Here is a 129,924-nt window from a genome sequence, read left to right on the forward strand (position 1 = left end):
TTAATCTATGTCCAGGAATCATATAACTTGTTCACACTTTTCAAATGCAGTGGTTCCATGTAAAATACAACTTCTGCAGTTACACAGTGTTAAATATTTTCAAACATTTCCATTAGGCTAACTAACAAATATGAATAAACAAATGTGCATTAAGCTATACAGCAGCAATAGGGCAATGGTTCTTATTTGGGCTGTAGCATCTTGTGTCAACCCAGCTTGACCCCTATGTATATGAGCTGGAGCTCTTACCTTCAGTAATATGTGATTACTGCCTGATTCCATTCCATCTGTTTTTGTGATTATCCAGGATTAACACAGAAAGGGGGTTCCCATACATGTGGATTTGGGAATTGCGTGATCCTGTGATGTCAATGCTGAGAATTCTTCTTTCATTATTATTGAAGCAACAGGGTTTTCTTAGCCTCGGTAGAAACGCAGTACCATAGACACAGATGGAATAATCAGGTGCACTGTGAGTTTGGTCAGACTGCAAAAACCTCTACAGACAGGCATATACTTGTCAGCCACCAGCTCATCCCTCAGCACAGAGACTGCGTTGACCAATGACACCATTTGCAGAAAAACGTCATGGGGAAGCATGACTAATGAAGCTTGTAGACATGTGCAGCAAACTGTGACAAGCAACAGATGTGCTACAGTGACCCAAATCATAGAAACAGGCTTCCACTTGAAGACCATGACAGGATCTCTGCGGGGCTACCCTACAGTCAGTTTAGCAGTTTGAATGTAGTATAGAGTAAAGCTGTAGTAAAATGACATCAATTAACAAACTCCAAAAATTGAGGGCCAGTCTATCAGTTGTAATTCAATTAGTTTGGGTCTTCAAACCTCTGTACTATGAATTAAACTTAAGTATTGCATTAACTGTCTCTAAACAGCCTAGTTTTCATGTTAGCCTTGTATGATTCTGATATTTCAGTTTAAACAGAAAATGAAACCTATGGAATGAGAGGTTACCCCTTCATCAGGGCAAGCAGAAAGAAGGTCACTCAGTATTGATGGAAATTGATTCTAGCATACAGGCCACTAACTCAACTCAGGATAACATGAATTCAACTGCAAATGTAAATGACTCATTACAGCATCACATTTAATCCCAGATTGAATCTCCTGGTTCAGGTGTCTGAAGTATTTCCCGAGTCAATGCACTTGGCTTACCAACCATCTAGATTTGTCTGGACAGTCCTGTAATGTAACACTTTCTCCCTGGCGGCTGGTCTAGTTTTTCATATAACATTGCCACATTACAAATCCACATCCAAACCCCTATTCAAATAGGTTTTGTCATATATCTTCTTAATTTTGTAATGATGGCCTATTTATTTTTTGCATAATATTTGTGATGCATTTTGATACTGGCCTTGTGGGCCTCCTGATTACTGATATCATTGTTATCCCCACAATCAGTCAATTCTGACTTGATTATTTTTCATTGGCTTCATCTTTCATTATTATTAGCAGTTTATTTGGCTGACGTCTTTATCCATATCTGTTAACCAAACTTTTGTTGGTAAATTGTCCTCTGCTATCCATAGTTTTTTGCATTGCAACCCAGAGCATAAACCAATGAACTTCCAATAACTTGGGGTGTACTTTGTTAATACACAGAGTAGAAAGTAAAGGGTCTGAGATATTGTAGGGCTCTTATATAGTTTTGTGTTACCAGGATGCACAATTCCTTTCTAGTGACGTCTTGTGACTATTTTCAATGTTTTCAGAACAACTACAAGCATAGGTGTCCTGAGGCAGACTGAGAGATACAGGAAACCATGTGCTGTAGCAGTGCTCATGAAACGCAGGGTTTTCAACAGGACAGATAGACACATCAATGTGGCCTGTGTTTAATCCTGCTTAAGCCCCAAAATGAGAATGTCAGGGATAAGATATGGAAACATGAGCTCTGCCAAGTTACGTCCGTAGTCATTGCTCCAGAGGGAGTGAAATAACATTCCATAAATGCTATTCCAAAGATGGAGTTAAAGTTTGCCCTTCGGTTAACTTTTTAAAAAATGTATTTATTTAAGATTTGTATTACATTTGATTCTACATAGTTCATAAACTAGTTAAATATCTGTGTGATAAACACTGGGTATAACAGCTATATCTCGTGCATCACTTTTCTGCTGTGTGTATTTTCTGATGCATAGCACAAGACCTCAAAATAAACCACACTCCTTACATCATCAAATAAACAAATACATAAATAAACGCATGTCATGTTTAATCCATGCTCTGATTCACACTGTGTTAGCTAATTCAACACTGAAATATTCTTAAAACTGTATTGGTTTTAAGTTTGTGCCGGCGATAAGGCAAACCAAGAACGCAATGCTTTATCTACAATCTCTTCGCATTGCTCTCACAGCCCGGAGCACTGACGTCAGGCTGGGATTACAGTATTCAGCCACGTGGACATGCAGTTATTAACGCACAGTTATTAACGCACATGCGTGCCTCTGGTTGTGCAGAGCAAGACACCGCCCTGCATTAGGAAGGAGGTTGGACAGCCTGTGATTGTGATTGGCTAGATGGAATCTCCGATTGAACTGGAAAATATAAAACTTTCTGCACTGTGATTATGATTGAAGAGTTGCACCAAATGACACTGAGAAAGGGCGGTAGAAAAAAGAATGGGCAGGTCTACAAACTAAAGCGAGGCAGATCAAATTCTTTGTGCACAGGCTGTTGTTTTATGCGAAGGGTCTGCTGAACACGACAATAATACGACTGGCTATGAACCTTGGAGGCTTGAAGACAAACTGGAACCTGAGGTCGTGAAGAACGCAATTTCATGGTCGTATTTAATCTTGTAGTAAATGTTGATGCTACGCATTTTTACTTTGAAATAGGGTAAGACAAATAATTGCAGTTGTTGTGTATTTTAATATACAGTATCATGTAGTCCGTTTGTATGTGTTGTGTTTGTACAATGTAGGAATAGTAAAATAGTCTAAATACAGAATTTGTTGTTTTCGATTGCACTGTGTGCCTAAATGTGTACCGATAGTTTAACCCACACAAAGATCATTCAAAAGCTCTCTCTCTCTCTCTCTCTCTCTCTCTCTCTCTCTCTCTCTCTCTCTCTCTCTCTCTCTCTCTCTCTCTCTATCTATATATATATATATATATATATATATATATATATATATTATGTTAATAAAAACAGTTATTAAAAATGTATTGAATACATGAGTAGGTGGATTGATTGTGCGAACCAACTGTTCATTATATCTCTCTATGGACTGCGGCTACAACTGGTACTCACGTTACACTGATACAAGACAATTGATACAAGGTGCAGTACACTCTTTGAATAAAACAGCAGGTCTGGCATTTCATGCAAAGCACCAGTTTATGTTTTCATGTTGTCATTCTTAGTTTTGGAAGATCGCCCATGGCTTGCATCTAATTTGTGACGCGCTGGCATGAGTCTGTTTCTCTGCCGGAGTGATGGGCAACATAAGAGTAAGCTTCACCTCATGCTACTTCGATTACACCGTGACCCTTTCTTACAGGGTCCTTCAAGGGCAATGCAGTCGTTCACAGGGCCACTGAACTACATAGCTGTCCAAAATTGTAACGTTTTAAACCAAAATTGATATGACTTCATGACCAACCTTTGCTGGTTTTGAACTACTGACTTAAACTCAATAGTGACCGTCTTCTTTAAGGTGACTTCAATAAACAGGACACCGACAACAAACAGAATGTCACCCATTTACATAGAACACGTCACCTGCTTCAACAAAGATGCCAAACCCGTGCATAGAACTGACAATGTCAATTCTAATCATTTATCATGCGGGTGGAAACAATTTCAGGGATATTTATATTGACACAGGCAGACACTATTAAAGGTAGTTTCATTGAAGTATACATGTCAAGATGGTGGAGAGTCGTGTGTTTCAGTTAGCTGACTGTGTTGATGTTGTGTTTGAGAAAAACTGGCTAGTTTCAATCGCAGTGCTTTCTGCTCTAGAATCACACAAAGTACCGAGTGACTAGAAAGAAAATACGCACCAGATCGTTGATGTGGTAAACTTACTTTCTAATCACCCTGTACACTGACTCCTTTGTCTGAATTAGTAGCTCTCGGTATTTTTAAATTACGGATTTGTGAAAATGAAGAATTTTGGCTGAACACAAGTCATCTCTAGTTTTACCTTAAAATGGAATGCTTACTTTGTGCCACCTGGTGGTCAGTTATTCTAAAAACACTTTTTTTAACAGGAAGGCTACTGTAAATCTAATGCTTTTTAGAATGTTGTGGTTCCCCATCTCTAAGAGTAATACCTTCTCATCCCCCCTCCCTCGGTTCTGTGCAGGAGTCCCTGGAAAGGGCATGAACACTTGGCTGCAGGTTGTACAGTCCACAATGGAAGCTCCTGCTCCTGCCCAGCCCACAGTAGGTGGCTCTTCTGAATTCTGGAGGCGGTCTGGGGAGTGTCGGAGGAGGAAAGCTGCCTCCCCAAGCATCTTCCAGGGGGTAAACCTGCTACAGTTGCAGCGCCTCTTCCAGAGGTCAGGGGACCAGCGGGCGGAGCAGAGAGCAGAACTGGTGTGGGAGCACAGTGATGAGAACAAGCTGACTCAGGCGCTGATGGGACTGAGACGAGGGAGGAGTCGCAGGCACAGGACTGGCCGGGGTGCCCTGAAACCGGTCTGGCTCCAAGCTTTCGGGAAGATGAGGTACAGTGTGTTGATTCCAAGATGGGGCTGGATTGTCGGAGGAAGCTATAATAGTGGGAACGGCTATGTTGTTTTTTTATCATGAGTTTACTGACTGCTCTATAGTTGTAAAATAATCAAATCTAAATAAATAAAAGAGAGCGAGACACCCTCACCTGTTCTATTGTTGAAGTACAATGGTAGCAGTGTATTACAGTAAGTGCATTTTACCCTTTTAGCACAGTACTACATCTTTACAATGCATATTTCTTCTCTTTCTCAAAACCTGGTGTACTTTAAATGTGCACTTTCAATAGTTCAAGCTGCTGAATTCATGATTAATGCCCTGCCTCTAGATGTATGGAATGTTCTTCTTTTGTTTCAAACAGAAGACATTTTCCACCAAGTACAGCACCTAAAACAATAGCCGAACGTGGAAAGCAGTCCTAGGACATGACAAGGATACTCAACTTTTACCTTAATAAACTCGCTTCTCCCCACATCGTTTAACCAGCTGTTAGGCCTGACTGTTCGTCACTCGGCAGCAGTCAAATTCAGATCAGAGTTAAATGCTGAGCGATTCACAAAAACTTGCATTATCTCTTTGCTTATTATTTATTTCAAATACCTTTCCATGTTTGGCTGCTGGGTCCTAATTCTACATTGAGATCTTTTGACTTCTTTAATGCCTGGCCTTGACTACAGCATTTTGTATCTGACGTTTGTAGCAGCTCATTGTCACAGAAGACACAATCTCTCCCAGTGTCTTGGTGTTAATTTAAACCAGTGCATATCTGGGTATCAGTGGACCTGTGTTGGTAGTACATGGATTAAAACAATATTTGCCTTTTATTTCCAGAATCAATGAGTGCGACATAGAAGTGAATGAGGATGATGATAATGATCATGATTCAGAGGTTGATTCCAGCAGCGCTGACACTACTATAAACGCCCAGTGTGATGCACTGACTGACAGAGAGGCTTACAGCGAGCAGGACTCAAGCCAGCAAGCAAGCTCACCCCGGAGCAGTGGGAAGCAGAAAACGGAGCGGTACCCTGAGCAATACCTCCATCGCATCCTGCATTAACGACTACGGCAGGAGCACACAAACACACTACAGAGCCACACCTGTCCAGAGAATCAGGTTTCCAACCTGAGAGACCAAGCTGGACTGCAGAGGTTTAACGGTGTGTCCTGACTGATTAATCATTTTATGACTTGGTCGGCACTGACCATTACAGTGAATTTAACAGCAACAGTTTTCTTTTTTTGAACAAAGGAAAGCCTTCGCTTTTATTATAACACTATTTATTTATTATCCCTCTTTCATCACACCATTCCAGATTTCTAAAACAGCAACAAAAAGGTTCTGTTAACAACTGCGATTTTTTTTTTTATAGTTACTGATTATATCAATCTAGCTGCCAAGTTTGTCAAACATCTGTCACTCTTTTAGCAAGATACTCGTGCCCTTGCTACTACTTGCAGCAATATGCAGGTTGTCAATTACAGGGTGAATTTTCATGCTGGAGAGGAAACACTACAATACCAGACAGAGCCACTTGTATTTGTAAAGGCATACTTAAAGGCCCCAGTTCTTCATAAGAATGTGTACCTCTACTCCAACGTAACTAAATTGCTGACCTGGACTTTCACAGTGAGTCGTTGTATTTCAGAGTGGAGGAGCATTGCAGTGAAAGGCCTGTGTCACGCTGTTTGGTCTGAAACACTGAGCACTTCACAAAAGTTTATTTTACTTTAAAATGACTTGAAACATAAAAACTGTACCTGTCTTATGTATACCAAGCAAAATAAAGAATTGTCTTATTTATTTCATTTGTAATGAATAACTGTGTTGGTAAAAAGCTGCATTGTGATTAAACTAAGTTTGGGTGTTTGTATTTTGCATTTTTTTTTTAAATTCACTTTAATTAAATACTTCAGTTATAGGTCCTTGGCCATGTCACATTAGACCCTCCTTCCTAAAGTCATCTGATTGAGCTTGGAAGCTCGTTAAGTGCTTCACTGCTCCCTATTGAGGATAAGAAAGGAACGAAGTAGGACTTCTCAATTATAGTTTTGGAAAAGTGAAATAAACACTTGATTCAACTTGTTGCATTTTCAAGTTTGGAATATGTTTGGTAAGCAAAAAATGCAGTTAGGCATGTCACAAAATTTAATAAATATGAATCATTTTTACTGTCTCCACTAGTGGATATGCAACAGGTTTTTTTAGTTCCTTATTTATATTTAGGGGTAGCAAATCGCAATTGCAATTCATCTATACTTACTAGGACCTGTGACAAAAGGTTCCTGCTGTTCTAATCTGTAACATTTTCTTTCACCTTTTGCTTCAAGTTTTCCAACAATAAAGACAGAGGCCGATTTTCTAAATGAAGACCCACCTTACCTGGGTCTGCTTTTACTGATTGGGCCACCCTATCTAGGGGAGGGTGTCTGCCATTTAAATCACGTGGCATGAAGGGTGGCCAGCACACTGCCTGTTGGTATTATTTCATTCAGTCACCTTCATGACAGTTATCAGGCTACCTGCTGGCCTTCATTATTCTCTTCATGCAACACATGCATTCAATGTCAAATTCTGATTCGCCACACAGACCTTGTGACCATTGAGAGTTAAGAATGAAAGACAATTGATAAAAGTATTTCTTTCATTAAATATATTACATACAAATTATACAGTGCACTGTCAGAACAATATGCCTCAGGTCAGTTTAGTAGCTAAAGCAGTACAGTTTGGTAAACAAGATTTTAATCACAATATCTTATTTTCACCTGCAACAAAGTCTGCAGCAAGGGGACTAACAGGAACCCAAAGCTTTCATCCATGTGGTCCTGTCCAGAATCCAGAACCCAACTCCCCCTCACACTATAACAGACCATTTCAAACCAACCCCCCCTCACTCCCCCAATGGCCTATGGAACATTCCAGTCCTTGTTTACTGGTTTACTTGTAAGAATAGCAGTGGCTAGTAGAACTGATACAGAGTGCAGATAAAGGCAGATCTGTTTGTTATTCTTAGGTAATCCATTGTGCATTTGCAAAGCACAAACATCTTTGCAAAGATTCCTGAAAGCATGGAGGACAGATGAACCACTGTGAACTCAGCAGCCCCATAACCAAGGCAGGACCTATTGTGTACTGAATCTTCTGTTCCCCTTGCTGCCGAAAGGCGTGTCAGATGCATGCGCACCAGCTTGTACGCCTCACTTGTGTAATAAGAGAGTGCACACATACCGCCCTGGAAATAGAAGCGATGATTATGCCACAGCCTGAGCCTGGAGGCAGACACTTTGCAGTCTACGCTCTGGAGATGGGCTCTGTACTGTGTAGTGTGTTGGCTTTTATTTAAGTGCTTAATACAGCAGTTGCTAGTTCTCAGAATCTGGAGTTTCCGATAAGGTATGGAAGCAGCTACAGGTCCAATTGGAAAGCCAATCCTATCCCTCCAGTTTGTTCATTAAGAAGTAGTATTCTTCCTGCCCTTCGGTGAAGCTTTTCCCACTACACTGCATTGTATATCTGGACCAAACGTTTGACAAAAGATTTAGAAGCGAGTAGTTTTTCGAGATTTACGATTATACTGTAACAGTATAATCGTAAATCTTGAAAAACTACTCACTTTAAATCTTTTGTAGTCATTTTTGTATTACTTTAGTATAAATACATGTTAATTTGACTTCATATGTTGTTTTTTTCTGATTTTATGTGAACGAAAAGACACACATTTGCCCGTTTTCCCATTGGAAATAGTGATATTTTGAAATATCACTGTCCTGGTTTGTGGGGAATAATAGCCATTTTCTACACTTTTGAGGCATAAGCAATTAGGAAATAACACTTACTACCCAGGAACAAAAATTGTGTTACATAGTGTAAGCAGACAGGCACAGACAGAGCTGGAGGATTTAATTAGAGGCTGATCCGAACAGGGAGGTAGGACTTGAGTCCAGATTCTGGAAAAACAACTTTTGGGAGAAACTGGAACCCCCTCATCAAATATTTTGTTATCCCAAACCATCCAAGCTATAATCCCCTACCCTGTCCCCAGGCAGCCTGCAGTGCTCACACTCCTCTGTGACAGTACCAGAAGGAGGCCGAGTATCCCTGGTACCTGCCCTCTATCCCAAACCACCATCATTTCATCTCCTGCCTCCCAGCGGCATGCCAAGCAAGGGGGTCAGCGCGTGGGTTCCAATAGCAAAGTACTTGGAATGTGAATGGGTTCTGCTCAACCACAGGGCTATGAGTGACAGCTCTGCAGAGTGTGATGACAGCAAGCGGGAAAAGCGTTCCATTGTACCATAGCTGTAATTTTCTCTTCTTCTGAGATAGAGAGAAAGGAAGGGGTCCCAGATAGTCAGAATACATGTTCCCCCGGTGTCCCTCAATAAGGGAAAGAATATGCTCAGACGAGAGGCATGACAAGGCCTGCAGACCCCCTCTCTCCCCGCCTCTCTCTCTCTCAATACAGTCCCCAATGGAAGGGACTGTATCTTCACCACCATGTGAAGAAGGGCCGTCTGCTCTGGAAGCTCTGGGTGTACCACTCGCTGTTAGTGCGCTGCTGTGCCCGTGCAGTCTCCACTATCACTGATGGCATCTGGACCAGCTGCAGGGGGGTCTTCTCATCCTTCAGCGCCTGGCTGAGGTTGAGGATCTGAAACACAGAACATCAAGGCCTCAATCTTACCAGCCTACTTCTCCCAGACTGCAGTTATTGTACTGGATATGGCAGGTTAACAAATGAATAGACTTGAAAAGGGGTGCTAAAAACCATGTTACCTTTCTGTAGACTTTATTTTCACTTTTACAAGATTGAAGCCCATTTATCCTGCCCTAAAGGTATCATATCTACAGCAAATCAATAATGGTCTAAAAGTTGCTAATCAAAAACCATAGCCTTCACCCCTAGCCACAAGGTCACATAAGTGGATTCATTAAGTACAGACCCACAGCCAGTCACTGTAGTTAGACATGCAGCTGTTTCTGTGTTTAAAGAGATTACAATTAGTTCCTCGAAAATAAGCAATCACACAAGCAGGATTGGGAGCCCTGGACCTAAGTATGTGTACTGTAAACTCAGTCACCTTTCCAGCCCTCTGCACAGTCAATGGGTCTCATTGTTGAGTGAATGTGAAGTGTTAAACTGAACGCACCTGCCCCCTCATAACTGCAATTTGTTTATGGAACTGTCCCCTGTCGAAGCCTGGATCTTTCTGAAAAACAAATGGGTAGCAGTGTGAAAAAGCTGTATAAGACAGCTATTTCTTGATCAGGCTTTTAACAAACATTTAGAAAATGGACACCTCCCCTCCTCTTTTCACCTTGAACAGCTCGTAGAGGTCCTCCTCCAGGTCCTTGATAAAGTTCGGGTCAGAGATTTTCGGCAGGACCAGGTCTTTAATCTCCTGGGAGAAGGGGACCTTGGCCTGAGCCAGCCAGGCCCAATAAAAGGGGTCTGCAATAGGAAGAGGAAAAGCATAATCCTTTGTGCCAGAGAAGTAGCAGACACCTTGTATTAAAACAGGTACAGAAAATGCTCCTGTACTTACAGGCTCTCCAGGAGTCAGGGTGTTTGAGTGGGAAGGCTAAACCATTGTCTATTGCGGCTAGTTTGATAACTGGCTCCTTAACCAATACCCAGTCTGTGTCCTAGAGGAAAAAAATGTAATACATCCACTTAAACAGGAATGTATTAAAAAAAAAAAAAACACATGGATAAGAGAGCATCCAATGTCCCTAGACAAACCTGACTGCACTGCAGATTTCAGAGCAGAAATTTAATTTAAACCAAATTTATACATAAAGAACAAAAAATAGCAACACTTAGAATAAACACAGTTTCTATACAGCACTCTATGACATTGGTTATGGAATCCTCCTCTGTAGGCAGCTGTTTTGGGATAAATTGTACTATATAAAGGTCTATGCCACAGTGGTCAAAAGGCTGATGGTGCCACCCTCAGCCCAAACAAAACCATTAAAGAATGTGTAGTTTGAAAGCATCTCTGGATGACTTCATCGCTTTACAAGACAGAGATAAAGAGCCTGCAGGGAGGCGAGTCAGGGGGATATTCACATGTGCCACACACAGCACAGCATGTGACATGATGAGTGACTCACAGATAGATGATAGATAATCATCCCTCTCTTACCCTGGAGCCACCGCTGTCCGTTGGGCAGTCATACTTTAGGAGCCAGTTATCATTCCCTCGATCTGCAAAGGGAAAGGACAAGAGAAGCCACAATTCATGACTTAAGAACCAGACTATTTGGTTTAACAATGCCCAATGTCATTTTTTGTTTTGTTTTAAATTGATTTTATTCTTAATCAAGAGTTCCACTTTAGCAACATGATATAATAACATAATAATCTGTGCTATATTCTTGATCTGCAGCCACAGAATACAATGTGAAGGGAGGTTTGTTACTATGTCTAAGTAGACATGCAAAAGCTTAACATTTCCGCACTGCATGCTAAGCTGTCCTTGCACAATTACAAGAGCAATTTTAGTGACAGATCAATAATATCCTTTTCAACAATTCTATTCTTTCTGTATTATTGATGAGAAAATGTGCCACCTGTTAATACTTATTTAAATCACTTAAATTTGGAGATATAAACATAAAATATAAAAAATATAAATCTGATATCAAATAATGTATTGAATTTGGATGCCGTTGTGTCCATCATTTTGCAATTTGTGAGCATTTGCATGCGATTCCCCTGAAGTACACAATCTGAATTTACAACCCCAGCTCCCCTGATTCTCACCCGTATTCCTGATGATGAAATCCAGCACCACTAATCTTTCAAACTGCAGCTGCAGCTGCCGATTGGTGTTCTCTGGTAGCGGTTCAGCCTCAAAGCGGCGAAGCCAATAGTCTGCGTCTTTGTAACCTTCAACAAACAACTGGAATGAACCGACCTGCAAAAAAGAGGAAAACAGAAGTAATGTACATGATCACTCCATCCCAACCGAACAGAGCAGAGAATTGGTTATCAGCATGTCATATATTTTCATTGAAAAACATTCAAAATGAGAGAACGGCTTATGAGATGCATGCCTCAGACAATTGGAGGACTAGACCCCTCCACAGATATATTAGATCTTCCAATGACTAAAGCATGGCTTAATATGTCAAGAGTGGCGTAGCAATGCATGTTTTTATTTTAAATAAACAAATAAACAAGAAAATAACAAGAACTAAATGCTTTTTATACTGAAATATATGTTTCCTCTACAAGACCTACCACGCCAACCTGCTCTGCGTTGCAGACAACAGGTAAGTAATTACATTATTTGTTTGAGGTTTTTTTAGTTTTTCACACACACGGTCAAAAAAACAAAACAGTCCAGTGCCTGTGAATTATTGAAATGGGGAGGAAAGCTGTTCCTTCAAAGTGGGAATAAAATGTAAATAAACATCTTTGCAATTCCCTCACAACCAACTCATTGCAGAACAATCTATACCTTCCCAATATTTGTTCACCATCCAGATACCCAACGGCCGTCACAGGCAGTCCGAGCCCTACCTTCGGTGGGAGACCTATTCTGTGGAATCGCTGCCCCACTTTTGGCACTTTCTCCAGCGCAAGCCTCTTTCCCCTGGACTTCACTCTGTCAATGGCGCTGTAGTTAAAGGTCTCACTGGCCAGGTACACAACCTGTGGATGTGTTAGAGAAAAGGAACACTGAGTGCTAAAGATCCATACAGGAAAGGAACGAGCAGGTGTGGCTGCAGGCTGTACCTTGGTCCTGGGGACGATGTTGAGCTCCAGCTTCTGGTCCACAAGGCTGGCCCCAGCCTCAGACATGTAGCCCTGATTCAGCACCAGGCAGTCCCTCCCAAAGCAGCATGGACAACACAGCTTCTGAAGCCACTTGGTCCACTTGGGGTTGAGCTGCCCATAGGGCTCCTCGTTCTTGGGCTTGAACACTCCAATGATCTTCTACTGCCAGAAAAGGGGAGGGGGGTGGGGGGTAGAGAAAAGGGTGGGCAGTAAAAGTGAAAGGGAAAACAAATGCAAGAGAATAACAGTGTTTCAGAACTTATGATATAAATCAGCCATGTAAATAAGTACAAAATATGTTTCATGATTATATATTGTATTCGTTCAAAACAGGCTTTGAAAATTGTAAAATTGGTAAAGGTTGTGAAAAGGGCCCAGTGCATCACTGGCATGACCCTGTGGCACACAAAGAGCTCCCACGCTCAGTAAAACCAATTCCATTCAGCCCTATTGGGGAGCTGTCCATGCCTCTCTGCAACAGCACTGCAGCACTAATGAAAGAGAATTAGAAAGGTTTGTAATATGTTAAATTCATAAGATTAGTGTAAGTACATCTGCCTAGTTAAAATACTTTAGTCTCTAACCCTGCCTGCCTTCCCTTTAAAAAAATAAATAAAGATGACCTCTTCAAAGACTTTCAGTTTCATTCCAGCTTGCTTTCTGTGAAGCGATTTTCTCTTAAACAAATTACAAATAATTTTCCCACAGTGCTCCTTCCCTGTGCTCTCATGACAGCTGAAAAACTGAAACATCAAACCTTTATTTCACTATAACTAGCTCATTTAGGCTCACAATAGCCTCTCTGTGTTACCAATACACTGGGCCATGGAACATGTTTGTGCCGGTCAGTTTACAGCCAGTTCATTGGACATGTGGGCACCCAGGAATTCCCCAAGCTGGTGCTCCCTCTGACTTTAACAGAGCACATATTGACTCATCGTTGCCTACACTGTGTCAGCCCTGAGAAAAGGGGCTCAATGCAAAGCTGTCAGCTGGTTCACAGGAGTCTGGAACATTCCTGTGCCATCTCACTGAAATGAAAAAGCCTTCATTGCCTGCTTCTCTGAATGTTTTTAAAGTGTAAAATGTAAACTGTAACTAATCAAGGACTGGATAATTAGTTCTATATTTAACATGACAGCCAAATGCAAAACGACAAATAACATATACAGTTGTAGTCAAAAAAGTTTAGATACCTGTGGCAAAGTGACCACCCCTGTGTGTATTTTGTGTTGTATGTTGTGTGTTAATGTTGGTGTATAGTCATTGGTACACGGGATATAAATGGGTCTGTGTAACACGAGTGTTTAAAATGTATATTTGTATTTAGGCACAGCACTTCACGTGCAAGTAAAAAGTAATAACATATGAGCAAGGTGAATTCCACTTTAAACTGTCACAGAACCCCGAGATGAAATTGTTTTCCTGTAACTCACTGAAGAGGCTCACCTGTTTTTTTTTTTTTTTTTTTTTATAATACATGGATACCCTTGTGATGCTAATATTAAAGAAGACGAGGTTCAGCATTACAGTTGGATTTTTTTAAACGTAGTGTTTCAGTGCTGTACAGACGTTCTGTGTCTATCTGTTAGTGCTTCAGCTTTATTGGGATGGCTGTCTTTATATTGTTTTAAATTGCTGTTCCTCTGAGATATGAATGTACCAGCTTTACAACTTTTTTTTTTTTTTTTTTTTTTTTTTTAAACTTACTCACTTTGTTGATCATTAATGAACATTTTTGTACTGTGGGTGTTTTGTCAAGTGATTGAAAACTAGATTTTAGCAACCTAAATCAAAACAATGCAGCACCAACTTTGTCCCACCTCCTCCTGGTGCACAGTACAGGTCACAGAAAAGCAGTACAGAGGCACGGATAGGCTGATTAAAACGTCGTTGTCATTAGAATAGTAAACAAGAACGTTAACCGCTTTGGAGAATTGGTTTTTGCAGATGTTATTTGTGGACGTTTTTTGTTTGTTTTGCTTAAGTGCACTGCACACTGGGCGGGGATGGGATAAATAAAGGAATATACGTAGTTTGCGTTGCTTGCGCTGTGCAGTAGTTAATTTAAACGATGTTTCTTTTTTGTTTTGTTTGTTTTCCTCTCCATACTTGTTCGGTATGCATTGGCCCCTAAAAGATGTTAATTTTTGAAGTGACCCCTTATAGGTAGACCCCTACCTATAACACCTGCACAACATCCCAATTATTGCACTGCAATCAATCAAATCTTTATCCCGTCCCAGCCCAAGATCAATACAGCAATAAACCATGCGATCCCTCCGTTACGCATTGGCTAAACACTTGAATCAATGACAGATATACAGTATATTAAAATTGTCAAATAAAACAAAAAACTAAAACACGTCACTAAAACTTAATTGTTTTGATGTGAAGAATAAAGATAGGCTACCATACGTGGATACACGGAACAGCCTAGTCACGTCTACAGTCAATCATTTGTTTTTATGCAATGATATACATACTGTACACTATATGAACACAAATGTATATTTAACAGTGATTTCTCACCCCCTGCAAATCTTTTACAAAGTAGCTTCCGCTTGAACCTTGATAAATTCTTTCGGGGAAAATTCTGGCCTCAATTGCCAGTTCTGCTTTTTTGATGATCTCCATGAACTCTGGGTCCTCCGGAAATTCGTTTCTATACGGATCCCGGGGTGAGCCGCCTCGGTCCCGATCCAGTAGGGGCTGTCGCTCCCGGCTCCGTCCTGGGCTTCCTGCGGGAACTCGCACAACTGAACCGGGCATGCCTGCACACCCAGCCCGAGGACTTGCAGGCCCAGTCGGACCATAATTAAAATCTTGCTGATCCCTAAGCGGTGAAACTAGCGGGCTCGTTTCGTCCATCATGTGTAGGAGAGAAGGGAGATAAAATGAAGGGGTTGGGGGGGGGGGGATGATTTCGGTGACCGGTGTCTTGGAGACTTGTTTCCGCCTGCGTTGTGTTTCTACAGTTGGGGCAGCTGACTGTCAGCTTCCGGGAGCCCCGCCCACAATTGAGATTCATTGTAAAAACTGCTCATTTTACAATAAGCACTGCCCATTGCCCACAGATTATAACCAGGGAAAGAGCATAGCCTATCATTAGGTGGAGATGAATTGTGTTCCTGTTGTGTCGATCTCCAGAAGGCTGCTCGCATCCAGCTATTCAAAAAATAAATCTTGACAAAAGGATGGAGCGCTTTTACATGTTACAAAGTTATCTGCAAGTTAAAGACGTCATTGAGACAGCAGTGCCTTTATTTATGTACACCCCATTGCTCTAACTCTAGGTGAACAAGAGCTTCCCCTTCCTTATTCGAGCTCAAGCAACGTAACTGCTTCTGTTCTTCCAGAGCTAATTAATAAATCTCATATTTTAAGAAGTCAATATTCTGTTTGAATTATTTCCTACATGTGTGCCTTTAATACAAACAAATAATAATAATGTACTGACGTCATCGTGCCAGGACCCCCTTGAGACTGAAAATTTTATATATATATATATATATATATATATATATACTCGATATATATATATATATAATATATATACGCCCCTTTAAAAAATCGGCGATTGTTAAAAAAAAAAAAAAAAGTATGTACAAAATAAAACATTTTTACTTTTTTTGTTTTTTTCTTATATTTGTTTTAGTTTCAAAAAAGCTCCTCTGAGTCGGCACCATCTTCTGTGTTATTTGCTTCATAGATTGTCGCTTGTAAACAGTGACGTCATTGCTCTGGATGGCTTTAATTGGTTGCAGCACATCTTATTACGCTGCATATATGCTCTGACCCTAAGAATGTTTTCCAACAATTTCTCTTGTTTCTCTCGTAGTTTGGTTTTGATTAGGGCCATTTGTGAAAAAGCTCGTTCCACTGATGCATTGCTAAACGGTAGGGCTCAAAGAGATAAGGCAAAAATACCAAGTTCAGTGAAATCTTTATCACCAGCTGCATCGGTGTGTTTCGCCACTTCAACCCAGAACTCTTCAATTTGGCTGTCTTCTTCAGTGTGCACCCAGTGTACATTGTTTAAAGCTCGCCATTGCTGTTCGAGTTTGCCAAGATCTTCTGTATAGTGGCAAAAATGATAAATTTGCCAGCTGTGTTTTTTTGGAACTGAGTACAACAGTTGGGCTGAGAAGGGTATGTGACTCCAGTTACTGGATATTGGGAGGCAATCTTTGTTTTATCTCTTTCAGAAGCTCGAACATGTAATCTCTGCATCTGCGTTTGACATCCTCTGCTTTCTGAGGTTCGATCTTTGATTCTGACAGTTCTAACTGGAACTTGATCCCGAAGTCCACTGCTGAAAGTGGCAAGCTGTTTCTGTCGGACGCTATGTCAAAATCCATTACAGATGACCATGTTGGAAAAGCCTGAGGTTTCAAATGTCTTTAAATCAGCAAGAAGTTTTGCTGGATTGGCGCTGTTTGTTTATTCTGTTGACCTCACTGACAACGGGCTGAAGAAAAAACAGATCCATTTTGTTTACGCGGTCTGAATAAATCTGGTACAGTAGTTCAGCGTTGTAGTTCCTTTCAGTGTACTTTGTAAGCTGGAAGTGCAACTTCAGCTCTTCAAAGCACTCGATCAACACACTGGCTAATTGCGAGCCATCTTGTGTCAGAAAGCTGCAAAATCTTCAGCGGGGCTTCTCCAACATTAATGGTGGCATAGAGATCGCGGTACTTATTTTGAGGCTGAGTGCTGTGGGAAAACCACGAGTACGTCTGTGATGCCATGGACTCAATGTTTCGAGGAAGTACGCCCATTGTTTTAGATGCACAGAGCTGCAGTGAATAACAAACACACTTAATGTACACTATTTTTGGATTCACCTCCCTTAACTTTATTAGTACCGAATTATTTTTCCCACACATTGTACTGCAACCGTCTGTTGCCAGACTAATGCATCTTTCCACTTCAGGTTGGTTTTCCTTTAAGAATTTGAATAAGGCTGTTGCAATGCTGTGAGAATCACCAGCTGGCAAGCTAACAATCCCGGCAAACGATGTCACGATACGTTCAGATTTTCTGCTGAAGTACCTTAACACCACACAGAGTTGTTTGTTTGCACTGATGTCTGTGCTCTCGTCTACAATTAAAGAGTATGGCTCTTTGCCGATGTCTTCAAGCATCTCCCAATGAACAAAGGGCCTGATGACAGATTTTATAAGTGCTGATTTTATAAGTGTTCTATGAAGACTGCTATCCTTCTGTGCAACTTTCCTGACTGCATACCAAATGATCTACTGTGAGGACGCTGGAATGGCAAGCAGTATGGGCTGCCAGCTTCAACTCACATATTTTAACGGAATTGTCAACTTTTTCTTAAATCCCGTGTCAAATAAGCTTCTTGCATTTGCCAATGGAGCCGCGTTTCTAGTGTGTTTCTCTGTCTTACAGTGAGCTAACGGATCGCTGTGATGTGCTCGGACTTCACATTGTCAGTACCTACACGCTGCTTTTGAGTCATCGCCAGGTACACTGCTAATCCACTATTTTAACCCTTTCTCTTTCTCCCAGTCTTTGCAGTATTTTTTTCCGTATTTAGCCCACTTACCCAGTGGCATCTCTCATTCTTTAGTTTTCTTAAACTTCTTTACTTTTCCTGCTTTTCAGCGGTTTGGTTATTTCTACCATTGCTTTTCGCTGTCAATTAACACAATCGTTCGTCTCTCAATGTCCACTTGCATGGTCATGCGCAGTGGTGGTTGTGGTCATGCGCAACATGTTATTTTATTGGGAAACACAGTTTTACATTGTTTGTGTGCACTGCAGCGGGTAGGCTGCAAAAGTTTATTCATTTTAATAAAGTTATTCTTTTATAAACTAGCCCAACAAACCATGAGACCTTATAAAAGTAGCCCAAAAAGTAGCAACCAACGGCTGTCTTTTTAAAGTAGCCCAATCCCGCGGGAAAACCGCGGACCTGGCAACACCGGACCCATAATGCAATTTCGCGCCCAAAGGGATTGAACGTTTCACTGCAGAGTGTCAATCAATATAGAGCACCAATCAGAAAGGAGAATCGCCTGCATATCCCACCTTTTACAGACGCCGTTATAAGGATAAGCTCCGCCCAGAACGGGGGTCTTGGTTTCATCTTTCTGTTGGTTTTGCGTTAGGCGGGCGTTGTGACTGTGGGGGAGAAAAAAGAAAAATAACGTAGATGGCCCATGGTTTTATGAAGACGATTCAGTGTGTTAAAGAAAAATAAAAAGACATTCGCGTTTCAGCATAGTATAGCTTCAACAGTATGAGTTAGAATTGCAAACGCCGGTTAATTTTATTAAGACTAACAGCGTGTCTGGCTTAAATGGAATTAATTACCAGCCTGGACTGAAGCAAGTCAAGCGAACTCGCGTGACAGTCAGTTAATAATTCCAGTTGCTGGCGCGTCCTTTAAAGAGGCGCGTGTGTGTGCTGAAGGCATCGTACTGACGTTTTTCTGCAACCTGCCTGCGTTGGGTTTTTTTTTCGGGACGCCGTGTCTTCTGTCTGCTCCTATCCACAATATCTACGAAGGAGATTTGTGAGTAGCAAATAAATACATAAAATAAAAAGGCCTCCTCATAACTGAAAAAGAGCAATTGGCTAATGTTAACGTGCACCAACGGAAAATAAATAATAAAATGACAGTATGGGCCCCAGCGAGTTATGCTAGCTCCATATAGAACAAAAGGAACGAAATTTACACGAGTTTGCATTGCATTGGACTTGCTTTTGTTTTCTTTTTGAATGATATATGGTATGTAATGTGTTTATGTATGTATGTTATTGTTTAATTTAGGGGAATCTGGGGTTATTTTGAAGTGTTGGTAATATCTAAGAACACTACCAGATATTTAAGTATTAAATGCTTTAGTGCTGTTTGACAATAAGTTGGGTCTATTATTTTTTCCTCATGTACAATCAATTCAGTGTTTCATTGGAGTTGTGAGTGTGTTTAACTGTTAATACATCGCTGCATATTACAGCTGTAAAAGGAAAAAAAGGGGCATATATTTAAATTTCCTGGGAGATACTAAAGTGGCACATCGGTTTAAAGTGTACAGTATTATCCAGGTGGAGGCACCGCACCGTAGTCGTTGTTATTCATTCTTGAAGATATATGCATAAAGAATAGGGCAATACCAGTCAGCTCAACACCAACCACTGGGAACCAGGATCTTGTATGCATACTACTGTAAACCCTATGTCAACATCAGCTATTCAGACAAGTAAATAAGTTCTAAATATTGCTTGTTTTGCTCTGGTTACTCAGAGCGACCAGAGTCGGGTAACATAGATGGGGTTATATATATATATATATATATATATATATATATATATATATATATATATATATATACACACACACACACACACACATTTAAATATCTAAAGAATCCAACACTTATTAGAAAATCATTTACCCAAAATGATATTCAGATTTAAATGCAAGCAGCAGGAGCTGAGCAGCAGCAGCATCGTTACACCCTTATCATAGCCACTGCAATGCAGGTGTTCAGACCTCCTTGAAGGTTGGAAAGATTGCCAGACTTGCATGGGTGTTTAATGTTATTGGCTTGGGCTAGCTGGGATGGAATATGTTGCCCAGCAGGTGTCTGTGAAGTTTGTTGTAGTAACAGTAGTCGCCAGGTGAGCGGACTGGAGAGAGGGGGATGTAGCTGTAGATAGAGGAAACAATAATCTACAAGCCTTCATACACAGACACACAGACTGGACAGGAAGACGGGCAGAAATCCACAACCTAAACACCAACAGACTCAAGCTAGTAATCAAGGTATGCTGTATTTCTATGTAAATCCACATATTGCTATTTTTATTTTTTACTAAATACACATTTTCAATACAAGCACCTTTAGAAGACATCAACTGACAAGAGGGTTCATTAAGCACCAATGTTATATTTTGTTTGTGCTATTTTTTTACTGAAGTGTTATTGTTAGCCTTTCCAGGTTTTCTGTCTGACTCACATAAACGCATTTGAAAGTGCTTATTTGATGTTAGTTCTGTAATTGGTTATAATTTGTAATTGGTGAGTGCATCAGCTATTTAATTGTTCGGTAGGCTATCGATAAATCAGAGGGTTTTAGTAAATACTACAAAGTGGGCGTTTGCAACTTAATTTTCACAACTTTCTTCATACCAGTGGTTCCTGTCGTGCGGCGCTAATGCACGTCTTCTCGTGACTGACTGATGGATTCTCCTGTCGGACCTGAGATCGAAAGTAAAGCTCCACGGGTCGGGGAGATGGACTGTCTTTGGAAATTATCCCCAGACTTAGGACTGTCGCCAGTTTCTGACCTGTCTGTCAACATGGGAAACCTACCCTTTGAAGAAAGGTGGTTTTAACAAAGAACTGATTTGAAGAGCAGATTGTGTGTGTGTGTGTGTGTATATATATATATATATATATATATACACACACATATATATATATATATATATATATATATATATATATATATATATATATAAATAATTACTCCATTCGAAACGTTAGTGCGTATGCCTTAACAGATTGGAAAAATATCATGAAACATATACAGCACATAAAACATGCAACAGTTATATGAGGATATGCACACCAATAATAATAATATAGTTACCAAATGAGAGTACTCTGTTAATCTTATCTAGAGGGACTTGCAATAGTTTAAACTGTAAAAAAAATACATTTGAAGATCTATTCTATACTGGACTTAAATGTATGGTAGCCTATTAAAAGTGTATTCTGGTATTTGATCCATATATGCATTGGTGTCAATACTGTTATTTTTTTTATTTAATTGATTTGTGTATGTAAAACTTTTTCCTGCTCAACAGCACCACCCCCAGGAGAAAACTGCAGCTGTCCCCAGAGCTCCTGACTCCGAGCCCCACTCCAGCAATCAACGTTTCCCCGGAGACACAGATGCTGACAGGTCTGAACTAACTGTTCTCAGCTTGGAGAAATTATTGATGCTTCCTTCTATTCTCTTCCTGTGACTTGATCGACTGTAGTAATCTTCTTTGGGTTTCATTTAAATTGCAGTATCAACTGAAAAAATGCATGAGATTGACAACAAAATGGCTGTAAAGCAGAATAAGAATGTTTTGCAACGGTGTAGGGCCAGAAAGTGGTACATTGTCACAATGTGGTCCAGGTACGCGTACATGGAATGGTACGCTGTCAACGCTGTGATGGACTACTGCACAAATCACTACGAACAAGACAAACTGTAGTTCACACACAACACTGTGTGTTTTCAATTTTAGATAACCCAATTTGTTGGTCATCAGTTAGTCACATAAGTTTGCTGAATTGTGAAAAAAACTATTATTAAAAATAACTTTAAGGGCCAAACTAAGTACATCGTACCTCGTTCAGGTGGGTGTTTTCTTGTTTTCTGAGCTAATTGCGCATGCCCAGACAAGCACAGTATATGTGGTACAATGTTTTATCACGTACCGCAAAATAACACCACACTTGTACTTATATATGTTAAGCATATAATAGAAAAAAGAATAATTTAATATTACAGACATAACATCTCTCTATCTTCTATAGTTCAATACAGCAGTGAACCACTTTATCAGAAATAACTTAATTTGTTTGCATTTCATCCAGGTAGTTTCAACTTTAGGGACACAAACTCTTCCTTAATTCCAGAAGTTGGAGTCAAACTATACACAACCTCTCAAAGCTCTGATAAAGCTCAAGAAGTAAAGATTTAGTTGTAGACAGCATACAGTATATATGATCATGCCTCCAAGACAAATTCAATTAATTGTAATTTTCTTTAATCCGTGAAGGCTGCATCGTTCCACAGGAACCCAGCGGGAAGAGACGTGGCGATAGGTAGGGGTAGGGGTAGCGGTGGGGGGGTCCTGGGCTGTATCAGGAGCTTCCCCTGCATAGTCTAAACTAGGCTGCTCAGTTAGTCCCCTTGGCAGAGAGAACCAGGCTCAGTGGAGTTTGATGGATCCATACTGTAATTCAAACAGGGACAATACTGGAGTCTGTTATAGTCTCCCTGGACACCCTTGTAAATAAGATGAATCCTGGTGAAATCCAGGCTGCAGTTTAAAGAGGGGATGGGGAACCCTGACCCCTTCAAATCTAACAGGGGTAAGGGGGGCAGTGGATCACTTCTTCATAGCATGCCTTTCTTGTATATCTCCATAGAAATGTATTTTACAAATACAATAAACACTGAAACAATGTACTTTTTAATTATAAATTGTTCTTTTTCTTGATAGGCATAGCAGTCCTAAAAACTCTATGCCTAAACCAGTAAGTTTTTTTTTTTTTAAAGGATGTTTATTTAATATTGTAAAATTGTTGACGAACTGTACTCTAATATATCCATCTATTAATATTTAAAAAAAAAAAAGGTTTGTAACAATTTGAATATACATATATTGTAATAGTGTGAGTACGTATTGTTCTGTAGACAGCCATGATTCCCTTACAGAGCCTCAGTAAGGTTATTATTTAGATTCTTTTCCCTCTAATCACAGAGAAAGCAGTCTGGAAGAGATCAACTGAAGAAAGAAGAGAATGAATCCCGAGCAGACAAAGAAAATGTGAGCCTGCTGTATTGATAGGGGGGAGGGTGCATGGAGAAACCATGTAAGAATTGTACAATGAAGCGGGGTCAGTATGTAGTTAGGCATTAATCACTGTTTTAACTGTTTTGTTACAGAGACGATGTCGAGTTAAACTGTTTACTAGCCCAACTGCACCCAAAAGCAAATGGAAATCTGGAGGTAGAAAGAGCAAGAGCCCAGAGAGTGAGGAGCTCTGTAATCGGAGCAGGAAAGAGGCTTCGCGGGAGAGCGATCCAGCGATACACAGAGTGAGTTTGCAGAGCTGACTGAGCTGAATGCCTGGCAGTGGGAATGAGTCTCAACTAAGACTGGTGCAAAAATGAAGCATAGCTTTATAAATAACCATATGGAAAAGTAGAACAGTGCACGGTCTACAGTGCCAGAACAGGTACAACTGCAGTTGTATTCTTAATTTGAGAGCAGCTGGGTGTTAGTAGTGTAATTCTTGCAGTATTTAACAGAATTGGGGCAAACATATTTACTATAGTTATAGGCTTCAACACTCAAACGTAGTTCATTTTGTATATTTACATACGAGTAGCATACCTGGGCTCTAAATCATAGGCTATGTAAAATCCTTCCTGAATGAAGGGCTCGAGTCTACAGCTACTGCTGTTCATTTTTAGGAGGCAACATTTCTTTCTGCTCCCGGTGGTTGACTGGCACAGCTCCTTATGGTTCCTCCCCGAGTCTGATGTTTTCACTTCATTCACCCAGGTGCCCTCTTTCCGAGTGGTACAGTCCAGACAGCAGGTTCCCCCAGTGGAGATGCCAGACCCGTCGGCCGAAGACAGAAACCGGATTGGAGATTTCAGCAGGGTGAGAAATAAGACCTTGACTTTTTGGCAGTACCTCCAGATCTGCAGTCTCCAGATCCAGTAACTAACCACAGCAATGTGTTTTCCAGCCTCACCTCCTCTGTGTGGAAAAGGGAGATCATCAGGACCTCCACTACGTCTCACCACAGACGGTGAGTAACAAACAAGCACCATTCTCCCTGATAGGCTTCCTTTATTTATTAGGTAAACCTGCTGAATTATGATTTGTAAAATTAATTCTCTGAGTTATTGTCCCGTATTAACAAGGGACAGAATGATCCACCATCCACACATCCTACAGCAGAACAAGTTAGTGCTTGGGTCTACCTTGAATCATAGGTTGTATGGAGCTGGAGGACCACAAGGTCCACAATTCCTCACAACATGACCATGGAGGCTGTGTTGATATTTGTTCTGAGTTTTCTCATATTCTCTCTGCAGGTGGCATCAGTACTGAGAGGCGAGTACAGCGGTGCTGTAGAGAGGTATCTCATTATCGACTGCCGCTATCCCTATGAGTACAAAGGAGGCCACATCAGGGTAAGCCTGGGGATATGTATATTTTGTTTCATGTTCTGGGGATTTTAGTAAAGAAGAATGATTGACTCTTTACATCCACACAGGGATCCTTGAATCTACATAGTGAGTCTCAGCTCCTTGCTGCCTTGCTTCAGGAGCCAACCTTGTCTAGGTCCTCACCACGAGCCAAGCTGCAGGAGAGTCCATCTACACAAGTCATGCTACAGGACAACCCCCCTGTGAAACCCATTCTGCCAGACAGCCCCTCCACAACTGCACCTGAGCAGGAGAGTCCTCCTACGAGAACTGCATTACAGGAGAGTCCTCCTACGAGAACTGCATTACAGGAGAGTCCTCCTACGAGAACTGCATTACAGGAGAGTCCTCCTACGAGAACTGCATTACAGGAGAGTCCTCCTGCGAGAACTGCATTACAGGAGAGTCCCTCGACCCCAGCCACATCGAAGGAAAGTGCTCTTGGGAGAATCACTGTACAAGATAGCTCCACTCCAAGAACCCTGCTCATCTTCCACTGCGAGTTCTCTTCAGAAAGGGGCCCTCGGCTGTAAGTGTTACCTAGGTCCTTCTTCTTTCTTGCCTTCTCCCCGCTGCTCCCTGTTCTCTCAATTCTCTGTCTTGTTTCTATTTCCAGATGTCGGTTTATACGGAAGATCGACCGAAACTTGAATGTTTATCCTCAACTGTATTACCCAGAGATATATATTCTGAAGGGAGGTTACAAGGAATTCTACACCCTGTTTCAGGTAAAAAAAAAAAAAAAAAAAAACTAAAAACATTGGGTATATTCCAACTATAGCTCTGCCCAGGTTGACGTGACGTTGGATGTAACCAGTGGCTGATGGCTCAGACTGTCCCAGTGACACACACTCTGTTTGCAGTCCATATTTGACATAGCTCTCAATGCATGTTTCCTTCTCAGAGCCTCTGTGAGCCATGTGGCTATGTGCCTATGGTTCACCAGGACTTTGCTGATCAGTTGCGAAGATATCGGAGGAAGAAGCGTTCTAGGCCATCTCTGTTTGGGAGGAGGAAGCAGCTGGTTGGACCGGGAATGGAGGCGTGAACTGAGACTAATGGGAAAATGAAGATAAATGGCATTGGGCAGAATGGAGTGAACTTATATGAACTGGGAACTGGAGTGAATCTGAATTGAGGGTTGAACTGGAATGGGGAATCAGTAAATGAGGACAGTGCAACTGGGATGAGGCCAATGTGTAATAAGAAAATATTTAAAAGAAAATATTTAACTTGACTATTATAAAAGGAATATTTAAAACATTAAATGTATTTGTTTTTATAAAAGATTAAGAACAGAGTTTGAGATGCCTTGAGTATAGCTCATGAGGAAAAACAAAATCATGATGTCATTTTAAATGTGTCTTCTTGTGGCCTATTGTTTTCTGTTTATTGTTCTTATTTATACAAGTTTACAAAAATTAGTAAGAAACATCTTATTCCATTTACAAAAAGGTGGAGGGAACTTTGCACTTCAGTCACAGCCCCATTAACTTTATAACGGAGCTAATCAGATATCAAGCTGGTTAAAATGTTAATTTAATTTCCCTGTGTAAGGCTGAGCTCACTGGGAACCAATGAGTTAAAACATGTTGAGAACACTGCCACTGCAGACACCAGCCATTCTTCTCCTCTGCCAGCAGGGGTCTCCTCTCTCTCTCTCTCTCTCTCTCTCAAAAGACCTGTTTCTTACTCCACTGATGCTGCACAATCAGTGGTCTCTTCATCAATACTGAGGGTCTAAACTAATAGCTGGAATCACGGTCTCTCTCATCCCACCTCCTGCTGTTTCTCCCTCCATTGCAGGTCTCAATAAACTATGTAGCAGTTGCAACCTGCAGTCCAAAGAAAAGTGTGTGCTTTTTGTGTCGCTCGCTGCTTTGACTACACATTACATAACCGTTATTTGTTCTACTAATACCATGAATCGACTCTGTTCTGTATGATAACTCAAAGGGTTCTATTGGCAATATAGTGACAACAGCCTGTAACCGAGACAAATGCGTGATTGGTTGATGCATTAGTATTTCACAATGCCCAGTTATTCCTCGGTGCAGTGTTGAGTCAGTTTTGTCAAAATGCAGAGCATTGTAGATTTGCAGTTTTTTGGGTTGTATGATTTTGTTACGGTGTATTATGCATCTACACACACAATGCTTATTATTTATTAATATTACCGAATGAATTGGTCCGCACATAGGTTTCGAGACGAGTTACAACAGTTACCAAATACGTGAAGCGTGGTGCAGATACACTACAGGATGCAACAATCCAACTCTACAGTAACTGGAGGTGACGCTATATTGTAGACATTGTTACATGCTGTCTGGTTGTGCACTGCATTTATACCTGTATAGGGTAGCTGAAGGTCACATTGCTTTGGTTCAGCCCCGAACGCTGATGACGTGCGGAAAGGGAAGAGTTTATTTCTACTGCAGGGACTCCGCAGTCAGTCCAGACCCGTTACCGGAAGGGGTACTAAGACTTCTTCTGCAGGTCGAAGGCTAGAACTTAGCAGATCCGAACATCTAAAAATCAGGACATTTTCATCTGTCCAAGGAAGTAGAGAACGGTTATCCTCTCATTGAAAAGACTGTAACCCCGGCTGACAGGGTTCCGTTTCTCTTTGAAATCCTTAATCTCCACCACTGAAACCCGCAGGATGGCCGCGTACAAACTGGTGCTGATCCGCCACGGCGAGAGCAACTGGAACCAGGAAAACCGCTTCTGTGGTTGGTTCGACGCAGACCTGAGCGAAACCGGAGCCGAGGAGGCGAAGAGAGGGTCACAGGCCTTGAAAGGTGCAGTGGGATTCATCGTTGATGTATAACTATTACTCATTTTAGTGGAGGTGAAGCTTATTATTTAGGATGGATTCAAATTATATATCGGAGAATGTAAGCAAAGGTACACGAAAAGAGAAAAAATAACGAATATTTTGCTTTGTAATTTTAAGCAGCTAGAACTAAACCGGCCTGGTTCCGGCTCATTGGTATAACTGCCATCTACTTGAAGCTGAAGGATAAAATAAACATACCGTTTCTCAACCGTTGAAATACATTTTGTAATTTTAACTCTTGAAATTCGTTTTGTAATTCCAGAAACAGTTTAAAAAGTCAGGTATCGCTGATCTCTCTATTACTTTAAGTACCAGTCTACATTTATGTATTTATTTATATAAAACAAACGGAAAGCCTTCTTAATCTGGGCACTTTCCCTAAAATATAATACAATATGTCTTTTGAGGACGGTTACCCAGAGGGATCGAGAGAGGAACCTGTCTATCTGACTATCTATTTATCTAGCTATATCTGCATCATTACATGCACAGTATTTAAAGAAAACTAAATAGAAAAAAAAAAAAACGACCTGTCGTAGGTAACGGTTAAGATTAATGTTGAATTGTATATTTGTATTTAAGGGCGTAATTGTGTGACACTAATCGTAGCATGCGTTTGGTCAGTGAGACCAGAAAGATTAATTACAAGGATAGGCAGTTGTAGTGTTAGCCTGGCTATTGGTGCTAACAAACCCCCTCGGGCTGCATGTAAGAGGTTAATCTGACCTTCATAGCAACAGCAGAGTGTTTTAAATTTAAAGATTGTTGATATTCAGTTTAACACAAATATGTTTGTTAGAGTTCTGAGGATCTGGCTAGCAGAGGATAGTGAAACAAATATCCAGGACTGATGAGGAACTATCAAGAACCTTTATCAACATATTGGAGTGGCAGATGAAAGGACCAATATAAACTCATTCAAAGTGCATTTTGAGAACCACTAGAATTGTCAGTGTCTCCCTCTCCTTTCCAGTCTGTCCTCTCCCATTTATTACCAGCTCCTCCCCATACCTCACCTGGCCCTGCCTTCTCTGTACTTAACCCAGCCTCTCAGCAGGCCTTTTCTCAACTTCACTGCTGCGTTGTTAGCCACTGGCACCTCCCCTCCTGTCTGCTTCACACTCCCTCTCTTCGCTGGGCCACTCCCCATCGGTGACTGAGTAATTTTCCAGTAAATGTGAGGTACGTGCCGCCACAGAGATGCAAAATCATGAACGTTTTGAAAGATGTGGCAGTCGTGAGTCAGCAAGGCCAACGCTGTGATCCAGCCTTCAGCCTGAGGAATCGTAGAAAGAGCTTTTGAGTTTCAAAATATTTCCCTGTTAGAAAACAAAGTACCATTTTTAGTCTGTGTCACAATTATTCTTTGGCAGGTAGTGTGACCTATTGGTTACAGCCCCTCATCTCTATCCCCATCCCCATTCTGATTAACTAGTAGTTGATTTCAGAATTATTATTTTTTTGTTTCTGTGCAACAATAAATTTGAATACCGCTGCAGATCCTTTTGTCGGACCTTTAGACCTAAATGTGTTACTCTCCTCCCTGTTCTTTCAGAGGCTGGCTACGAGTTTGATATTTGCTACACCTCTGTCCTGAAGAGGGCAATCCGCACCCTGTGGATTGTACTGGACGGGATTGATCAGATGTGGCTGCCAGTGCACCGCACCTGGAGGCTGAACGAGCGTCACTACGGCGGGCTGACTGGCCTTAACAAGGCAGAGACCGCGGCCAAGCACGGCGAGGCACAGGTCAAGATCTGGAGGCGTTCTTTTGACGTCCCTCCGCCCCCTATGGACTCGGACCACGACTACTACACCACCATCAGCAAGGTAAGGCCACGCGACTGCCACCTTCTCAGGGCACCAGGGAAAATGCTGCTGTGGGCTCTCATCTCATCTCACAGTTTAGTGGGCAGAAACATGCCCATTTCACTGTTTGTTTCTTTCAGTTACTTGTAATCTATAAATCTTTTCATAAGTATATCAGTAGTTATGTGCACCTTCATCTAAGTAGTACAGGTGAACCTGTACTTGGCAAACACAGTTTATGTATATATTGGATACTAATAAGTAAGATCCTGCGTTTTATTTTTTATTTGGTGTATTTCTTTTGGTCAGGTTTTTTCAGGGCAGTAAATTGAGAAAAAATAAGTATGGCCAAAAACTAGGTTTTGGAAAGCAGAATAAATGAACAAAAACTCTGTGGTTTAATTTGCAAGCAATATAAAGCAATATAGTTGTTTTCTACTATGTGAAAACTCTGTTCTGAATTTTTCGCAGTACCATCCCTCTTCTAATCCCTGCCGATCTAGTGCTGTGAAGCAGACTCACTGTTTGGCTTCCCGCTTGGGCAGGCAATGAGGTCATTGTCATGGAAACCAGCATTCCATCACATTGGCTGCTGCACTGTGGCGCCTCAGTGATCATTATAGGCTTCATGGCTGTGAGCTAGACAGATGAAAAAGCTTAATCTGGAATGAGCAGCATAGAATATAAAACATTACCAGTATCAAGATTTTATTTTGTTTTTGAAACAAAGACGTGAGCTCAACAGGCAGTTTGTAGAAAGCTGCTGAAGAACCTTTCAGGAGAGCCAGCTCAGCAGGACCCGTGACAAACACAGAGCAGAGAAAAGGGCACTTCGGTCAGCCAGCAGAAGCAAATTAGATTAAGAGAGGAGCCGCAAAATGTGGTCCTCTGAAATGTGTTGCTGAAAATAAGAGGATCGGGAATCAATTGAGTCTAAAGTTCTCATTGCCAAAGGGCGCAAACATCGGAGTGATTAGGAAACCACTGTGATGACAGTGTGTTGCAAGAGGCGCTAACAGACATATCTGTGCAGGATCTGCAGTTTTGAAAACACAATCCCTGGAGAAGGGCCAAATTTGACAGTTTGTGCTGCAAATTGTATTGAATGGCATTTGTTTTTTTAATCTATTCTGGTTCAGCAGTGAGCATAAACTATTCAGTAGTTAAATGTGTGAGCAATGCTGACCACTGAATATTGTGTTGGTTTTTGAAACTGCAGTAGAGATTATGTCTGTCTTATTTTTTTTCTTGGTTTGAGTAATGCATAAGTTTTCCATAGCAGTGCTAAATGTAACCTATTTCAATATAAAATGCATTTTGTACATAGTCAAACTTGCATATAATCACAGAAGGATATCTAAATTAGCCTTATTGACACATTGTATTTATATCCTGGTTATTAAATATGGTATTTTTCAGACTGGTCACTATAGAGAAGCAGGGTCCTTCTGTACAGGTGGTCAAATACAGAATTAACTCTTTGACTGGGATGACACCCTTTGAACCTTGGGTGAAATTTAAGAACTAAACAGTTATGCTTGCTTACATTTCTGTGCCCACTTAGGAATTTTCTTTGTGACCCCTGCAAACTCTTGTCCCCCAGGATCGTCGCTATGGAGACCTGACAGAGGATCAGCTGCCATCCTGTGAAAGCTTAAAGGACACTATTGCCCGCGCCCTGCCCTTCTGGAATGAGGAGATCGTCCCACAGATCAAGGAAGGCAAGAGGGTCCTGATCGCAGCCCACGGCAACAGCCTGAGGGGCATCGTCAAGCACCTAGAAGGTATGTACCCATCAACAGCTAGGTGTATTTCTGGCAGTGTGTTTTCAACTACTTTTGGTGACCGCATTTAATTGAAAAAAATAAGTTTATATGGTATGTTTCTCTATTTGTACCTGTGATTATTGCTTGGAACAAATAGAGTAAGTTGCAAGTTGCCTAAATGATACCTTGACCACACCTCTAAAAAGTATTTGTGGTACCTAACTTTACAACCATTCCAGCAGTCAAACATTTTTGCTTAAAAAAATGGGACATGCCAAATACTGTACTAGCACTGTTGTGGCTTCATTTAAAATGTGTCGATCTGAAATGCATGCATTATGAGCCAGGATGACCCTAAATATTCCCTATTCTCTGGTTTTGCAGGGATGTCGGAGGAGGCCATCATGGAGCTGAACTTGCCGACAGGGATCCCAATCCTGTACGAGCTGGATAAGAACCTGAAGCCAGTGAAGCCCATGCAGTTTCTGGGCGACGAGGAAACCGTGCGCAAAGCCATGGAAGCAGTGGCTGCCCAGGGCAAGGCCAAAAAGTAAAGGGCAGCCCAGATGGCAAGAACAAGATGAGGGTAGAATGGGGCACTTCATTACAGTTCTCAGGGAGGCTAGAGATTGGGGTGGGGGTCATTTTAGGATTAGGTTTGGGGTCAAATTTGGATTTAGTCTCCCTTAAAGTCTTAATGTTATAGGGGGAGGGGTTAATAAATCAAAATACATACCTGGGACCAGAGTTTAAACCCCATTCCATACCATTCCATTATACAGGCTGCTAGCTTTTACTGCACTTTGAAGAAGGGTCTGTTTAAAAAAGAATGTCAGTGTCACTGCTAAATAAAAATTATATATAAATGTTTTGCACTGAATGGATTAAGCAGCATCGCTACAAGGGAACATCTCATCTACATGGGAAAGACCAAAGGAAAAAAGTGCATGTACACATTTGGAGGTGCTCATTAAAACTACTGAGTACATCCCATCATATACTGTTCCCATGGTTTTGCATTACTAACTGGGTTTCAGTGGCTGTTTCCATAGTTCCACATTCTAGGTAAATTTTACCTGGCATGTCTAGTATTTGGCCACTGTAGTTGCTCAGTGCTGCTGCTTGCACCACAAAGGGAGTGTTGTTGTGCCCCCCCCCCCCCCCCCCCCCCCCATACTCTGAGAGCTGTAGCCACAGACCCCATTCTCTACATATCCTGTATCCTTGGTTTACTTGTAGTTTAACTTTTCACTGTAGTGTTACTGTTTGTGTGTCCATATTTTAGGGCCACAGATTCATGTGTGTAGACAGTCGAGCCGACTCTACATGCTGAGACATGGGGCTCCCTGTTTAAGCCCCTCTTCCACTGTATGTGTATGTATAAAGCCCGTATTCCCAGCTTTGCTAGTGGGTATATGAGGGCTTGGATTGGTGTATGGCCCTGTATCCCAACTTCCGTACATTAAGTGTGTAAGGGGCCTCTGTCTTAACTCTTACAGTAAGTGCTAGCTTGGATTTGTTGCTAATGATTCTTAAGAGAAAGATGGCTTCACTTGGATTGTGGTTTATTGTAATGCACTGTTTTAATATACACTGAACCTGTTGTGCAAATCCAATAAATGTGTTATGTGCAGATGTCCTTGTGTTAAATGCCTTGTTTTATTTGTTAGAATTGGTTGTGGTGATATAAAGGGGTAGGACAAAACATAGAAACCCCTGTGAGTAAAGAGGAAGCTGCAGTTTAAAACCTTGGCAAAGTGCTAAACATTTAGACCAAGAGTTCCCAAATGCGGCCCACGAGGATATTTGGTGTGGCCCTCCCAAAGACGACCCCCCCTTCCCCCCCTCCCCACCGTTTCTGACCATGTACTTATTACATTTTCTGAACATTTTCGTTAAATGCGCATGTAAGTTGGGGGAAATTACTAAAACACAATTAAAGTTCGTAAAAAATTCCCTAACATACATTTTTTACATGTTTTGGATCAAATCTGAACACTCAAGCCAGTTTTATTAATTATATTGTTACGGTCACTATATGTGCACTGTCCCTTTAAAAAAAAAAAAAAAGTAACGGCACCTGTAGCGCACAGTAGATTTGCCGTGCTGAAGGAAAATAACATGGAACGAAAGAAAAGGCGCTTCTATCGCTTTCCACGGGGGAAGATGTTCAAAGACTGATATCAAGACGTGAAGGTACCATCCAAATAACGTTAGATTACTTTATACAGCTGGAGTAGCTCGCTAGCTTCTGTAATGTTAACAGAGCGACTGCAAGAAACGATACATTTCTGGATACAGGCAAGTTTTCTGTTGTAGATTTTATTATTTTAAGAGCAAAACAGTATTCAGTTTCAACCACATCAGGAAAATGCTTTTTGTACAATATTGTAGTTTTGGCGTTCAACTTGGATCTTTTGTTAGGGAAAGTACTACTGTACTAACAGCACCCGGCTACAGTTTGTTACTGTTACATTTCTTTTTTGTACAGTGTTTCTGAATAAGATTATAGATAGGCTACAGTACAGTAGCTAGTAGGATGCTACACAGCAATCTTATGTAATTGCATAAAAAGCGCCAATGTAATGGCAGATAATTTATGAATAATTAATGCTGCACTTTAAATAGAAATGTGTGATTATTTCGTTGATTTCAGAAAGAAAAAAATAAATAAAAACATCAAGGTAAAATACAGTAACGTTTGTGTTTTATTTCTGCACATTTTCTATGGAAATCGCTCCAAATGTCCACACCATGGGGCAATTTACACAATTTGTTTAATTCGATTTTTGCACATCTCAAACTATTTATATGGTCCCCAGAGATTCGAATTATGCAGAGTTCACCGTACATATATTCAGCTCTTAGTGCAGTGGTTAGTTGTACAAGTCAAGACGCATTCTGCCTCACTACTGAAGAATAACCCACAAAAGAGTTGAATTGGTATAGTTTGAAGAGTACTTATTTCAGTATTACCTTCTTTAATTGATGTGACCATGTAAGATCTGACAGCATGCTATTGGACACAGGAGAAAACATACATTTCAAAGCTGCTGGTGTTGCAGTGGTAGTAATATACATGCCTAATTTAAATACAAAAATGTATAGGAAATAAAAAAAGGTATGATTTGGGACATATTTCGATTTCGTGAGTGGTACATTTTCTTGTGCGGCCCTCCATCCCATGTAGCCTCCGGAAATTGGCCCTCCATCACCAAAACTTTAGGAACCCCTGATTTAGACTGTGCTTACCTGTTTAAATGTGGCTTACCATATCTGTACTATTTAAATAATGTGTGCAGTTCAAGGCTAGAATCAATATACTCCGTCGCAAATGTAGTAATTTATAACAATGTAAAAACCTCTGCTCATGTTGTGTATCTGTCTATTTACAAATATTCAAAATATAAACTGCCTAAATGTAATACTCAGCAAAATGTAGCACATATTATTGTGTAACTAAACTGCCTCTCATTTTGTTTTTTGTGTTTTTATTTTATGCAAACTGGACCACATCCCTCTGTTGCAAGACTGTTTCCTTAGCAATACACGGGGCGAGTTACACAGGGAGCAGCCTGAAATGGGCCACACTCTTCAGAGCAAATGAAAACACCAGGAATAACACTTTAAATAAGTAGGCCTTAACTACACGGTAAACCCCAAAGTCATTCTAAATAAAACAAATCAAATTTTATTCATAACACTTTAAGTTAGTTGAACATTCAGATTTAGTTGAAACGTAAATGGTTTAAGTCGAATCAGGGGACTAGATTCCCATCAGCCCTTGCGGGACTTGTACAATTTAGTTTTGGAATTGTTCCCTTATATGTGTTCTGCTTGTGTTGTGTGTGTCGACCACTGTTTGGTGGTCAGTCTAACTCAAATGGATTAAGTTACATGAATATACATGTTATGAGTTTAGGCAGACCCAGAGAAAGCTGTTGTAACAAAAAACTAAAGTAGCAGCTAAACTTAATCATAGTAAGGCAATGAGTTTACTCCCATCTTTTTGGAATAAACTTGACTTATCAGGGTTTACAGTGTACTTGTGAAAACAAATTTGAGAATTTTGTTCCGTGGTAAAAATGCTTGCATCAGTTACAAAGGCAGCATTGAAAAACGTATGGCTTCTGAATACTGACGGAGAGAACTGTATAACTTCTCACATAACCAGGCTGGCCTCAGACGCAGTAGGTTTGGTCTAAAAGATGCAAGAAGTGAAACCCAGAATAAACAATGCTTTGCTTGATTAACCGCCAACTCCTTTCAACCATGCAAAGTTAAGCCAACCTCAAGTAAATGAAACACAAGATAATGTATTTGAATCAACCTATTTAGGGAGCTATGGATGTACTGCAATTCATTTTTATAAACCGTGTCACATTCCCAATGTACAATTACTAATTGATGTGTTTTTTTTATGCAAAGTTTAAAGATTATTTGACAGATATTTCAACCAGAGGCTTTTTTCTTTTTTACATTTACTTTAGTATTACCACATAGTCCACCATTGTTTATAGTTAAGGAAGATACATTAGAAGAGCTTCAAATAAATAACATTAACGCTGGTTAAAAGCTGATTGGGCCATATACCACTTGGTGGAAGAAATGTTCTGTACAAAACAGTTCTCACCATTTGAGATCTGTGCAAGGCATGGCAATGCACTAAAGCAAACAGGCCTAAAGGGCTGGTAACAGCGCTTTAAAAAAACACATTTCTTCAGTTTTTATTAGTGAAAGAAACCTTATAACTGGCCCATTTGAATTAATGAAAAATCTTTAACACACAACTTTACATTTTACACAATTGTTCACAATTGGACACATTCGTTAAAATTGTTTAAATAAAGCAATGTTTTTATACAACGTGGCCCCGATGGGTGCAACTATTCTTATAGTTCGAAATGAATGTATGCATTTCGATGCTTGACCAACAAACAGCAACAATGCCACACCTAAAATGGCGATGCTAGTTTACGTATGGCCTAAACAATCTAGCCAATGGGGATGCATATTGAGTCCTCTGTTGCGGCAAATCAGAGCACGATTGGTCTTCTGAAAAAAAGATGTCTCCTATGAAGTTATGTGCTCCAGGTGATATGGTTCGAAAAAAAATAATAAAAGAAGTTTGTTTATTTAGGCAAATATTGTTGAATCATACAGCGATATTACAAAAACGGGTATCTGTTTAGGGTTAGTACTTGGAGATTGTAAACATGCGTATAAATGGCCCTTTCTCGATGGTTAGTTGCACATGGGCTCTGATATGTTTATAATAATCTGGACAGGGTGTGACTTTCTACCTTGTTTTCAAGTTTGGTAATTTAAAAACAAACTTTCCAGACTGTTGACGTACGCTTCCCAACACGCACTGCTAAAATAATGGCTCTTATTGAAAAACCTCAAATGTTAATCCTAGGTTAGGGAGAACACTGTAAATAAACATTTTGCTAGTTACAAATTCCGCCAGGCTTAGCCGTGCAATACGATTACTATATATTGTTTTAAACTGTGTAGGGGTTGCGGGAGAGGAAAGGAATTGCTAGCGATGTCAATGAATTGTAAATGTGAATATGCCTGTCTTTGCAGGTGAGAGACTGTGCAGCATCGACGACTGTATTGCGGGGGTTGGAACTTACTCGCGGCACGGCTACATCTTGGCTTCCCTCGCTGGCTATGTGCTGAAGAAAAACGAAGGAGAAGTGGTGAGTAATGGAGTGTAGAATTGTTTGTACACAAAAATACGAACTCGTGTTATACATGTTTAAGACCCTGCTGATGTAATCCAGATGTTGTCAAACTGTAGGTTGCTCTAGCCTGTATAATAAAACGATACTGATGAAGACTGCAGCCCAAACGTTTGTTTGCTTGGATGTAAGTTTCTTGTAGGTTTTAATAGAATCATTCAAAGGAGTTAGAGAACCACCAGTCTTATTAAACACTTTTATTAAACAAAGATTTTATGTATTAATCTAATGAAAAAAAAACTGGTTTTAAAGAGTTAGTGAGACTGGTAGATCATACGTTTTGCCTGGATAATTCTGTAATAATGTTTTGAGAAGTTCCTTTTATTAAGGAGTCTTTGTCTGTGTTGCAGCTGCCAGTGATCTCTGTTGTGAGGGAGACAGAAGCTCAGCTCCTGCCTGATGTTGGTGCTATAGTAACTTGCAAGGTAAGGGGAAACGCTTCAGTCTGCAAATGTGAGGTGGGAGGGAGATCTTATTTTTTTGCATGCTCTCTACATTGTCTTGGTTGTCACCCTGTTAGCCCAGTGAATGTGTGAGGAATTTCTATCAAGTAATCAATTGGGGGCCTGGAGTTTAAGTAACCTGGTATTTGTCTCAAAGAGAAATAAGCAACATAGAATAATGGACAAAGCTTTAAAGTCAGACCATGTAGTTTTTAATGATATTTAACATTTTATTATTTTCAATTCAGTTTAAGTTAAAGCACCTTTTCATTAAGAAATGTAATGCCTGTGTAATTCAGTGATGTTGAAAATGTGCTTTTATTATGGGCATTATAAAGCATTTTTCTTTCTTTGGCCCACAGGTGACCAGTATAAACCCAAGGTTTGTGAAGGTTCACATCCTTTATGTGGGGTCAACCCCCCTAAAGGACAAATTCAGAGGAACGATAAGGTAGTGTTGACTGATGGCATCTCAACAACTATTCTTAAATGTACCTTTATAGAACAGTTGCTGTGTTGAATGCTTGTATATATTTCAGAGTATTATAGTTTAATTTAACTTTACATTTTACTATAACATTATTAGTGTATCACAGTGTTGTCTTTTGGTTTTGAATACAACTACACCGAGGATTCAAGGGGACCTGAGGGATATGCAAGTTATATACTTCCATGGGCTTGAATTACAGTAAAACCTTTCAGCTAAGGACCTTCATCAGTGTAATTAGTGTTTTGTTTTGTTTGTTTAAAATCTGATTTCAGTGTTGAATGTGCCCCTTTGTGTAGTGATAGATTGTGTAGCACCTTCCCCCACAACAAAACAAGAAAACTCTAGCATGCTTAGGTTTCCCTGTATAGTAAAGTTTTACACACTTCACTGACCTTTCCTGCGATCGATGGAATAGTAATCCCTTATGAGACCCACTGAAGATCGTTTACACATTTATTTTTGCTGATATAAATGTCCAAACAGGTGACCTATCCACTATTTTTTTTTGTAGAAAAGAAGATATAAGAGCAACAGAAAAAGATAAGGTAATCTTTTAAAGTATGCTAAGTTTGTATCACCTTATTTTGACTGGGATAGGTATAGAAGTAGACTGTCACAGTTTCCCCCTATGCCTAACCTGACCACCTAGTAAACGTTTGGTAACCTTTTATTATTTTATTGGTTTCAGGTGGAGATCTACAAAAGTTTCAGACCTGGAGACATTGTTCTATCAAAAGTTGTATCCTTTTTAAAATTGGAGCAGACAGTTTGAGTAAGACCTGGTGTGCAGTGTAACTGGTAACCACCCACCATTTGTGAGCAGGACGTATACTTGAGTGTGAGGTGATGTTCCGTGTAGGTTTGCTGGACAAGTGAGCTTTTACTATAATAAGTTTAGAGACACTGGATAGTGTGATTTTAGTGGCCAGTGTTATCTTTAACTTGTTAACAGATCTCCCTGGGTGATGTCCAGTCCAACTACCTCCTGACGACAGCAGAGAATGAACTGGGGGTAGTGGTGGCGTACAGTGAGGCAGGTGAGGCATTGTGGAAAAACACTAGATTTTGTGTCAAAATTCCAACACTAACTGATGCTGGCAAGGTGCAATTAAGCAGAACAACAATGCCATCATCTACACGCAAAACCTCCAAATGTTAAACCTTTCCCTTGAAAAATGCTATTCTTCAGTTATTCTGAGGTCCCATCTACCTCATGAAAGATTCCCTGCTAGCCCCATAATGTTGCTAGTTCTAATACTGCATACATCAACTGCCTTAATTCATTTGTCAACATGTGGAGAAAAGAGCTATAAGTCAGCAGTGACCTCTATTCGAGGTAAATGCTAGGCTAGTGCTTCTGTCTGAAAAGGTGCTAATGATCTGTCAGCTGCTTTAGCAGTAGACGTTTTATAGTGTTTGTGTGTTTCCTTGCAGGGGCGCAGATGGTGCCCATAAGCTGGTGTGAGATGCAGTGCCCTAGGACTCATGCCAAGGAGTTCCGGAAGGTGGCAAGAGTGCAGCCAGAGTACCTTCAGGCATGAAGTCACCACAGATAAACTCTCCTGTGGTCCAGCCTCACACTGGGGCTCCTCCTCTGACAGCATCTCAACAGGGAACCTGGAGCTCACAGCCTCCCACAAAGACACCTTCATTATTTACTTATTGGAAAACTCAACTAAAAATAAATGCATCTTCAGAACAAGTCATGTGAACTAGGGAGAGCATTGTTTTTGAAGTCTGAAGCTACCCTGTTCCTCACAATCAGGGGCACTTAAACATTAAGAGGAACTTGACTACAGGGTACTTTTACATTAGGTTGAAATACTGCAGTTTGTACGTGTGCATGCCTGCAATAAATAAAGCACAATGTACTGCACTGATATATGATGTAATCAGGAAGGAATCCATAGACTGCAACTTTTTATTGACAGTTGTTTAAGCACAAAATGTAATTTTACTACATTTATCAACAGTTTAGCTTTCACACTGCTGTAACTTTATTGTAGGCTCACGTACAGTCTATACATAACTAAAGAAAGTATTCATAAATCATAATCATTTATAATTTGCAGCCTATTGTCCTGGAAAAACTTTTCCCCCTGACCAATCCCAGGTATATGTGGGGTTATTGCTGCCCTGACTTCAGTTAGTCTCTCTTCTTGAAGCTCAAAGCCACCACGTGCCTCTTAAGCCCTTCCTCTACCTCCTTCAGGCTCTTGATGTTGAAAACATCTTTCTGCTCCACAAAACTCTCAAAGAGATGAAGGCCTCCCCCGACCCCAAAGTAATGTGCCTTGGTAGCCAGGTACACAAGGCCTGCTGGTGCGAGAAGCTGCAACAACACCTCATGCAGGGAGGGATAATAAGCCGTGTTGTAGATTGTCTCTGAGGTGAAGATGAGGTCGTACTGTGGATGTGGCTCGCTGCTCAGCACAAGGGAAAGAAAGCTGGTCCAGTCTCCTGAGAAGAATCTGCACCTGGCCAGTCCTACCTGTGGGGGGAGCTCTGGTGATTTCTTCTTTGAGGCTGCGCTGTCTGAGTTCCCTTCCTCATCCGCATCGTCGCAGTTGAGGAGCACGTTTGGCAGCGTCATTTCCTCTATCACTGTGCTGTTGTAATCCTGGAAATGAACCTCCTTGGCCCCTCTCTTTAGAGCCAAAATTCCTAGCAATCCAGCCCCACAGCCAAGGTCGAGCACTCGTTTCCCAGAGAAAGTCTCTCCTTCGCTCTCCAGGTGCTCAAGGAGGTCAATGGTGCACTCCCAAATGCGTAAGCCTCCCTCGTACACCCCCGAGATGAGGTCGGAGTGAGAGCCGATGTTCTGGGACAGGATCATTTCCCGGTCAGCACGTTCGGAGGCTGTCTGCTCTAGGACAGACTCATTGAGGTAATGGATTGGGGGTAGCGTTCCCAAGGAAAAGGTCTCGGTGACTGTGTTCTCCAGTAGGTGCTCACAGTCCTGGGGGGGAATGTGCTCCTTGGCTTTTTTTACTCCTGTCTCCACCGTGCTGTCTTGGTGCTTTCCCGCCTCCTGATAGAGAAAAAACAGATACATAGTAGTTAGCATTGTTTCTTCTGGTGTCTGCCTATATAAGCAAGACATGGCAACATTTCTATAGTTTTAAAATACGGGGTGCTTGTAATTAAGTGGAGTTTTTGTAACAATTGAGTCTAGTGCTGGGTTAATGTCAGATTAATAGTACTAATGTACATCAGTACTTATACAGCTAGTTGGAGTATAATATTAACTAATTAAGCATAAATAAGCTATAAAAGGAATTCCCAGATATTAATGGATTTTTTTTTTTTTTTTAAGATTATATCTCAATGCATGTAAAGAATTAATTTTTTCGGCTTTATCTGTTTTTATTCATCTTTTTCAGCTTTTAGGAAAAGTAGTTCCTTCTCTATAAGTTATTTTTTATTTTACCCTCCTTGTGGTGTGCAAACTTTTAACGATTATGTCCCATACAGGTTTCATATATAATTCCATGTAAAAAGAAAGGCAAAACACTAGTACTGACTGTTGTATCGTTGCATCATGAAAAAAAAAATAATAAAAAAAACATGTTCTATTATTTAGTGCACAGTTAATATGCTAAATAAAAAAGCGCGGACACATTATAAACATATAAGCAGTAGTATTTTAAACAGGGATTGCCTCTGAGTAAAATTGTTAAAACCAGTTTGGAGGTTATTTACTTTGTTTTCGTCCTCCTGGCGCCGGACCTCTTTTTCAAGTTTCGGCTTCTCCTCGGCCGCACTCAGCAAAGGAGGGTCCGCTTCTACCCCCACATCAAAATTAAAACTGAATGCCATTCCCTATGCAGCCTTTAACAACAGACTTATAATAGACAAGACAAAATGTACTTTTTGAATTATATATTTGCAGCACCGAACGAGCACCTGTCCACGTGAACTGCCATTTAGTATGTATGGACTACATCTCCCAACTGCCTGTGCACCAGATCACTTCCTCTTGTCACTGGAACGATGGAGATTGTAGGATTTAACTTGTACTATTTTGATGTTATCACAAATCAAGATTCAAGATATGTTTTCAATTAGTATAATAACGGCTGATCGACACGCAGTTTGCAATTTGGTCCAGTATTTTTGAGCTGTTGATATTTCTGATAAGTGTAGTCGCTTTTCTGGAGACTACATTTCCCAGCAACTTACAGGTGACGCGCATGCGCTGTGTCAGACAGTCCCCGTGGATGGAGGCAGCTCGAGGACGGAGTGAAGATCTAGAATTGTATTTATTTGCAACCCAAATCTCTGATAATAATAACCCTTAGGGATCATGGTGAGCTGAGTGTCCGCCGTCCATATAAGTGGGATCACAACAGGGCCAGGTAAATACACAAACCAGGGACTATGCCAATGGACGCTCATGTGTATCTCAGATGATTAATACGGCAGCTAGTTTTTGGTGTGTTTATGTTGCGGTTGGGAAGAATTACCAGAATATGGGGATTATTTAGTGATGCATTTAACAAAGGCGTTTGTTTGCTCTCGAATGAATGTCCTGTTTATATCAATATCATATGATTTCACATAGCTGTATACCGACGGTACATTGTAAATGACATTAATTTTTAGTATGAAGATTAAAAGTGTGCCTTTTCAGACTGTAAAATCGAGACACGGAGGGTCGGGAGCCAGAATGCGTGATGTTTGAATCCCTAATTTAATATATGCGATGGAATGAAGGATCATTCAGCCGGGCGCTTATCGGAACAGGATGCTGTGTAGTTCGTGTAAGGTCGGCTACGGGTTGCATTGCAAATAGGCATCAGCAATTTGAAACTATGCGTGAGTACTTACTCTAGCTGCTGTGCAGGATGTGTTCGACTGCTCCTCCTATCAGCCAGCAGATTTCATGTACTGATATTAATGCGTTTTACAGTTTTGGAAACTGCATTATTGTAAACGGTTTGCATGACAAATAATGCTATTGGCACGCCATTGCAGACGAATTGCATCAAAACTCAACCTTTAAGGTTAATACCGTGCTTGATTATAGCAGGCTAGTGTTGACTTTTTGCTCATTAAACACTGAGACAAAATTACCAACTGGGGGCGCACTACATTTAGACACGGAGCAATGCGTTTCCTGCCCCTTGTTAAGAGTTGACAGTGAAAGTGGAGGCGATCTGTGTAGAGATCAGCATTGTGTAGAGGACAGTAGCCACTTGCATGGACCAGTTGTTTGAGACCTCATGGGTGTTCGGACATCCTGAAGAAAGAGTCGGGAGCTCGGCTGTTTAAACAATAAAATCATAAATAATAAAATCGCAGCTGGAGACCAGGGACACACCAACGGTGATGAACATAAGAGATCAGTACACATAAAATGTGAGACTGAAGGGGAACTGGAAAGCATGAACGGAAAACAGTGTAGTAAAAATGGACTGATTAGAACATCAATACATGTTTGAGCTTTAGCTTTTGTGTCAGCTTGTGTGATGATTTTTTAACTGACTTTGTGCAGAATGGCAACAGGACAGTGTGTGCCAAAGCATATACCATAAGTGACAGAAACTTTACTGTTAGTTTATTTCTCATAACAGATCAGCAGCTAGTGCTTTCCAGGAGTCTTTCTAATTTCATACATAGATAAATTCTGGTGAAATTTCTGTTATCTGGAAGGTCTACGCTGCAGGGATCACATTCACCGCTTGACACTGAATTTATAATGGAAAGATGCTGGAGGGTTGGTGTGCTGCATTCAGTATTTACAGGCAGCCCTGCAGGCTCCTTCACCCACATGTAAATAATACGAAGGTAGGTTATGGGTTTATTCCCTGTTCAATTAAGAGTCCATTGCTAAATGACCTGTCCTTTACATTGTGGTGGTATCTAGACAGACATCCTTGGAATGTGGTCTTGTTCTGTAAGCATCTAAGTTGGCCCTGGTCTGGCAGGCATGCAGGGTTGTCATACAGAGGTTATCTTTTAACAAACCTGACGCGCCCCTCCTTTTTTTTGTTTTGCATCATATTATTAACCCATTTAATACCAAATTGAAATGTACAAGAACACAAGCAGTAGTTATGTAATTTGGTTACATTTAGACTTAACTTTTACGGTTAACAAAGTTTGAGTAAGTTATCATAACAGTGATGTTGTTATGCAAAGTAGCCTGTCCTCAAATGAAGACGATGGCACTTAATGGGTTAATGGATAGAAATAAGTGAATTTCCAGACAAAATCCAAGAAAATGCACTTTATGTAAAGAATGCAGGTGCTCTACAAATCCCTTTCAGTAAATTGAGTGTCTTGCTGCAGTGTGCTGCAGGAGAGGCATGCAGGGCCACATGCGGCTCTTCTCCTGTGCCATGCGATCGTTCCTGCGATGTTTCAGGCTGGGCAGGAGGTGGGGGCGCAGTAAGCTGCTGAAGAGAGCCAGGGAGCTGTGGAGCTACGGGAAGCTGTGTGCGAAATCACTGTTCTACAACTCCCTCACAAACAGTGATGTCGTCATCGACTCGCTGTTTGAACCCATCTACTGGCTGGTGGACCACGTCACTCGCTGGTTTGGGGTGGTAAGTGGGCGGGGCACATGTCACACATGGGTCTTTGGTACATACTAGAGGAGATGAGTCTGAAAAGTCCAAATCAAGGCTACTAAATCCAGCCTTGTGTAAAATAGTAAGGATCAGCTTGAATCTTTAAGAATTGGTGGACTGAATGACTTTGCTTTTACTTTGAAATCATTGCTGCAATTACAGCATTTCACTACAAAGAGGAAATAGTTCTGCCATAATGTTTTTAATCAGATCGTTATATATATATATATATATATATATATATATATATATATATATATATATATATATATATATATATATATATATATATATATATATATATATATATATATATATATATATATATATATATATATATATATATATATATATATTTATTTATTCTCCAGTGGACCGCCACAGCGAAGGGGAACAGTAACCTGTTAAAATCAATGTGAACTGAGATGTTTTTTTTTCCCCAGGTGTTTGTGTTCTTGGTGATTGTGCTGACCAGCTCCATCGTGCTCATTGTGTATATCTGCTTGCTGCCACTTATCCTGGACACCTACAGCCCAGCCTGGATCACCTGGCATGTCTGCTATGGGCACTGGAACCTGCTCATGATTGTCTTTCATTATTACAAGGCAGCCAGGACCTCACCGGGCTGCCCTCCCCAGGTACACTGCCCCCCTACTGGGGGTATGCGGGACACACTGAGGGCAGGGAGGTTAATGAGGGCTGTGTGGCAATCACAGGCAACAGAAAATAATATATATGTATATATTTTTTATTTATTTCCAGATGAAAACTGACACTCCTTCAGTGTCCATCTGTAAAAAGTGTATAGCACCCAAACCACCCAGGACACACCACTGTAGCATCTGTAACCGGTAAGGAAGTGTGTTCACTCCTGTCTTACCTGCAGCTGGTTTAATCAGGGCTCTGCAATGAAATGATTGTATTAGAGAAGGTGGAAACTTCTACACTAACATTTCAGAGTGAGCCATGCACATGCCTCACATAAGTTGAAGACTTTGTTAATGATATATTTGTACCAGTCTAATATTTTGTTGCTGTGAAATGATCCTGAGCAGACTCTGTTTCATGTGTTTGTATTGTGTCACCTAATGTAAAATGTTTTAATTCTGTATTTTTCCCTCACAGATGTATACTGAAAATGGACCACCACTGCCGTATCCTTTTTCTAAAGATCAGTGGTGAAAAGCTGGCATGCAGGCATAGTTACGAGTCAATAGGATTTGGATTTTGAGTCTGTTTTTGATTTCCATTCTGATCGTCTGTCAGAGCTGCAGTCCAATCTGGGTTCTATTAATAATGATTAATGATTTCAATGATTTTCCTTAACTGGCTTCCCTCCCCAGCCTGGCTCAATAACTGTGTGGGCCACTTTAACCATCGCTACTTCTTCTCTTTCTGCCTCTTCATGACCATGGGCTGTCTGTACTGCAGCATCAGCAGCCGCGACATGTTCATTGATGCTTACAATGCTGTAGAGGTGAGGGCCTTGTCTGTCTGCCAGCTTATCTCTGCCTCCAGTCTCCCCCACAATAGTTTCTTATTGCTTATTAAAAAATGCTGCCCAATTAACCTTCTCCTCTTACACCAGCATCACTCAAAGCCATTGGTGTCTGTTTTAATGATCTAATGGTGGGTGTAACTATCTCCACCCTAAAATGTCTGAAGCTGATTTTTCATTGACTTTTAATGTTATTAAATCACCTTGTTTGGAACATTACAATAGATCCCTTTGTCAAAGAACTTTACAATCATTCATAATCAAAAGCGATCCCTCATTTGTAATCTGTACGCAGGTAATTACAGTGGAAAGGGTGCTTTTATCCAAGGTAGTACCTGCCTTTTATATTGCTACAGAACCGTGACAGACAATGTAATTGAAAATTGAGCTACAGAGCTTAAACATACTAAATAACAGTGAGTAACAACTACACTGAACAAAAATATAAACGCAACATGTAAAGTGTTGGTCCCATGTTTCATGAGCTGAAATGATCCCAGAAATTTTCCATACGCACAAAAAGCTTATTTCTCTCAAATTTTGTGCACAAATTTGTTTACATTCCTGTTAGTGAGCATTTCTCCTTTGCCAAGATAATCCATCTACCTGACAGGTGTGGCATATCAAGAAGTTGATTAAACAGCATGATCATTACACAGGTGCACCTTGTGCTGGGGACAATAAAAGGCCACTCTAAAATGTGCAGTTTTGTCACTCAACACAATGCCACAGATGTCTCAAGTTTTGAGGGAGTGTGCAATTGGCATGCTGACTGCAGGAATGTCCACCACAGCTGTTGCCAGAGAATTGAATGTTCATTTCTCTACCATAAGCCGCCTCCATCGTCGTTTTAGAGAATTTGGCAGTACGTCCAACCGGCCTCACAACCACAGACCACGTGTAACCACGCCATCCCAGGACCTCCACATCCGGCTTCTTCACCTGCAGGATCGTCTGAGACCAGCCACTCGGACAGCTGATGAAACTGTGGGTTTGCACAACCAAAGAATTTCTGCACAAACTGTCAGAAACCGTCTCAGGGAAGCTCATCTGTGTGCTTGTCATCCTCACCAGGGTCTTGACCTGACTGCATGTTCGGCGTCGTAACCGACTTCAGTGTGCAAATGCACACCTTCGATGGCCACTGGCACACTGGAGAAGTGCTCTTCACAGATGAATCCCGGTTTCAGCTGTACCAGGCAGATGGCAGATGGCGTGTATGGCGTCTTGTGGGCGAGCGGTTTGCTGATGTCAGCGTAGTGAACAGAGTGCCCCATGGTGGTGGGGTTATGGTATGGGTAGGCATAAGCTACGGACAACAAACACAATTGAATTTTATTGATGGCAATTTGAATGCACAGAGATACTGTGACAAAAATCTGAGGCCCACTGTCGTGCCATTCATCCGCCGCCATCACCTCATGTTTCAGCATGATAATGCACGGCTCCATGACGCAGGGATCTGTACACAATTCCTGGAAGCTGAAAATGTCTTCCATGGCCTGCATACTCACCAGACATGTCACCCATTGAGCATGTTTGGGATGCTCTGGATCGACGTGTACATCAGCGTGCTCCAGTTCCCGTCAGTATCCAGCAACTTCACACAGCCATTGAAGAAGTATGGGACAACATTCCACAGGCCACAATCAACAGCCTGATCAACTCAGAAGGAGATGTGTCACGCTGCATGAGGCAAATGGTGGTCACAACAGATACTGACTGGTTTTCTGATCCACGCCCCTACCTTTTTTTTTAAGGTATCTGTGACCAACAGATGCATATCTGTATTCCCAGTCATGTGAAATCCATAGATTAGGGCCTAATCAATTTATTTCAATTGACTGATTTCTTTGCAATTGTTGCATGTTGCGTTTATATTTTTGTTCAGTGTATATAGAATTACACTGCGCCTGTCTTTCCCCAACTCCAGTCTTCAGTTCCTCTTGTTTTATCTCAGACCAGCCTCATAGCTCCTGCACACACTCTCTCACCCCTTTGCAAACATTCCCATTCCACCCTGGAGAGGACCCTGAACAGGGAGTGGTGTGTATGTAATGTTATTAACTCTGCCCGTGTTTGCATTGTCTCAATAGCAGATGAAGAGTGCTGACCGCTTGAGGCTCAGGGTGACAGTGTCTGAGGTGGGGCTGCCATTCAGTATTGTGTCTCTGGGAACCTTAGCAGGGCAGGTAGTAGATAGCCTGCATCCCGCTGGGCAGTATCTGAGGCTGGAAGTGTTACATACATATTTATACCTAGTAAAGACTAGGTGCCTCTTTCTACTGTTGCACATTTGTACCTGCCAATAAATAACCCATATTCCCATTAACTTTACCTATCAAAATGGCAGTGTGTTTCTATCTGCCTACACATTTGTGACATGTTTTGACATTTTAAAGTCCCTTTCACCAGCACAGCTAAGCACAAACTGTCTGTTGCATCTGTATTTAACGTTCACTGCCTTATATAGTACAATGTGCAAAGTTTCTGTGTTTGTTAATATTCATCTGTACCCAGTTGCAGTGTCCATACCTTTCAGTGAATTCTCTACTTACCCATCTGAACTAAACCTGTGTGTGTGTGTATTAACAAGTGGGTGATTTTTGTCCACACTGCCAAGATACTGTCAAGTGAGGCTAATGCTGTCTTATCATGGTGACATTCCTGTGCGTGAGTGCTTCTGTGATGTGAACTAGCTATAGAAATTAGTGTTACAAAAACTGAATATCCACATGCTGAACTAATGCTGTGTCAGCATTTGTGTGTGTGTGTGTGTGTGTGTGTGTGTGTGTTTTTTTTTTATTTTTTTTATCTATTACCAAAAGTTATTTTCTTAATATAAAAGTTAGGTTTTGTTATTTCAGTTTCACATATGGGTATTCACTTGTAAATAAAAAATATCAACCTATATATATATATATATATATATATATATATATCCGATTATGCAATTACTGCAGCCCTGAAGTAATGTTGAAGTAGCTCCTGAAACCTTTGCAGTTGCTCTCCAGAAGTATCCTATAATGCCATCCGGTCGCTGCATAAGCATTGGAAAGTGTGGCTGAAAAGAGAATACAAGATTACCCCCCCTTGGTGTTTGGCTCAGCAACTTGCTTCTATTTATAGATTCTAGCTACAGCGCAAGCCAGGATAGCCTTTGATCTGTCACAGATTAATTGTGTTTTAAGAACAGTGCTTTCCTGGAGAGATGGATAAGTTTGAATCAGACTGAGCTTTATATGGATTGATTGTGCATGTGTTGTGTTTTATTTTTCTTTCTCTTATTAGACATACTACCAGACTCCACCCCCTCCCTTCACCTTCAAGGAGAGGATGTTTCACAAGTGTGTCATATACCTTTGGGTGCTTTGCAGGTACGTAACATTTGTTTTTAAAAAAAAAAAAAAAAAAAAAAAAAAAACCACAAAAAACCCTGCTATACTCCCTGCCAGTGGCAACCCACAAGCCTTGCTTTCCCCAGATAACCTATTTTTTTGCAGGGCAGTCGTCCCCTCTGTTAGTCAGGTAAACTTGCTGATGAAATCCCTAACACAGACACAGGTCTCACACACGCGTGGTTTGGAGAAAGGCAGGTATGCCGATACTCTGTTTGCATGAATTAATTATCCACAAGGTAGTCAGGTATTCCGCATATCCTATATGGAATATACCATTGACGTGAGGGGAATAGTTATTACGAATGTTGAGTGCATAAGCCTGCATGGAAACGGTTGTTTTTTCTGCTGTCCTTTACAAAAAAAAATCCCAGCATTTTCATGCCACAGTATGTATTCACTGCCTATGTAAAACCTTGACCTAACTGAAATTTGAGGTGCACTGGGTGAATGAGCCAATTTTGTGGAAATCAAGGGCATTTAAGTGGCTGTGAGATTAGTGCAGGGAGGAAGATTCGGTTTTCATGTTTGCAATATTTCCTCAGATTTCTCCTGCCATGTCTTCCCTCTGCAGCTCGGTGGCACTAGCTCTGGGAAGTCTGACTCTGTGGCATGCAATGCTCATCTCCCGCGGAGAGACCAGCATTGAGAGACACATCAACCGCAAGGAAAAGCACCGGCTTGAGAAGAAGGGCAAGGTGAGAGCTGCTTTCAGGGAGTGGGTGTTCTGCATTGGCTGGTGGTTTGAACATTTACTAACAGCGTGTGTGACCTGGTCTTGAGAATCTTACAACTTCAGTCTGGAAACAAAGGAGTCTACCCAGGCCACAGAGTTAACAGGAGTGGGATCTGTGGTATACCTTCACTGCCTATGCAGTAAATGACATGCATAGTTTCCAACATTGAAGAAACCTGCTCACCTCTTTCAGCAGGTTTTCCGGAACATTTTCCACTATGGTCGCATGAATAACTGGAAGGTGTTCTTTGGAGTGGAGACAAGAAGGTAACAAAATCCACTGTTACTTAATTCTATAATGTAATCTTACTCTGTGATCAAGTTGCTGACTCATGTTTAACTGAGCCTTCACATCAAAAACACATAATTTGTGAAAGTGGCTTCACTACAGATAATTCAGATCTACAATATGTGTTATTTAACCAGATAAGTAGCAGGTGAATACAAATGTTTGGATACAAAAGAGACGGCTATTTAATGACTAAGGTAACGTGGTAATATTGTAAGCTCTTCCCACATCATCATATACCTAGCTATATAACAGATTGCTAACCAATGATTCAGTTTTCTCATTCTTTTTAAGTACTGTTAAGATTATTCCTGCCTTCCTTTTATTGAGAATCATGTTTTTTCACTTTTTTTGTTAGTAAGTATTTCAGATACAGCGCTATAAACTGCACACTGATAATTTTGCTGTCGGCCACAAGAGTGTAGCTACAGCATTGGAGTGGGTTTGAACTACAGTACATGAAGTGGTTAAGAACCAGGAAGCAGCAGCATCAACAAAGGTTCTACTCCGTTCCATTGTTCATATTACAAATTGTTCAAAATGCAAGCAGAATATAATATTGCTAATGCGAATAAAAAGAAAGTAAATATTGTAAAACCTTGTTTAGCATTCCAAGAGGGAAACCATTTAAGTAAATAGGAGGCTATGGATTTTACATTTTATAGAGAATGAAATCTGCAACACTAAAGAATGATCAGCTAAATCAGGGACACACTGCCCGATGCGATCAATAGAGACGCGATTTTTCAGTCGCATTGGTATTATGCTTTGCAATGCGATTTTACAGGATCGGGCGATCGATTTCAGTCGGCTCGCAAAATTTAAACGTTTAATATTTTGTGATGCGATTATCGGGCTGTGTGCCATACCCACTCGCTAGTCTCAAAGTCAGCAACCAATGAGTTCACCGCGTTCAGTCATATGACTGGAGACAGGCACCCATGCATTATCTCTCTATTACTACACACACTCGGTATTCCATTGGTTTGTATATGATGTATACTGTGATGTTAACTATGAAATGTAATGTTTACAGAATACAGTACTTAAACTGGTGCTGTAACCATTATAAATTTATTGTTAATAGCGTTTTAATTAAATTATACCAAATAACGCTTTTATTTCCAATGAAGGGAAAACATAATACATGTTTTCAGTAACCTTTTGTTGTACACGGTATGTTCCCTACATTGTAAGTAAAAATGTGATTAGGTATAATTTAATTAAAACACTATTAACATTAAGTGAATCATGGTTGTAGCAGCATTTTTTAAGTATTGTGTTAATATTTCATCATAGTTAAAGTACAATGTTTATGGGGCTGTCAGGGCTTGTTTTCAAAAATTGTCGACACGGGTATTGTATACAAACCCATGGAATACCTTGTGTGTGTATTAATAGAGAGAATATGTACTTGTCTCCAGTCATATCTGGGTTTCACGATCACGTCGCCTCGTAGATAGCCTTGTCATTGACTTGCCCCATTGCCACGCTACTATAATTCATCCACGGTTGGTCAAACATCAGAAAAAAAAATTGTGCGTCCTTTCCTGTGATTTCAGTCAGTGTGTGATGCCCGTTCTCAGGTGTGTTTTGCAACGCAACCTCCACCAGAAAGTGTGGCCCCAGCTTAAGTTGCAGCAGCCACTTGTACTCTACTTGCTTCTCTTTTGTTTGCAGTCACTGGCTGACTCGAGTTCTCCTGCCATCGGCACACCCTCCGTATGGAGATGGCCTGACCTGGACTCTTTCTCCAACCACCACCAGGAGAACCTTGCTGGCAATCTAACCCTGTCTCCTAATTTTATCAGGAAGTACTAGCCATCTAACCATTCCTCCTGGTCCCATCACTGAGGACTGGAATGCTTACCTGGAGAGTACACTCTAGACAAGACCGCTTGTAACCCACCCAGCTGTCTTCTCTGCCAAATACAGGTCACAGAGACTGCTGTTTGATTTTAGTGTTTGAGTGGAAATCCCAGTGTTCTTATTTTCTTATTATGCAAACCCCTCTTAATGTATTGTTTTGTTGTATCCCATCCATTTCTTCCATTATTTAAGTGTTTTATCTTGTCCCCTTGTCTGTACGGGGCTTGTTTTTATTGAAGTACTGTGAAGTGACCGGTTAGGCTGGAGTGGGTTTAAAGGCCACCTTGACAAGAGCTTGGAGTGAGGTGCATCGAACAAGGGAAGGCTGATTAAACCAGGCCCTCGTCCAGCTACAGGAGACGTAAACAGCAGCGAACAAGTTGCAACTGGACCCTACTCACTGTGTTGCTATTGCACCTTGGGGCCCAAACGAAGCAATAAATGTGTGCATTCCAGGCTGCTACAGCTTCGACCTCACCAGGCCTGAATGACATTAATTGGAGATGCACATTTTCTGTGCATGTTTGTTAATAAGTTACTGTGACTTTGATAATTAAAAAAATAACCTGATTTTTTTTTTTTTTTTTAAATAAATTAAATCTTCAAGGTGGTTTGTTTTTGTTAATCTTAATCTTATTCTAAGATGAGTATTTAACTTTTTTTTTTTTTTTTTTTTTTAACTTTTCTATACCAATAATACAACTTTTTAAAAAAATAAACAATGAAATAAATCACATCCATAATCTTAGGAAAAACCCAAAACATTTATTGACATGTTAATTTATTGATATACTGTAAAGCCATAAATGTTTGCAAGCCTTTATGCATGTTTCGCATATCAGAAAAAAAAAAGTCAAAAGTCAAATTCCACTAATAACACATATTTCATACATTGCAAAAGGTCACCAACATTTCTGGAGCAAAATAGGTTTTATGGGTGGAATTAGTCATAGTTTGGTTGCAAATATTTATGGCTTTACAGTACTTGCTAATTTCCTTGGCTGTGCTCATGAGTTTAAAACAAATACTTCTTTCATTTAAAAAGTTCCCATAGTCGTGACTGGGCCACTTAGTTGTGCAGTCTTGATGTGCTTCTTTACAATAGCAGGTTAAATAAAGGTTTTAATTCTAGATATTTATAATAGGTTTAAAGGCCTGGGTCTGGAGTCTCAGTGAGTCTGGACATGGGTTAACCGACTGGGGCAAGCAGCCCTCCCAACTCCCTGGGTCTCCCTAGGCAGATTGTCCATCTTTGCAAGAAGTCTCCCAGGTTGCCAGTTCACCTTCCTGGGCTTCCCAGCAAAAACCTGGAGAAAATAAATATTTCAGATGGCTTACATATCCTCAGCAAAGGATTACAATGTTATTATTATTAACATTTTTTTCATTGTTACTCACCATTCCCCTCGCGCAAGCACTGCCTCCCTCCTCACCAGCCGCTTCTTATCATCCAGAGGCACAGCCAGAGCACGCAGCATCCGCGGGCGGGACGGCAGCACCTGCGACAGCGGAAATTCACTTGAGTTTGAGTTTTAAGGGTTTACAGTTGTGTCTTTATTCTCAAAATACATGCATCGATTTATCAAAAAGTAATAACGAATCTGTTAGAATGTTTTACTGTTGAAAATGTAAACAGAATGTAACTAACATAGTAACGTATAGAACACATGTTTACAGTAAAACTGAAATGGCCCTCACTTCTAAGAGGGACAGGGACTCACCACATGCTCAGGAAGCCTGGTTAGTGCCTTCAAGCACTGCAGAGATAAGACCCGTACTTTCTGTGGGGAGACAAACAAAAAACTTTTCTACTGTACAAAACCAGCACACATACACAGCTTAAATTAAACATTTCTTTAATGAAAATGTCAGATACAGTTTTGAAACTACTGTAACAATCAAGTTGCTTCTGTTTTAACACTAGGATGCCTTTTGAGTTGTAACCTGCAGTGTGTATTTATCAAGTGCATGACTGATTAATACCATTTTCTACACTTGTTACAAGTTTGCCACTTGTGAAACGGACATTGCATTTTATAGGACATTGTGCTATGTAGATAATTAAAGGTATACTCTCTAGAAGCAACAGGCACCCTACCATAGCTGGGCTGGCAGTCAGCCCCAGGAGTCGGCTGAGGAGGGTCTCCAGGTGTGAGGTCATGACCTGCGGGGTGTCCAGAAGGAGGGGGTGTAGGCAGGACAGGGTAGACAACTGGACACCATGGTCTGGACAAGACAATGCCTCCAATAAGAGGGGCAGGAGCTGCAGACAGTGAGAGAGAAAATCCAATGCAGCCTCTTCAGCACCTCCCAGAACAATGTATATTGACCCTTGTATTGAACAACAGAGGAAGGCTAGCGAACTGATTAGTAAACCCCTGAATTATAGTTCACGATAGGCTAAATTACTATCACTGAATAAGAGATTGCACTATATCTGAGAAAGCAGGAAAAAAGACTAATAAAACACTCAATATACAGTGCTCTAATACCCCCACTTTCCAATCCAGCCTTTTCCAAAATGACTGAACTACAGATTGAAATCGACTAAACTCCTGTAGGGGTGTTCTATGAAACCAAAATTGTGTTTAAAAAAATGCATTTTTAAATGGCTGTTTGCTTCTTAAGTTATAACAGAGCATTTATAAGACATATAGAGCATTATTCTGCTGTCAAGGCAATAGTAATACAATGGTTTTCAGAACAAGAAAGTAACAAGCAGATTAAGACACCAACATTATGTTGTAGTTTAAAATGTACCCCCCCCAATCCAACGGTTAAATGGTGAGCAGGGTACAATAAAGGAATCCCATTGCATAGCAGTCTGAGTTTTAGTACAAGTTTAACTAATCTGGTGTTCTGGTGACATCCCACGATTCCCTGAATCAATACTCACAGAGGGCAGCTCTGTGATCTGGACCTGTCTGGGCAAGCTGTTGAGGATGTGGGACAGGGCCTTCAAGTAGCTGGATTTCCTTTCTGCAGAAAAAAAATAAAATGACTTGCATCTCAAACAGTAACATACTGGAACATCTAGACCAATCTGTACTAAAATAAGTTCACAACTGTGATATCATATGACTTTGTTCTGAATGGTTGCTAATCAAACCCTACTTTAGTTCTAAAAAAAAAAATGTGCACAGCTGACATTACCTTAATGCAGATTTATGAAGCTCTTATAAAATGTCAGACATTTGTGGCTTTCGTTACTTTTCTGTTATGACCTAGTTTGTAAATATGCTACAATATCTTGTTTCTATAGTACTTACAGTATGACATTCATACAAGCTATAACAAATACCTACAAGTGTACAGCTGTCACTTTATAATCCTTTATTCACATTTTAAAATGCTTTGATAAACTATACATTCCTAAATAAATATCCTGATATTAAAAGGCATGCACACATAGCAATATAACCCATCTCACGTGTCCCATGAGATGTTTGCTATGCTTCTCTGCTCTGTTACCTTCAGAGGCGCAGTTGAACCCCAGGACTAATTTGGGTGCCGTCTCAGTGAAGAATCTCTGCCGGTACATCATGCGCACGTCAGCATGGCATGCTCGATTTAAAACATCCGCCGAGTCGTTCATCAGAAGGGCAACGCCATCGGCAGCCAGGGAGCCCAGCTCTCTGTCCACCAGGAGAGACAGGAGCTGGAATGATAAGGGACAGCTCCAGGTTCACAAGCCTTCATGTACATCTTTCACATGCTCATCCTGCACTCCTAGTTTTGTGAAGTGTTTCAGCGCACTGCTCTACATTGGCAAATAGAGTACATGTTGAATTTGAAGCATTTCAGTATTTAGCCTACATCACACTGTACCCCACTTGTTGTGCCTATGATCTCATGTAAATAGCTATTTCAAAGAGCAAACTGGAAGCTTGGTAAGGAAATCTAGTGACACCTACTGCTAGAAAATGGTAATGGATTTGAGTTCTTGGTTTATTGCAACACTTATGTTTGGTCAATGTGCAACACATGGGACTATCCTTAGAGGAAGAAAATTGGTATAGGATTATTAAAATGAAAACAGTTAAGAGCAGACACAGGAAATAGGCAAGTACACTGCTTACAGGAACTTTCCTCTTACCTTATCAGTAAGAGTTGTGGACAGCGGGTGGTACCTCAGGAGGAGTGCCTTGGACACCTGGGAAACAAAAGACTCAAGCTAGCCTAGTAACTAGAACAGCACAGCTCAGACCTCTTCTCAAGCACATACCCACAACCAATAGGTTTCAATTGATACTGAATAAAAACAAAAACAAAAAAAATGGACAGTTAACCAGTGTCTTACCCAAAGCAGCAGAGTGAAAACCTGCACTCTGTTCGGCGAGTCACTGCCCAATCCAGACTCAATCCTCTTCACAGATCGCATCAAAATAGAGTCCAACTGCTCCCCTAGAACAAGAAAACAAAGCTAGTCTCAGGAGACGGTCTCTCAAAAGGGCCAGCACTGGGCTACTCTTCCCATTTTAATCTCAGGTACATATTGGGCAATGGGGCTGCAACAATACATAGGACAAAAAAAGAAACTTAATTTAAGCTATCTATCCGATTATTGAGTGTTTAAAGTTATACAAATACAGTTAATGTTTAGCTTTGGAAACAAACAGATCATCATAACATGTTGCAAATATTTGTCTTGATCCTCAGCAAGGGGTCACTGCTCCCTTCTTACCTGCTGGTTGTTTGTTGACCAGTCCAGCAAAACACTTTGCTGCCGATGTGTAGGTGAAGGGGTGGACACAGGAACAGCTCAGCTCCTCCAATTCGCTCAAGAGGCGGTCAGTCTTGGGAACTTGCACCTAGGACAGCCCATGAATCGTTACTCTCTACAAGCTACACCCTATTGTGTACGATGAGCACTGTTAAATAAAGTAAATGAACCTACACATTTAGGCAGTGAACAGACACACGCCATCAGCAGACACACCAGCTGAGTCTGTGGCCAGCCATTAGATCGCTCCTGGAAATCATTAAGAGCATTAAACAGTTACACCAGGCAACTACATTTGCAACCACAGCAAATGTGGTTTAAACTGTCATAATACCACAGGCCCTATTGTTTTCCTTCACACGGTTATTCAAATTGAGCATTAACCTTTTAGTTATGCGTGCAAGGATTACAAGTGCATACTGTACTCAGGTAAACATTGCCTATATTCTTTGAAAAAGCAGAGGCATGTAGTTCCTCACCTTCAGCAGCTGGAATTGCTCTGGGACGTTATTCTCAGGCAAGAAGGAGGTATCTCCATCCAGGAAAAGGGACAGTACCAGAGATGCAGTGTGGGCAGCAAGCCTGCAGACAGGAATCAAATGGTTAGCAGGCCTACCAACAGAATATTCTCCGAGAATATTCTGACAAGAGCAGTAACTCACTGTGTGTGAAGGCAGCCACAGGCAGTACTGAAGATAGGAACCATAGCAGACAGTACCCTCTCCTCTGTCAGGGGGTTTGGAGCACCTCCACCTAGGCATGGACAATTTATTCAATTAAGATAAAAATTAATTCAAAATTTAAAAAAAAGAAAACGCCAAGATGTAAATGTTTACTTTCATGTTAGCGGTGAATGTAACAAGTTTGAGTTCGGTTCACATACCCTGTAAGGAGGCCTGCACTGCCAGCCCCAGCAGATGTGGGATGACAGTCTGGTGGAAGTAGCAGCCGCTTTCATCACTGTCTTTGGCAAGCTCTGCGATTTGCTGTAGGCCCCGACAAGCAGACACCACTTCTTCAAGCTCAAAACTGGCACTTCCTGTAGACAGTCAGGTAGAGAAAATTAGCTGAACAGCTTCAGCTCAGAATCCTTTTATAGCTATTCTCCTGAGAAACTTGACACTTACCTTCGTGAGAGATGCTGAGGGCCTGCAGTAGGATAGGCACAGTCTCCTGGACGAGGCTGGGATGAGTTGATACCGTCGACAGAGCCTTCAGACTGCGCTGCCGCAGAACCCCCAGGGATTGAGCTGTGGGGCGGTCCTCACACTCCTCCATTGCTTCTATAAGAAGAAAGGAAATTACAGAGCAAGTCTCCCAGATAGTCACTGGTACCATTATTCTCATTCCCAAATCACTGCATGTCAAACAAATCCACCCCCAAACCTACCCGAGAAGATCTCTCGTTTTAGAGCCGGAACCATCCTGGAGGCGAAGACGGTGGGGTGCAGACGAGCCAGAGACGCAGCAGCTTCCATCGCTGCAGAGCTGGGGGAAACAAGAGAAAAGCTGTAACTACCCACTCAACTACAAGATGTACACACACAGTTGTATGCAAAAGTTTGGGTACCCCTGGAAAAAATGTATGTTACAATTAATCTTTCAGTGAACAGAAGTGGACCTGCTCTCTAAATGGTACAAAATTAAATATGACACCTTTCTGCAAATCTTTACACAGGATTACTATTTATTTGCATTTATTACAGATTCAAAATAATAAACAAAAGAGAACAAGGCGCGTGCAAAAGTCTGGGCACCCTTTTGGACCGTTCTTAATTACTTCTTAAAAAGATGATTACTAAGGCCCAGAAAGGTTGATTCACTCGTTAGGGCTTCAATTATTCAGGTGAAGTCAATTCCAGTGTTGAACTATTACTCTGAAGTAACTTCATACCTTCTAATCTGTCAGACTGTGATGGTTGTTCAGCCTGGTTTCAACAATCATGGGCTCCTCTAAGCAGATGTCTGAGGACTTGAAAATGAAGATAATTGACTTCCACAAAACAGGAGAAGGCTATAAAAAAAAATCTCTCAACGCTTCCAGCTGGCAATTTCAACTGTCAGAAACATTGTCAAGAAATGGTTGTTAAATGGAACGGTTAAAGTCAAGGCAAGATCTGGAAGACCAAGAAAAATATCACACAGACTTGCCAGAAAACTGGTCAGATCTGCACAACAGATCCCACAGGTCACTGCAAAGGACCTTCAGAACAGTTTAGCTGAGATTGGAGTAGTTGTTCACAAGTCCACAGTACAGCGTACCTTACACAACAAGGATCTGCATGGGAGAGTTGTCAGAAGGAAGCCTTTTCTACGACCTCATCACAAAAGTCAGCGTCTAAAGTATGCAAAAGAAAACCTTGACAAGCCTGAAGCTTTTTGGAACAATGTGCTTTGGACTGATCAAACAAAAATCGAACTGTTTGGCCACAACCAAAGAAGGTACGTTTGGAGAAAAAAGGGCGAAGCATTTCAAGAAAAGAACACCTTGCCAATCGTTAAGCATGGGGGTGGCTGTTATGCTTTGGGGTGGTGTGGCAGCCAGTGGAACCGGAAATATTGTGCAGGTGGAAGGAATAATGGATTCAACTAAATATCACCAAATCCTAGAAGCTAATGTCCTAAAGTCAGTTAGGACACTGAAGCTGAAAAGAGGTTGGATATTTCAGCAAGACAATGATCCAAAACATACCTCAAAATCAACCACGAAATGACTTGAATATTATTGAAAATCTGTGATGAGAGCTCAATCATGCAGTGCATGCAAGGAGACCTTAGAATCTTTCTGAGCTGGAAGAGTTCTGTAAGGAAGAGTGGGAAAAAATTCCAAAGACAAGAATAGAAAGAATCTTAAATTGCTACAGGAAAAGTTTGGAAGCAGTTATATCTGCCAAAGGAGGTGTTACCAAGTACTAAGTGACAGGGTGCCCAAACTTTTGCACGCGCCATCTTCACTTTTGTTCATTATTTTGAATCTGTAATAAATGCAAATAAATAGTAATCCTGTATTAAAATTTGCATAAAGGTGTCATGTTTAACTTTGTACCATATAGAGGTCAGGTCAACGTCTGTTCACTGAAAGATTCATTGTAACACACATTTTTTCCAGGGTTGCCCAAACTTTTGCATACAACTGTAGCACATTTATAAGCAGGCGGCAGACTCCCCCACATAATGCATTTCACTCAGGCAAATCGCTAGCAAACCCACCAGGTCTGTGGCTCCTCCTCCCGCAGGATCAGTCGAGTCAGGTGCTCAGCAGCAAGATCAATATCCTCCTCAGAAAGCAGGCCTGGAACACAAGAGCAGGGATGAAGTGGAAGTACTCAGTGGAAACCTTGCTCACGAATCCTCTGCACCAAGGTCCCAGCTCTAGCCCCACAGATTACATTGCCTGGTTGAATACATGTTTGGAACACTACTACAGTGTTGCAACAGAGCAGAAATGTTATTTGTGTTGAGACGCATTTCCTTGACAGCAGTGTTTTTTTCAGTTTCAGCATTTCAATTCAGTGTCACTTTTTATTTAGTTGGCAAGATTCCTGTTTTGCTTCAACTTAGTTTTCGTTTTATTATTTTGTTTTAGTTTCAGCTAACTAAATTCAGAAAGACAGATTTCAGTTTTAGAAAAATCATTTTAATTTAAAGAGAATTTTTAGGTTCATGCAAAGTTGCTGCATATAAAAAAAAAAAACCACCATTAAATCACTTAAAATTCCAAATCTCTTTTTTGACAGTGCAAACACATTCATCCACATTGTAGCTATTTTATATTCAATGTAAATCCCATTCCAAAGTTAAAAACAGCTGCAACAGCAATGGTCTTGTCTCTAACACACTACCACTGAGAACCCCCGGGTGGGGGTGATGAACGGAGTGTAGTCATGTGTTCGATCAAGGCTCACATTGACAGCAGTAATACACAAGCGAGCCACAGAGCAGGAATCCATTGCAGCTTGGCTGTGCTATTTATATAGCATTTTCGTGAAACAACATTAATACAACTCAGAATAGTTAGTTTCGTTCTCGTTTTTAAACATTTTCCAGTTTCTTTTACTATTTAATTAAGGATAATGTTTTTGGCCACTTTCATTTTAGTTCACTGAAAAAACAGGACTTGTGTATTATACAGTTACGGGCCAGCAACAACTGAAGCCTCAATTGAAGGCATTGGCAGCGTTTGACTAATTTATTTTTAAGTCGAACATTGGAATTCAGGCTGTGGCTCTGTCACCATGAGAGATCTGTGTACCTGTGCAGGTGAATCCTTACCTGCCTGGGTCCCCAGGGCAGTCAAGGCCTGAACGGCTGCGGTCTGCAGTGCGGGGCTTGACTCTGTGAGAGCTGAGAACACCAGGGCACACAGGGGCTGCCGGTAACCAGTCAGAGGGTTTTCATCTGAGGCAACAAGGGTACAGCATCACTGTATCAAATGAATGTATGAAACTAAAATAATAAAATGAATGTGCTGGGTTTAAAGATGTATTACCTCCCTCCTTAGTGTGGCTCCCCCGGGCAGGCTGGATGAAACCCTGCAACACTTCCACCAGGGTGCGCCGCTGAGCATTCTGCAAGTGAAGGCGACAGCATTAACTTTAGGCCATGTGAAAACGTGCATAGCCAGTAATGGACTTTTAAATATCCACTAGCTATGTGACTCTCCCGCAGTAGCCCTTCTTCCCTTACCTGTGTGTGGTTGTTGTACTGCTCCAGCAGCAACGGTACCACCGCAGCTGTTATTTTATAACTCGCCCTGTAGGAGGCGCTGGCGGCAGTCTGCAGGAGTTTGGTGCTCGGCCAAACCAACTTCAGGTCTGGCTCACAGAGGTGGTGTTGGCAATCTGGGAAACAGAACACAGTAAATATCAGTGAAATAATAAAATCCCGCAAAATCAGGTGAAACATTCAGAAACACCACCTAGGTTCGGCTCCATTACCTTTGAGAACCAAGTCTAGGAAGGTGTTGAGCGAGTCCTCTGAATCAGAGTCAAGGACGGAGCGAGAGAGGCAGGCTGTGAGGGAGCGCAGGGCAGAGAGGCCGGCACTCTCCACCTTCTCACTAGCTGTCTGGAACACCTGCAGAAACAAGGAGCAACCATGAGCAATCAGACCCAATTAGTATTAAAGTGAAATTTAGAGTTGAATCTCATACCTCTCTGCGGACTGATGACCAGAGGCTGGGCAGGAATTCTTTCAGCTCTTTGTGTCCGTAGCCAGCGGCACAGGCTGCCTGAAACACAAGGGAAAGAGTAAATATCAACACAGTCTACGAGTACCTGTGCAGCCTGGCTAACCACACTTCACTGTGTTGTCTCCTCATTCATACTAAATAGCGCAGTTTAAGGGACGTGGAATATAATTTAGCAGTAAAGGTCTAACAGGTGTAATTACAGCATTATTTGTTTTTTACCTGACTAAATTAATGCATTAACATTGCTGAACATTGTACAATAGGGCCAATGACATCTCTTCAGACAGGCTGCACTTCATTACATTGCAGGACCTAACCTCTGCTATGGCTCCACAGGATCATTACAATCAAAAGACATTTATGACTTGTGCTAAACAATCACGTTACTGGAAGAAACAGAGAAACTGCCTATTTTGCATTAGAGATATTTAAATCTATAAAAAGGCAAGAGTTTTTTGCACAGTCCAGCTTCCCACCCCTTTATTCCCTTACTGCAACCCCACTGGAGACAGAGTGGCTGTCCAATGCTTGTGAATCAGACAGTGGAGTGGTGTGTTTACCAGTGTCTGCAGGGAGTCTAGCTTAGAGCTCTGCACATCTGAATCCAGCTTCTCGATCAGCAGCGGCAGCAGGAACTGTCAGCACAAAATATTTAGTCACTTTTGCATAAAAAAAAAAAAAAAGAGATTTGCCACTTGTTTAGGGCAGAGAAATACCCAGCAAGGGACAACTAGCCCAGATATCTGCTACAAACATAGCTTTAATTACTTCACTGAACCAATTACACCTCTTGAGGTATTATTGAATTGACCTCTAAACCCTGAAGCGGAGCACTGACCTACATAGCAATACTGCTGTTCTAATAGTTTCCAAACCTATTTTCACTGTTTAAATGGACATTTTGAAAGTGAAACGATAACATTGCTTGGCTGGAATCTGTCTATATTGTATAAATTCAGAAATATTGTTTCAAGTCGATTGTTAATGCTTAATTTGAGTTGGACGCAATATAGCATTCTGTGATGTATGACACATTCATAACATCTATAATAAAGGCTGCATAACACTGTAAAACAAACACATATTGTAATCCTTTATCATCCCTTTGAAAACCAATATAACATGCATGTAAGTATTCATAATATGCTTCCACACAACTTCTTGCAAACCAAAAAGTAAGAATTGAAAATTTAGTGTTTTGCGTTTGTGTGACTGGTAGGCATCAACACTTTCATTGTAATTCTTGAGGATATATTAAATATACTTTCAGAATTACTTATATGCATGTTATGTAGGTTTTCAATGTGATTTTAAAGGATTATGCACCGTTAGGCAAAGTTATGCAGGATTTATGAACACAATTTTAGTGCAAGTTGACCTAGATTAATGCTAACCATTGTCTATGAAGCCAGCAAACAAAGCAATACCAAAATAGTTTAAAAAAAGCTACTGTATAAAGGGTTCAGTCACACTACTTTTGCATATGCCTTCATAACACAGACCTATGAACTTCCCCCTTTAGTATTGTAATACCATATCAAACAGCAGTTCTGTACACAACCCAACTCCTCCCTAACCCCATATTCTTATGTACACAAAAAACAGCCGTGCACACAGGTACCTCAGCGAACCTGGGCGTGCCAGCCAGCACTGCCCTCAGGCTCAGAATCAGCTCCTCTCGACTGATTCCATGAGGGTCGTTTGGAGGCTGGAAAATAAATTTTAAAAAAATTAACTTACACTTGCTCTTGCTATTTCAATATCCAGAGGAGGTTATTGCTTTTCTTGTAATAAAATGAAGGCACTGTGGAAACATACTAAAAACACAGCTATCAAGGCCTGTTTCATTCAGATTCCCACTGACAGAAAGAGCTATCAAAATCATAAAGAATATTTATTTATTACACATAACATGACAATTCAGGGCTAGTCACCACAACCATGGAAGCTACGTGAAAAAACCAGCTGGTCCCTCATAATGTAGGTAAAAAGAAGTGCCACTAACCGGATAGAAATCAATGGGGAAATAGCAAGAAGTCACTTCAAACAGTTCCTCTGTAAAACTTCCTGCAACAGACAGAAGTAACACTGTTATATCATTAAGGTAGATAAAAAAAAATTATTTTAAGTTGAAAAGCTTTGAATGACCTACAATATATTCTACTCTGCTTATTCTCTATAACTTAAGCCTGATTAAAGCTACCTGCAGGGGCTTACCCAGCTCATAGTTCCTGTACAGAATATTTTGGGCAATCTGGAAACCCAGCAGCAGGTTCCTGGGGTCCTTCTCACCATCTATCGCTTGGACAAAACCAAACACAAAATCTGCACCCAGACCCTTTAGCTCTGGAAAACAAGCAAAGAAAAAAAATAAAAAAATAAACCATTAAATCATTGTTGGGACTTGTATCAACTAAGCATCTTTTAAAAACTGTATTTTTCATTTCATTGGAACAATAAAACTGCAAGGTGTATGCAAGGACAAGCGAGTTTCAGTTCAGCGGCTTTTACCATTAATAATTTCATTTTTCTGACTCATCCTCCCCCCACCCCTCCTTATCCTCTCACCCTCCTCACGAGACTCCATCAAGTTGATCAGGATGTTATAAACACAGGATCGGTCTGTCTGCATCAGAGACTGAGAGAGAGAGAGAGAGAGAGAGAGAGAGAGAGACAGACACAGACAGAGCACAACAATGTAAGCCAGCTACTTCAAATGAGCTTTAGAAACCAAACAAAATCCAGAGCAAATAACGAAGTGGTAACACATGTGAATTGTCACCTGCACATGGACATCCTGAAAGAGAGACTTCAAGATAGAGACGGCCAGTCCAGTGGGCAGCGCCGGGCACAGAGTCTGTAGCACAAAGACATTGCTTATTTTGCATTTTCGCACTGCAATTAACAATTCTACTTGAAACAATATTTCTGATTTATACAAGAGACATTTCAGCTAAGCGATGGTTTTGTTTAACTTTCAAAATGTCAAAGTTGGTACAGTTGTACATTATTCTAACACTGATTCCCTGTATTATTTTAGCAGTTACTTTGCATAAGGGAGAAAGACAGTCATCTTATAAGGAGAAGATTAATGAATCTTCAGTTAATATTAAATCATATACTGCAGGCATACTCACCAGGGCTTTGAGCCCCTGCAAGACATGAGGTGTTATCACATAATGGTCCTTTAGTCTGTTTTCATAAAAAGCTGTCAGGACCTGAACTGAAAAAGATACAGGGAGTGGTTAGAGCCTTTATACCTGTGAAGTGAGTTTCCGTCACTTATGCAGCTCAGGAACTGTAAAATTCCACTTGCCCTGCAACTACCTTGTTGAGGTAATAAAACAGTCAACTGCCAGCAGTCAAGACCCTCCTCAATCTGCTCTGAAAGGGTTAAGGGAAAATGTACATCTTCTTTGTTAGATTCCGCAGAGAAGCTTAGTCCAGAACGTGTTTGAAAGCACAGATGTTGTACCATACAGGTGTACCCACTGACTGAGCCACCACACCCAGCCCTGAATGAGATCTGCCCATGTCATAATCTTAGACTTGCTTTGTACATCAGTCTCTGCCCTTGAATGCCTGTTTGTGACTCTGCTGCCCTACCTTCTTTCTCCGTCAGACTGGTACAGCATTGCTGCAGCACCTGGGAGAGGAGCTGGATCCCACGGCCCCTAGTTCGAGGCTCAGAGCTTGTTAAACTTGACCTAGAGGGAAAAAAGAACAGAATGATTTTTCATTTTAATCAAGGGGAGGGGGGGTGTGTGTGTGGAGGGAGAGAGACAGTGTCAACATTACAAGAAAACAAGAGCATGAATAACACACAGTACTGGCTCTGGAAAACACATGATTCTAAAGGTCATTTACTTAGGATCAGTGTCAGCCTGAACATCACAATATGAAATACAATAGATCATTAACACAAACAGTACATGGTTAGATATAATCTATAATCAAAGCAAATAAAGTAGGATAACCATGCAATGTAAACTAGCACAAGGAGTGTAAACTTAAAAATAATGTCATTTGTAAATATGAACACATTAATGATAATTTTAATTGAGCTTGTTTCTGAACTTGTACATGTACAGACAGTATTTTGGTTTTCAAACTGTTCCTTACCCCAAAGCTTCCACCAGCTCTAACACTGCAAACTGTCCTTTCTTCACCCCTATAGAGCGAAAATGAACACATAATAAACTACACTAATACTGCGACTATAAAACGTATACTGTATGCAATTTTATGGCCTGTATTTTCACATAAGTGGGAAACTCTGGGTGGTCACACGACAGATGCGTATAGTACTTGAATAAAATGATTCAGTTTATGCTCAAACTGCCAATGTCTTTAAACACAGAAGTTAAATGTGATGGGCCCTTGATATTACCACCCCCCACACGTAGAACACCGATACATAAACAAGTTTCCCTGATTGCTAGCCAGTCAGCATGTTCAATGTTTACATTAAAACGAATGCGGGCCTTTGGGTGCCTGAAATCAGTGTGGTTATGAATTGACACTACACAACAGGTAGATACACTTTAATATTACAGCATAATTAACTGCTGTTCTAGTTAATGCACGACTGGTTCCTATGGGATGTTACCCTACAAAGAAGCACATTCTAGCATTTACCAGAAAGCAAACTTTAGGAGCATCCTGCACGCACCTACACCCCCACACTAAATGAAAATGTACTGGAGCCGTGACAAAACTGACAATAAATGCGCGGCAGTCCAGCAGGAACTCACTGACACCCGTTACCTGTTGCTATATCAGCTGCTTTACTATCCTGCAGTCCGGTTACAAATTCCTCCACCAAACCCAGCAGCAAGGCTCCGTCCCCAGCCATCGTGCAGCTCTTCCACTACAGTGCACTGCGCAATCGTGGCACGTTGAAGCGTTCAAAGAGGCAGAATGGGATTGAAAACACCCCTATCACATGACAACGTCACAGCGAGGTTTTACATAACATACCTTTCTGTGGGAGGTGAACAAAACGAGAGAAAAACTGAGTTTCATAAATATTCTCTTGGAAGCACCATCACAGAAATATTGTACCACTGTATTTTATTATTAATTGGAAAAAGGTTGTTTTTTTAGCAAAATAACAATCTTTAGAGTATGTCTAATGTTTTATGGAAGGTTATGGTGATTTTGCTAGTCTACTTAATTTTAGTAAATCATTTAATGATTTCGAATCAACCAGATTTTTTTTTTTTATGAAAGATTAAAAATAATCAGAAAAAGTGTTATTGTAAGAGAATCTGAGCCTTCACATCATAATGTGATCTCTTGCCTCAAGCATTCTTCTCAGAAATTATTACAATACGTAATGCAGTTTATTTGCTTTTTAATTAATCAAACAAAACACGTCATTGTAGCCTCAAATACACACACACTGCAAAAGTCTTGGACATGTTCTTCTTGTTACATGTCCGACCCACTGCCATTTCAGGTTTTTCTCATAAAAACATTGCAAACTTTTGTTTGCGTTCTTATCCATTCCTTCCTTTTCCCGTCTCATCTTGTTATTCCCAGCATCTTTCCATACTCCAATGAGTCGTTTGTAATTTTTTAGTCACTGTTACTTCCTATAATCTACACATTTTTTACTAAGATACTCACCAACAGACTTGAAGATAAATTTCGGCACAATCAAATGAGCAAGCAGGATTCTGGAGTGGATTTAGAACAATGGATCATCTTCAAGTTGTACGGCATGTGATTCAAACCAGCAACGAGTACTAACTTAATATCACTTGGGATTCATCGACTAGGAAAAAGCTTTTGACTGTTTACACAAGATCTGTATGAAGCTCTCTGGAAAAACAAGGGTGAGAAAACGTAGACTTGATCAACACCCTATACAAGAATGCAACATTGACAAAACAGCGACAAAATCAAGATTTAAAAAGGGGTTAGTCAAGAAAGATACAATTTCCCCAAAGCTCCACGGCCACCCTATAAGATATTTTCAAAACACTGGATTGGGAAAATAAGGGGCTGAAGATCAATGGAGCCTACTTGCATCAGCTAAGATTTGCTGACAACATCCTCATATTTCCAACGAAGAATTACCAACAAAGCGGAGTTGAAAATGAACCTGAAGAAGACTCAAGTCAAGTCATGTTCAATCAATCTACCACTCCACAGGCAATTGAAGTCAATGGGATCAAGCTTGAAGAAGTCAATAAATACATAATACGTGTGTGTGTGTGTGTGTTTATGTGTTTATATATATATATATATATATATATATATATATATATATATATATATATATATATATATATATATATACACATACATACATACACACACACACGTCACGCGACTAAGGTGGTCTCGTCCCATTGTAAACAGGTTGGTGTCATGTGATGTAAATTAATACCATCATGTCTGTCCCAGAACTCTGCACGGTTACGCTTGCGTCCTGCTTCGAGTTTATTACCAGGAAGGAGAAAGGGATTTAAAGCTGGAAGCCGAACTGGAAATGGGTCGGATATATTTGGGAATCAGAAAGGGCGAAGTGTGAGTATTGGAGAATATATAGGTGGGCTTTGTGGAAATCAGTTAGAATTGTCACTACAGCCAGGGGCGAGAGAGATAAGAGAGGCGAGAAGGCAGAGAAAGTTACACTAGCCCGAAATGGCTTGATTATTCCGGTCTGCACCGACTAGGCAAAGCGGGGCAGTTATAGTTATAACTGCGAAGAATTCAAAAACTGCCGTTAAATGGAAAAGTAGACTACAAAAACGCCTAGAAGTAAATGTTGAATTCATGACGCCGCAACTTTTTTTTTTTTCTGAGTGCATCAGCAATGACAGTGTATTTTAGTTTGAAATACTGAGCCCAGAAGTAATCGTAATACGAGCCTTTTAAGATCTTTTGGGAGATAACACGCAGGAGACAGGCTTTTGACCCAATGAATGCACTTCCAAAACAATTCCCGTTAAGACTGTAAATCTGCTGTGGTACACATCGCTCAATAATATAAAGCAACTACATTCTAAAGGGGTTTGCCCTCCTGGATATCTGTATGGGGATCCGTTGTATCTGACAGCAATGGGAGGCTGTGTCGGGAGAGAGCGTGGGGACACGCAGGGGTCGGCTAGGAGCAGCTCCAGGAACCCACGAAAGCGCGGAGGTAAGGAGCCAGAAATTCTCAGATCTCATGAGCGTTTGTTGTTAAATATGTATTAGAAACAGTGGCACAAATACAGCAATAGTAATGGTTTATCCTTAATAGTGTGAGATTTCCTTGTAATGTAGAGGAGACAATAGTATTAAACGTGGTGGTTCCTGTTTCATTGTCAGGAGGAAGTGATGCGATTAGATATTTAGTCCTGCCAAACAGTATTCCTAGCATCTCATACCCAAGTAGTAGAAATGTTAGCGAACTATATCAGTCCAGTATAGTGAAAATGCTTTGGCAGTTAAGATACATCATGGTGTGATACTTCTGTTCTTAGGAACAAGGCAGGCAGGGGTTTAAATACCCTTTCATGAAGCACTGCCTGTTTTTCGGCACCAACTTAATATAAATGCATACAGTTAGGGCAAAATTAATGTTCCAGTTACAGATTGTCTGGGTATTGTGCGTTGTGGTCCTTTTGCCCCAAGTTGCTCTGGTTGTATTCATATACAGCCAGGCAAGATTTGGTGCTTACAGTTTTTTTTTTTGTTTGTTGCATTCCCTTTTCAACATGATTTTTTTTTTTTTTTGAAGAAGGAAATGGCATCTGGCCAAATGTTATGGATTCACTTGCAGCATGCTTACTGCTTCCTGGGAGCTTGTGGGTGGGTGTGGGAGCGTACATTTGATCAGATACATGTAAACTAAGCACAAATCTTCATCAGGAAAATAAAAATGTTAGATAATAACCATATAAACATGGAACTGAAAATGTCACTGTACTCTGGTTGCGCTTTAAGATTACAATGTACACTGCAGACTAAAAGAGGACTTATAGCCTTAGTTTATTTTTGACTTGTCTTTAAAAGGGTCTGATGGGGATCTGGATTGCTGGCAAAGTACTTGCTGTGGTTGTAAATATAGAGCCTGTCTAGGAACCTTGTTGGATGGTAGCCACTAAACTACAGATTGGCTTTTTGTGAAGTAGAACATTTTCATTCAGTTACAGATACAGGATCTGCTGTTCTTCCAATGTGATTCTAGCCTATGTAGACTTTTCCTTACAGTCAGGTTTACAGTGCAATATGTAGGCCAACCTTTTAATTTGACTTCTATAACGTCTGTGCTGCAGCAGTATCACCATGGATGAGCATGTATAATTGCAGTGGGGGGATACATCTTCAGCTGGCAAGCTATACTCAAATAGCAGTGGAACTGGATTGTGCTTTGTTTTCATGTAATTTATTTATAACTTTATGATTTTAGTACATGGAAGCTGCAGTGTATAGAGCTACTTGACTGTGACAGTTTGTGGGTCCCCTGCATCCAATATTGATGTGTGTGTGTGTTTTTTTTTTTTATTTATTTTTTTATATAACTCCTTCCAGGCGAAATTACAGCTACCTCTAGAACAAACATGTAAATAGATCGTTTTGCAATTCAATACGTATCGCTCTGTGACTTGCTCTATAAACACAGCCCTGTGTTTCTTCCCTTATGATTCATGCCAGGGTGATATCTCCGATTACAATTCATACAATAGTGTATGGAGTTTTGGGGTTTTCCCATTCAACTCATGACACAGTTTACCATGAATGCAATTGGAGGGACCGATGTAGATTAGCAAAGGAGAGCCAGAACTTGTGGGCAAAGTATAATCTCATACAGACAGGTGAACGTCGAGATAGATATAGCTGTTCAAACACAGATACTTTCGAAGGATTATTAAATGTGTTTATGTTTGTGGAGCACTAGGTATGGTTATTCTTTTAAATGTTCCTTTTCCTTTGTCTTGAAAGTAACATACCGTTTACTTGCATTCTTCCAAAAACTATGAACTTTCAGTACTTAACCGAAAACAGGGACGGACGACAGAGCGACACATTTGAAGCTTTTTTCTTGACTACAATGGCTATCGAAGAGTATGCCTAAAAAGATAATTGTGGTGGCATACAGGAGAATGAAGAAATTAAAACTGTTTTTACAATCTGGACTGACAGTTGGATCCTGAGAAGGGTGTCTGAAATTGTTTGTACTGCGGAAATAAAAATAGCAACTAATGTTCTTTCAATTGCAGCATCTATTGCTCTGGCAGTTTTCTCTTTTTTTTTTTTTTTTTATCTGAACAAAGTACTGCTACAGGTTTCTTTAAAACGCAGCACAGTACTGTCCACAATCCACCAGTGATCTTTTTACACAGGGCAAGGACTTCTGAGGTTGGCCATGTTTGGGGGAAAAAGCCCTGAAACGTGTTTTTCTTGGTCAGGGCCAGCCAGGGCCAGTACCAGTTCACAGTGGAAAATCTATGATCCCTTGTTGATGTAACCTATTAAATCCACTTCAATCAGTGTAGATGAAGGGGAGACAGGTTAAAGAAGGATTTTTAAGCCTTGACAAAATTAAGACTTGACTTGAGAATGGATTGTGTATGTGTGCCATTCAGAGGGTAAATGGGCAAGACAAAAGATTTAAGTGCTTTGAACAGGGTATGGTAGTAGGTGCCAGGCGCGCAGGTTTGAGTGTTTCAAGAACTGCAACGCTGCTGGGTTTTTCACGCTCAGCAGTTTCCCGTGTGTATCAAGGATGGTCCACCACCTAAAGGACATCCAGCCAACGGCAGGCCAGTGTTAGAAAACGGCTCATTGATGAAAGAGGCCAAAGGAGGCTGACACAAATTGTTCAGAGCAACAGACGGGCTATAGTTAGTCAACTGACAGTCCAGTACAACATTGGTGCTGAAAAACCCATAAAAGAATGCACAACTCATCGTACCTTGACACGAAAGGTCGTTGGCTGCCATACCCCAAACAGAGTTCCACTTCTTTCAGCAAAACACAAGAAACTGCGGTTGCAGTGGGCTAAGAAACGAAAACACTGGACACTGGAGGATTGGAAAAGCATGGCCTGGTCTGATTAATCCTGGTTCCTGGTATTTCACGCTGATGGGAGGACTAGGGTATGGAGAAAACCACATGAGTACATGCATCTATCTTGCCGTGTTTCAACATTGCAGGCTGGTGGTGGTGGTATGATGGTGTGGGGTGTGTTTACATGGCACACATTGGAATGGTTCCACGAACATGACAGTGAATTCAGCTTACTGCAGTGGCCTGCCAAGTCACCAGATCTCAATCCAATTGAGCATCTGTGGATGAGATGGAACAAGCTATTCGAAGAAGAGATCCACTACCAGCCAACTTGACACAACTGTGGGAAGCATTGGAGTCAACCTGGGCCAGCATCCCTGTGGAACGCTTTTGACACCTTGTAAAGTCCATGCCCTGATGAATTGAGGCTGTTCTGAGAGCAAAAGGGGGTGCAGCTCAATATTAGGAAGGTGTTCCTAATGTTTTGTACACTCAGTATATATAATGTCGTCTTCTTAGATACACACATTACAGTAAATGTGTTTTTTAAATTTTTTTAATGGTGTATATATATTTTTTTCAAATGTGTTGTGAACAGTGTTGCTTCTTGTTGACAATTCAGTGCTGCTCCCAGACTGAAGTCTTCAGTAACCAATTGCTGCTTTTTCACTGGCTCACCTGTTTTCAATGTCAGTGTAGTTCTCCTTGCAGCGGAATTGCAGCATTCAGTTATCTACAAGGAATGATAGGTTCATAGTGTTTAATGAGTTTAAAAAATAAACTATAAAATACCAAGTGCAGTGATTGGGTTTAGTTATATATATTAGTTTGGAATGCACATCCAGCTTCACTGTAAGTACTTTTATTGAAAGGAATTGCTTTGGTTGCCCTCAGAGAATCATGTGCACGTGATATGCTGTCTGTATTGCAGATTAATTTGTAATAATTAAACGTTTCCCCAAGAAGATATTGCTCTGTTTTGATACTTTTAATTGCAGGCTTTGTGGCCTCTTGAAATGTTATCTGTATTCTTGAGGGAGGGTGCCGGTTGGACTTTGTTCTCTGGCTGGCTGAATAACATGTTCTGTGAACTTCAGTGACCCAGGAAAGAGTGGTAGTGAGTGACAGCAGCTTGTGCTAAAAGCATGCTTTAAGTGATACCAGGATAGCTGGTTCTGGCATTGCGCTGTTAGTCCTTATTTCCCATTTCGTTTTGGTTTGTTAGTGAAAATGAATTGGGTTTGCAGAATTTGTTCAAAAATTAAAACTGAAATACTGAAATTATGGACAAAGTTAGTTGTCATTTTATGTGGTTGTATTGGATTCCAATATGAACGTGGTTAAAAAAAAAAATAACAGCATTTAAGAGGATTTTGTTTGTACATTGTGACCTAACTTAAGATGTAGCAACAATCCTTTTAAACCACAAAAACAGTGCATTTGTATGATTGCCCCCTTCAGGTCGAAATGAACCTCTAAAGAAGGACAAGCCCAAGTGGAAGAGTGATTACCCGATGACCGAGGGGCAGCTGCGAAGCAAGCGGGATGAATTCTGGGACACTGCTCCAGCATTTGAGGGGCGCAAAGAGATCTGGGATGCCCTAAAGGCAGCCGCAATTGCCATTGAGTGCAACGACCAAGAGTTGGCGCAGGCAATTGTTGATGGAGCCAGCATCACTGTTCCACATGGTGGGTGGAAGAATATCCGTCTCTTGCAGTTAGATGGTGTCTTCAAGACACTGTATTATCCTAAACATAATCTAATGGGTTACTGCGGAACAGGGGGCGTAGATGCAATCATAGTTATTTCAGCATTATGTGTCACTTTACTCGAAAAAGCTGGTTGCCTTTATAGTAAGTATAAAACAAGCCTATGGTATTCGTTCCCTTTGCTGGGACGCAGATTCAGTTTCAGACTCCTGAATTGGGTCTTTCTCTTGACCAGTCCTTTAACTGCTCTGTGTTTGGTTTCAGGCTCCCTGACTGAGTGCTATGATGAGCTCGGTAATCGTTATCAGCTGCCAGTCTACTGCCTTGCTACACCAGTGAACCTGATCACAGAGCACAGCGAGGAGGAGACAACTGATGCCCTGGAGCCACAGGGCGGCTCCAAGCGGGATTTCCAGCTGAAGGTACGACTCTCAACAGGCAAGGACGTGCGCCTCGGTGCCAGCATGACGGACACCATCGGCCAGCTGAAGAAACAGCTCCAGGTTCAGGATAATATCGACCCAGCCCAGCAGCGCTGGTTCTTCTCTGGAAAGCTGCTTACTGACAAAACCCGGCTGCAGGAAACCAAAATCCAAAAAGACTTTGTGATCCAAGTTATAGTGAACCAGATGGCTGCCCCCAAGTGACCCTCGCTCAGGCACCCCAACTGATCCCTTTAGAGAGAGAGAGAGTGAGACCCCCCTTCCCCTAAACCACCCTTCTTTCTTTCCATTAGAAAATTAAAATAAATAAATGCAATGATTATAATTCCATTAAAACAGCCTCCAAAGCTTATTCTTGGGACATTTTAGAACGTAGTCTGTTCGCTTTGCTGTGTAAACTCTGGGACAATTGATGTGCTAGTCCAGACCAGTCCGAGACTCTGACTGATTTTATAAAAATGCAAGAGTCCACACAAGCACAGACTACACTCACAAATTGAGATTACAGTGCTGAACTGTAACCAGGAGATGTAAAAAGGATGCCATAGAATTCAAGTACTAGAATTTGAGTACAAGAAGAGATGAGCAAAGGCAGCGCTGTTTGTTTCACATTTGGGCATGGCTGCTAAATGTTCTGGTCACAGAATCCCTGCTTAAAAACTGGAGGTGTGTTGTCAATCTCAGAAAACCCCAGGACAAGCTGAAATCAGCACAACTGGTACAGACTGGGAAGTTTTGAGTATCCAGCCATGTGACAAGACCATGATCCCTGTTTAAATGAAATGCAACAAAAACAAAAATGGTTTGGTATTTTTAAAAAGAAATGTTTAAATGTTTTACCATTCTTAAAAAAAAACACAATTTTTTTTTTTTTTTTTTAAAAGGCATCTCACTAAGCAGTTTCAGCTTTTGGTAGCGCTGGTGTGTGTGGGGTTTTTTTTTTGTCTACATTTAATTCAACAGTAATAAAATGTAGTAATCTGTGAGCCCTGTATTAATGGGCCTATGTTTTGTGTGCCAGTTAGGACAGATTGTGGCTCTGATCTGTAATCTATATCAGCAGCCACTGTCCTTGCTAACCAGAAGGAAGGCAGGAAGACAGTGATTCAAGCATGACGCTGTACCAGGGAATGAGACTCCCTGCTATTGCAGAACCTCTCCAAGCACTTTAATGGCTACTGTGAGCTCACCCCCAATTCTTTGGAAGCCATGCTGTTTTACCACGCTGCAGTTATTTTATTATTATTTTGTGTCTAACCTAAGATCATGTCTTGCATGTTTTTTGGGGAATATTTCAGTCCTGCCTAAACTGTAGAAATGCTTTTCAGCAAGGAAGTGGTGCACCTACTTTCTCCTTTATCTTCTGTGTGATATTGAGAGTTAATTGAGTATACCGATAGCACAATACTAATTGGTAGTGTAGTCTACTAACAATTAGCACGTTCTCAAATAGACAGTAACATTTTAAGGTAGAATAGTTATTACAATTAAATATTATCACAGTTACACTAATGGATATTACAATTAAATATTATCACAGTTACACTAATGGATAGAATGTAATGAACTAATAAATAGCATATTACAGAGTGTACGAAAAGACAACTGTACATACTGCAATTACAGAAGGGAAGGTTTTAACAGCACAGTGTATATGTGGTGATACAGTATGTTATGCAAAGGGCCCCTGTGCTGCAGTTTGGATGTGAGGGAACAGCATGATGCAGTTCAAACATGTCTATAGCAGTTTTCAGCATAACAATTTGTATGTTACTGTTTTAAAAGAATGTACCAAATATGCAACAGGTCTTGGTCTTCTAGCTGTTTATCACACCTCTGGTCCTGAAGGACTTTTAAATTGCAATAAAGGATCTAATCAAATACATTGTTGAGTGGGTGTTAATCTCTCACAGTTTTACTTGAATCTGTGCAGAGAACGTCCATATCAGGGCGTATTTGAATAACGTTCAAATCCTTATTTGGCAGATCTGTGATTTTTTAATTAATTAATTTATTTTATTTTGCTTTTCCCATGATATATCCTGCACCAGGCTTGGGATATGTCTGGACTGGCCTTTGTAAGAAGCAACATTTCACAACTGTTATTTTAGTGCAAGAATGTATGTTGCTTTTTTTTTCTTAAATGTCATTATCAATACACTTCTGGTGTTTTAAAGCCAAGGGACTCTAGAGGACCACACAGTGAATCCAAGCAAGTCTGCAATACCATGAGCTTTATTAATATTAAGTTAAAATTTGGCACGAGACTGTAAAACTCTTGCACCTGGAGAATGAGGAGCCATCCAGCTTGCAAGTTCTATTTTATAAGAAAAAACTCAAACGGCTTCTAGATTACACATGCAAAAACTATAAGCACCATTATGACTTTTAAATGGGTGTAAATATTTAGAAATCTGTATATTTAGTAAGATATATCTATATCTAGATATATATTATATATATATATATATATATATATATATATATATATATATATGTGTGTGTATATATATATATATATATATATATATATATATATATATATATATATATATATATATATAAAGCTAGGGTTTCTGATAATTTAATATCTGTACAAGTTATTTTACAGGTCATCTGTACATTTATAAGCAAGATGATTTTTTTCTTGTTTTGCAAGCTGTCAAATAAAATTGAAACTTCTGAGTCTGAGTTTTTTGTTAATAATGTACAGCTAAGTGATAATGTGGTCATTTTGTTCCCCTGTAGTCAGATTCTCAAAGACTTACACCCAGTGTAGCTTGTATTTGGATGTGTTTATTGATAGCGAAATTACATTTTCAAAGTAATATCACCTGGATTGTCTGTGAAGATACAGCCGTATTTATATCCCTTGTTTCAACACAAAAGAAGACAGTTGATTTGCATTTGAAATGAGTGACCACCTATATATACCAATAGTGCTTTGTGATCAAACATCAAAATATTGTATCACTGGGAGAAATTAAAGGTTGTGGCAAAAACAAAAATCTATAATGGCAGTTTACCCTAAAACAGTTTGATAATGTTACCAGCTTTAAAAATACACATTTTGCAGAGGTAAAATATCCCATCTTATTGGCATCCATCCATTCTGCGAGGAATACAACAATAGTACATATTTGTTTTTAACCTTAATTTATTCCTTTAAAAATGTGCTTTTTCCTTTGCTATTGTCTTAAAAATAAAAGTCCTTATGAAAGGTTGTTTAACAGCACCATACTGCTGGTGATATGGTTTCCCTGTTCATTTAAGGCTTGCCTGCACCAAGCGACAGGAAGAATGCATCTGAGTAGGGCAGCACTGGCTAGTGGTAAGGTAGCTCCCCCAAACCACACCCCGGGAAAATTTTTGTGATATTAACAGCTAATAATAATAATAATAATAATAAATACCTGGATGGTAAGATTTCGATTTTCTTGGTGCTTCTGGGTTTTTTTACTTTGCCATTGCTGCCACCTAATGGCTAAATGTTAGAAACGTTCAATTTGCATTTTATTGGTAAACATGTCTGGACATGAAAACAGTTACTTTATACAATGAAATGTGCACAATATCGTGTTCTTTTTTTCTAACAGTGTTTAATGGCTTTAATTTAAAAAGAAGCTAGTTTACTGTGTGTAACCTAGTGTATAGAGTAAAATGCTAAGTGTGCTATATTATTTATTTCATTTATTTAAAATAGGTAGTAAATACAATATCCATCAATCACTCTGAGTTTTCAAATGTAGCATTTTATTTTTAAATTAAATTCCAGAATATATTGTTACATTACACTACAACTTTAGATTCGTGGTACACCCTTACACTGTACACGCACAACATTAACATATAGTCAGAGCCATATATACGGCTCTGGATATAGTCGCACAATACCGCCACCGTGTGGATTAAAACGGATAGCCCTTCTTGCATTGGAAAGTGTGCAATGTCCATGTGACCGACGGCCGCAAACAGACTATAAACGCTTGTTTTTTTGGTGGCATACATTTACAGCTGAAAATGGTGAAAGCTGGGAAGCTACGTTCTGGTACAGCACAGAAGCTAAAACGCTGGAAAAAGGGACACAGCAGCGACTCTAACCCGGAGACAAGCCGCTACAGACAGGCAGCGAGAAGCCGGTTCTTCAGTCGCCCCTCAGGTAAAGAAACAAGTTTAAACAGGCCGCAGTAGAGTCCGGGGCTCTGGCCTGCTGCAGCTGGGAAACACGTGGATATCAGTGAGGTTCCTTTGCGGGACAGACGCATTAAGACACTTAAAAACTGATTAATTTTTTTAAAAAGAAGACATGTAACGTTCTTTTTACGTAATATATAATACGCCAGAATTACGCTGCAATTAAATTATTATAAATTACTCGAAACATGTGCAATTTTTTGTATTGTCATCTATGTATACAAACCAATAGCTAATTTTACTGGCACTTATTGAAACAGTACAGTATTGTAATACTAAGAAAAAATGAATTAAAATACATTTCAGTAGTTATATCCCTTTTTGAACATATAGTATACCGTAAGTAACCACGTGTGTAGTAATTAAAGGGACAGACACTCAGATCAGCCATATGATACTCTACCGCAGTCAGCTGAACGGAGAACGTTCATTAATTAAAATGTGTCGTCGGAATTACCAACCTTAGAATTTTTATCAACTTACCTCGACAATAGCAGAAACATACAAAACTAAACGGGGTAGTTCTTTTAAAAGTTTAATGGGCAATTAAGTCCAATTCGAAATATGCAGTACTCGCAAACATGTTGAATTTTATAATTTAAAAGGTGATTCCTGCTTTTCTATTTACTTCTCCAATTATGGTTTAGAAGCCAAACGGTTCGTTTTCCTGTTTGTTTATATTGCCTAAGGCATTTGTTTTCCTTCCTGAGCATGAGTATGTGTGTGACCTAATGTTTATAGATTAACCACGTTAATATGTGCTCAGTCCTGATGGGGGTGATGGGCAACTGGACATTTTTGCTTCTCATAATGTTCCTTTTTATGTTGTGTTACTTTTTTGGTTCATTTACAAATTTTTTTTCTAAGTGGTTTATATGTTTTGCATTCTGGTTTAAGTAGATCGGGCTGTGTTTGACAGTATTTATCCTTGGTCTTTTTCTAGCGAGAAGTGACCTGACAGTTGACGCCCTTAAGCTCCACAATGACCTGCAGTCCGGTCCCCTGGAGCACAAGGAGTCTAAAGATGACACTCCCTTGGAGGTGGATGAGCCAGCACTCACCGAGCGAACCTCGGCCACCTTCCTGAGTGGCCTGTCTGACTGCTCGAACCTGACCTTCAGCAAAGTGCAGCGCTATTGGGAGTCCAACTCTGCATCTCACAAGGAGGTCAGTGACCTCTTCACGGAGCATTAATGCTGTCCAGTGTATCTGCCAGCCCTAACTGCATCCATTGTTTGTTTGGGGAATCATGTCATTTGGGATCATTAGTGTGCATCTTTTTCTCTTATCTTTCTTTCTTTCTTTCTCAGATTTGTGCAGTGCTAGCTGCTGTAACAGAAGTGATTCGATCCCAAGGTGGAAAGGAGACAGAGACTGAATATTTTGCTGCTTTGGTGAGTAATAATACAATGCCAAATAGTAAAAGGGTCTCGTAATGATTGGCTTCTGTTATTTAATGCCTGGTGTAAATGGGTCTGTCTGTGCTCTAGATGACCACGCTAGAAGTTGTGGAATCCAGTGAATCAGTGGGTGCCGTGGCTTACCTTCTCAACCTCGTGCTAAAGCGGTAAGAATTGCAACACATTATTGTGTCGTATTATAAGTGTCGTTGTTTTTCCTGTCCTAGATTTTATTATGTTATGTTAATTCCATGTTTTTGTTTTCTTCCCAGAGTTCCCAGCCCAGTTTTAAACCTGAAGTTTTCAGACACATCAAAGGTCTTCATGAACATCATGTCCTCTCAAGCCAGTTCAGAATCCCCCTCTGCCCTGCGCTGGGTAAGTGATTGTTTTGGATAACAATCAAGCCAAATGCAAGATATATTACTGCGTTAGATGTAGTTAGGTGAATGTTGAGGTTTGAATCACTTGTGCTTATTGCAGAGACAAATTCCTTTTGATTTTATTTTATTTATTTATTTTTTACTGTAGCCCAGCAATATATGGGGAGTTTTTCACAGACACACAAAAAATGTTTGTAAATTTTATTATGCTTTGTAGATCCTCTCCTGCTTGGCAAATCTGCTTCGGAAACAGGACGGGTCTGTATGGAGCTACCCATCAACACTTCAGGTTTACCATGGACTGCTGAGTTTCACTGTTCACTCCAAACCCAAGGTACGTTGACTCTCTGCCCTCCAGACTGCCCAGTCACTGGGACCTCCCACAGGCTGTTGCATGGTAAGGGTCAGTTGCCAGCATCAGAGGGACTGATTTCTCTCTTCTGTTCCAGGTCCGTAAGGCGGCCCAGCATGGCGTGTGTTCTGTCCTGAGGGGCAGTGACTTCATGTTTGGAGACTCTGCTCCTTTATACCATCCTGCTGCTCAGTCAACGGCCAAATTCTGCATTAAGGAGATGGAACAAGCTGGTGGTAAGTGGTTGTTAAAGTGTGTTTGCTCCCATAGTGTTTGGGGAATTAATTTTAACCATTGCAATTTTTTTTTCTTTTCCTTTTAGGCAATAAAGAGGACACCACAGTCCTACACGTCCTGGGGCTCCTGAAGGAACTGCTGCCATGCTTCCCACATGGTGCTGTCAAGTCCTGCTGCGAGACGTTGCTCCGGGTTATGACACTCAGTCATGTGGTGAGAACACAGCTTCATCTTGGTTTCACCTTACCTGAACATTGCAGAGATCAGGACCTTGTATTGTTAATTTTGCAGATACAAAATACATGGTTTGAATTTAAATGATTATCTAAAATTGAATACTCTGTAATAGCTATTACTTAGTTGTTCACTTATGTGAATACAAAATACCCTCCTGGGGTACAAAGTACAAATATACCCTAGGGAACATATACTCAGGGGTCTCAGTTGATTCTGTTTCTGTTGCAGCTTGTGACAGCAGGTGCCATGCAGGCTTTCCATAAGCTATTCAGTGCCAAACCAAACTCCTCCACATTGCCTGCAGAACTCAATGCACAGATAATTACGGTATGTTCAGATTGAACCGGCTGACAAATTTTACACTGTCTCAAGAATAAGAACGATTATCTATAGTAAAAGTACTAAATCTTCTATTCTGAAATACCCAGTGTAGAACCTCTGGGTTGAGCAGTGTTTTGTGTAATGGATTTGTTTTTGTTTCAGGCTCTGTATGATTACCTTCCCAGTGAAAATGACCTGCAGCCACTGCTGGCGTGGCTGGCTGTAATGGAAAAAGCACACACTCACCTGTCCAGGTATTTCCCTATAAAAGTCAGCTTTTAAAATTAGTTTTTAAATATTAACATAGCCATAGAGAACAACAATACAAGTAGTTCACGTTGACTGATAACATAAATATCTTATCGTAGAGTAGCTGGCCTTCAGGAATGTAAGACTTTCCATGCCTTTCTTTTAATGCACTGTTTCTGTTTCTCCTAGTCTGCAGATTTCGCTCTGTTTGGGTCACTTGCCCCGTTTCTTCACCGCTGCCATGACTTGCTTTTTGTCTCCGCATGTGCAAGTCGTTTCCACGGCAGCACAGACATTAAAGGTCAGTGGCTGGTGCTCTCGAGCAGTCATGTGGCTAATGGGTTGTGGGTGTTTTTAAATAGTAAAGTTGTGTTCAGTAACCTGCAAAGATTTGGGATGATGGGAAGTGTAGTTTATCAGGCTGAAATACTTCTAACTGTGTTTGTGCTTTATTACCAGACTTTACTGAAGGAGTGTGTTGCTCCGTGCGTGGCAGAGATCGGGTCAATCACATCGACTGCTCCCGCAGGCAATGCTGCTTACATCTGTAAAGTATTTCGGTAAGTTTCTTAGTGAGGCTGAGGAGCAGGAGTGAGATAACCCCACCCCATGTTTTCTTACACTTCTTCTGCTTTTCAGACTGATAGAAGAGGGTCTCACGTATCGATACTATTCCTCCTGGCCCTTTGTAATGCAAGTTCTCAGCTGCTTCTACCAGGTGGCAGGGAAGGAGGCGCACCCCATCATGGTAAAGGTAAGAATCAGGAAAAGGGGACGGGGGTGGTAATGCCTGTTCATGGAACCTACTGCCTTGTCTGAGCTTTGGGGAACAGAGATTACAGAGGTCACTTGGAATGCATTTGACTGTCTTCAGTTTGTTCCACTTACAGAATTGGTGTGATTTCAGATTATCTGTCTGTCCTTTTAACTTGGGTTTTTGGTTCTTTTTCACCAGAGTTTGCAGTCCTTGTGTGACCTGCGCTTGACGCCTCAGTTCCCTTTCTCAGGTGAGCTGGATCAGACTGTGGGGTCTGCAGTAGAGAGCATGGGCCCTGAAATCGTCCTGAGAGCCGTACCTCTACAGATCGACGGCAATGAGTGAGTACTGGTGTGTTGGAAGTGCCATGGTTTGTATCGGGGCTGCAGTGGGTGGGAGTGGCTTTGGAATCTGGGGAATGACATTGCTTGTGCATTTAGAGTTAAGGTAGTAAGGGTTGATTTACGGTGTGACAAGGGAGGGGTGTTAGTAGTTAAAAAAAGGAACCGCCTTTCATGCGATTTGCATTAAAAAAAAAAAAAAAATGTTTGTTTCAGAGATGATCTTGAATTTCCAAGGAGTTGGCTGATACCTGTGATCCGGGATCGTGTTAAAAACACAGAGCTAGGATTCTTCACCACATACCTTCTGCCACTGGCAACTACTCTCAAAAATAAAGGTTTTTGTTTTTTTTAATTAACAACCAAGTCCATGGATATAGTACTATACTATAGTATCCACTTTCACTGTGGAAGTGTGGTATTCACCAATAAACTCTTGTTCTGTTCTCTTTTAGCTGACGAGCTTAGTCAGGCAGGGCGAAACCTTGAGTCTAAGGTGTACATGACTCTGCATCTACAGGTGAGAAATTCACAGTTTATTTACTGTTTTGTATCTTGTAATTTCCACAGGCTTTGTATAAACAATCTGACAATATATAGTGCAGTGTTACTATTTTGTTTAATTTCTGTTTAAAACAATCTATAAGGATTGAAATAAAAACCGTAAATATTTGTTTTGGTAATATTTATACATTTCCATTCCTATTCAGATCTGGTCCATGCTGCCAGGGTTCTGTACGCAGCCCACTGATCTGGCCACCTCTTTTAAAGGCATTGCTCGGGTGCTCGGCATGGTTATCAGTGACCGACCTGACCTGAGGCTCACTGTCTGCCATGCTATACGGACACTGATCAACAAGAGTAGTAAGAAGGGTAAGGGTTGGCGGGGGTTCATGTGGTCAGGAGGGTTGGAGATTCTGCGTATAGACACTATGCTTGTCTTTCAGATTTTTCTGCATTTCTAAGTTTTTATCTTTCCTTTTGCAGAGGAGGATCATGCAGAAGTTGCCCGCTTTGCAAAAAATTTCCTGCCCATCTTGTTCAACGTTTATACCCAACAGCCTGCTGTAGTGGACAGTGCTGCACTGAGGATGCCTGTTCTGGACACCATTAAGGTGTACCTGACGATCACTGACCAGGAGGTGGGACAATAGCTGCTTTTAGTAAAAACTCTCTGGGAGCTTGTACAGATTTGTTACTGTAGTTTACAGAAGCCTTAATGTGTGAACCATTTTTTTGTGCATTGGTAAAACATCTTCTGGCTTGTTTATTGTTTAAATCTGTTTTGTTTTCTTTGCAGATGGTTTGTACATTTCTGCAGAAAGCCACCGAGAAACTTTGCAGTCTGGAGAGCTCGGGCTTCACAAGGTGAGCCGTTTATTGTCCGTGCCAATGTGGAGCAAAGACTACAGTCAGGCTTAAAGTAATCAGCTATAACAAATGTATTACTTATTGTAGCTGATTGCATTGATAAGTTGAACAGGTTCATTCTGTCTAATGTGTGTATTTGCTGTGGTGCTAGTGGACCTGAATGTTTCAACTGTTCTGGTTGCAGGCTGGCGGTGATGGACCTGATAATGGCGATGGCTCCGTGTGTGGATGAGTCCACAATGACTAAAACCTTCGAGCTCGTTAAGCCCTATCTGGCGGTAAACAAGCTGTTGCAGCTGTTTTATCTTTTTTTTCTCTCTGCATCCAGCAGCCGATGCACCAAGCGGGTGCTGACAGCTCTGTCTGGTTTTGTTTGTTTCAGAGCAAGGAATCTGGATTGCAGAAGAAGGCCTACCGTATCCTGGAGGAGATGTGCGGAGGGGAGAGGGAGCCGTGTCGTCAGTTTGTCCTCACAAACCTGGAGGAGCTGAAGCAGACGCTGCTCGGCTCTCTGAAGAGTGCTTCCTCTCCAGCCAAGAGGGTGAGCAGCTTCTCAAGTATCTGAAGAATTTCTCTTTTGTTTTAATATGTTTTAATAACCCACAAAAAAAAAAACAATTATCTGTTTCTACAGCCAAGACTTAAGTGCTTGATCCATATTGTGAAACATCTGAGTCCTGAACATACTGGATTCATCACAGCTGTTCTCCCAGAGGTATGGCAGTAATTGAAACACATGTAACCCACCTTTTGATGCAGCCTGTTCTTGTACCAAAGCTCCTCGTAAATAACTAAAACTAAGGTGCTTTAGTGGCAGAAAGGCATTTCCATCACTTTCCAAGTAAGTCAATAGGAATAGTGTAGAATCACACGTGGCAAAATAAACGATTTTACTACATGGCTGGGTATCCTTATTTGGAGATGTTCACCTGTATAACAGAACATTTGCTTTCTGCCCTCACAGGTTATGATCTGCACCAATGAGGTGGCTGTAGGTGCTCGGCGAAATGCATATACCCTCCTGGTGGAGATCGGCCGTGCATTCATACGCTTCTGTGGCAGCCAGAAAGGTGAGTGGGAAAACACAGGTCTGGTAGCATTTAATAACTATAATAACAAGACTGTTAAGCAGCAACACATTTTAGTAGAAAAAAAAGATTAAAAGTATGAACAATTAAATACAATATGTAAGTAAAGAAGTTGCAGTAGCCTGAACCCAATAGTTCACTTCTGTCTCTGTAAAAATCCAAGGCACATTGCAAAGATCTTTCTGTTCTTATCTGGTTGAAAGAAGCAGTGATTGACTGACGTGTGTATTTGTGTTTCAGAGGCAGTACTTCAATACCTGGAACTGATCTATGCAGGATTCACTGGATCGGTAACAATGATCAGCTGCACTGTCCTGGCTCTGACTCGGCTTGTTTATGAGTTTAAAGGTAATACTAAAAAAATAATGAAAGCAATATGACAGTCAGTACGACACTCAGTCGTAAGTTTTGTAGATGTCTATCGGTTGTCTTCATATATGAGAATTGAAAAACATTTGTACTGGTGTTTTTACTATTTGTATTTCTTTTTACTTTTTATGGCCAATCACTGTAAGGAAGTTACAGATTTAAATAGTTATTTTTATTGACAGTTTAGATGCTCAATGGGGTGGTTTGCACAGGGAAAATGCTTTATTGTCTTAAAGAAAAATGTAGCTATTTCAATTATTTACCACATTTAAAGCTGCAGCAGCACATTTTTAGACATTTTCTGAATTCTAACAATTGGCACCCCCTGCTGGTAGTAGTTGGAATTATTGTCTTGCTGCAAACCCAGTATCTGTTTTGTGTCTCTGCAGATTCCTTGGAGCGCTCAGTTATTGAACCGTTGCTTCGGAATGTGTGTCTCCTGCTCAGCTCCAGAACACGAGAGGTGGTGAAGACAGCCCTCAGCTTTATTAAAGTTATTTTATTTATAATGGATGTTAAAATGCTGGCGTCCCACATGCCTCTATTGGTGAGTATTGGAGGTAATACATAGTCTGCTTTTTTAGATAAAGCTTTATTAAGCCTTTCTGTGAGAGGCCCTTGTATGCCCGCTACTTGCTTCACACAATTGAGATGCCAACTTCATATTTGCAATGTTATGGTGACTTCTCTATGGAAATCTTTACACCACCCTTCACTTTGACCTGTGACTTTAAGATGTCTGACATATTGTGATTGTGTCACTTTTGATTTCTGGGTGAAACACAGAGATATATTGGCTTCATATTCATTTCACACTTCAACTAGATTCACTGGGTCAAGTTCAATTTATTTAGTTATTTATTTTTGCCCCCATGGATTGTGTTCACTGAGCAACAGAGTTTTCTTTTGCTTTCTTTCTCAATAAGATGGAGGGAATTGGAAACATTAAAGAAGACATGAGGCGGCATTTCCGGACAAAACTAAAGAATATTTTCACCAAATTCATCCGCAAGTTTGGGTAAATGTAGATCCTTTTTTTTAAAATCAACTTTAAAGGTAGAGAGAGAGAGTTCTTGTAGACAGCAGAAAAGGTCCCTACCTGGGGGTTAGGGACTCCTGTACAGTACAAACCCCTTCATTCTGAATATCTTTCTTGCAGGTTTGAGTTGGTGAAAAACATGCTTCCAGAGGAGTACCATAAAGTGCTGGTTAATATCCGCAAGGTAGAAGCCAGGAACAAACAGAGGAAAATCTTGAAGCATGATGCTGATTCCGAGTCGGAGAATGAGGAGGATATGTCAAAACCCAAAGGGGACAGGTATGGTTCCCTCTAAAAGTCAGATGGAGACAACCACAAACTTAATGGGAGAAGATGACCTGAAATCAAGTGGTACAGGCAAGTCTAGGGTGGGCAAAAAGCTAGTGCCAGTTGCAAAAAGATTGTTTAATCCATTTTGATCTTGTAGTATTGAAGACATCCTGGCTGATTCTGAGGATGAGGATGAGGAAGAGAAGAAGGGACGGGGAAGGAAGAAGCAGCCTGGACAGAAGGGAAGGGCGTGGCTAAAGGAGGGAGAGGGTGATGAGCCGCTGAATTTCCTGGATCCCATGGTTTCCCAGAGGGTTCTTGGTAAGAACTTTTAAGAAGGAGGTCAAATTGCCTTACATATGCAGCACAGTAGACTTACCTGTTTTTATAATCTGTCTGGCAGCCACAAATCCAGATGTAAAGAAGAACACAAAGGTCCGTCATGATTTCAAGTTGACTTCGGATGGGCGTTTGATTATCCGCGAGGAAGCAGATGACGACGAGAAATCTAAAGGTTGAACTGGCCTACAAAACACCTAGTTTTAGTAATTGAATTTTATTCAATATTGACGGTTGTATTGGTGATCATTTTAAATTTATAATTTCTCTGCAGGTGCAAAGGAGGAAATGGAAGACATACTGGAGGAAGCTGGTGTTAAGAGTGTGAGTGTGTTTATTTTTATTCCCCCCCCATCCCCAAGATGCAGATAGTGAAATTGTTGACTTAATCCAGACGTTTACATAACAGCATATTTTTTTTTTTTTTTTTTTTTTTAACAAAAGAGAAATCAGAAAAGAAAATTCAAAGAGGGCAACTTGGATGAGGACATGGAGATGGACCCACAATTTCAGTATAAAGGTAAAGATGTAAGCTCCAGTCTCAGCCATCTATCGCCTTGTTCACACTTACTGAGCCACCTCAAAATTTCCGTTCAGTTGAGGTTTTAGGGGGCCTAAGTGCGTTCACTGGCTTGGCTGGAGATGCAGGACTGTCCTTTTGCGATTCAGTACCTTTTAAACCTACTTTACTCTGGGGGGGGGGGGTGGGGGGATTTAAAACAGCACGTGTGAATTTCTGCATCGTCCCAGCTGCTACCCCTTAAAACCAACATTGTTTTGATCTACTACACTCGACCTAGTAGGGGAGTGGTTTGAGGTACGTCAGCACATTGACACGTTAAGGCGGCATTAGTACTTTAGGATGTATCAAAAATCTGGTCTAAATTTCACCCGGCCCAGGGCCTCCTTTTCATTTTTCAAGCGTTCACACGAGAAGTGGCCCTGGGCCGGCCTAGACCGCAAGTGTGAATGGGGTGCACATACATCGACATCTATATATCGGGTCATGCGTTTTTTATATATATATATATATATATATATATATATATATATATATATATATATATATATATATATATATGAAAAATCTATATAACGTCTGTGATAACAATCTGTGCTCCAGAGACCAGCTGTATGACACTGCCCAGTCTGTGCAAGTCATGTATTAAACTGAAAAGAAGGGTCTTGAAGCAAGAGGATTTTTAAAAGTAATTCAATTTTTCTTTTAGCCGGGGGCTCTGGGATTCATCGACCGTTGTCTAAAAAAGGAGACTCTGGTGGACAGTACAAGGCAAAGGTGAGTAAAGGGCCTTGTGCCGTGGAGTGATATTTTCAAAATGGAGCCCTATAATACCAATTATATGACAATTACATGACACCGTGCAGGTGTGCCTGTCTCGTCTTTCTGTTTAAAAATATATATAAAAAGGTCCTGTTTTAATGATTTTACATGTTATGTTAATACAATATTTAAAAACATTTTAATGTTATCTTCCAGAGTGGTAAAGGTGACATAAAGAAGAAAGGTCAACATGATCCATATGCCTACATCCCACTGAAAAAGGCTCAGCTGAACCGAAGGTATGGGAGAAGATCATTGATCCTTTTTTTTATTTATTTTTTATTCATAAATTAATGTTACTTCCTAGCGCTTTTGTTCTAACATTTAAGACACAGTAGTTGGAGATTTTATTTTCAATTACTGATTTTACCAAGAGCGTGTCCAACCTAAATTTTCCAGATATGGCACATTCTTCACACACTTGCAGGAAGCACTTTTTTTACCTTTCTGCACAGGCATGGTCTTAGCTGTCTACAATCAGCCTTGAGAAATCGTCTGCAAAATCCAGTGTCTGTTCTGGCTCTTGCTAAAACCATGTTTTCTTTTTTAAAGTCACTACAAAGATCAATTTGTTTTGAAGGTGGAAGAGATTGCATCTGTGATTAGGATGTTAAGCTTTGAATTTGTGTTTATGGTATGGCGAAAAGTATTTATTTTATTTATTTTCTGCAGGAAAAAAGCAAAACTGCAAGGTCAGTTCAAAGGGTTGGTTAGAGGAGCACAAAAAGGGGCTCGGACTGGAAGGAAAATGCAGAGGAAGAGGAGGAATGTGTAACTTCGGTCCAAGACAAAATACAGGCCTTCGTAATACCTTTTTATGGACTCCACTCGGGAGCTTGGTTCAGTTAAAATAGCATGTTTCAAAGGGGCAACACTTTGTTCTAACAGACTGATGTGATGTACAGATGCTAAGTGCTAGGCTGGATTTCTGTGTTGGTCCTGGATAGACGCACAGCATGGCTTTTCAATGTTTTGGTTGCGTTACACTAAGGGATTGAACTGTTTGTTTTTCATCTGAGAATAAGCAAAATCCATAGACATATATACAACTAAAATATTCCAGTTCTTCAGTGACATTTTGTATAAACATAATGTTTCACTTTCTGTCCTGTGGTGGTTGGTGGACCTTAGAAGTGTGTATTTATTTACCATGAAAAAGCGTACTTACTTGTAAGAACCAGTTAAGCTTTATTCTGCTATGGACTAGAAATTGAATACAGGGTAACCTATAATGTTGTGCTGTGTGTGTCAAATATTGCCTTTTGTTTACTGCAAATAAAAGAGAGTTGCATCTTTTAATGTTCAAAAAAGATTTGTGCCTTTATCTACCTATAGATTTTTTTTTTTTTTTTCCTCGGTCATTTACAAAAGATTTTTTTTTTTAATGGTCTTCAGTAACCAGCTCTGTCCAGACAGGGGTACTGCCTACAGTATTGGTATATTCTGCTTAGGTCTTTTAACTGTACTACAATACAAGATACATTCTAGTCTGGCAGTTTGAGAATTTCTTAATGGTATTACTATATTTAAAAAAAAAAAAAAAAAAAAAAAAAAAAGTGACGGGAACAATTCAGTCTGAATATAAGACCAAACGTAAAAAGTGGAATATGTACTGCTATGATTTGTGGAACATTTAGATACATTTTCTGTTTAAACAATATCAATAAACTGTATATTAATTTAAGTTCATTCATATTTCATATCAGTTAAAACCACTACATTGGACAATTTGTTGCAATCTTGACTTCTACCACAGGATGGCATTATCCCTCTATGGTACACACCATAAAAAATACAACTTTTTTTTTTTTTTTTACAACATGAATCTGGCCACTTGTTTTATGTTTTTATTTTTATCAAAATATGAACATGTATTTTTAAACATAGTGTACATTTACAGTATGTGTTTCTGTATATGCTACCACAAAGTGCTCTGCAAGGGCACAGACCTGTTCACTTGCCATTTCCCACGTTTCAAATCGACATCTACAACTGATGATTTATTTTTTTCTTCTTTCTTTCATGCTGTAAGACCTGTGCATGTGGAAGGTTGTTTATTGTCGTTTGGAGGAGGCCGAGTACATGCTGTGTCTGCTGGGTCATATGTCTGTGAGGAAGGGCTGATGTCTTCATTCTCACTACCATCACATATATTAAAATCTGTAATTCAATAAATAAGCTGGGCTGTACTTTTAAGACTGGAGAAAATACACCTATAATAAGTACCAATTATTTAGTATTATTGATGCATTATTTGTATTCATAGTTGTAATACACCACTAATACTAAATAATAATAATAATAATAATAATAATAATTACTACAAATAATAAAGTACAATGTTAGAAGAAACTGACTCTTCACTATCTCGGTGTTTCATCATCAGCTATTTTCCTCACTTTCCTGATCAATGCTATCTGGAGGAATTGGAGACAATTGTTGTTTACGTCTATAAAACGGTCAATTGCAGTGTACACAATCGCAGTCTACCTTAGAAAATGAACAATTGCTTAATATAGTTTATCAACAATATATTAAGGTACAGTATATCATTACATAGTGCAATTGTCAATTTTATTAACGATATTTCTGTGACTGTAAGAGAACCTTACTGAACCAAATGCTTCAAGGGGTTTAGACTTACAGCCTTTTATTCTGAATAATATAAATGAGTACATTTGCTATTTAATTATTATAATAGCACCATGTGTATTCTTTTATGTTCCCCCAGGACAGGTTATGAAGAAGGTTACTGATCATGTAATGGTATTTACAAGGAGGAGACGAGAAGTCATCTGTGTGTAAAAGCTGTTCTCATTCAGATATGACACACCACTAAGGTGTGCCTCTTTTTGAACTTACAAAGTCAACTACAGTGTGCATCTGTCAGTTATACCATTTTCACACTAGGCTTAATAAGGTAGTGAGAGTGCACCTGTGTTAGAGTGGCTACTAATCATCTTCACACCGGTATTACCTGATTAGTCCTCAGAAATAGTTTCAATACGAAATGATCTATTTATGGAGTAAACAATGAGAGTCAAGGGGAAGGCAGTGTGCGTGAAAGCAAGTACAGATCAAGAAGTCCTGCAAAGCGTTATCGCACATGCCTGTTCCTTACTTCCTGTATACACATCTGCTCCAAGGTGCTGGTTTCTGGTACTGATGTTCATGTGCAAATACAAGATGGATGTTCTGGACTAGTTTGCTGTTAAGGCAATAAGGGGCAATTGTGCATATATAAACATAATTACAGTTTTTGGACATTGTGTGTGACATGAGAGTGATAACCAGGCCGTCATGAATGTCAATGAAGAGAGTACACTTTGCAGTGCACTGTGGCCAATTAGTTCTTGCACCGGTGCAAAACTCAAGTTCTTTGTATGTTTTTTCTGAGTGGTATTGTTATTTGCTTTTATGTTTATGTATTACAATAACATCAATGTGTCATTTATTCATTAGTCACATTCTAAGAGCATAACTGTTTCAATGTCCTGCTGTTGTGTCAATATTTATTACTCAAGCAACTTCCCATTAGCCTAGTCTGCATACCCAGACAGATTTCCAGCTTAGAAGTTAAAAACCTTAGGGAATGGGGCCATAAGTATAAGAAACTCATTCATGTAATGAACTGCTTCTGTAAGATCTGTGGTCTTGTTCCCTTTTTTTTGGTTCATATTCCAAACCTGTTTTACTAGACAATCCTGGATCTAATCCTCAAACAAGCCCAATACTGATGTGGAACTGGCAATGCTTGAGCACTATGGGCCTTGACTAGTCCTGTATATTGTAGTCGCAAAGGTTATATGAATTACTATAACTGTTTAGTTCTCAGTCTAATCAATGATGGGAAAAAAAATGATAAAGGGAATGTTTGTTGTTTGTTATTGTCAATGATCAACTGTGTGTGACTTTAGTGGCAAATTAAGTAGTATATACTGCTGCGGCAGTCCCAGGATTTTTTTTAAGGTGTCAGGAGGACATATTTTTGTATGCGATGTAGACATTTTCAAGTATATATATAAAAAAAAAGACACAAGAAACTTTACATTGCTACCTTTTTAGTGGCCTTTGTTAAAGTAAACAATGGATTCTTGAGTAACTCGTATCTACAATTGCATGAAATTCTAAGGACGTTTCTCAGGCTGTAAGTTTTGAGTGTGTGTGTGTTTTAACCCGGAGTTACTATTCATATTGCATGATACTTGCTATAAACACTTTATTTTTTTTGTTTGTTAAATCTTTTAAATCTACAACCTAACATTTTAAAACAAATCACAGCGTCGTTTTCTTTGACAAGTGTGATTGTTGCTTGGAACTATTTCTAATGAATACATACCCCTCCTACAACATTAAACTATCTTGTCAGGCAGTGAGAGTGCTTGGAATACCTAATTACAGCATCACTAAGTTATGAATGCTTGTTTTCTGTTCAGTTAGTCTTTGTCCAAAGGTTATAGAATTGAGCAAGGCAGGGAAAGTAGGCTTCAGAGTTGTTGAAATTGTCTGTTTCAAGTATAAAGGGTATAATAACAGTATTGTGGTGCTAGAGTTCATCAAAAAGTGATAGACCAACGATGATGGCTTATGCACAATGCTTCTTACTGTAGGAGGAAAGAAAATCACCCTGCATCACCCCTGAAGCTTTCTGTGCAGCTAAAAGACGCATTCATAAGTCCGTGGGCACCGTTCCACACTCAGACTTACACTAAACAAACTCAAGCTTCAAGGCTGTGTTGCAAAGAAAAAGCCTCCATTGAAGAAAATCTACAAGCAGCCCTAGTGTTGGTTGTTTAGGCAGCAGAAACTGCATTTTTGACTGCATCACGTGTTCGGACGTGAGCAGGACCAGCGTGGCTAATCAGAGTTGGAAACAGGGCAGTGCACACCATAGTCAATACAACAGGGTGTTTAATGATGAGCATGACATCATAAACACTACAGTAATACGACTGCTGTAGAATCAAGAACCAGCAATGTATCTGTTCGCTGTGTTATTTGTTTTGCAACAGGATTATTTCTAGCCAATCAACAGCTCTAAATATCATCTGATAAGCCATCAAGGCCATATATATAATTTATGTAACCTGAACAACATATGGAAAGTAGAAGCAATCACACCTTGCCATTATCTCAGTTGGGCATCTTCACTCTATAGCAGAAGCAAAACTACATTTTAAAAATGATGCAGGAAACGCCTGACATTTATATTTCATATTTCCAACATGGGCTCATTCTGTAGCAGCCCACTTGTATGTACAACAAATATTTCTAAACTGCGTGAGACACTACATCTATATTTCATTCATTGCTTTCCTGTTTGTTTCTGGTCAAACGTATGGGAAATATTAAAGAAATATTAAAGCATTATTAACTGTCAGCAAATAGCTAATGGCAAGCTATAGATGTTATGGGCCACCCATCCTCAATTAACGTTGAACAAGTGTGTCCTGAATAACCAAAAGACTTTACAAGAATAGAACAGTCCTCTAAAGTCCAGCCTTACTGAACAGAGGGATTAGGAGGTAATCTCTGGTGAAAAGCTGTTAGCTCTTTACAGAAGTCTGCCAAAGAAAACTGTCACAGAAACCTGAGTTATAAAGAATGTGAAGCTTAGAAGCTCCAAATGTGAACAAGTTGCCACCTCATAATTGATAATCACGAGGGTAACTTTGTTTGACTCTGCCAGACAAACACAGATAATGAAAACTACTGTATCGTCAAAGATGTCAATGTGTTCTGATTAGTGCTTAAATACAGAAAATAATTCCATACCAGTGCTGACCCTGTCTGTGTGACATTACAGTTAGCATTACATTCAGCTGTTTCTGTTCACAGTACATTACAATATGGCTTAGAGCCAACACTAACACATAGCTTCACTGCGCTAGAACTTTTCCTTCCAGACGGTTTCACCAGCTTTCATCCTTTGATTAATCAAAAAATAGGCAGTATTGGGAAGCGATAAGAAAAGTTATAATAACTGTGTTTTTTGTTTCAATATCCAGCCATTTACATCTGGGGGATGGAGGCAGTTACACTGAAAATAGCTCAGCAATGGGAATCCATCTGGGATCTTAACTCTTTCAACATTTCATAGGCCTTGCGAAGACATCTCCACAATAGACAGACCAATAAACTATTGCCCATATATAAAATTTTCACTGATAATATTGACATTATCCTCTTACACCTGAAGTGACCTTTGAGGTCTTGAAAGCTAATGTTTGTATGTAACAGGTAATACACAGCATCAACTTTTTAAATCAATTATCTTGACAAAATGTAATTAGTTATCTTTCTACTGGGTTATCTAAGGGTAGATCCAATCACAAATTATAGCACCCATTGTGTTAATGGCAGCATTCAATCAGCCACTGTTACTGCATGTTTTAAATTAAGGGCTGACTGTATGTTATCATGAGTTTCTGTTACATTTGCTCATGCAAGGGTGTGTTCAGAAAGACTTATTGAACAGCAAAATAAAACAGGAAAACAAAACAGGTCATCAAGCAACAGTTTTTTTTATATACCCCTTAGTGTTAGACGTGTAGTTGGAGTAGGGTTAACCCTTACCCAAACTGCTAGGGTTGCAGTATACAGCATTTACACCATAGAATATATGTACTTGCTTTGCTTTATTGAGCTCGGCTGTATCCACATTGATAACAGTGATGGCTTAGCTGAAAATGGCTAACTGCATGCAGTGCCAGATGTAATGCTGCACTCAATGAGTTCACAATTATGACTTGCTGGTGGAGAACTGCTGTGGAACAAGTTGCCTTTTGTATTGCTGTCATTACCCAGTTAGTGTTTATGAGATCATGTTGCTCTTACAACCATACAGACACTTTCTGATCTAGCCTGTGCTGCATATGTCTAGAGTGAAAGAGAATGTCACAACTTGAGTTCCAGAGATCAGGTCAAGCAACATTAATATATGTAAGTGGAATTTGAAGTTACTTACTCTTTAGCTAAGGTAGGGCAATACCTTGCGATAGAAAATTAAAGTTAGTACAGCAGCTGTTTTAAACAAATACAACTCGTCACATGGAGGCACCAAATTATAAGTCTAACTACCAGAAGACATAGAAGACACTGCGTCCAACACTTACAAGAGTTATTGCTTAACTGCCTAATTTGGCCAAGTTCCATCGAAGATTGAATATTTAAAGACACAGCTTTTCCAAATTTGGCGAGTAATCTTACTCTAAGCGTTGTTATATCAGTTTGTGCTATAAATAGGAGAGACGTGACTACGGTATTAAGGAGAGCAGAGAATACTTTTCTGAGCTATGTAAAAAAAAAAAAAAAAAGTCAATCATGTCAAAGTGTACAGCACATTTAATATTGCAGCATCTGACACAATTATGCTAACATTCACTTTCAGAAATCTGTTGTGAAGCTGATGGTATGAAAACATCTAAACAGAGGTGACAGAAAAAAATAACAATCCACAAAGACAGATAAAAGCTGCAGTATGTACCAGGAGTAAGATCCCAGTTTTCACAGGCTTGTGGTATAGGAAATACAACCACACAAGTATGACAAATGTCTGTATTTGCACCAAGGGGAATTTTTGTACTGTAGTTTGATGAAAAACATTTTCTAAGAATGTATATGTTTAGTATAAATGCACATGACCAATCAAGTGACAACTACAGGACTGTGTGTTTAAATTTAGAATTACAGGACTGTGTTTAAATTCAGAATTACAGGACTGTGTGTTTAAATTCAGCATTACAGGACTGTGTGTTTAAATTCAGCATTACAGGACTGTGTGTTTAAATTCAGAATTACAGGACTGTGTGTTTAAATTCAGAATTACAGGACTGTGTGTTTAAATTCAGAATTACAGGACTGTGTGTTTAAATTTGTGGTGAAGGCTAGCAGACAAAAGGGGAATTCCAAGGTTACTGACATATGCTATGTGAAACACAAAACACAATTATTATTTTCAAATGGTATATACAACTCAACGTTTGTATTAGTTGTATTAGGATTTATTATATAACCTTACTAAAAATAAGGTATTTGTTATTAAAACTATTTAAGTCTGAATTGGTCAAGTGAACTTCAATGGCAAAGCAGTGTAAATTCAATGGTTCTGAACTGAGGGCCAATGTTACAAGGGCAGCTACAGTTCTTCATAATGTATACACATTAAGGAGAACATTTTCAGCTGTGTATTAAACAGCTTCTTCCAAGGAAAAAAAAAAAAAACATTGCTGATTGAAAGAATGTTCACTAGAAACCAAAAGACAAAACTGTTATTTCAATTTGAAAGGTGAAAGACAATTGGTCATTACATGTGTTTTATTGCTGCTTTGTTTCCTTCTGTTTCAGCAGGAATTTGGCTACACTATGCAGTTGCAGCTTTAAAAGGTTTCAGAGTACAATGAATTATTCAAGTGTGTTCCAGGAACGGTTCAGCTGAGGATCATGCTTACTCCCATCTGCTTCTAAGGATCTTATGGATAATGAGCACCATCTTTTCTAAGGCTAATAGATTTTTACAATCTACTTTTCATTTTCGATTGGTTGCTCGATGCTGTACTGGAAAATGTATGACTACAGTACTGACATATTGCCCTGCCATTTCCTCTTTCCTTATGAATGATATTTGTATTAAAATGTATGTATCATTTGTGTCCTGGATACAGTGATGTGTCCAATTCACTTATTCACTCTACTTTGCTCAGTTTAATCTTTTCATGCCACTTTGTCTATGTCACTCATATCATGTGTGTTATTAGACTGGAAGAACGAGCCAATTCCCTCATCCCTGTCCATGTTCTTGACATTCCTGTCATTCATTCTTCATTTCTGTCATGAACCACTTTCCATTGTGCACAACAGCATGAGGGTTAATATGGGCAATGGCTGAATTACATCTAACAAACATGCCAAGTTTAAACACAAATGGTAAATGCCTCAGCATAACATTGTGAGCAATTTAAAATGAGTCATGCAAGCTAAGCTGGTAAGGAAGAAGTTATGTTTGGGATATGCAGTATAACAGAGTTGTTTATAGAGTGGTAGTCTTTATCAGTGGTTTCTGGGATGCCTGTCTGCACCACAAACATTCATTATCTGCAGCTGGATTGAAATGATACAGCTGCAACAAAAAATATTCTTCCTACATGTTGTGTTCAAAAGAAGCAAAGAGTACAGGGTTTTCAAGCAGCTGTTACTCACAGAGCTAATCCTGACAGCCCTATGCAATGCAACTCATTAGGAAAACAAATCGGACGTAAACTGTAAATCAGAAAAACATAATCCCCTGGTGAGCGAGTAAGAGGATATGAATGCACGCTTTATACATGTGATCAACATCGTTTGTGCCAAAGAAACATGGGCAATTAAACCAGATGAAATAACAGGGCTGTATTCAAAACAAATTACTTCAGAAGTGCATATGATATTCAGTTGTTATTCTTCTTGAATTCAGTCGGAATTTGTGGCCATTATTTTAAAGTGTTACCAAAAAAGCCTGATATATATATCCTGAGCCAAATGGTAGATGTCTGACCCCTGACCCTAGAGTAGACTGCTCCTTCTGTTGCCTTTTAAGATGCCATTTAAGATCCAAGAAGTTTTCTGAGGGAGGATTTGGATTTCGAGGCGCACTTTCTGTCCCTTAGTTACAGTAAAGTTGCATTTCCTTATGATGTATGTGTCTTTATGGTACAGAATGACAGCATCCCCAAAGTGTCTTGAGACAGAATGTTATTATTTAGAAAAGAAGAACTCTGAGAATAGATGTTTGGAACTTCATCTTTATTAGTACTTTAAAAAAAACAAACAAACAAAAACATATTTTTGAAAAAAAAAAATCCATAATGCTTACATTAATACATGTAAAAGGATAACTAATGTTTTCAGCATTCCAGTATCTAACATCTGAGCTTTGTCAGAATACATAGTTGTTAATGTTCCCATAAAACACCTCTAGATAGTATTCCAGATGCATATAAAATAAACATGGGTCTAAAGATCTACTTGATAGATAACGCTTAACATAAATGCATTGTACCTATGTTCTCCTAGCACGTTAGTGGAATATTGCTCAAACCCCATTAATCAGTACTAATTTTCATGACAACAGTTTACCGTTGATGGAAAGCAGAATTCATATAAAGTTACAAAGAAAGAGATCTTTCAATGAGTCACGATGAATTCACACTCTAACAGGAAATAAGTGCAAACCCTAAACATGTTTACTCCATGAGCCATAACAAATGAATGCAACACTATGAAGATAAGCTGTGTTATTAAATTCATTAAAGAATGAAATAATTAAAAGAAATGTATAACAAATGTAAAACAAACAAAAAAAAACAACAAACAAAAACCGTATCGTTAGGTAAATGAGGTTAACTCCAATGTTGTCATCACATGCATACAGTGTTCTGAGCCATCAGCAGTCACCTTGTCATTTTCAAGTACCTACACCCAGACCCTGGATTAATAAATTAGGCTGTGTTAACTGCCCTGCAGTAACCATTTGTTTGCTGTAGCAAAAGTTTTCAAAACCACACTCACTTCTATTAGCATTCAGACCGGGTATAGTTCAGTGCACTCAGCACTCAGAGATGTTTCAATTTGATACTGCAATTGGAACGGTCTGGTTTTACCTTAAAAGTGTGATAAACCGATGTGACGTAAAAGCTTCTGTGTGCACAGAAAGGCTCTGATATTACAACTAATGTTCTTCTTGCTCTGTGACACCAAATTAACCTTTTTTCAGTTACCACTTCCTAAGTCCGTAAATTTTGTCATTTTCACTTACAGAAAACCTTTCGACTGTACTTAAAAAAAGCAAACAAAAAAACACCAACAACCCTTCAACCCACTAAAAAAGAAACAGTGACATTTCACAATACATACATCTCTGTACAATCTTTACCTTCAAGACTCAGTGACTAATACAATTGAAACAGAACATATTTGGCATTTTATGACATTGTCATGTAACTAGGTCACATACGTAACTGACAGCAAATAAAAAGAAACAAAAATAACAGCTTGGAGTTACGTGACTAAATCGATTATTCGGTCAACCCATGTTAAAATCAACCAGGAGTCTTTACATTTTCCTGGAAGGGTGAGTGACTAGCCTGCAGACCTAATTAAATGATTCTCAGCACTTTGTTGAGCTAAAAATACTCTTACTCCTTGACATCAAAGACATACTTAAAATCATCTACATTTACTAGCATTTAATTCTTACCTGTTTATATCTTATTATATGTGTTCTTAATGATTCACTTGTTGTTTCAGCTTGTGCAATGCTAATATGCTTCCCCACCTCACTTCCTCAGTCACAGTCAGTCTGATAAATCTTTTCTGCCACATAATGATCTAAGCGGAAACAACAATAAAGAACCATTCTGAATACACACAGGATAATAGGATGTTAAGCAGAACAGAAATCAAATATTAGGAAAACGCTGATTGTAAAAAAAAAACAAGAGATACACTCAGCGCCATGTCAAAAACAATCAAATACCATCATTGGAAACTTTACATTTTCTGGGATTTTCAGTAGTTGATCTCTGAATTATTTTTGCTGTCCAGCAACAAACCTCATACATCTTAAGGCAACCCCAGCTTTAATAAATACTATACGTTTGGTCAAAGTGAAGATTTTGAACCCATGTGCACTTTGCATCGTGACTCCTGTTGTTCTCATGGTTAGTTGTCTGGGCAGGGTGGGGGGCGTGACGGGGGCGGAGGCCCTCCGGCCGCGTCGCCCCAGGGGACCACCTCTAGCTGAGTCGTTAGCTAGGATCCCTACCCCGTCACGAGAGGGGAGGGGGAGGGGGAGGGGGCGTGGTCGCTCTGTTTAGAGGGATGGACTCTCGTGGAGCTCTCGGAGGAGAACGTGCTGCTTCCTCTTTCACCCTTGTGAAGTTAATGCATCTTCCCTGTTAAGGCGAGAAAAAACACATAAAACGGATTAGCATGTGTATTGTACAGCTGTGTAACCCTCGCTTTCAGACAAATAATGTCACCATTTTCCTGTACACGATCTTCTAAAAGTTACTGAACTAAACACACTTTCATTATTCATTTAAAAAATTTGCCCACCATACCAAAATCAAGAATGCATAACCTTATTTTTGTATTGATTTATTATTAGAGGTTATATTTCATTGTCAATGTAAGCAGTTGTACAAGCAATGCCCTTAGGAATAGAAATATTTATTTTCCTAAAGCTGACTGCTGTAGTTTAGAAGATGCTGTTAGATGCAGCAGAAAACACTAAACTTCTGAACCAGTAATCTGCAATAAAGACAGCTTATCAAGATGAACCATCGGTCAGTCGACTGGGGCAGAGTTTACCCCAGTGATCTGGCTGCTGCTTAACATGGTCATGACCCCTCTGGGTCTTAGCACTACCCTCAGATCCTAGTAGATTAGAATTAAGCACACAGGCTAATGGAGGGTGTCAAAATACTGGTTCATAGAACTATTATTTTATTTCACTCTTCAAATGCAATTTTGAGCCAAATCAGTTCTCATTTTAAAAATGAACAAACAAATTAAATAAATAAATTAAAAGTAAAATGTAAAAGTAACAAAGTAAATTGTAAATGTAAATGAATTTGAATACTGTTTTCTGTCTTATATATCTATTTCCAGAGGGCAGGAAATTCTACTGATTTAAGTGACAGTGGTGTTTAGATTCCCAGCTGTTCAGAGAAATTGAGCAGCTGTTTTTAGTTTTTAGTTTTTTTTTTTTTTAACAACTTGGTGCTTGGTCATAATGAAGTAATATCGATTAAGGTTGTTAAAGATACATAGAGTATATAGAAGGAAAAACAATATCTCTGCAATTGACTGATTGGCTGAGATGAACAAGTAAAAGTCTGACTGTGAACCAGAGACTTCATGATTGCTAAGTGCATGTCTTACCCACTGGAGAAAAGCATTGACCTCCTCTGCCTTTTTTTGTTGTTGTAACCATTAACCTCGACTAACCAGCAGGGGGCAGAATAGAGTTACATGTTATGTCATTTTATATGCTGTACCAGACCCCGAGACAGTCCAAACCTGAAGATGACGAATCATCTTTTCTCTGTGGATTACACACCAATAGCAGCTTATGCAGGTCAATATATATGCTATATGATGATATGATTAGGTTACTTTCAGAAAATCGATAATATATAACATGCCCCTAAGGAGTGTACTTTTTCATGAATTATGCTTACTTCATATATTCTATTCATCTTAACAGTGGCATATCTACAGCAAATACTGCAGGTATCAAGAATAGGGATCGCAAGTTTAATGCAAATCAAACATTTAACATTGGGCATTATTCTCTAGTTTATTTCTGTCTCTACATATATGTACCAAGAGAGGTTCACTCCTTTATAATGATTTAAAAATATTTTAATTTGCCACCAATTAAATCAATTCAATACCATTTTGATTAATTGCATATATAATACAATGTTACCAATATATTTGAACAATAAACCCATTCTTTGACTAGTGAATGGGTCTAATACATACAACTGGTTTAACACTTTCTTCAGTGTACTCGCTGTCCTAATGTGTTGACCATAACAGAATGCACACCACTAAAAATGCATATCTAGCCCATTCTTGGTATGCACTCAAATAAGAATCCCTAAATCCATTTGAATTACTTTCACGTCAGTTGAAATGGGAGGGGCCGTCCCAGTGTTGGCAGTTTCTGCCACGCTGTTTGATTACTTGTCAGACAAACAGATGGAGAGTTTAAAGGCCACGAGCCATATTGTGACAGAAAAGATTGGCTTCTTTGTTTGGCATGCTTAGGTCTGCATCAGGGGAAGAAAAGGAATGGCCTAATTTTTAAACACAAAGAGACCCTTCCAGAATTTTTACTTTTGCAGGTTATTCTGTAGCAGCTCTTATGCTTAAGAATGTGGATTCCCAACCGATGACACTGAACAACAATCTGCTTGTTTTCCTTTTAAGTTGCAATAATATTAAGAGACACTTTGTTGAACTATTGACTTAATATTTTTCATTACACTTGATGCAAAAAGTAACAATCCCAATCTAATCCAGACAGTTTCTATTTATAGCGATATTTAAAATATAAAAGTAGATGATTTAGAGATTTCTGACACATAAATATGAAACCTCTCTAACCTTCAAAGTGCAACAACATAAACAGACTAATGAAGAACAGCAGTCATAATTACTCAAATATACTACCACTGGCATAGCGTACCCCTGCAGTGTGGTAAGCATTGCATCTTTAAACCAAGGTGTCGGAGTTGTATCATGTAACCCTTTGCTAATGATCTGAACCACTGCAGCTGTCTATTTCTCAGTTTACAGTCAGTGGCCTGTCGACCCTGTGAAGTAGCTCATCAGTCTGCATTCATCGCTGGCCCCCATGCTAAACCTCTCGGTTGGCTAGAGCTTGCTCTCTGCCACAAACAACTGAGAGCTGTTACAGCACCATATGGAACGAGGCTCCTACCTCCACTCACATCTGCATGGTATTCATAGGGCACCATTCTCATTCCAGCCATATGTCCCCCCCTGCGCTTGCCTGTTGTTGTGCTGCTCACCACATTGTTCTTTTTGCTGCACACGACTGCTGAGGCAGCAAGTGTTGCCCTTAGCCTGACTCCGCCATATCAATCACCACTGCCCTCATCTTCGCTACAATGGGGCTTCACAATAACAGGTTTGCCTCTTGTTGTAAACGGCCTCATGTCACTTTACGGGCTCTCTGTTTAATAAGGTATTAAATCAGACCACCAAGTGTCACCACAAAGACCACCACAAAGGGAATCAGCGAAAACAATTGAAATAAGCCACCCATTCATACTGACTTGTAAATTATGCAAAACATCTCCTTGGAAACCAAGCTTCTTTCTTTGGGATATTTTGACTAACATTCTTTTATATGAGAACCAAAAACACATTTTAAAAGAACAGCACTGTGCTGTACATTTAAAAAAAAACAAGAAAAACCCGACATACCCTTTGTCTGAAAAAACATGAATATACCATACTCATCTAATCTACATAATTTTGTTTGGGGAGACACAGAAAAAACAAAACAAAGCCAAGCTTTGAATTATTTATTGCGACAAATAAGTTGGTAAAAACATGATCGCTGAAACAATATAATTTAGTCTGATCCAAGCTGTTTGGTGGCATTTGTATATCATATCCCTGGTGAAGACATTATCCACATTGTTTGACCTCAGTTTTACCTGAATATTAGGTTATTATATATTCGAAAATATAAATCTATTTGATGTTTAAATTTGAATTACACTTTCAAGTAACCAATTTTTTATAAAATATTATAACCAATAACGAAGCTCTATGAAGTTTTGTATGTAATGTAATCAAAGCTGGTTAGACAGTTTCCCATTAAATTAATGGCACTCTTCCACATGCTCACAGTCCTCTTTGCACCAAAACACAAACACAGCCCTACATGAATACAACCCCCTTCGTGCTGTATATTTTATGTGTGGAAGTCTATTATTTTTAAACAGTAAGAGAGCTGTATTTCCCAATGCTAAACACAGAGTAGGGAAAAGGAACAAGGGTTTCTAAGATACACTTACATGGCACACTGTCCCAGGATACAGCTGGCATATTGTAGCCCTTTCTAAAAAGCTCAACAGTAACTTCTTCTTAAAGGAATATAAAACCCATGTCTTTGTTCTGCAGGTGGGTTGTGGAAAACTACATGGAAAATCATTTCTGAACAGTTTATCTCCACAAGACGTTCAGCCTATCATGTTTTAAGATTATTCCCCATCTTACATGTAAGATATATTTGTCTTAGATAAGTTGATAGAGGTGGCTAAAAGGTTGACTTGAAGTATCTTGAAGAACTAAGCCTACTAAGAATCTAGGCCAAGAAGCAGTGAATGGCACTATTCAGTGTTTCACAGATGGGTTACCATGACAAACTCCATGGTAATACAATAATGCAGTATTGAATGTTGTGTTGTGTTGTTCTTTATATGACAGCATTAGAAGGTACAGTAACTGAGGAATAAGCCACAGATTGAGTCTGTAAATCAGTAACATGTTTGACAGGCTTCTAGGCAATCTGTGGATCTCGGGCTACAGATGCAAATAATTTAATTATGATACTGTGTCAAATAAATATGTATGGTAAGCAACTGGTTTGATGGGCTAAAATAGAATAAAACACAGAATCAACTGTGAGTTTAGTAATCAGATTTAAAATTTGTGTTTTTATTTAATGTCTCTCTCAGCACTTTCAGTATATAACTGTAATAAATTTTTATGGAATTAATTTTAAACACTGGCTCTAGTATATTTTGTTTTTTAAATATTTGTAACTAAACTTGCAATATTTTTTTTTTTTATAAGTGGGGGATGTTATTGTTAGACTAAAGGCCAATAAATAAACATTTCTGCAAATTCTGCATTATATTTGTATTAATAGCCCTAGTGTTTGAGCTAAATTGGATACTTTCCATTACACTATGCCAATCCTTGTCTGGAGACACGCAAGATTGTACTTTAGAGGATAAAAAGCCACACCCAATACTGTCTGAGTCTAATAATATGTTATATGCGATACATGTATTCCACTTACCTGATCTCCAGGTAGTGGCCTCATGAGAGACACTTGATCATAGCCCCTCTGAAACAGTGCCCACAATGCATCAAGCTTGCCCTAAAGAAGCACAACAGTATAGCATGAATGCATTATGGTCAATTCAAATGAATTTTCAGAATCCATGCTGTAGAATATAGTGCACAAGAAATTACCTGGATTGGCGTGTACCATTTTCTCTCCTGAGGCTGCCTCCTGCTAAATCTCTTTGGCTTTGGCTCAAAGGGTTCAAACTCTTGTTCGGGCATTTTAACTACAGCATTCTTGGGTTTCTCCAGTTTGGCTCCTTCTTCTGTTGAACCTTTGCCACCCCAGCGTACCTATAAAAACATGTGAACTCTGTCTAAATCTCACAGTTATAACACTTGACTTGACTTGACACTGCAAACTCTTACTACCTGGGCACAGTTTAAAAGATATAAAACCATTGCAGCCTTGACAGTGTCACGATGAAGCAGACTACCGTACATGTAGGTTAATTCTCCAGTCTATTCTAGTTGCCGGGTAGATAAGCAGAGAACAACACTAAGTACCTCCATTCTTTTTATGCCTCCAACTCCTCTGCCTCCATAGTAAGACGCATCAACTGTTGGCCATTTTTTCTTTGGCATTCCATCCTCATCTTCAGATTCCTGAACAGACACACAACATGTGTGATCTACCTTTATCAATTCAAACAACATATCTGTGAAACTCTTTGGGGGCTAATGGCTCTAGCACAAAGGAATAGACACCAAAAACATACCAGAGCAAGAAGCAGATTGAATTAGTCCACAGTAATTCAATTAGCTCCCTGCTAAGTGAACTAAAAGGGTTTTATGGGAAATATATAGCATATTTGCAACACCATACTACAAAAATGTGATGTTTATACAGTGGGTCCAATTTTTCTACTGCCTATGTCATACATTTACTATGTAGTGTACCCACAGTGGAAAATACAGGCCAGCGTTCTAACAGTGAACCTCCCTTCCTTAATAATGACCAATAATAATGCTTTACAAGCAAACAAGCAATTGAATTCTGAAAATACAAATAGAGTATCCTACTTAAAAGTGTGAATCACAAGGACTGAAGACCCACACCTTAGAGATTGCCAAACCACAAAAAAAAAAAATAAAACCCACAGAAATTTACTTTAACTCAAGTTGTAATTGATGGACAAACAGTTCATTCCATTGCTATATGATATGGTTTAAATCAAGTTCGTTAGTGTAAGTGCAGCTATACCCAATCAGAGAAGACCTCTGTCTCTCTCTGTCACTGAAGCGCTTTTATTTCTCAGCACAGATGTACGTTAGCAAGAGAATGTGACAAAGATCTTTTCTATTGAACACTCTGATCTGGCTTTAGAAAGGGGGGAGATACAATACATCTATTGTTGCTGTCTGTGCTTTTCAAAAAACGTTACATTTGACATGCAGAGATCTTGATTCTATATTTCATGAATAAAAGTATTCAGCACTGGACTTAGTAGTAATAATGGATACATTCTGTATAGTCACATTATATATTCATATACTGTATGTAATCCACCACTAATTATTTAACATCCACTAACCCTGTTGTTGGTACAATCATATTCAAGAACATCATCTAAATGCATAACTTAATGCTACAGATTGAAACCTAGATTAGTCCAAAAGGTATAGTATTACTTACAGACTCAGGGGGTGGTGGAGGTGGGAGCTCTTTAATCACCTTTAATAAAGGAAATGGATATGAAGGCATACAGCAACACACTGTAAGTTTCATATTTTCATATCATATTTTAAAAATCATATTTTAAACTGGGTTCTTAAAAATGATAAAACAAGAAAATAAATGCTAACAGTAAGCATAACAAAACAATTTGACAATCCCGAACATATAAGTGATGCGTGATTTTTTTTTTTAAAAAAAGCAGCTCTTCTGTACTTTTCCCTTATTCGGTTCTCTATTTGGTCATAAAAAACATCGCCTGCATTCCTTACACATAACATGGTATGTCATTTCCTCCAAGTAAAACTACTACAGACAAATCATCACTATAAATGGTCTGTTCCGCAGACTCAATATGTTGTTACAAATATTCTTTTTCAATAGACTGAAAAAAAATATTCTAAACTAATAGAGACCAGGGCTCTAGAAATGAAATTCATTTGTAGCCCAAAGTCAACCAAATACCAGCCCCAAAGTAGCCCAATATTATATTGCCTAAACTAGCTCTAAAAGTAACCCAATAAACATGGTATTTTCCAGTTTCTTGCTACATTTTTATCGTAACTATTATCTTTTATCTTAATTTTTATGTAACTAGGGTTAAGCGACTAGTAAAGTCAGCTATTTTAATTAAAAAATACAATTGCTTTTCCTATATAATTTATACTATACATCAATAAACCTTTGCATTTAAAATGTAAAGAAAATCTAACCTAGAATGTATGTACAAAAAATTGAAAGAAAAGGTCCTTTGTGAACTGAAATGCATAAGTCTAAACTTCCATGAAACTATGTACACGTGCGGTCACCTTGAAGTGGTTTGCATTAGCCGTTATACAGGCTGCTGTCAGACTTTGCCAGCAGGTCCAAGGAGGTCTGCTGTAAATGAGGCTGAATGTAGGTTGTTTCTTTGCAGTCCAAATCAAATGTGGAGTATGTGTTTGACAGCAGTTTTAGCCCCATTCTATTTGATCTGTCATCTTTAAAAAATGACATCCGATAGAACACTATCTCCGTTTAATTCACCATCAGACTTCCACTCTTTCCTATACATTTTGGATCGGTACTATATATATCTTCTGTTACCAGGCGCGGGTGAAACATACGTTACCCATAATGCAATGTACGTCATAGCCACATATATTGATGCTTGTTATTGTTACAATGTTTAGCAACAGTGATGTGAACACAAAGGGTTGTGTATCATAAAGCTTAGTATTTTGCTTTAAAATATCGATAAGACTTTAAAACCATACAAAATATATCCAAATGTAATACATGCACAAATGCCCAAAACTAGCCCGCACAATAAAAAAAAAATACAAGTCCAATTAGGCGTGAACCCACCCAATCTGGCAACCCTGGCTGGGACACGGAACTGGAGACACGTTCCTGGGCAAGCAGTTGAGCAGGTAGGCTCGCCTGGCACTGAGCTGATTGGGAGGTCCGGATTGGTTGGGGGGGCGTGGCCAGGAATGCTGCGTGGAGCTTAAAAAACACCTGCTCCACAGCTCGATGCTACTGCATGGCCAGGAGTCGCCGCGAGGATGCCGGGGCTCCGGAAGGCCAAAAGTAGGTTCGTTTAGAGAGGTTGATCCCAAATAGTGTATAGAGAGGGTTTGTGTAGAGTAGTAGATTCCTGGAGTGGGACGTTTCTTTTAGTGAGACTAGTGCTCACTTTGTTTTGTTTTCTTTATTAAATGTGTCAGCACTTGTGTTAATGAAATCTGTGTACCCTTGCGGTGTGTCAACACCCAATACTCTGTGTCTGCCTCAGTATTGTTCAGTGATGACCCATTGATGAAATAAAAAAAAAAAAAAAAAATGGTATATGATTTGCATGGGCAATTCTCTATGCTCAAGTTCTGGAAACACATCTAGCATGTAAAGGACCAGTCAGGCAGGAAACATAACCCTTAAGGCAAAGTGTTGTGGCTGTAATTAAGGAATTTGACACTGCTATCAGTTTAATAACATCAAGGAGCCTGTCACCTTGTGATTTAGCTTGGTTTGGATTGGGTCCCTAGGGACCAATGGCCTAATTCAATTAACTACTTAGTAGGGAAAAAGCATATGGGGACATATAAATGCACACAATAAGGAAAACTAAGGCAGAGCAATATTTATGTTGCTTTGATTGAAGATATGTTCATTAAAATCCCTCAAAAATACGAAGGGTAGATTATAAAGCGGTTTTAAAGTTCAAAATCTTTAAATGGCCAAATGGATATCCATGCTATCTATACTGGATACAAAATACAGCAGCACATTGCAGGTCTGTTTAATTGCCTTATTTAATTCTATTCAAAGATATCGGAATAATTTCAATTAAGATACTGAAAATGAATTATAAACAATATGACTTACCACAGTGCAACATAGAGGCCAGAACCACCACATCAAAAGAAGACCCAGTAATAAGAACAGGACTAACAGCGTGATCAGAAGTATTGTCCCATCGAACTGTATAGAAAAAAAAAAAAACAGCACACACACACACACAAACACCCACGATATATATATATATATTATATATATATATATATTATATATATATATATATATATATATTACATACATTATTAATGTTATACAATGTCTAATTAAGACACTGTTAACTGCACAGGTGTGTAGCGGTAGAGGGAAGGATAAGATTCAATTAAATGGTAAAAAAACAATATAAAAAAATATTAAAGGATTTTAAGATGATCATTTTGTCTAGCTCCAGAGAGATGCTATAAGAAAAAAAAAAACTTACTCTAAAAGAAGTGAAACGACTGAGCTGAGGAAGCACCAGAGAGGAGGAGGCTGCACAGAAAAGGAATATGAATGGAAAGAGAGAGCAAGAAACAAAAAAAATAAATCATTCAGACTGAGGTCAACAAGAATGAATAGAAAGTCATAAAAGAGTGAATAGAAAATGACAGAATGGAGCGTTTCTGAGATTCCTAAGTATAGCCAAGGAAATGGGTTGAGTGCAGTGTGTAGCTATGTACTTACGCAGTGAGTGGTGGTGATGTACACAGAGCTGGTGATGAACGTTAAGCCCTCATTCATGCTGACTTGCAGATACACAACTCTACAGTACAAACACATTGTTTTTATATTGATTAATAGGATTTTTGTTATAAATTCAAAACCATGCTTCTCTTGTCATAATGATACATGTAATATTGTATAGCTCTGACAATTGTCATAATGATACAGAGAATACTGTATAGCTCTGACCATAGTCATAATGGAAACTACTATAGATTATTAGAGGATTGCAGCTTTAAATAATATAACAGTTTTCAACATAATCAGAGTTGTGTTGATGTATGTGTTAACACTGTTGGAGGGAGTACTGATTTGGATAAAGTGGATACAGGATACAAGGAAGGGAAGGGCAGGCAATTGCTGTTTCTTTTCATAAATGTTTCTGAGGATAATTTGTGAAATATTTTTTATTTCTTTCCCCAGCTGACCTTTGATCTAGGATGTGTGAATACAGATACCAATAAACATAATGTTGAAAGATATATCCTTAATATGATCAACATAGTATTCAAAACAATAAAGTACCTCACTATATTCAATCATTCAAAACAGCACCATCAAAAATATCTGAAGTGATTGTTATCTGAAAATGGTAAGGGCGTGACAGATTCCTTATTCTAGGTATTATAGTGGTTTAAATCTGCTCTGGGCATGTGGAATTCCCAAAGACTTTTACACGCCTCATCATGTGGAGTACAAAAAAATCCCAATACTAAATTTGGGTTTCATAGTTCTGTTTTATCGTCAGTTCATCTGGAAATTTGTGTTTCTCATTTTCTCTGTGTTGTGGTCAATAAAACAAGAACTAATTCTAACATATCTGTTTTTTTTGCAATTAGCTGTTAAAAAGCTAACAATAGATACATGTGTAGAAAAATGAAATGCATACTGTGTGCAGGTACTGTTTCAGATATACATGCAAACCTCTCAATGAAATGTTTGTGATTGCAAAGTCAGTAAGAAATGGATAAGAAAATAGGAAGTTTCACAATGAACTCCATATCAATTCATTTTGCCAAAGAAAGAATACAAAGAACACATCAAGTAACCTAAAATCTCATTCAAGCATGCAAGTGTGTATTTTCTGTTGTTAGGAACTGTGCAGTGATTTCATTGATATCAGTAAAGAATGCACTGTAATGTTTGTTTGATATATATATATATATATATATATATATATATATATATCACTTGATTAGCAAATAAATGTAATCAGTAAAATATGCAGGTGGAACTAGATTAGTAAGTGGATGTAATTCATACAGCGCAACAACATGTTGGAAGCTAGAAAGATGAGGCTGAAGTATGAACTGAATTATGATCTCAAGGAATGATTAGAACAAGGGCGAAGTGTTTCGATGTTGAATTGGGTGTTTCTGGTGTTGCTACACAACATACTGTTGAGAGGCAGACATGCGACGTAGATTTGGTCATTCGTCTAAATGGCTCTCAAATGTATAACATGTTCTGGTATTTATCACAGAGACATTGTAAGAAAAAGACAAAGGCTGAATTCATTGTACACCAAATTCTTCCATACTGGCTTACTTACTAAACATTCTTTTTTCACACAATAACTTAAAAAGCATAGCAAAGTGTAATAAAGCATACTGAAAACATGATAAAACATAGGTAAGCATTAAAGAACAGCAATGTATGGTAAAGGATATTAATAAACATGCAAACCAAGGTAAACTATGGTAAATATATAACCATGGGAAAACAACAGTAAAACTGCAAAAATACTATGCAAATATACCTTGGTAAACATTTAAAATGTATATTATTTGCACATGTAACTGCTTACCCTTGTACTCCTCAGAATAATAAATAGCACTGCTTGATAATAAGACCAAATTAGCATGAATAAACACTACTTTTCCATTGAAGCAGACTCCTTGGTGAAACATTTGTCTACTGAACTGTTTTTTTTTTGTTTTTTGTTTAATTATTATTCAAATGTGAAGTTTACAATTATGATTGATTTTCCAGTATTCATTATATCTTGGGGAAAACATGAACAGTGTATATGTAAAGGTTCAAATGTCTTATATTCTGGTTCAAAAATCTGTGTTTATCAAAGTTAGTAAAATGTGAAACTGCTGGGACATTGGTTAACAGTGGTCACCTGCTGGGAAGAGCTTCCCTCCTGAGGGTTTCCAGTCTCTTGGGAAAGAGAGAGAGTCAAAGAGACAAGAGGAGATACACAGAAGAATAGTGAGAGGGATCGCTGCTGTCACAGTTCTGCTATAGGGAGGCACTGTGAGCTATACAAGCCTCAGTAAGATGCAACTGTTGCATGCAGTGACAATGTCAAGTTCTTTTCCTTGCTGTTAAGATTTGTGTACTCCTTCAGGGAATGCAATGCTACAAGGGGCTGTGTACAATACTATCAAGAGGTATTGTGACAAAGCCATCGAATTTGCCATCAATCAGTCGATCACCCCATTCTCTAAGAGCACATTCTAGAAGCTTACAGTTATGTTTTGTTTGTATAATAGCGCACACAACTACTCTGCAGCCAAACAAAACACAGAGTAAATAAAAAGGATATGTCATTAAATTTGTTGGAGACAGTCAGCTCAGAACATCTGAAGATATGTGAGTGTATGTGTGTGTGTGTGTGTGTGTGTGTGTGTGTGTGTGTGTGTGTGTGTGTGTTTGTGAATGTGGCCAGTCTTTGTAAAAAAAGGCTCTGTTTATTTACATTTAACTTCTGTTGTGTGGCCCCTTTCACCCATACAGTAGATTTATTTTACCCATACCCTCAGCACTCTCCCAATTCATTTACTCAGTCATAACAGGTTTTGCTTTGCCTCAAACCCTATTACATCCCAAATGGGCCATAATTATTGCTATTACACTTCAGTAGAGAATAAATGCTATAGCATGCCAGACCTTTAGCTGGAAGGCTATATGGAGGAAAGGGGTATCTTTTTTGTGAGAATCTGAGAACAATTAGCTGAGCTGAAAAAACAGGGTCACTTCTAGAGAGGGGGTGCTCATTCAGAACAGCATTCCCAGAGGACATGAACATAAAGGGGAACCCCATAACTCAAAGGGACTTGATTGCAGTGCCATTTGTTGCTCAAGAGAAATAAACAGCAATGCTCCTAATGCACAGTCAACTGATTAGCTCCATTTGTGGTTTTGTCATGGTTCATGTGGACACTGAGTTGCACACTGAGCTCTGGCTGAACTGCAAACCCTGGGCACTCCACGGTACCCTTGACAAACTCTTCCTTCAAGGCGGGGTTCTCCCAGCAGTTCCTGCCTTTTCCCAGGAAAATGTTAATGGTTCACGGCTGGCAGTCTGGCACCTTTCACACTGTGGTTGGATCTCTGCCTAATTAACTGAGCTTGTTCTGTTCACACAAGGCTGTCCTGCCACTTTCTTCCTGTCGGCCTATGTACTGCCAGCTCTGGCAAAGACTTCAAAAGCTCCCAACTGAGGATTTTATTATACAGCATACATTACATTGTCATGTTTTATACATGTACTTAAGCCATGGTATTAACCAACAATGGGTTTAGCTACAGTATATGTCTCTACTTGGCCATTATCTTGTTAAGCTGTGCCCAATACTACGTTAGTCATAAAAAAAAAATAAAGTATGGCATATATAATACATTTAAAAAGGATGTTTTATTGTAAGATTCAATATTTTTGAGTAATTTCCAAAATTCAATTGGTTTTCATTGCTGCTTCTTAGCTTTTTCTGATTCTTATTTTGCTTTGCTTTCTTCTAAAAACAGGAAAGATAAAGTAACTTTTCACAACAATAAAACCAGCAGGACTACTTGAAATGACAGATCTGAAGTATTGCCGTGACCTCCTTTACACCTCATGGGTCAGTTTCCCTGGATCCCCCTTCACCCTCAGCCCTCCTCCAGTCAGCACATTACAGTACTTAATATATAAACCTGATTATCATTTTAATGGATCAGAAAGACTTAATGTTACTTACTGTCCAACCTCATCTATTACTGGAGCCGGGCACAATAAATATGTATCTTCTATGTCTTCAGGTTTCTCATCTAAAACAAAAACAAGAGAATTTTAAATATTTAAATATACAATACATTCTAAAATGAGTAAATATGACAATGGGATGTGTCTTCAAAAATGTACTATGCAAAAGTAAACTTAATTTGTGCGAACGAAAACAAGTTGAATGTAATTTTCAGAAGACAATGTCTGCCTGGAATTTGTATGTTGCTAGAATTCTCTAACTCTAAACTAAAACGCATGTGCAGAACACAAGGTAGTTGCTTCAGTTGGACAAGACCTATCATGCCTAAAAATTGCAGAGAGCACAAAAAATGTTCTATTTCAGCCTGACTGCATTTCACTGGAATGCATAACATTGGTTTGTTAGATTTGATGTGTTGACTTTCCAATCACAAACATGGCTGTCAAAGAGAGACTTGGGTGACATCTACGAAGGCTGAAAGAAGCATATCATGTGGCTGCAACATATGAGTATTAGGTCAAGGTCATATGCAAATTTCACTAAAGTCTTTATGTAGCCACAGAGTTATGCGTCTGCCTGCAATAGTATCTAAGCTATGAGGTGCTACATGTGCAGCTGGTGGCATACCCATTTAGGGGTATAACCTTTCTGAAGATATATTATTATTACCTATATCATACTACATACATATTTGCCATGCACAAGGCAAACAAACCTCATTGATCTGTTGTGGTGATTTACATTGCAGCAAAAAACATGCTCCTAATTAAGAATAAAAATATTATATACTTATCATAAAATGATTCCTATAGGGAAAAACTAAATGGTTTCATTACGGTATTAAGTTGTGGAATGCATGCACATACAGGGCTTAATATATGTCAGATTCACGTTTAGAAAGCAATAACAGCACAGAATACAGAGATACTCACTTATGGTAAGACTGTCGTTGATTTTAAAGCTGCAGAGAACCTGATCAACATTCCTTGCGTGAGAAAACCCATTCCCTTTTACGACAACCTGAAAGGACTCTGAAAAATCAAATGAACAGAACATCATTCATCATGACGCCGGAAAAAAAACAAAACAAACAAACAAACAAAAAACGGCACTAGTTTGTTGCTTTGGAAAAGCAGGTGTTGCATCTGTTTTAATTGACACTATGACAGAGCACATGGCAATGTGCTAAAGAGACACAGAATAAACACACACAGATAATGAAATAAGCAGTGCCCGCAGTTGGAATATCTTTTTCTCATGCAGAACTGAAGCTAAAAAGACAAGCATTGAGAAGTCATGAAGCACTGCGCCCAGGGGCTTCTGTCTCCAGTAACCATGAACCATGAACACTAAATTCATTATCAAATTGAAGAAAGAAATGTGCTCCATTGGTGCTAATAATAAAAGTGGTGCTGTTTGCAAATATCTTGTATTCCACAGCCATAGGTGTTTTTCTTACTGCACAGGAGATCTCTGACCTTGTATTCCCTAAGGGTAGAACTGTGTGGAGTTGAGGCCGATAAAGAACAGATGTTACAGATAGAACAAAAAAAGACAGAGACTTAAAACCTGTCTAAAAGCTGAAATGTAGTGGGAAAAAAACATTAAAGTGAAAGTATCCCCCTGCTGTATATGAAATGCAATGGTTTTTTTTTATATTGTTACTAAGCACCGCTTTACAAAGTATAGTGCTTGACAAGCATTGACACACACACACACACACACACACACACACACACACACACACACACACACACACACACACACACACACACACACACATATTTTAATAGAAAACTATAATGGCAGTTTTATTAACATATTTCACTTGAAATATTTTATGCCTACCATAATTGAATGAATAACAAATGTCCTAGATACTGCAGAAAATGATACATCATGTTTTTACTATGGCTTTCACATTTTAAATGTTTAAGAAATGAAGAAACAGTTTTGGTTCTACATCTACAGCAAGTCATTTTTGTTTGTTTCTCATTTAGTATTTTTTTCCAAGGTGAATTAGCAAAGAGGAATGGTTCATAAGCAGCAGCAATCTTGAAAGAAAATGGCGGCCTCAGGAAAAGGAATGTGAAAGCTGTGGTTGTGGCAATGCCAGCGGCTTCAAGCATGTCATGGTCATTTACATCTGCTGCTCCTGTTCAGCTGTTCCACTGGCTGACACTCGAGGTTCAGCACAAAAACTCCACCTACCAGACCAGCAGCCCAACCCTCTATTAACATGTCACTAAAACAACCGTCTACCTTTATAATTACACTTATTTCCCATTTAAATGGTTGACTAGTCCACGAGTCTACTCTGCGCAAAACGCTGCGTTGCATTAGATCATTGTGACGGCAGTCTGTTGAAATGGCTAATTCTATTTAATTTCGGGCCTGTGCTGTGACCGCGTGCTTTTCTTTCTTAGTTACTGTCAGATTATACATTGTTGATTTTGACAAGATAGCGAAGGGAAAAAGGTCAGCTCTGAAATAAGCGGGCAGCGCTGGCAGCAAGATGGTGGGTTGATGCTGGTGCGCACTGGCTGTGCTGTCGGCTTCGCTTGTGTGAATCTGATGAGAAGCTGACTGTTTGCATCCACACCTGGTAGTTGACGTGGCCGGTAGGATGCCACATCCAGCAAAGCCTTTCAATCACATCTGTGTACCATGAGCGTAATCAAAGCAATGATGCTGTCAAGTTATATAGCAGGCACCTTCAACACCATCTCCTGGTCACTTTAAATCAGCCTGATTATAAAGATAGAAGCAGAGCAACGCACACCAGGAGACAAAAAGCGCCTACAAAGATATATATATATATACACACACACACACACACACACACACACACACACACACACACACACACACACACACACACACACACATGCAATCTATATTGTGCATTTTTTTTTTAATCACAGTGATATAGGATGTATATTTTATACTTCAAAAGCTTTAAGTTTATTAAGAGCTGCTAGTTCTATTTGTAAAAAAAATATATAAGGCAGTACTTTAAATAAGAAATACTTCTCATAATCTTAAAGAAATACTGGTTAAGAAATATTGTTGATGCTATAAGAAATCTATTGTGCAACACTGGGAATGCACATTTAGTCAGAATAATCAGTAAAAGCATATTTTAAACGCAAACATTAAAATAAAATGTGCAAAAGTGTTTGAATTTCCCTATTGTAAGGATGTACACCATAACTAGATAATATTTAAGAGCAAAAACAGATACCTGTTTCAGCTCTATGCATGACAATAAATTAGAAAGAAAAATAATGTACTTATATTTTGGAAAATATATACAGTAGCAGTGTTTTAAACATAAACTGATAACCAACTAAACAGAAACCAAAAAAATAAACTTCAAGTAAATAGCTGTTATTTCTTCAAACGTTTTCTGTATATTTAATCTACTGCTATATTGAAATCTGTTTTCACTACAGCCTAATGCTTCTTTACTTGGGTGCTCCCATGCAAATGGAAGATCTATCTGGCTTGACATGACCTTATTAGAGTACAGTAACAGGGAGAATTTAATGTATTATCTCAACAGTGCCTCAATTCTATACTTGATCAATTTTAATATTTGTTAAACACTTGTCCATTTTGAAATCAATTCCGTTTGAATCCATCATAACTAAACCTTGTCTGTACTGAATGATATATATAGAGTAGAGCATCACCTAGAGAGAACTTAACTCAATCTGGGTTCTTACCTCCAGCACAGACGCTTGATGGTTCGGCCGCTAAAATTTCAATACAGGATTTCCTAAGAATCTGTAAAATAGCAGCATGGGTTAACAGTCAATCAAACTTGAATTGGACACAAAAAAAAAAAAAAGATTTAAAATAACACTGTGGTACATACCGAGTCAATTATACCTCGTAGAGCATTAAACCCTCCCAGTACAGGAAACACGTGATCTATAGTGTCAGCTATTGTTGCCAGCTAAAATAAAATAACAGTTGTTGGTAAACTTACTGTTTGGTAAGGATTTTCATTTAAAGAACACCGGCAGTGTGTTTAACGCTTCTACTGCAAGAATGGACATCCCCAATGAAATAAGACAAGCAGTTAAACACAGTTCACAATATCCAGAATTTAGCAAGTGTCTTGATTGTAATGATTATAATGTAATGTAGCAGATGGCATGGGCATTAGGATGATACTGGCCTCTTACAGAAATACTTATTTTTATTAATAAAAACATAAATGAACATACATAATAAACGTGAATGGTTGCTTGGGGTGATACACTAACGGTAATATTAAATATTACCATATTACAAAGCTGCTTTGTAAATTATGAGTTAACAATTACCTGTGTTTCATTAAAATCCTTCACTCCCACACAATAAACAATCGCGCCAAAACCTCTTGCTCGTTCAGCCTAGATTGGGTAGAAAAAAACAACATGTTAATACAATCAGTCATAATTACGCAGTGTAATTACAATTGCAATATATTACAGTATTACTGCTGCAGCCAGGCACATACTTCTTGTTGTGCACGATAGAATTGTTCTTCATTCAGTTCTCCATCAGTCAATGCAATTATCACACTGGCCGTCCGAAAACCTTTCAAATAGAAACCAATATAGTACTTAACATGCCTTGAAAGTATATTGTACTGAAGTGGATAGTATATTACTTCAATATATTCTTACCTCCATAATTTTCATGGTATATTTGTTGATTTGCCTGGAAGTTAGATGGAGTTAAATGTTATTTTAAAACAGAAGTAGCACTAATACATTAAAATAAATTCAATTAAAAGAAAGCTATACCCTTTCCAGTCCTAAATGCATAAATGTATCTCCTCCAGGCACCTCCCTTTTTAGAGAGATAAGTCCTTTTCTTATGTCGTCCCTATACAAAACAATACATTTTTTATTTATTGTGTAGTGTAGTTTTTACACTGTTATACAATGAAACTGATAATGCATACAATTATAATACAAAAAACGCATACAGTATACAGCAAAGCACAACACACATGCAAGCCATGTTTAAGACATCTGTTTCCAGTTTTATTTTTTTCCAACCATTTTTCACATATTCTAGCATTAGACTATTGGTGTAACCTGAAAGGAATTCCTTGTGATGAACAACCAGCTATATTTGAATAATAAAAACCCACCTGTTTTCAGTTAATTTCATGATTGTTGTTCCTCGAGAAGAGAACACCACGAAGGACATTCGCAGCATAGGACTGCAAGATACAGACATGACCGGTTCGTACATTTCATCCATTGTTAAATGCTCATCTGTAATATTTTCTGCTGTCATATATATATATATATTGAGAAGAAAAGCATCACACTGACAGCAATATACCGTTCCAATATCTTGCATTAGAAAGCTTAAATAACAGGAGTAGGTCAACACAAATGGGAATTCATCGCACCTGATAAACTTCTCAGCCAGATCTTCAACGAAGGAGTAAATCTCTATCCAGTGGTTTTTTACACTTCCTGACCTGAGGATAAAAAACAAAGGTCTGCTGTCATTTTTGAAAAATGCAAATACATTTTAACATTTATCAAATTGCTAAATTAACATACTTTCTGTGAATTTCTGTGCATGTTGGTGAACGGTACGATATGAAAAATTTAGTTTGGTTTGTGTCCGTATATCAAGATTCAGTTTATTTCATATTGAAAGGTAACAATAATGCTTTAGATTTAGCCTTTTGGTATTGTGACTCTGCCCCCTTTTTGGATGGCCGACTTCCGACTGACCCTGGAATGAACTGCCAAACCATCCAGTCCGGGGCACACTGTTCCTGTTTTACAGCGCCCTCACAGGTCGGGAGGGAGATTGTTGACTAGGAATCATTCGTTCTGTCACAATAGCCTATTACAGTCTGTTGTAAATGACCTATGTTTTTCAATGTTAGGTTTTAGTTCTTTTTTACTGAGTTATCTTCTGCCTTGCTAAAAATAGATACAATATTATGCTTTCATTGCAGTTGTTTTATTTATTTAACATGGGTTGGTATAGAGACTGCTCTAAATGATACCTTTTAAAGTAATATATGTTGTATTGTCTTTGGAACAGTATTTATGTCATCCGAGTATAATTGTAGTCTAGCTTGCGTTTTTTTTACCTGTGCAAACAGAATAGAGAGGATGTGGGTCTGTCTTGAAAGCTAAATACATATAGTAAAGCATTTTTGTGCTGACAAATGACTTTGAAGGGATATGCACAATGCAGGATAATGCAACAATAAGCAATGTGTTTATTGAAACCAAAAAAGAGTATTCTGTAATGTTTAAAAATGTGTTTGGAAGTTTACTGTCAAACAATCATACAGTTGTAGCTCGCAATCACTTTCCAATAATCATATCACTGTGCATTTTCTGAGAAAAGATAGTATGCATCAAATTAGATGTTGAGTTGTACTAATGGGTTGTTATACCTTAGGTGGAGCCCAATGCAGGCAGGCTGTCTGATATGTTTAAAGACTCAAATATAAGATGTATAATAGAAAACATAGTTGTTATTGTATGCTTTTAGAAATGTGTACGATAGACTTTCCTTTGTCATTTCCTTGTTGAATGATCCCTAACCCATAAACCTTTAAGTGATTTCATTATGATACTGCTGGTTTCAAACATAATTAATATAACCAGTGGCAAATGTACTCTACATTTGAAGCGAATTCTAAGCGTTTGTGCTACTTTTATATCTGTTGTTGCATTACATGGAAAACCACCCACCTTCTCATAATATTTTTTTTTCACCCACTTTAAAGCTAATTATACAATTTCCTCATAATACATTTGTAAAATCCCCCTTGTGTATTCAAACTAGCCTCAGACAATGGGACTGTCTAGTCTGTGAGCAATTTCCTGGTAAAAAATAAATATGTTTCACAGTGCCAAGAACCGCTGTTTATATACACTGCTGGTTTTGTTCATGCACCATCCTGGAATATATACTGTGCAATGTTGGTAAATGCCTCTTTCATTAAATATCATTGGTACTGGACAACCGTTATACAAAACCAAGCATATGTGTTTAAAAATATGCTTTAAACAGAACAAGCAAGAAAAAGTTTTTTGCTTTCCGAATCAAATCCTTGAACTGTTCCACGTGAATGCATTTGCTCTGATTTCATTATCATAATGCAGGTTTTAATCATATCAATATAACTAATGGTAAAAACTCCTGCAATTGATTCATATCTGTATTGTATACATGGATTTAAAATATCTATGTTACTGTATTTCACTTCTGCTATATATTTGTGTGAAAAATGTTTCCCCTACTTTAATGTCAAATGCATAATTTTCTAATTATAAATGAGTAGAATTCCTCTTGGTTGTAAATGGCCTGGCCATGAGTTCTGCTTTGACACTTTAGTGGCTGCTATGTTGGTCTTGTTTCAGAATGCACCATCCTGGAAAATATATTGTGTAATGCTGGCAAATGTTTGTTTCATTAAATACCATCGGCACTAGGCAACCATTCCCCTTTCACTTTAAAAAACTTGAAAACATGAACAGTACAGACGGAATGAATATGAAGTAGTGAGTGTGAATGCTTGCAAAGCCAGTGCCTGCAGACAAACAAACAAAACATAACTAACAATTAATTAAAAATTAATTAATGGAAGTTAAATATACCAATGAGTCAAGATGGACTCAAATCAAGGGCAATTTTGGAGCTGCCAGAAGTTACAACCAAACCTGGAATGCAAAAGCTGAAGTTCATTGTTTCAGTCCAGGTTTTGGCATGCCTGCATTTTTTTATTTATAGTTTGCAGCTGGGAAATTGATTTATGATATTGGCACTACCACTTCAAAATAACACGGAATATGTAACTGTCTGTTTATATTACTAGCTTATATTCTAAAGATGTATCACACTTTAACCAATGTTGCAAATGTCTACTCAATAAGGTATCGCTGGACTGCATATTATAATGTAAAATACAAAACACATGAAATCAAGTGTTTAATTGTATGCCAGGTATATTGGAGAGAGTGAGGTGTTTGTATTTAAAATATTGAGATGATACGACGTTTCTACCCAATTGCCTCTAATAGTGTTCATTCACATCATTCATTCACATCATGCATTCATTCACATATCAGTAAAGATAGGGATCAGTCAAAAAAGCTTACAGAAATCCTCCTGTAGAATTTGCTGTGTATGTTGTCTCCTAACTCCTAGAGCAGAGGTTATCGCTGATATCATACTGAATTGAATTTTTTCTCATATAACAGGTGGAAAGACTAATGTGAGGTTTAACAGTCTTGTGGTCCAACAAATTCCCAAAAGCATTTGAGACCCTAAAGCAGCAATTAACCTCTCTGTTAGCTTTCGGATAAGCCCATTTCACCAACCCTGTCACATTGCATAGTGGTGCATACATTGAAGATGACTGGGAACTGCACTTCATCAAGGAAGCTGTAATTATTTACCATAAAACCATCAGGCACCTCATATCCTACTCCAAATGGAAATGCAGTGCTTAAGATTATTGATATGAACATTAATGCAGCAATCTGTAGTTATGTTTCAGCTTATCTGCCACAGCGTATTAATATTTGGCACTCATGGACAGTAATATAAAGCCTTGATTTAAAATTTCTAATTTGGCCAAGTAAATAAATTGAGTATATCAGGGACCTTCTGGACAAGTTAAAGTAATTCTACCCCTATGCACCACAACTTCTCTGTGTTAATTTAGGGAACTGTGTTGTACCATAACTTAAATCCTTAGAACAAAGTCTTGTTTGCTAACATTAAAAAGACAAATATCAGAAGAATATGCTGCATGTCTATGGATATGTCATGCATATTGGTACACAATTGAAACTGTGCATTAAATTAGATTATTATAACACCTGGCGACACATCAAGTTCAATACAATCTAAAGCACTGCATGTCTCAAATGCATTTTAAAACTGACTCTTTTTTTTTTTTTTTCAAAAGCCAGTAAAAACTGGAGTGCAGGATGTGCCCTATAGCTTGGAGATTGTAGGTTTGAATCCAAGCCATGCCACTGTCGACCACGGATGGGAATTCCCAGGGGGTGACACACAATTGGCCAATCGCTGCCAGGGAGGGGTAGGGGTTAGGTCAGCTGGGGAGTCCTTGGCTCACCGCAGACCAGTGACCCCTGTGGCTGGCCTGGGAACCTGCAGGCCAGCCTTTACACAATTCAGAACTGCATGGCCACACGGTGGGCTTCCAGAGTGAAAATAAGCAGACGTTTGGTAGCACTTATTTCGGAGGACGCAAGTGCTCGCCTTCGCCTTCAGGGGTTGCAGCAGTGAACCAGGTTGAATAGTAATTGGACATTCCAAAATTGGGCGAAAAAATTGGAAAATTAATAAAAATAATTGTTTTTTTTTTTTTTTTTTTTTTTTTTAAAGTCCAGTAAATGAGCTTAAATACCAGAATATTGTTTGTAAAGGCCTCTGAGGCAAAATAAAGTAGTTTCTCTGGAAAGTCCCCTGCGTGCCTTATGTTTGAAAACAAACAAACCAAGAAACAAACTTAACAGAAATAAACAGAAAAGGTTTGTTACTGATCGAGTATTTTGGGTTTCATTTCAAGTAAAAGTGGGCAACTGCCTTTTTATTAATAATGATCCTGAATCGTCCACTACTTTATGGGATTGGGTTCAGTTCAATAATACCAGCTGTGTGATAGTGTTTTTGTAAAATAGTCCAGATACATCAGTGGCTTATATCAGAGACAATCAAAAAGCTGCACACCCCTCTACACATTTGAAATTTCAAGTCGGTTTAAACCATCTGAAATCAGGATTTTCTGGCCCTGGTGCAATTTTCACACTGCTGTCATAGCTGTTCACATGCTGTTTGTCAAGCTCTCTCTGTACGTCATAGACTGGGGGTTAGATCATTTTTGGAGAAATTTCAGGTCTTGGAAGTGTACAAAACAAAAACTAATTATGAATATGTGGCATTACTGTACTTGCACTTCTACAGCTAGTTAAAAAGATGAATTAAGCCAATGCTAATAAAAATGTTATCTATGTAAATAATTCCTGTAAAACTTGACAATTATCATAGAAATGTATCAGGCTGAAGCTTGCCTGCTGTAAGTTCCCAGGATGAGATAGCACCCTCGAGTCTTTCTGTTGCTGCACACCTAAAATCTGGAAGTCCGGTTGAAACTTCAAGTCTCCACTGAAAACACATGATTTTGACTTTGCCTTCTATTATCTCTTTCAAAGTGTACCTTTCTTAACAATAACTTTAAGCTTTTAATTATTTTCCATTTTAACTAGATTTTATTTAACTTGTTCCATTATCATCTTACAATGACTTCACCTAAAATGCTCTTAATCAATGTAATGTTGTTGTTAATAGTGATCAAGGCTGAATGAACAGAACTCAACAGCAAGCGTGGCTTCACTTTGTTTTATGAACAAATTTGAAAATGATGTGGTGTTTTCAAACAAGCCACTTTAAAAGACTTATAATAATATCTTTATATAGCACCTTTCATAGTGGACCACCATCACAAAGCACTTTACAGAGGCAAGCTGTGAACTGTGCATTATATGCAGAGTCACTTACAACAGGACATTGATAACATCTCATCCATAGGATGGAGCACAAGGAGGTTAAGTGACATGCCCAGGGTCACACAGTGAGTCAGTGTGCATAGGTGGGATTCAAACCGGTGACCTTCTGATTATAAGCCCCCTGGACTTTAACCACTGGATCACACTGCCTCCTGATTCTACATTATTTAAAGAAATTCTCAAGTAGAAATGGAAATTATTTCTGAAATGCAACCGCTTTTAGTCTTAAAAAATATGAGTGTGAGTATAGTGTACTAATTGTGTATTATGTAAGTGCAGGATGTTTTTCTCTGAATCTAGGTTACAGTAAAAACTATAAAACATGCAGGGCCTTTTTGTATAATAAGTGTCTACTGAGCAATAGAATAGGAATTTGATAAAACTTTTTAGATGATCCTGTCTAGTTGCTTTAACTTGTTTTACGCAAACCTCCATTAAATATAGCTTGTACATCAATGTAAATATAAATGCTAGGTAAAGCATTACTCTTGTTTACATACTTTCTGTTAGTTTGTTTTCTGTTCTGGTGTTGCTGGAGATTAAACTGCACTCCTATACAGCATTCTTGTTGGTTACTGAAAACAGTGAAGCCTTTTAATACAACACTACTACTTTAAGGCCATCTTTGAATCTAGAGGACTTTTTAAGTAAAGGTCTGAGGGAAAACAGAAACTAATTTCCATAGCTCAACCATTTTTTACCCATTTTACTGATTCCTACCAAGAACACAGGGATTTTTTTTTTCTCAATAAACACTTTACTGCAGAATGATGTTATCTGTAGGCAACTATATACCTCTATTTACACAACACAACTAATTTTGAAACCAGAGGTAAAAAGAGAGACAGCCGCCAGGAGAGTGAACCATTTCCTTTTTCCGCAGTACTCCACTTCCAGTGAGAAACGCTTCCTTCATACCCTTGGTAAAAATTCGCACAGCAAGGTCCCGAGGGAGACGAGTCTGACCGCATATGTACATTGTTTTCGACTTACTTTAACTGTTATGTGACCATTGTATCAGTAATATATCATATATCATATTTTGTTTTATTATTATTATTATTTATTATTATTATTATTATTATTATTATTATTATTATTACCGTTATTTAACTTCTGCCACTAAAACTATTTGTTTTAAACCAGTTGTGTTTGTCTTATTTGTTCTATTATTATATTATTTGTTAGCCTTTTGGCGGTTTTCAATCTATGGCCTCTCAAATAGCCTTCAGTACTGTAACAAATAAATTAAAGAAAAAAAAAAAAAAAAAAAAAAAAAAAAAACGGTTAATAAATACTAAGACATTATTGGCTGCTAAACTATTGCAGAATAAAAAAAAAACGCCAGCCTATAAAGAGTTCGAGACCTCCCTGCGAAAAAGCCATCCTCACGCTTCAGTACACAAGCAGCAGAACTGATTTCCCCTTCCTCAGCATGAAATCCGGGCAGCGCGTTTCTGCACTGAAACCCTTGAGCCAGACAGCTGTAACAGCTGGAGCGGCAGCCTCCACCAGCAGGGAAACTTAATACACGCATCCGCTCTGCTCTCAGCGGGGGATGTGCTGTTTTTCTTTGCTTTCACAGAGGCTAAAAAGCAAGGAGCGTGCATCCATCCACAGTTAAAACCGTTTTCAAATACCATTATTAACAGCAATGACAACAAACAATACTGCACTAACGCTTTACTGAACTGAACTAATGTAAAAGATTGCACAAATGAATGCACAATGAACATAACTTTTGTCTATCTATCTATCTATCTCTCTCTCTCTCTCTCTCTCTCTCTCTCTCTCTCTCTCTCTCTCTCTATATATATATATATATATATATATAGAGAGAGAGAGAGAGAGAGAGAGAGAGAGAGAGAGACTATTAATCTGCCCACCGTCTCCAGACAACGATGTGGTTGCATGGCTACGTTCACTGAAGGGTAAATAAAATGTTATAACGATGACAAGCACTTACTTATCTAGGACAAAGTACAAGTCGAAAGCACCTTGGCACGATCTTTCCTCTTTTTCTTCTTCGGTCTCCGCTTCGGCAGAAGAAAACGAGCACATGAAAAGGAACACAAGGGCAATAGACACGTTCATCAAAAAGCTCGCCATTTTCTTTTCCAGACAGTTATATCTAACCCCCAAAAAAAGCACAGCAGCGGAATTCAACACTTCATTAAATCATCTCCAAAATCGTGAAAAAAATAAAAAAAAGGTTTTCTCCCAGTGGTATTTACCACGACGCGCCAGCTTTAATGCACTGCTGTCAGTGTGCTTGCCAGTGACGCTTTCTTTGCATCTGCTAAACTCGAGTTAAATCTCTACACCGCCCGTCTTTCTTTACCGCTTCTAAGCAGGGCAGTGAAAGCGGAGAGCATGCCAGTTCTTGCAGAAGAGGGAACGACTTCCCTTTTCCGGAAAAAAATAAAACGGTGTACAATTTTCTAAATATAGATAGCAAGTACAAACAAGCTGCTAAAACACAAACATGCTTTCATTTGGAATACAATTTACAGATGTAATAGACATACGAAAAAGAGGCTTAAATCGTTAAGAATGTACAGTAGCACAATAAGTTTAATACAGTAAGAAGTAAACTGGTATGTCAAGTTTGGTTAAAATCCAAATAACATTAAACACCAGCACGGAATAAGAACCTGAGGCAAGCACAAAGAGCAATATTACGGTGCATCGATAAATATTGCTTTGAATGACGTTTTAACTAACAATACAGAATTAGGATAAAATGTCGTTTTAATTAGGCAATATACTGTATATTATAGAGAGGCCCTCTCACTACGTCAGACAGAGGGAGGGGATTACTGCATTATTATTATTATTATTATTATTATTATTATTATTATTATTATTATTATTATTATTATTAGTCGACCAAGAAAAAAATGAGCAAAGCATCTCCTTTACAAAGATGTCCTAACCTGGAGATGTCCAACTCCAGATTAAGTTTAGGCTCTAAACAAGATTCACATCACCTATATAGATATGAGCCGTTTATCTGACACAACACTTTCTACCACAATCAATTGGATGTATTAATTACTAACATGCATTATGAGCTGCATTCATTTTTGGAAACCCTACAAATGTCCCAAACTTTTGCGTAGGCCTACTTGTTTTTTTTTTTTTTATTATTATATCTAATTAAAAACGTCTTTTGTTTAGACTCTACAGATGCATTGGAAGACATCAGAGATTACGTCATCGATAACACAAAAAAAAAAAATCGACCCAAAAAAAAAAAAATCGTCCAGATCATTTCGAATCGTACACAAAGCAAAGATCGACCTAAATGAAACTAAGCTTTTTTGTCCGTTTCTGCTTATTTACTTTGATTAAAATGATAATTGTTTGTGCTACTTAAAACAAATTGGAAGTGGACGCAAATACAGAGGCTCTCGATTAAATGGTATCAGCGCTGTGATAGCTGTTTGTGTTGTCATTGTTAACAACACTCAACCAACAATTGTTATGGTTCAACAGCCCATTAACAGCTTGATAACACTAAAATCAGTTATTATTTAACACAAAATAATTTCAGATTCCCCCGGGGCCTCTGAAATTCCCAAATAAATGTTTGATATCCCATATATGTTCACGTATATATATATATACTATATATATATATATATATATATATATATATAATATATATATATATATATATATATATATATATATATATATATACATCGGCAATGTTGTTAATGTAAACCCTGATAGCGGTAGGCTACCTTTAATTAATGTTATCTATCTATCTATCTATCTATCTAGATAGCTATATCTAGATATATCTATATCTATATCTATAGATATATCTATATATTATAGATATATATATATATAGTATATATATTATCTATATATATATATATTTATATATATATATATATATATATATATAGATATATCCCGTGTGGTGTAAAATACAAGCTTTATTTTCACCCACTACTCAAGGTCAGAAGCAGCCCACTACAAATCAATGGAAATTATTTTCCTGTATATCTTAACAGAAATGTCAGTGTGTGAATCCTTATTTTTGATCGCATCCTCACCTGGAGGTATTAATTTGGTTGTTGGCACATCCGCTAACGATTTGTTTGTTTATTTATTTATTTTAGAATATCCTAAACAGAATTAACCCTTACTTTATAACCTCTGCAATGTTTGCAAACCATTCGTTTATTTGTGCTGCTATCGAGGACACAGTTGCATGAAGACTGATATTTTTCATAAGTAAAATTGTTATTATTAAATTACATTGATCTGTGTATCGTTTTGCTGACACTGGCTTAATGCATTATTCAGTATAAAAGGATATTATAAACCAAAGCCTAGACGTTTCGCGCCCTGTTTATTTTCGTCTAGGCGTTAAATAATAAAATAAACTCCCCTTTTTTATTTCCTCTTGGAACCAAAAAGATAAGGACTTTTCGGAAGATGAGCAAGAATTTACCTGCAGTTTTTAGGGTATTATCTTGCAGGACCTTGTGTAGCAAACACGCCTTTGTGCTCAGCGTACAATAATTTAAACTTAGTTCGCACAGGCCTACCAAATCAATTTTTGTATCCTAGCAATTAGACTCGGCTCATCTTAAAATCCATTCACATATAGCCATGAATCCACCCGCCACGAAAAAGTGTGTATTATTATTATTATTATTATTATTATTAATTAATAATTATTATTAGGTATATTATAATATTATTATTCTCTTTTCCAAGGCTGTCTTTTTGGACCCGCTGGGCTTTATACACAACAAGCTTTAAATTGTGCTAAATTTAAACGATTTACAGATTAAGTTATTATTATTATTATGATTATTATTATTATTATATTATTTTATTATTATTATTATCTTTCAGGTTCCAAGGGCCACCGGTGGATTTTATGCAAATACTGCCTTCGAAGCTAAGATTGAACAAGGATAATACTAATAATATAATCATAATAGAAAATAATATATTATAATAATTATATAATACGTATTCTTAATTTAATGAGGACCCTTACAATTACCCGACCGAGGTGGACTTTAATATTGTATCCCACAACAACGATTAATCACACGATTTCAGTAGCATAGTCTACAAGCTAATTAATGTATATATTTCTTGACCTGTGCAAGACACCAAACGAAGGAATATTTTTAACGAGACATTTTTTTAGCCTATTTCCAAATCAATTACTCAGGTTGATCACATGATGCTGAAGATGAAGCAAGCGTTCAGTCAGTAGCCTATGTTGAATATCCCCACTCCGCTAATATACAATTTAAACTAAGTAAAATGTGCCACTTATTTCAGTGGACGGGTAGTATATTTAAATATAATGTGTACATTAATCACAGGATCGTGCTTGTTCCTGTCAACCTGCTTATAGAAATATTCGGCAGGCGATGAGCGACTGTAGAAAAATCTGTCAAAAGGTAGATGGTCCTAATTTTGTTTGTTTGCTCGTGACAATGCATGATTCTTTAGTACGGCAGCACACTTTAAACTACCACAATAACACATACGGATTCTTTTATTTTTCTAACGTTGTTAACAATACAATTAAAAAACGGTTTAATAACATACACTACTAACAAAACTTTTATTGAAAACAATTTCACATTATATTCATAAAACCGCATTGCATGCCCTGTAAATTAGATTTTCTTAA

The 129,924-nt window shown here is 39.1% G+C and overlaps 11 protein-coding genes across 23 annotated transcripts; 7 read left to right on the top strand and 4 right to left on the bottom strand.

The window, feature by feature from the left end:
* Positions 1–2,504: 2,504 nt before the first annotated feature.
* Positions 2,505–6,595, top strand: LOC121326004 (arginine vasopressin-induced protein 1-like). Of its 4 annotated transcripts, none has more exons than XM_041269133.1 (4): positions 2,505–2,871; positions 3,188–3,316; positions 4,347–4,710; positions 5,549–6,595. In XM_041269133.1, exons 2-4 carry the CDS (start codon positions 3,259–3,261, stop codon positions 5,775–5,777), a joined length of 651 nt encoding a protein of 216 aa, XP_041125067.1. In that variant the 5' UTR covers positions 2,505–2,871; positions 3,188–3,258; the 3' UTR covers positions 5,778–6,595. The 4 variants fall into 4 exon arrangements, with proteins under 4 accessions (XP_041125067.1, XP_041125068.1, XP_041125070.1 ...); XM_041269134.1 differs by lacking the exon at positions 3,188–3,316 and adding an exon at positions 3,400–3,486; XM_041269135.1 differs by lacking the exon at positions 2,505–2,871 and adding an exon at positions 3,400–3,486 and having other exon boundaries at positions 3,225–3,316.
* A 1,919-nt stretch (positions 6,596–8,514) lies between these two features.
* On the bottom strand, positions 8,515–15,496 carry LOC121326156 (phosphatidylinositol 4-kinase type 2-alpha-like). The gene is made up of 9 exons (XM_041269342.1): positions 15,043–15,496; positions 12,469–12,669; positions 12,253–12,384; positions 11,491–11,644; positions 10,871–10,932; positions 10,268–10,367; positions 10,040–10,173; positions 9,872–9,931; positions 8,515–9,372 (listed from the first exon to the last, which is right to left on the bottom strand). Exons 1-9 carry the CDS (start codon positions 15,382–15,384, stop codon positions 9,211–9,213), a joined length of 1,347 nt encoding a protein of 448 aa, XP_041125276.1. The 5' UTR covers positions 15,385–15,496; the 3' UTR covers positions 8,515–9,210.
* Positions 15,497–18,283: 2,787 nt separating this feature from the next.
* Positions 18,284–26,347, top strand: LOC121325439 (M-phase inducer phosphatase 1-like). Of its 5 annotated transcripts, none has more exons than XM_041267912.1 (15): positions 18,284–19,054; positions 20,236–20,308; positions 20,678–20,870; positions 21,355–21,452; positions 22,324–22,369; positions 22,771–22,804; positions 23,032–23,097; positions 23,217–23,369; positions 23,839–23,940; positions 24,029–24,091; positions 24,381–24,479; positions 24,563–24,845; positions 24,876–25,023; positions 25,111–25,222; positions 25,399–26,347. In XM_041267912.1, the coding sequence occupies exons 3-15, from the start codon at positions 20,725–20,727 to the stop codon at positions 25,540–25,542; spliced, it is 1,494 nt and encodes a 497-aa protein (XP_041123846.1). In that variant the 5' UTR covers positions 18,284–19,054; positions 20,236–20,308; positions 20,678–20,724; the 3' UTR covers positions 25,543–26,347. The 5 variants fall into 5 exon arrangements, with proteins under 5 accessions (XP_041123846.1, XP_041123845.1, XP_041123843.1 ...); XM_041267911.1 differs by having other exon boundaries at positions 18,285–19,054; positions 24,563–24,745; positions 24,776–25,023; positions 25,399–26,346; XM_041267909.1 differs by having other exon boundaries at positions 18,286–19,270; positions 24,563–25,023; positions 25,399–26,346.
* A 559-nt stretch (positions 26,348–26,906) lies between these two features.
* Positions 26,907–32,543, top strand: LOC121325441 (phosphoglycerate mutase 1). Its single transcript, XM_041267914.1, has 4 exons — positions 26,907–27,295; positions 28,889–29,163; positions 30,746–30,926; positions 31,293–32,543. The coding sequence occupies exons 1-4, from the start codon at positions 27,157–27,159 to the stop codon at positions 31,460–31,462; spliced, it is 765 nt and encodes a 254-aa protein (XP_041123848.1). The 5' UTR covers positions 26,907–27,156; the 3' UTR covers positions 31,463–32,543.
* Positions 32,544–35,932: 3,389 nt separating this feature from the next.
* On the top strand, positions 35,933–39,290 carry LOC121325442 (exosome complex component CSL4-like). 2 transcript variants are annotated; one of them, XM_041267916.1, is made up of 8 exons: positions 35,933–36,002; positions 36,498–36,613; positions 37,006–37,080; positions 37,461–37,549; positions 38,100–38,133; positions 38,277–38,327; positions 38,541–38,625; positions 39,023–39,290. In XM_041267916.1, the coding sequence occupies exons 1-8, from the start codon at positions 35,975–35,977 to the stop codon at positions 39,127–39,129; spliced, it is 585 nt and encodes a 194-aa protein (XP_041123850.1). In that variant the 5' UTR covers positions 35,933–35,974; the 3' UTR covers positions 39,130–39,290. The 2 variants fall into 2 exon arrangements, with proteins under 2 accessions (XP_041123850.1, XP_041123849.1); XM_041267915.1 differs by lacking the exon at positions 35,933–36,002 and adding an exon at positions 36,276–36,327.
* A 277-nt stretch (positions 39,291–39,567) lies between these two features.
* Positions 39,568–41,533, bottom strand: mettl18 (methyltransferase like 18). The gene is made up of 2 exons (XM_041267913.1): positions 41,291–41,533; positions 39,568–40,619 (listed from the first exon to the last, which is right to left on the bottom strand). The coding sequence occupies exons 1-2, from the start codon at positions 41,405–41,407 to the stop codon at positions 39,735–39,737; spliced, it is 1,002 nt and encodes a 333-aa protein (XP_041123847.1). The 5' UTR covers positions 41,408–41,533; the 3' UTR covers positions 39,568–39,734.
* Positions 41,534–41,763: 230 nt separating this feature from the next.
* Positions 41,764–52,568, top strand: LOC121326232 (palmitoyltransferase ZDHHC16B-like). 5 transcript variants are annotated; one of them, XM_041269459.1, is made up of 12 exons: positions 41,764–41,946; positions 43,244–43,378; positions 43,883–44,139; positions 44,607–44,801; positions 44,926–45,014; positions 45,289–45,317; positions 45,507–45,640; positions 47,758–47,805; positions 48,953–49,038; positions 49,634–49,757; positions 49,989–50,062; positions 51,765–52,568. In XM_041269459.1, the coding sequence occupies exons 3-12, from the start codon at positions 43,900–43,902 to the stop codon at positions 51,871–51,873; spliced, it is 1,128 nt and encodes a 375-aa protein (XP_041125393.1). In that variant the 5' UTR covers positions 41,764–41,946; positions 43,244–43,378; positions 43,883–43,899; the 3' UTR covers positions 51,874–52,568. The 5 variants fall into 5 exon arrangements, with proteins under 5 accessions (XP_041125393.1, XP_041125392.1, XP_041125394.1 ...); XM_041269458.1 differs by lacking the exon at positions 43,244–43,378; XM_041269460.1 differs by lacking the exon at positions 43,244–43,378 and having other exon boundaries at positions 49,992–50,062.
* A 157-nt stretch (positions 52,569–52,725) lies between these two features.
* On the bottom strand, positions 52,726–66,765 carry LOC121326040 (MMS19 nucleotide excision repair protein homolog). Its single transcript, XM_041269184.1, has 31 exons — positions 66,635–66,765; positions 65,990–66,038; positions 65,474–65,574; positions 65,005–65,090; positions 64,650–64,724; positions 64,436–64,505; positions 64,085–64,213; positions 63,873–63,934; positions 63,489–63,575; positions 62,428–62,502; positions 61,829–61,906; positions 61,614–61,752; positions 61,363–61,517; positions 61,166–61,244; positions 60,949–61,074; positions 59,887–59,968; positions 58,067–58,164; positions 57,804–57,959; positions 57,560–57,715; positions 57,339–57,429; positions 57,156–57,258; positions 56,851–56,925; positions 56,638–56,764; positions 56,254–56,357; positions 56,050–56,106; positions 55,425–55,611; positions 54,850–54,932; positions 54,052–54,216; positions 53,675–53,734; positions 53,352–53,452; positions 52,726–53,260 (listed from the first exon to the last, which is right to left on the bottom strand). Exons 1-31 carry the CDS (start codon positions 66,720–66,722, stop codon positions 53,233–53,235), a joined length of 3,072 nt encoding a protein of 1,023 aa, XP_041125118.1. The 5' UTR covers positions 66,723–66,765; the 3' UTR covers positions 52,726–53,232.
* Positions 66,766–68,240: 1,475 nt separating this feature from the next.
* On the top strand, positions 68,241–74,364 carry LOC121325997 (ubiquitin domain-containing protein 1-like). The gene is made up of 3 exons (XM_041269122.1): positions 68,241–69,020; positions 73,337–73,564; positions 73,850–74,364. The coding sequence occupies exons 1-3, from the start codon at positions 68,939–68,941 to the stop codon at positions 74,230–74,232; spliced, it is 693 nt and encodes a 230-aa protein (XP_041125056.1). The 5' UTR covers positions 68,241–68,938; the 3' UTR covers positions 74,233–74,364.
* Positions 74,365–77,946: 3,582 nt separating this feature from the next.
* rrp12 (ribosomal RNA processing 12 homolog) lies at positions 77,947–89,627 on the top strand. Its single transcript, XM_041269026.1, has 34 exons — positions 77,947–78,187; positions 79,166–79,389; positions 79,533–79,616; positions 79,713–79,789; positions 79,895–80,000; positions 80,223–80,339; positions 80,455–80,593; positions 80,680–80,807; positions 81,060–81,158; positions 81,315–81,406; positions 81,591–81,702; positions 81,861–81,961; positions 82,041–82,155; positions 82,357–82,499; positions 82,716–82,837; positions 82,955–83,019; positions 83,210–83,372; positions 83,487–83,641; positions 83,800–83,867; positions 84,055–84,148; positions 84,253–84,411; positions 84,505–84,585; positions 84,835–84,940; positions 85,199–85,306; positions 85,717–85,874; positions 86,254–86,345; positions 86,487–86,645; positions 86,794–86,957; positions 87,040–87,150; positions 87,250–87,299; positions 87,420–87,495; positions 88,205–88,272; positions 88,474–88,556; positions 88,990–89,627. The coding sequence occupies exons 1-34, from the start codon at positions 78,049–78,051 to the stop codon at positions 89,090–89,092; spliced, it is 3,861 nt and encodes a 1,286-aa protein (XP_041124960.1). The 5' UTR covers positions 77,947–78,048; the 3' UTR covers positions 89,093–89,627.
* Positions 89,628–100,121: 10,494 nt separating this feature from the next.
* On the bottom strand, positions 100,122–126,609 carry LOC121325874 (anthrax toxin receptor 1-like). Its single transcript, XM_041268958.1, has 18 exons — positions 126,211–126,609; positions 119,081–119,152; positions 118,814–118,885; positions 118,461–118,542; positions 118,341–118,374; positions 118,172–118,251; positions 117,996–118,064; positions 117,542–117,622; positions 117,390–117,450; positions 114,594–114,692; positions 113,656–113,725; positions 109,649–109,727; positions 109,016–109,111; positions 106,610–106,648; positions 105,481–105,579; positions 105,103–105,267; positions 104,927–105,007; positions 100,122–100,247 (listed from the first exon to the last, which is right to left on the bottom strand). The coding sequence occupies exons 1-18, from the start codon at positions 126,351–126,353 to the stop codon at positions 100,122–100,124; spliced, it is 1,548 nt and encodes a 515-aa protein (XP_041124892.1). The 5' UTR covers positions 126,354–126,609.
* Positions 126,610–129,924: the final 3,315 nt, after the last annotated feature.

This window comes from Polyodon spathula, chromosome 13, assembly GCF_017654505.1.
Source record: "Polyodon spathula isolate WHYD16114869_AA chromosome 13, ASM1765450v1, whole genome shotgun sequence".
Classification (NCBI taxonomy): domain Eukaryota; kingdom Metazoa; phylum Chordata; class Actinopteri; order Acipenseriformes; family Polyodontidae; genus Polyodon; species Polyodon spathula.

Coding starts and splice junctions, on each gene's coding strand:
- LOC121326004 (XM_041269133.1), top strand. CDS start 3,259: ATGGACTGCGGCTACAACTGGTACTCACGTTACACTGATACAAGACAA. Junction 3,317..4,346: donor TACAAGACAATTGATACAAG/GTGCAGTACACT, acceptor GGTTCTGTGCAG/GAGTCCCTGGAAAGGGCATG. Junction 4,711..5,548: donor CAAGCTTTCGGGAAGATGAG/GTACAGTGTGTT, acceptor TTTTATTTCCAG/AATCAATGAGTGCGACATAG.
- LOC121326156 (XM_041269342.1), bottom strand. CDS start 15,384: ATGATGGACGAAACGAGCCCGCTAGTTTCACCGCTTAGGGATCAGCAA. Junction 10,368..10,870: donor CGGACAGCGGTGGCTCCAGG/GTAAGAGAGGGA, acceptor TTTTTCCTCTAG/GACACAGACTGGGTATTGGT. Junction 9,373..9,871: donor TTGCAGTTATGAGGGGGCAG/GTGCGTTCAGTT, acceptor TCTGTGTTTCAG/ATCCTCAACCTCAGCCAGGC.
- LOC121325439 (XM_041267909.1), top strand. CDS start 20,725: ATGGATTCTCCTGTCGGACCTGAGATCGAAAGTAAAGCTCCACGGGTC. Junction 23,098..23,216: donor CCCGAGCAGACAAAGAAAAT/GTGAGCCTGCTG, acceptor GTTTTGTTACAG/AGACGATGTCGAGTTAAACT. Junction 25,024..25,110: donor TCAGAAAGGGGCCCTCGGCT/GTAAGTGTTACC, acceptor TTCTATTTCCAG/ATGTCGGTTTATACGGAAGA.
- LOC121325441 (XM_041267914.1), top strand. CDS start 27,157: ATGGCCGCGTACAAACTGGTGCTGATCCGCCACGGCGAGAGCAACTGG. Junction 29,164..30,745: donor ACTACACCACCATCAGCAAG/GTAAGGCCACGC, acceptor CTTGTCCCCCAG/GATCGTCGCTATGGAGACCT. Junction 30,927..31,292: donor CATCGTCAAGCACCTAGAAG/GTATGTACCCAT, acceptor CTGGTTTTGCAG/GGATGTCGGAGGAGGCCATC.
- LOC121325442 (XM_041267915.1), top strand. CDS start 36,291: ATGGCTCTTATTGAAAAACCTCAAATGTTAATCCTAG. Junction 37,081..37,460: donor GTGCTATAGTAACTTGCAAG/GTAAGGGGAAAC, acceptor TTTGGCCCACAG/GTGACCAGTATAAACCCAAG. Junction 37,550..38,099: donor AAATTCAGAGGAACGATAAG/GTAGTGTTGACT, acceptor TTTTTTTTGTAG/AAAAGAAGATATAAGAGCAA.
- mettl18 (XM_041267913.1), bottom strand. CDS start 41,407: ATGGCATTCAGTTTTAATTTTGATGTGGGGGTAGAAGCGGACCCTCCT. Junction 40,620..41,290: donor GCCAGGAGGACGAAAACAAA/GTAAATAACCTC, acceptor TTTCTCTATCAG/GAGGCGGGAAAGCACCAAGA.
- LOC121326232 (XM_041269459.1), top strand. CDS start 43,900: ATGCAGGGCCACATGCGGCTCTTCTCCTGTGCCATGCGATCGTTCCTG. Junction 45,318..45,506: donor GAAAATGGACCACCACTGCC/GTATCCTTTTTC, acceptor TTCCCTCCCCAG/CCTGGCTCAATAACTGTGTG. Junction 45,641..47,757: donor ATGCTTACAATGCTGTAGAG/GTGAGGGCCTTG, acceptor TTGTCTCAATAG/CAGATGAAGAGTGCTGACCG.
- LOC121326040 (XM_041269184.1), bottom strand. CDS start 66,722: ATGGCTGGGGACGGAGCCTTGCTGCTGGGTTTGGTGGAGGAATTTGTA. Junction 61,075..61,165: donor GAGCCACACTAAGGAGGGAG/GTAATACATCTT, acceptor TTGTTGCCTCAG/ATGAAAACCCTCTGACTGGT. Junction 59,969..60,948: donor TGCCCTGGGGACCCAGGCAG/GTAAGGATTCAC, acceptor CTTGTGTTCCAG/GCCTGCTTTCTGAGGAGGAT.
- LOC121325997 (XM_041269122.1), top strand. CDS start 68,939: ATGGGAGGCTGTGTCGGGAGAGAGCGTGGGGACACGCAGGGGTCGGCT. Junction 69,021..73,336: donor GAACCCACGAAAGCGCGGAG/GTAAGGAGCCAG, acceptor TGCCCCCTTCAG/GTCGAAATGAACCTCTAAAG. Junction 73,565..73,849: donor CAGCATCACTGTTCCACATG/GTGGGTGGAAGA, acceptor GTTTGGTTTCAG/GCTCCCTGACTGAGTGCTAT.
- rrp12 (XM_041269026.1), top strand. CDS start 78,049: ATGGTGAAAGCTGGGAAGCTACGTTCTGGTACAGCACAGAAGCTAAAA. Junction 79,790..79,894: donor CTCAACCTCGTGCTAAAGCG/GTAAGAATTGCA, acceptor TTTTCTTCCCAG/AGTTCCCAGCCCAGTTTTAA. Junction 88,557..88,989: donor AAGGCTCAGCTGAACCGAAG/GTATGGGAGAAG, acceptor TATTTTCTGCAG/GAAAAAAGCAAAACTGCAAG.
- LOC121325874 (XM_041268958.1), bottom strand. CDS start 126,353: ATGGCGAGCTTTTTGATGAACGTGTCTATTGCCCTTGTGTTCCTTTTC. Junction 117,451..117,541: donor TACGAGGTATAATTGACTCG/GTATGTACCACA, acceptor GCTATTTTACAG/ATTCTTAGGAAATCCTGTAT. Junction 100,248..104,926: donor GGCCACTACCTGGAGATCAG/GTAAGTGGAATA, acceptor TCGCCTTAACAG/GGAAGATGCATTAACTTCAC.